The 144179-nt window shown below is 36.9% G+C and overlaps 7 protein-coding genes and 2 non-coding genes across 12 annotated transcripts; 3 read left to right on the forward strand and 6 right to left on the reverse strand.

The window, feature by feature from the left end:
* Window positions 1–9105: 9105 nt before the first annotated feature.
* On the reverse strand, window positions 9106–11266 carry LOC104094787 (exocyst complex component EXO70H1-like). The gene has a single exon (XM_009600784.4). The coding sequence runs from the start codon at window positions 11203–11205 to the stop codon at window positions 9277–9279; it is 1929 nt and encodes a 642-aa protein (XP_009599079.1). The 5' UTR covers window positions 11206–11266; the 3' UTR covers window positions 9106–9276.
* A 4940-nt stretch (window positions 11267–16206) lies between these two features.
* On the reverse strand, window positions 16207–21656 carry LOC104094786 (probable pectate lyase 4). Its single transcript, XM_009600783.4, has 5 exons — window positions 21263–21656; window positions 18734–19085; window positions 18445–18655; window positions 18239–18307; window positions 16207–16615 (listed from the first exon to the last, which is right to left on the reverse strand). Exons 1-5 carry the CDS (start codon window positions 21501–21503, stop codon window positions 16397–16399), a joined length of 1092 nt encoding a protein of 363 aa, XP_009599078.1. The 5' UTR covers window positions 21504–21656; the 3' UTR covers window positions 16207–16396.
* Window positions 21657–45092: 23436 nt separating this feature from the next.
* Window positions 45093–48685, forward strand: LOC104094785 (ankyrin repeat-containing protein At5g02620-like). Its single transcript, XM_009600782.4, has 3 exons — window positions 45093–45540; window positions 46199–46608; window positions 47732–48685. The coding sequence occupies exons 1-3, from the start codon at window positions 45207–45209 to the stop codon at window positions 48611–48613; spliced, it is 1626 nt and encodes a 541-aa protein (XP_009599077.1). The 5' UTR covers window positions 45093–45206; the 3' UTR covers window positions 48614–48685.
* A 5866-nt stretch (window positions 48686–54551) lies between these two features.
* Window positions 54552–56061, reverse strand: LOC104094784 (probable membrane-associated kinase regulator 4). The gene has a single exon (XM_009600781.4). The coding sequence runs from the start codon at window positions 55959–55961 to the stop codon at window positions 54801–54803; it is 1161 nt and encodes a 386-aa protein (XP_009599076.1). The 5' UTR covers window positions 55962–56061; the 3' UTR covers window positions 54552–54800.
* Window positions 56062–57634: 1573 nt separating this feature from the next.
* TRNAK-UUU (transfer RNA lysine (anticodon UUU)) lies at window positions 57635–57707 on the forward strand. Its single transcript has one exon. It is a non-coding gene; the product is annotated as a tRNA-Lys (tRNA).
* A 16255-nt stretch (window positions 57708–73962) lies between these two features.
* LOC104094783 (uncharacterized) lies at window positions 73963–90011 on the reverse strand. Of its 3 annotated transcripts, none has more exons than XM_009600778.4 (18): window positions 89687–89995; window positions 88149–88376; window positions 87461–87556; window positions 86064–86116; window positions 85784–85880; window positions 85584–85657; window positions 84067–84181; window positions 81162–81272; window positions 79774–79850; window positions 78996–79062; window positions 78247–78312; window positions 75975–76082; window positions 75721–75851; window positions 75431–75497; window positions 75273–75328; window positions 75121–75205; window positions 74790–74860; window positions 73963–74694 (listed from the first exon to the last, which is right to left on the reverse strand). In XM_009600778.4, the coding sequence occupies exons 1-18, from the start codon at window positions 89840–89842 to the stop codon at window positions 74187–74189; spliced, it is 2166 nt and encodes a 721-aa protein (XP_009599073.1). In that variant the 5' UTR covers window positions 89843–89995; the 3' UTR covers window positions 73963–74186. The 3 variants fall into 3 exon arrangements, 2 of the variants coding, with proteins under 2 accessions (XP_009599073.1, XP_009599074.1); XM_009600779.4 differs by having other exon boundaries at window positions 74568–74689; window positions 89687–90007; XR_685988.4 differs by lacking the exon at window positions 73963–74694 and having other exon boundaries at window positions 74784–74860; window positions 75121–75200; window positions 89687–90011.
* Window positions 90012–99127: 9116 nt separating this feature from the next.
* On the reverse strand, window positions 99128–109268 carry LOC104094781 (phosphatidate phosphatase PAH1-like). 2 transcript variants are annotated; one of them, XM_009600777.4, is made up of 12 exons: window positions 109031–109268; window positions 108850–108927; window positions 107011–108574; window positions 106281–106879; window positions 105097–105170; window positions 104651–104735; window positions 103730–103816; window positions 101957–102029; window positions 101485–101528; window positions 99850–99978; window positions 99657–99755; window positions 99128–99396 (listed from the first exon to the last, which is right to left on the reverse strand). In XM_009600777.4, the coding sequence occupies exons 3-12, from the start codon at window positions 108410–108412 to the stop codon at window positions 99337–99339; spliced, it is 2652 nt and encodes an 883-aa protein (XP_009599072.1). In that variant the 5' UTR covers window positions 108413–108574; window positions 108850–108927; window positions 109031–109268; the 3' UTR covers window positions 99128–99336. The 2 variants fall into 2 exon arrangements, with proteins under 2 accessions (XP_009599072.1, XP_009599071.1); XM_009600776.4 differs by having other exon boundaries at window positions 106281–106891.
* LOC117276417 (U6 spliceosomal RNA) lies at window positions 103514–103617 on the forward strand. The gene has a single exon (XR_004506676.1). It is a non-coding gene; the product is annotated as a U6 spliceosomal RNA (small nuclear RNA).
* A 25625-nt stretch (window positions 109269–134893) lies between the features above and the next one.
* Window positions 134894–136249, reverse strand: LOC138896232 (uncharacterized). Its single transcript, XM_070181021.1, has 2 exons — window positions 135812–136249; window positions 134894–135427 (listed from the first exon to the last, which is right to left on the reverse strand). Exons 1-2 carry the CDS (start codon window positions 136247–136249, stop codon window positions 134894–134896), a joined length of 972 nt encoding a protein of 323 aa, XP_070037122.1.
* Between the last annotated feature and the right edge of the window lie 7930 nt (window positions 136250–144179).

Below are 144179 nucleotides of genomic sequence, written 5' to 3' on the forward strand. Positions count from 1 at the left end.
TCCGATACATGAAATAAGTTAAACGAAAGTCTAAAGGAAGTAATCAATAAATTAAATTGTCAGTAATTTAATTTGATTGATTAGTATCTGAATCTTAACATGGGAGTTAAGTAAGGTTTTATGGAACAATTTTGAAATTAAACTAAGGAGTGCAATTACGAATTTTTAGTGGAATAATTCATAATTTATTATGGTAGAAATTAATTTCGAACTTCGAAATCAATTCCATAATAGGGAACCTTGTTAATTAAATTCTGTGGTCCCTATTGTGTCTAAATAATATGAAATAAAGAAAATCTTTCCTTAGTGGAAGAAGAAAACCTAACAGGTTTTGGAAAAGGGTTTTAACCTAAAAAACGTGGCTATATATACTCCATACAGGGCTGGCCGTTTTGGCACTGGTTTTTACATGTTTTTCCTTGAAATTTCGCCCACCCGAAATTCTCTCTTTCCGAATATTATTTGGGTAACACAGTAGAAGTCTGTGAAATATTTTTGCTGAGGTCGCGATCTTGGTACTCTGGAACTGGAGATCGAGATTAATCTGCTTTGTTCACGCTTCAAGAGGTAACTCGAATAATCTCTATATGTGCTAATTGTTTAATTTATACTTGAATATGATACTGAATTACTTCCGCTGCGATATATAATCCAATAATTGGTATCAGATCATACTCACGTCTAATTAAATAATTAGGATAAGCATAAAAAGAAGCATCTTGTTAATATGCAAATTTTTGAATTACATGCAAAGATTATTTTTCTGTAAAACTGCACTGTTATGAGCATGAATATTTATTCCGAGAATTTTGATTATTCTAAAATTTAGGTAATATCTGTTTATTGTTGATGATATTTGATTAGAATAATCTGAAAATTTCGTTAATCCAGAGAAAACCCAAAAGCTACTATTTGGCCAAATTGGCCAGACAATCGGAGGTCAATATGTTGACGGACTCCGTTTTTCGGGGTTTTGAGGTTGTTTAGATGGTGTTTTGGGCGTTTTTCTAATTTTTTGGAATTTATTTTAAATTTCTTTTTTGTTGTATTAATCCAGTGGTGATAGGGATCATTTCCTATGGACTCTAGGGTTAAATTCTGGTGATATAATGATTTTACACGTTGACATAGGTCTTCTTCCATATCGGATAAACTCATTATAGATAATCACTAGGTTATACTAGTTGTTGATTACTTGTATTTACTCTCCATCTGAATATGCATGTTGGTTCAATGGGACTAGTCTATTGAATGTTGACATTCACTTGACTTAAATTAACAGTTTACTCTCCATCTGAGTATGGCCTGTTTAAATTCATGGAGTGAATAATCTGTCATTACATATGTATATTGCAAGAATAACTCTTTTTCCATCGAAACTTGTTGTTCAAGGTGCATGGATTATACGTGTGTAGTGTGTTTTGAATTTTAATATTCAATAATACATGACTGATTTTGATCTATTTATTTAATTGTCTCTTAGATTAACTATGACTGCTTTCAATCCCCTTACTGCTATTCTTACTCAAAACAAACTTGAGGGTCCGAATTATGTTGATTGGAAACGAAACTTAGTTATTGTCCAAATTGCTGAAGAGTACAAATTTGTGCTCGATGAGGTGTGTCCAGAAAAAACTGGAGATGATGCTATGGATGATGAACAGAAAGCTTACCAAAAATGGGTTAAGGCTGATGAGATGGCGCGGTGTTACATTCTAGCATGTATGTCGAATGTTCTGCGACATCAGCATCAGTCTATGGAGTATACTTATGACATTCTGGAAAATCTCAAAGAGATGTTTGGAGATCACAATCGTGCGGCTAAGCAGACTGCCATGAAATCTCTTCTGAATACCAAAATGGTTGAAGGTTCATGTAATGACCTGAACGGTCGTTTTGAGCATTTACGCTCCTTTCAATTATTTGAAGTCTTGAATAACTTCCTACGACGTATTATGACATGTGTGAATTGTCGGTTTTGATTTTAAGGTATTTCAGAGTTAGTTTGGAAGAATAAATTTCATATTGGAAGCTTAAGTTAAAATACTTGACCGGATGGTGACTTATGTGTAAACGACCCCGGAATATAGTTTTGATGATTCCAATAGCTCCGTATGGTGATTTTGGACTTAGGAGCGTGTCCGGAAAATTATTTGGAGGTCCGTAGTGGAATTAGGCTTGAAATACCGAAAGTTGAATTTTTGGGACCGGGGGGTTGACTTTTTGATATCGAGGTCAGAATCCAATTATGGAAATTGGAATAGTTTCGTTATGTCATTTATGACTTGTGTGCAAAATTTGAAGTCATTCCGGATTGATTTGATGTATTTCGGCACAATATATAGAATTTGAAAGTTCAAAGTTCATTAGGCTTGAATTGAGGTGCGATTCCTCATTTTAGCGTTGTTTGATGTGATTCAAGGCTTCGACTAAGTTCGTATGATATTTTAGAACTTGTTGGTACATTTGATTGAGGTCCCGAGGAGCTCGGGTGAGTTTCGGGGTGGTTTCGGACCATTTCTAGGCCATTCTTAGTTGCTGGTTTTTGGCCACAGAGGTATGCATCGCGATCGCGAACAATTGGTCGCGATTACGAAGAGCAATTTTGCTGTTTGGGCAGTGTGAATCGCCATCGCGGAAGCCTTTTCGCGATCGCGTAGAACAAACTTCTGTTGCACTGACCCGACTTTGGAAGCTTATATCTCGCAATCTATAAGGAATTTGGAGATGATCCAAAAATGAAAGTTGTAGATCTTTGTGTTTAGTTTATATAAAGATAAACCATTTGTCATTTGGAGTTGTGTACAAAAAGTTATGATGAACAAACTATAGGCTGTCTGGAAAGAGTTTGAAAATTTTCTGTTGCACAGGGCTGACTTTAAAAGCTTATATCTCGGAATATCTAAGGAATTGGGAGATGGCCAACAAATAAAAGTTATAGCCCTTGGTGTCTAGTTTTCAGAAAGCTAAACCAATTACAATTTAGAGTTTTGTACAAATAGTTATGACCATTATATTAGAGGCTGTCTGGAAGAGATGGGCATTTGTGCTTCGCGATCGCGAAGCATTTTCCGCGATGGCGAAGAGTAAATGACTGGGCAGAAGATAAAATCGTGTGTTTTTAGTTTCTTTCTTCATTTTCGGATTTTAGAGCTCGGATTGGGCGACTTTGAAGAGGAAATTTTTCACAAAACTTGGGGTAAGTGTTCTTGACTCCCTTGTGATTATATTCCATGAATTAATCTTCGTTTTCGGCGTTAGATTGTTGATATTTCAAGAGAAATCAGAGAAATTTCTACAATTTCATAAAAATAAATTTTCGAGATTTGAATACCGATTCGGAGTCGGATTTGAGTGAAATTAGTATGGTTGGACTTGTAATTGGATGGGTTATCGGATTTTGTGAGTTTCGTCGGATTCCGAGACGTGGGCCTCACGGGTGATTTTTGAGCTAAATTTTGGATTTTTGTGGAAAATTAGCATTTTCTTATGAAATTAATTTCAATAAATTTTATTGACTGAATCGAATTAATTGTGGCTAGATTTGAGGTATTTTGAGGCAAATTCATGAGGCAAAGGCATACCGGATTAAAGAATTACACGGTTTGAAGTAAGTAACACTTCTAAACTTGGTTCTGAGGGTATGAATTCCCGAATTTGATATGATATGAATTGTTTGGAGGTGACGCACACGATAGGTGACGAATATGTAGACGTGCACCACCGAAAGTGTGTCTTGAATAAATCCTGTGAAGTAGTAAAACTAAAGAATCATGTTATTATCTGAACATGTGACACTTGATAGAGGAATTAAGCTGAGGCTAGTAATAAAGATCATGTTTAGGCTATGTGCCAATATTTTTGGACCCATGGAGTTGTGATGATGTTGAATTAATTATTCTAAAATATACATTTCATACTCAGTAATAATTATCCATTGTGAGGATATTTATGGGATTGAGCTGCGCAACGCAGCAGGCCATTTGGCTTTATATATGTTATTATTAAATGGATCGGGGTTGCCCGCCTGCAGCAGGCCAGAATGAATTTATACATTATTATTGTTCTGGATCGGGGCTGCCCGCCTGCAGCAGGCCTTATAGGCTTTACTATTTTATGGATCGGGGATGCCCGCCTACAGCAGGCCTTATAGGCTTCGTTATTATACGGATCGGGACTGCCCGCCTGCAGTAGGCCATATTGACTTTGTATTACGCTTGGGCTGAAGGAGCCCCTCCGAAGTCTATACACACCCCCAGTGAGCGTAGATGATCATTGATATTTGGGATGGACTTCCCAGGGCATGGACTTGCCTTACTTATTTGTATTGTAATGAGTTATGTGGACATGGATCTTGTCAGTATCATTTATATTTAGGGATAAATTATCCCAGGGCTAGATTGGCCTTATACGGTACTGGGTGACTGATTATCAGTCGATGTGCATATATATACGGGTTGGAACACCCCTGGGCTGGATTGTCCATAAACAGTACTAAGTGACCGGATAATTTGTGACTAGTATGTACTTGAGGTCTTTCTACTGAGATGTCATATGACTCATATCATGCAGTATCAATCTATTTCACTTGTACTGAGTTTACTGTTGAACTTGAAAGCATACCTATATTTATGTACCATTATTTTTACTGGACTGTACTTGCGGAGCTCATCATTTCTTTCAGCCCAGAGGTTAGACTTGTTACTTATTGAGTTAGTTGTACTTATACTACACTCTGTACCTCATGTGCAGATCCACGTGCTTTCGGACACGGAGATTGTTAGATTTCAGAGTACTATTAGTTGGAGACTATCAAGGTAGTTGTTTGGCGTCCGCTGACCTTGTCTCTCTTTCCTTCAGTTATGTACTGTTCTATACTTTCAGACAGAGGCTTTTTATCAGTCAGATATTGTATTCATATTAGATGCTCATGTACTCAGTGACACCGGGTTTTGGGAGTGTTATATTTAAAATTTGAGATTTCTTCCGCTGAATTTAACTATTTTGTTCTCAAATTTAAAAGAAATGGTGGTTTATTGGGATTTTTCTTTTGGCTTGCCTAGTATTGAGATAGGCGCCATCACGACAGGTGAGATTTTGAGTCGTGACAGTTCACCTGTTAGGGACTATGTTCTGAAGATGATGAGTCTTCTGAATGAACTGGAGGTCCTTGGAGCAAACATTGATAAGGATACGCAGGTTGAAATGATCCTGCAAACTCTGCCTGTCAGTTTTCAGCAGTTTTGCATGAATTATAATATGAACAAAATGGATTTGTCACTTGCAAAATTGCTGAATGAGCTGTAGTCGGCAGAGACTATTATCAAGCAACAAGCTCCAACTGTGGTATTGAATTTTAAGGTAGGTTCTTCTTCTAAGCTGAGAGGCGACAGAAGAAGAAAAAGGCTCAAAAACCCTCAGTTGGTGGCGCAACTGCTGGTGTGAAAAAGGCTAAAGGCAAGTGCTATCACTGCAAGAAGCCTGGGCATCATAAGAAGCAATGTCCGGCTTATCTGGCTAAGCTGAATAATAAACCAGGTGATTTACATCTGCTTGTCGTTGAAACTCTTTTAGCGGTTGTTTCTACCAATTCGGGAGCCACTAATCATGTCTGCACTTATTTGCAGGGGTTTCAGGTAATGCGGCAGCTAAGTAGAGGAGAAATCAATGTTTATCAAGCATATGGTTCGGCAGCCGCATCTTTAGCATTAGGAAATATTAGTATTTTGTTTGGTAGTGATAGAATATTAGCTTTAAAGGACACATTATATGTACCTTCCATTAGAAGGACTTTAATTTCGGTTTCTAGTGCTATGAGAGATGGTTATGACATTAATTTTCATGATATAGATAAATGTGTTATTAGTCATAATAAATGTTATCTCTCTTCGGCTACATTGATTAATGATCTTTTTATTGTTTATTATATTCCTAAACCATTGCAACATAAAGAACTGAATTATATTGATTTACCAAATAAGAGAAAACATTCTTCTGAATTGAGTGAAACATATTCATGGCACTTGCGTTTGGGTCATATAAATCTAAACAGAATTTTAAGGGTGGTTAAGGATGGACCTTTGAGTTCATTAATAGTGGAGGCACTATCAACTTATGAATCTTGTTTAGAAGGAAAAATGATAAAACGAAATTTCTCCTCAAAAGGAAATCGAGCAAGTGATAAATTAGAGTTAATTTATCCTGATTTGTGTGGTCCAATGAATATCCAAGCAAGAGGTGATTTTGAGTATTTTGTGACTTTCACAGGTGATTACTCAAAGTATGGATATATTTATTTGTTGCGTCGAAAGTCTGAATGTTTTGAAAAGTTCAAAGAATTTAAGACAGACTGAAAAGCGACATAATAAATATATCAAGACACTACAATCTGATCGTGGTGGGGAGTACCTCTCTGCAGAATTTATTAGTTACTTATCAGAATGTGGAATTACCTCTCAATTATCTGCATCTGGAACACCACAACAAAATGGTGTAGCTGAAAGAAGAAATAGGACTATTATGCAAATGGTTAGATCAATGATGATTTATTCTAGTTTGCCTTCGTCCTTTTGGGGACATGCCTTAGAAACAGCAAATTACGTTATGAATTTAGTTCCTTCAAAGTCAGTACCTTTGACCCCTACAGAATTGTGGACTGGGCGCAAGCCTAGTCTGCAGCATATTCAAGTTTGGGGTTGTCCAGCACATGTGCTAAAAGGGAAAACAGATAAATTAGAGGCGAGAACGGATGTATGTGTGTTTGCGGGTTATCCAAAAGGGACGAAAGGTGGTTTATTCTATTATCCTAAAGAAAAGAAGGTAATTGTTAGCACAAATGCCAAGTTTCTTGAAGATGACTATTTGATGAACCATGTTCTTAGAAGTAAACTTGTTTTACACGAACTTAGAAAAGGAATGAAAACTCGGTCATCTGAAAAATAAAACGACCATATGCAAACCCCGGAAGTCGATTTTGACATACTATTGCATTTTAGTAGTGGCAGAAATGGCAATAGATTTGATGTCCCGCAAGAACAAGTACCCGAAATCATACTACAACAAAGTAGTGGGAGTTATGTTGAGCAAACTGCACAACAGGATGAAGTTGTTGATATCCATGTGGATAGCATGGAGACTCAGGTTCCTGATAATGATGTGGTTCAACCACAAGATCATAATAGTGTAGTTGTAACTGATGTAGTGTGTAGTCGTAGTGGGAGAGAAATAAGATAGTCGCTTCGTTATACGCTCTTGGGAGAATCATATAATAGGATCCATGAGGAGCCAACTTCCGAACTTGTCAATTACGACCAAGCACTACATGATAAAGATGTTGATAAGTGGGTTGCTACTATGAAATCATAGATAGGGTCTATGTACTCTAATCAAGTCTGGGATCTTATAGAATCACCTGATGGGGTTAAACCCATTAGATGTAAGTGGATCTATAAGAAAAAAAAGAGGTGTAGATGGAATAGTGCAAACTTTTAAAGTAAGGCTTGTAGCGAAAGGGTTTACTCAGAAAGAAGGGATCGATTATGAGTAAACTTACTCGCCGGTAACCATGCTTAAGTCTATTAGGATTCTCTTATCCATTGATGCTCATTATGATTATGAGATTTGGCACATGGATATCAAGACAACTTTCTTTAATGGAAGTCTTGATGAGTGCATCTATATGATGCAACCAGACGGTTTCATAGAAAGTGGCAAGGAACATATGTTGTGTAAGCTTAAAAGGTCCATTTATGGACTGAAACAGGCATCTAGGGCATGGAACACTTGTTTTGACAAAGCGATTAAAACTTTTAATTTTGATCAATGTCTTAAAGCGAGATTCTTTCGTGGGTCAATAAGCCTGGTAAATTGGACAATAATGATATACATTGGCGAAGTAATAATTAGTTGATAGAATCCATATCTCGGCTTTTGAGATTGATGATACTCCTTTATGAAAGCTTATAAGTTTTCATGTGTAAACCCGGCCGCTGGATTTGTATCCGACACATGAAATAAGTTATGCGAAAGTCTAAAGAAAGCAATCAATAAATTAAATTGTCAGTAATTTAATTTGATTGATTATAAGTATCTGAATCTTAACATGGGGAGTTAAATAAGGTTTTATGGAAGAATTTCGAAATTGAACTAAGGAGTGCAATTACGAAATTTTAGTGGAATAATTCGTAATTTATTATGGTAGGAATTAATTTTGAATTTCAAAATTAATTTCTATAATAGGGAGCCTTGTTAATTAAATTATGTGGTCCCTACTGTGCCTAAATAATAGGAAATAAAGGAAATATTTCCTTAGTGGAAAAAGAAAACCTAACAGGTTTTGGAAAAAGGATTTAACCTAAAAAACGTAGCTATATATACTCCATATAGGGCTGGCAATTTTTTTATTGGTTTTTGCACGTTTTTCCTTGGAATTTTGCTCACCCGAAATTCTCTCTTTCCGGATATTATTTGGGTAACACAGTAGAAGACTGTGGAATATTTTTGTTGAGGTTGCGGTTTTGCTACTCTGGAACTGGAGACCGAGATTAATATATTTTGTTCACGCTTCAAGAGGTAACTCGAATAATCTTCGCATGTGCTAATTGTTTAATTTACACGTGAATATGATACTAAATTACATCCGCTACTATATATAATCCAACACTCCCTCTATCAGATTTTCCCTTTCTGATATTAATGATAGAGAAATATTCTTATCCATATTATCACACTCCTTGATGATCAGACATGCTTTTTTATGTTGTTGGAGAGTCAAAACTTACTAAAATGATCGCTTAATATCTCTACACATCTATGTAATAACGAGCGAGCATGTTACTCGTTGCGAAAAGTATAACGTCCCAACTTATTCTACAAGATAATCTGCAAGCTGTAGTACAGTTGCATCATAACAGAAAACGACTGTGTTTCTAATTATATCGTCTGCTATTCTTTTTACAGGTAGAGATGAAAAGTTTGGGAGGATAACAATCAACAAACTTAAAGCCTATGTTACCCCGACTCAATAAAATGTTATCGCACTCATGTCGGGTCCTTTAAAAATATACTATTTTTGAGGATCCGACACATACCCACTGATATTTTCGGAAAGCAACATTTTCGGAAAGTTCGAGTAATATAGCTTAAAGCATACATGTCTAAGATAACATCATGATATAACTTTTCATGATCAAAATAATTAAATTTTGAATTCTAAAATCTTGCTTATTTCTTCAGTACAACATATTTACATTACCAAATTAAAGCTAAACAAATACTCTAAAAATCTTCTTCTTCGCAACCGTGATGTGTATGTGAGGGGGAGAACTCAAATGATGAAGAACTTTCTGATTCAATAATCAGTTCAAAAAATAAATCGGACAAGCGATGAGCTACATCCTCTGGAGCAAATCTAATAACATGAGCAGAATGTCTCTCTTTTACTAGTGCATCTCTATATTTATTGTAAAATTCTCTATACACTGGGAGTATTTTTCTCCCGATTGATATTTTTAAATCATCGCGGAGTTTACTATCAGGTACGACGCAGATTGAATGCTTCCGGTGCGCCTCCGCAAATGACGAATTAAATCTCTTGAAAATCCCCTTCACTTGATGGGGAGCCATTGCTGTGCTCGGCTCTTGCGGAAGGGATTCAATGACGTGGCTCCATCCTAGCCGCTCATAGTTTGACGCAAATTGTTTGACCTTTTCCTCGAGTTTTGCTATCCAATTTTCGCCTAGCAAGTACTTGAGATTTGATGTACGGACTTTTACGACGATGTATTGGAGATTGTTGGCTAAGAAGAGATACGCTAGGAATACGTCCTTGTAGTGCTTCGCTTTGCTATCGAGTTTGCAGAGAAGAATTAGAATCAGCCAAGCGAATCGGAGTGAGATCGCCGGTGCCGGAGATTCGTTTGAATCGGAGATACCGAAGTATGATTCTGGCAACGAAACTTTCGCCGGCGGAGGAGCCTCGGCGAGGATATCAGAGAGTACATTGCTGAAATCAGCGAGTAAAATGATGTAATTCATTACATCAATTGTGAGATGGTGGACTCCACCACCGGCTACCGGCGTTTTTGAGGATTCCTTCTGTAGAGCAGTTTCAAATTCAACTAACGCCGTCCTTATAGATTCGCCGAGCTTGACGAGTGACGTCAATGCTTGAGATCGGATAACGTATTCTGAATCGGAAGAAAAAATAGCTTCAATCTCCGGCCAATGTTCGACGATGGTGGTGTACATGTCAAGTAGTCGGAATACTTTTTCCGGCGATTTAATATTCTTACTGTTTTTAGACAAATTTTCTGGAAAACTAAACAGAATCATGGCTCCGTCTTTTGAAATTTCAGTAAAACACGACTCTCTTATTGCATCGTTAGATGCAAAGACGTGATCGCATAGAATTCTCTCTCCGTTGAACAATGTTTTCATAGCTATATTCACTGCGTTAAGCCAATCCTTGATCTTCAGATCTAAAACTTCCCAATCCATTTTATGAACCTGCGTAGAACTCAATTTCTCAACTCCGAGTCTGTAAATGGCTTCATCAATAATCGATTTACGTATCACTTTGTAAATCTTCACACATTCTTTTCCATAGCCAGAAGAGATCATGCACTCTGCTATCAATCTCAAATCCGCCATTACAACACTAGAAAAATCCTCAACTTCAGAAATAGACTCACCCCCAATTACACGATCATCATCCTCCGCAACGTTAAAATCGGATGTACTCGAAACAGTCGAAGTACGGGAAGAGACGGTAGATATGGATTCAGGATCCAAATGAGCTTTGTTCATTGAGAGAATCTGGTAAAATTCCTTCTGGAGTCGTTTCACTGCAATTTGCATTAGAGATTGAGCGCGAACAAGCTTATCGGATTTCGAATTCTCAGTTGAATGAAAGTGCATGGCCTTTTGAAGATTATACACGCACTTGATAAAATCCTTGGCTTCTCTTCTATTCTCATAGAAAAGAGAAGTCACTTTGGCGAAGGTAGTGGTGTTAGGGTCCCATTTCATAATCATCGGCTCCGCCATCTCCAGGGTCCGATCCATAACCGAATCGGAAAAACTCGGCCGCGAAGGCGAAAACGAGAAACGCGAAGGGGAAGAGAATTGAGAAGTAGATGGAGAAGTACTATCAGTTGTTGAACGCTTTGGAGAGCAACAAAGATTTCTCATGTTTTTTCTCCGCATATTGTCTTTAATTCACAGGTATTATCGAATTGTTTATGATTAGTGTGTGAAAGAATGAAGAGTTCAGCTCTAGGTTTGAAGATTTATGATCGGTTTTAATGGAGACTGAGAGGGTGTATATATAGAGGAATATTACAAAACGAGTTACTCCTTAACTAAATTTTACAATATTATGTCATTTACTTTTCCAATACATATAAAGTTAAACTCATACAAAAATAGTCATTGTGCTACGACTTTGGAATTGAAAAACTCTTTTTAGTGACTCTTCCCTTTTTTTGGTTTTGCCAGGTGAATTCAAATTAGTCAGATTGTTAAAAGAAATACCCCCTCTCAAATAATTTGTCATCATTTTTAAAAATAGATATCTAAATTATTTTTTATTTTAGAAATCAAAACAAAATTAATTTTTTTTTCCATTTTACTCTTGGTAGTAATTGTTCTTGAAGATGAAAACAACATAATTCAATGAAAATAAATTACTTATATCTTAAGGCTAAAATAGTTTTAAAAAAATCTTTCTAATTAATATTTTTTTAAATGCGTATAAAAATGATTTAAGACCATAGTCTTGGACTTTGGAAGTCAGGCATGGCTGACACGTGGCAGACATGTAGGATTACTGCGAAATGACGCCTCTTAAAGGTCAACCTAATTAAAATATTTAATTCTAATGAGGAAATTTAACATAATTGTGAGCTAATTCAAACATTTTTGGCGTTTACTATATATAGTTTTGATTATGCTACTGCTGCTAGTTGGACGTGCTGCTTTTTCTTGGAAACTGATAGAAGGATCCTATTCCCACGTGCCTTGTTTAACAAGAATTTGAAATATTCGTATACATATTTTTATGTATTCTAATGTTGCATATGTATGTCTCACTCCATATTAGAAATGGAAACATACTTATGCAAGTAATTTTTCATTATAAAGAGTACGACCCCCTACTCGGCTTGACTTTTTGCACATATATTGATTAATGGATATACGTGGTGAGTTTTGAAATATTTTATTTTGTTCTTGTAATCTTTGTGAGAGAAAAACATGTCATTACCTAGAATATTGATTTTGTCACATGGTCATAATGTTGATTCGATCAATATATAATTTCTAATGACATATGTCTCTGTGAGAATAATTCGACTTAGCCTAGCTTATTGGGGAGCTCATGTTGAAGAAGGTCGGAGATCGAGCACAACACAGTGCCAAAGTCAGAAAATTAAATAAGGGTGTTCAAATTTTGAATACACTTTGTCAGTGGGTTATGCAAGGGTGTTCAAAGTCTATTTTTAATCAATAACAAGTAATAGTTTACTTTATACATAGTATAATTTTTTGGCAAAGTGTGGTAAGTTAACTACCCTTGGGCCAACATAGCTTCGCCCCTGACATATATAGCATGCTTTTGATATTTCAATTAAAGCACATATGCGGAGTCATAATTTAAATTTTATGGATTGTGAAATTTAGGATTGTGACCTCGAGTAATAATAATGGAATTCTGAATTTAATATTTATACGTTTTTAGTTAATTTCTTAACGCATATTCAGGATTTAGACCAAAACTTTTGAGTTCTGCTGAACTCACACGTTAAGGCTATCTCTGCCCCTGTAAAGGCATATTCCATTAAACCGAGATAAAGTTAATCGTGGATCACATCCGATATTTATAACAAATCAATATATGCAAGACACATCATTTATTTATCACTTAATCATCTATTTAATATGGAATAACGTCTCTCTAAATAATGGTCTTTATATCAACCCTTTGAATACATGGCTCATGCCTCATATACACTTTCATCATTAAATCAGAGTAATTAATTGAAATTTAATTGAGATTTTTTTACCCTTCGTGAGCTATAATAATTAAGATGATCTCTATACACACGCACAAAATCACGTGTATGCGTATTTGTCAAATTATGTGCTATTTTCTATGGACTAAGTTATTTTGTGTATATAAATAAGCCTGATTAAGTGAAAATGTGAATATATGAACTTGGGGCATTGAACTTAGATAAATTGGAAATATTTCTTAGTCTTGTAATTGCCTTAAATGTCAATATAGCATATCGTTCGCGACGACGTAAGCCGATATCTAAGGAATACAAAACTAATTTTCTTTTCATTTCAACTTACAAATAAGACATGAACCATATTGCAAATATACAAAATCATCTGTCCAAGAAAATCGCTATACCAGACTTTTAGAAGATCTTTGTTTGACTTCAACTAATTGTTTATTACGAGTAAAATCCAATTTCTATATGATTTCGTTTTCTTATCCTTATACTTTTCAGTACAAGAAATGCCAATGGAGTAAGTAAGTTCACACGTGTACGTCCAAGTATTGCATTACGTACACACCTTTAATTTACAAGAGTTTTTTGCCGCATGCCTATAATTGTCTAAGTAAGTTATTGAGAAAATGATTAGTTTACTTTACTAAAATGAGAAAGAGCTAGTTCCTCATATTTCCTTTTAATTTTCCTCCCAATATTTTTAACAAGGTTATTTTTCCAAATTTGGGTTGTTGACTCAGACCCTAATATCATATATTAATTCATAGATAGTGTAAGCACTTGAATTTATTACATGCAATCGCTCAGCTCTACTATTTTATCTAGCTTATCAGCTAGCCACCATAACTAGTTATTTTCTAAAGTTTCTGTGTGCTTTCCTTTTGCTATTTAGGGTGTACTTGGTATGAAGTAAAATAGCTTTTGAAAAATGTTTTTCAATTTTTTCATGTTTGGGTGGAGAGAAAAATAACTTTCAGTTGTATGATTATTACTATATCTTGCTCAACAACATACGAGTGAACTTGATAAATGACGAATTATCAAGGCGCACTATATATATATATATATATATATATATATATATATATATATATATATATATATAAATTCACATTTATCTTATTGAATTATAACTTGTGTAATAATATTTTCTAGTTAAGTACAAGCTCTTACATCGAAAGATGCCATGCGACTTATAAATAGTTACTCCGAAAATCTTATAAATGAAGGAAAAAAGTACAGTGTAATTTATGTGTAAGTTGGGCGTGATCTTAAAATACTTATCTCGTTTTAGCTCTAAGTACTCTTCAATTTACCCTTTAACTGTTGTAGCCAGTATAGAACAGACTAAATCAATTTTAGATGGCAGATATGAGGCCATAATTGATAATTTACCCATGTGCCATTTTAATTTTTATTTTGTAATTATAGTGTCTGGGTTATCTTGTTCGCACCTCGACTAATCTTATAGGACCCCACCATCATAAGTACGGGTAACTCTATCTACTAAGGCTTGGACATATGTAGTTTGAAAGAAATTAAATGTAATCTGACTCAGCTTGGAATTCAAGAAAAAAAAACTTTTAAAACTTATGATCTTAAAAGTTTAAGTGGTAAAAACTTTTGTACGGTTCCAATAGAAAGTGTAAAGTTAAATCACTTTCAAATACATAAATATATTATTCTTGTTTGATAAACTAATAATGAAATGTGTCACATATATTCATATATACTACTGTTGCTTGTGCGGGGATTTAAACCTCCTGTACTTTTTTACATTATCGAATAAGTAATATTTATGTCTCGAATAAAAATGAATTAGAAAAGAGGGTCATTTTCAGCGCATTTAATATTTCATTGATTTGGTCATTAAAATTAGTGAATTAAAAACATGTAAGCCCACATATCAATTATGAGCAGTGTCCTGAGAATTGGCATATGCCATAAACTGGAAAAGACTTCTTCCTGTAAAGAAGAGAGTAGCAGTGCCGGAGTCAATCAAATAGTGAAAATGTCAATCATATATATTGGCACTTCACCAACCTCGAGAGTTAATTTAAAACCCTAACTAACTTTAAGCAGCTGGGTCCAATTCAAAATTTATATATTTCAATTTATGTGACGTAGTTTGACTCGAAATAAAAGTTAAGAAGAAAAAACTTTTTAAACTAGTGATATCCCATAATGTTTGTTTCACTATAAAAGTTTTTTATTAGGACTAAAACGAATAAAATAAAAAATATATAACTAATTTATAAAAATGTATCATTCTTTTTAAAACGGATTAATACGAAAAATGGGGTGATACGCCTCCACTACGTGCAAATCGCCTAGATCCACCCCATGTTATTAGGTAGAATACCTCAAAGTTTTCCCAACAGAGTAAACTTGTGTAATTAATTGCAAAATGGGCTAAAATAGCCAAAAGCAACAGCCTCTAACATTTTATTAGGATAATTTAAGCCAGCTCTACTTAGTTAATTCGTCAATTAAACGTTAGAAGAAAGTGTCACAGCCCAATTAAAGAGTACCCCCACCAACTAAGAATTCAAGGGCAAGTCAGTCAACCATTTAATTTACTTCTCCAATTCAATAAACTCCTACACAACTTGAAGATTGTATTGAAAACTTCAGTGTTAAAGTCTCTGCTTCATGTTTTGGCAAAGGCATCTGTTAAGATTTGTTCAATTATTTGGTTAAATTTTGAAATTTTCTGTAGACAACCCTACCAGCTAAACTATTTATCACATCCCTGAATGCACATGCAATATGAAATCGTCAGCTATTTAATGCACTACTTGATCATGACAATGGACAATGTAACGTGCAAGCATTGCAACGCATGGTGCAACCAGTGGCAAATGTAGCTCGTCGACGTTGAGTTAATCCAAATCTATATGTAAAAATCCACTAAAATTTTAACAGTGAATTCGGTTCAAAAAATTTTATAGGTCTGAACCTATCAAGTTTAAATCCTGAATTCGCCTCCGAGACGTAGACTGCCAATGTAGCAAAACTTCCTTTCAGCTCCAAGGTAATCAAATCGGTTTATATGCAGTATTTCCGAACAAAAGAGACTGCAGCATGAGAAATTTTAGGAATACCTAAGCCCTGTTTATTTCACTGAATTGCAGTTTCTGTTGCATAGATATAATGGCAACAATAATAGATTAAAGCGCGAGACAGGAGATAGCAACAATAAACAAGAATAAATGACCTTGAAGCAATATATGCACACACATTATGACCTTTATGTAATATATGCACACAAAAAAAGGGCAGCTCGGTGCACAAAGCGTCTCGCATTCACGCATATAATGCACACACATTTAAGTAAATGTCTCGGTTCATTTACGTCATTCTAACAGGAGATAGGCTAATCAATTTGGCCGCGGGATACTCTGCCATCCTGTACAGTGTTGAAGGTAGTGTTTGAGAGCATCACTCGGATGTTCTACAGTCCAGTGTCGGTAGAAGTCGGATGGATTGAAGATGTTACTTTTGCTGCAAGTAGACAACAAACCAGCCTGAGTTCCAGAGACAAACAAGTCATCTTCAGATTTAATGCTACCAGTGCATCCTTCCTCTTTGTCAGCTGCCTGTAGGATGAAATAAAAAGCCAATTAGGCAGTGGAAGAGACTAGTTCAACTCCATAGATCATTGTGGTAGCGATAGAAAAACTGATGGTACACAAGCAAAAGGAAATGTCAAACTTTGGTCTAACTATCATAAGTTGTCATGCGACAAAAAGCGCCTTCGACAAAGTTCTTAAAAAGGATGTGAGCTTTTTCACTTTTGTCTTCTACATGACTTTCGTTTTCATTAATAATTCTGAGAAGAGAATTCCTACTTTAGACAGAGTCCTTAAAAATGCCGTGAACTTTTTCACTTTGTTCTCCTACATGACTTTCATTTTCATTAATAATTCTGAGAAGAGTATACGCACTAGGCACCTATTCAAGGACCTAAATGGCGGCGCTCTATACATCTGGCTGATAGAGACTGGATAACCACCAAAAGCCGTGGGCCATATCTTGAGGTTTGGAGCCTCTCTCTTTTCCATTTTTCTTTTGTTTTTTGTGTGTGTGTGTGTGGAGGTTTTTTTTTTTTTTTTTTTTGGGGGGGGGGGGGGGGGATGGTTGGGCTCCACCAGTTATTTTTGATTTTGAATGTCTGATTCTGGATTTTGAAGTTAGGATGCATTTATCAGCAAATGCAAGGAGGGGTGTTCAATCAATCGAAACTTGCTAGTAAAACTGCAGAATTACGGAAAACACAACTAAAGGGAGATTGATAGGGAATTGGAAGCTTTCAGCTCCACAAAATAACTTCATCCAGCTTGATCACTAATTTTCTTAAATGGAAAGGCCAGCAGAAAATGTGTTTGACAAGGACATGCAATTGATTCGAACTATGTTATGTTACATAGATCCCTCAATTACACCGGTTCACTTGTTAAGTCTGACAAGAAAAGGGTATAAAATGAGCTCAATGTTTGGATTTGCTCAACTTACAACAATTTCTTTGACTTTTTCAAATTTGACGAGCAACCATAAGCATGGAACTCCACTGCAGAAGAAGCAGGGATGAAGGAGAAAAGTGGGGGAGAAATTTATTTTGAGCTCTCCCAAAAAAATAATATAAGAAATTAAGTAAAAGAATAAAGAGATATAAGAAGCACGACCAAATCTGATGATTTAACAAATTTTTTTCTGATATATAACATTGTAAGCGTCCCTTCTCCCCTGATAAGGTAATCCATTTTATTCATTTAGTATCCCCTTGATGAAAATGAGAGGCTGTTACCAATAAAAGCACAGGCAAGAGAGGATATCTTTACCAATGCCGCATCCTGGAATTTCCTCATGACAGTAAAGAACGACATTTTTCCCCTTCTGATTTTCACCCTCATTTCCCTTTTTTAGGCCCTAAGATCTAGTACTAAGGCGGAAAAAGTACCAAGGCAAAAAGCTGCTTACACATAAGATTGTACTACTGCAGTACAACGGTTAGGACTTCAGGAAGAAGGATCATCATAAAATTTTCTGCTAACTTTTGGACCCGTCAAGTTTAAAGGTTAAGGCTGCTCAAGTCTACTGTGCAATCCAAGTTGCTTTCTAAGAGAAGGAATTGGAAAACTTTTGCATAAAAGAAAACAGTAGATGATTTATCACATGGTTTTTGGTTGCAAAATAAAATAAGTATTACGTAGTAGATTTACCTTCTCTGTGAGATATTTAAATGCCACCTTTTTTTGTCCAGCTTCATATATGTTGCATTGGGAATATATCTGACATGAGAGATATTTAAGTTATCAACAACAATAGCAAGGACAGATATTACTGAATTTACATAACCCTACTTTCCCAACCTTCAATAAGAGGAGAGATAGAAAAGAGAGGAAAAAGCTGCTAAAAGCGGTACTACCTGTGATTCTACACTTGCGCAAACAGCATAAATTCCCCAGTTCCTGGTGTAGTTGTTGTACAAATGTACTTTGCCAAATCTAACACGAGGATGCCGCTGTCTAGTTCCATCAAAAAAGCAGTGGTGAATGGTGACCCGCATACATCTGTCGGTACAATTAGAAGGATCTGCTCCAATAAGCATGGTCTTATCATGCTTTGAAAAGTGACACCTGGTCGCAACAACAAAGTTCAAGATCCAAAAATAGATGTCATAACAAGATATATATGATAAAGCACGTTCAGCTGACCTAGAAACAGTAATATCTGTGCTCTCCCTTGTGATGTCAATTAAACCATCGTCATAGTCGCTAAGGCTACAACGGTCTATCCAAATATGCCTTGACTTTGGTTTAATCTGAATGGCGTCAACATCGGGTCCTCTGCCTCCCTCAAACTCTATATTGCAGATGATCACATGTTCACACTCTTTCAACCTCAAACCTTTCCCTGTGATTTTGATTCTTTGGCCTCGCCCATCAATAGTTTTGTAAGACGACACACTCAAATAAGATCGGAGCTCAATGGTCCCTGAAACTTCAAAGACGATCCATAGAGGTTCTTTTTTACGACATCCATCACGAAGTGATCCTGGCCCGTCATCTACAATAATATTCAAAATATAAATCTCATAGAATTATCAACGAAAACGAACAACAAAGATAGTCACACTATGTTGAATCTACACCAAGAATGCTCCAACCCTGTTATCTTATTCTGTCTGGACTTATTATATTCCATCCCATTCCCTTAATAAACCTTAAATGGAATCCTAGCTCGCACCTTATGTAAGTTAAAATAATAAAATAAGGGTAACAAATAATAAACAACTGAAACATCAATGCTTCCTCTGATCGTACTCGCCCCCTGTACCACCTCCCCTTCCCGGGGAAAGAGGAACTCCATTCCCCCCTCACCACCCCGGCCATGGTATTAAATCATCTTACACCATTGCCTCCCCCCTCTATGCTCAAGAAACTTGTCAATTTTTCGTTCTCTGAGCAACTTCAGAGCATTCTTGAGAGATCCTCTACCTAAACTAATTTCATTGAAATTTGACTTAAATGTAACACATTTTTTGTGACTAGTGGCACAATGGTAGTAGCAGGAGGTTGTAGAAGAGCAGGATGTGGGACGGAAAACATGAAAGATAAAAAAGTCAAGAGCATAATCAGGGAGGAGCTGTCTCATGTTCAGAACCAGGCGATAATGCTGGTAGCTGATTTTATTTTTTATTTTTTAAAAAAGGCTACGAGCAGGTCTCAAGTAATCGGGCCACAAGTCTAAAAACATGATATGAACCTACAGGAAGTTTCTGATCATGAACGGCACACCATCCTGATACACACCATACTAAACAAAGGGAAAGCCAAAAGCTTTCGCCATATCCATTATCTATTTTTTGTAGAACTGGTATAAGAATGAGAAATTCAATTGACCACGTGCAAGGATAGTGATATTAGTTAACCATAACAGGGTATCAAGTAGAATGGTAATACTGCTAACTTGCCAATGGAGTGCTCTCCAACTTGCAATAATCCTCTTATTAGTTTTTCACCAATGCTTAATGATGACAGTGAGCTCAGCAAACATTCAACATATAGTACAACCTAAAATTCAGACAGTACCACAGATGGGAAAACTAATGGATCAAAAGAAAAGGAAGGACCTTGTATGAATTCTGTCCAGTAATAAGGCATAAACAACTATTCAGGAGAAGTGTGAAATATATAGTAACCTGATTTTCCTTAAAGTAGTCTTAAACGTAAAATTATTCAGCATTAGGTTGAAGCCGACATGAATAGAGCAGAATGGTTAATGAGCATTCGAATAGCCAATCACAACTAATTAATAACCGTGGTGTCGACGCCAGCCAAACTAGCCTTTTTTAATAACCGTGGTGTCGACGCCAGCTTGCGCGCACCTCGACTACACCATAACATAGTAATATTTTGCAGGGGGTGAAAAAGGGGTGCGATTAAAGTGACAACTACTTTTACGGGGTACCTGCTACCTCCCACCAGCATAGGTAAGGGATAACACTATCCACCAATTCTTGGATAGATAGGAATAAATCATCTACTCCCTCCGTTCCAATTTATGTGAACCTGTTTGACTGAGCACAGAGTTTAAGAAAAAATGAAGACTTCTGGAATTTGTGATTCTAAACAAGTCAAAAAGGGGCCCAGAGTATTTGTGTGATTATAAAAGCTTCTCATTAAGGGTAGAATTATAAGTTTAATCAAAATTATTTCCAAATTTAAAAAGGGGTCATTCTTTTTGGAACGAACCAAAAAGTAAATAGGTTCACATAAACTGGAACGGAGGAAGTAGTATTTTTATCTCTGCCGGTATTTCTACCCGCAAAACTACTTAAAGAACAACATCAATTCCAAAATCAAACACATTTCCCTATATTCTCCAATAAGAAAGAAAAACTATGTCCTCCCCAACAAAAAAAAAAAGTTCAAAATTTTCAAGATACTATAGTAGTATAACTTGAAGGGCAGCCTTGGAGGGTCTCCGTGTGACCTATCGGTCACGGTTCAAGCCGTTTAAACAGCCACTAATGCTTGCATTAGAGGCTGTCTACGTCACAACTCTTGGGGTGCGGCCATTCCTGGGATCTTGCGTGAACGCGCGATGCTTTGTGCATCAGGATGACGTTTTACCATAAGTAGTATAACTTATCACAACAAACAATTTTAACCCGTAAATTATTGAAGACACAAAAAATTAACTTCATCAACTAGAAAGAAAGATAAGAAAAGCCAGCTAACCATTGAGATTCATAACTTGATAAATATGACCATCACGACCACCAATGGAAGAAGCACCAAAGCCTTCAGCTTGACCAGCTAGACCACACAAGCTAGAGTCAACTTGACCATAAGGCAAAACCAAACCCATTTGGGTACTCACTGTTTTCTGGGATTGAGCTGTGGGTATTGGAGGAACAGGAAATGAGGTTTCTTGTTGATGGTGATGGTGGTGTTTGTAACGGGTATGGTGGTTCCCCATTTAGTAACTCCAGTATTGATTTCTTTGAAGCTTAACGCCAAAAATTGAAACCTGGCATTAAATTGTATCACTTCTTTGTTGTCTCTATCTATGACTCTTGAAACTGAAACCTGCCGACACTTTTTTCTCTAATCAAAAATCTTAGATTAGAATGATTCTAAGCAAAAAAGTTGAACTGATATATAGTAGTACTTAAATATGAGGTAAATAAATAATTAATTAAATGGTGTATTCTATTTTAAAGAGATGAAGATTTTATTTTGAAAGATTTCTTATAAATTAAAATCAAAACCACAACTTATTCAGAATAAATGGAAGATTATGATTAAGAAATCATTAACTAAATAAGAATAATTTAAAGACAAAAATTAACATTCAAGAGGCGGACCTAGGATTGGCGATATCGGGAGCACTATCACATTCAATATAAAATATGGGGGCCTATACTGATATCTAACTATTTCTTGAAAACATGCGTAAGTATATATGGAATTTTTTGTCTAAATTTTCAGGTGCCGATGACCCCTCAAACTATAGTGTGCATCCGCCTCTAATACTACTACATATATTTCTAGCATGTGTGTTATTTTACCTTGTATTTGGTATTAAAACAATATGGGACTTGCCATATAAACTATGCGTATATTATTGATAAGAAAACAAAAATAATTATCAAAGATAATACAACAACAACAACAGCAACAACTAGTAAAATTCTACTAGTGGGGTCTGAGAAGGGTAGTGTGGGGTCCGGAACTTTACCCCTACCCTGAGGGATAGAGAGGTTGTTTCAGATAGACTCTCGACTTAAGAAGACGAAAAGACGACGAAAAGAGATAATAGATCAGTACCATCAATAAACCATAGAAAAAAATAATAGCATCACAAGAATCAGTAAATAGATGAAAAGCGAAACAATAACCATTAGATAAAGCCCGGCACTAAGAGAAACGAAAGAGTGGTGTGAACTCAATATTAACCACTAGTAGTCTAAGACTAAATCCTAACACACTAGCCTCACTTTGGAGCACCGTAGAAATATGCACAACTACCCCCTAATCTACAACCTTAATGCTCGACCTCCACAACTTCCTGTCTAGGGCCATGTCTTCTTTCCACACCATGTCTTGTCTGATCACCTCTCCCTAATACTTCTTAGGCCTCCCCCTACCTCTCCTCGTACCCGCCAAAGCCAGCACCTCACATCTCCTTACCGGGGCATTTGGGCTTCTCCTCTGAACGTGCCCGAACCATCTAAGCCTTGTTTCCCACAACTTGTCATCCATGGGGCCATATCCATCTTCTCCCGAATATCTTCATTCCTTATCTTATTCATCTTAGTGTGCCCGCACATCCACCTCAACATCCTCATTTCTGTTACTTTCATCTTCTGGATATGTGAGTTCATAACTGGCCAACACTCAACCCCATACAACATGGCCGGTCTAACCACCGCTCTATAGAACTTACCTTTGCGTATCAGTGACATTTTTTTGTCACACAGGACTCTAGACGCTAACCTCTACTTCATCCACCTCACCCTTATATGGTGTGTGACATCCTCGTTAATCTCACCATCCTCATGTATCACTGACCCAAGGTACTTGAAACTGCCCCTCTTGGGGATGACTTGTGATTCAAGCCTCATGTCCACTCCCTCTTCCGTCGGCTCGACGCTGAACTTGCACTCTAGGTATTCCGTCTTAGCCCTGCTCAACTTGAAACCCTTAGACTCGAGGGCCTGTCTCCAAACCTCCAGCCTCTCGTTGACGTCGCCTCGCGTCTCATCAATCAAAACTATGTCGTCAGCAAATAACATACATCATGGCACCTCCCCTTGGATATGGTATATCAATGCATCCATTACCAGGGCAAATAGGAATGGGCTTAGCGCCGACCCTTGGTGTAACCCCATAACAACCGAAAAATGCTCTGAATCGCCTCCCACTACCCTAACCCGAGTCTTAGCTCTATCATACATGTCCTTAATCACTCTAATGTAAGCAACCGGCACACCTTTTGCCTCCACGCATCTCCATATAACCTCTCTAGGAACCTTGCCATACACTTTCTCCAGATCAATAAACACCATGTGCAGGTCATTCTTCCTATCCCTGTACTGTTCTACCAACCTCCTAATAAGGTGGATAGCTTTCGTGGTAGAATGCCCCGGCATGAACCTGAACTGGTTATTTAAAATAGACATCGTCCTCCTCACCCTCACTTCTACCACCCTCTCCCAAACTTTTATGGTATGACTCAATAATTTGATACCCCTATAGTTTTTACAGTTCTGTATATCACCTTTGTTCTTGTACAACAGGACCACCGTGCTCCACCTCCACTCCTTCGGCATCCTTTTCATTCTGAAAATAACCTTAAATAGCCCAGTCAGTCACTCCAAGCCTGCTCTACCCACACACCTCCAAAATACTACCGAAATTTCTTCTAGCCCGGTAGCTCTGCCCCTCCTCATCTTACGCATAGCCTCCACGACCTCCTCAACCTTGATGCGCCTACAATACCTAAAGTCACGGTGACTCTCGGACTGCCCCAATTCACCTAGCACAATATCCCGACCCCCTTCTTCATTCAGAAGTTTATGAAACTAGATCTGCCATCTCCGCTTAATCTGGTACTTCCTCATCAAAACTCTACCGTCCTCGTCTTTGATGCACCTCACTTGGTTCAGATCCCGAACCTTCCTCTCTCTCGCATCGGCCAGCTGGAATAACTTCTTCTCCCCGCTTAATCATCGAAGACAATATGTTCTCAATTCAGGTATGAATAATTTTGAATCGCATAAGCAAAGAGTAGAGGTCATGTTCATGGGCCCTAATGTATTGGACTCGACCCAAAAGAAGTCCATTTATTGGAATTATTTGTGAAGTGCGGTGAAAAGAGTCCCGCACCGGAATTTAAGAAAACAAGCGAGCGGCTGAAGCACTATATAAAGAGCTCTTGCTTCCCCTTTCAACTGACGCAGCCACGGGTGAACACCAGGGATTCTGAACGATGAATACCGTGTGCTCGCCGCAATTAGTGGCATACGTCAATTTTTTAAAAGGGATTCTGAACGATGAATCCCACAATTCTAGTTTTTAAATTTTTATGGTCGTTTAGAAATAATATAGAACTTTTTTTATATTATTGAAAAAGTCTAACACTATAATTACGCCGGTGGTGATTATGGGAAAAATCATAGATTTTGGCTATTACGGAAATTAAATCTCACTAGTGGCTAAATTACTCTAATAATTTTAATGAATTCATGTTAAAACTAGAAGAGGGAATTTAATGTTGATCGCTTTGAAAATCAACTAAGCGTGGCACTTTTCCTCCTTATTTAGCTTTCAAGTGGGAGAGGACTTCCATAGAGTCATTTATGTTAACCCTTGCTTTGTGGTACTATGTCAGTCTAAGGATTTCATTTCTTTCGGAACAATCACAAAGACTTTTTTATTATGGATATTTAGGCAAAAATAATTTATTTTGCTCTTCATTATCATAAGTTGTGCTCAAATAAAAGAATAATTAAAAATACCCTTTTCTTAGGAAAAACTCATTTCGACTTTTTCTGCTTATTATTTGAAGATATTGTATTTTTTTTAAGTAACGAAAATCACTTGGTAAAAATTAGCAAATGGGATAACCTCTGTAATTATTATGAGAATGAAATGGAGAAGCTAACTTGTTTAATTTCTTATTTAAGAGCATAATAATAATTATACGTAACAATATCCACTATAATTCCCAATGAACGAGAGATAATTGAATGAAAGTTCCTAGTGAAAGCCTGCCTTTGTCGAATAAACACAGATACACGTGTAGGCAATAATACATATTTGTTATAAATATATTATATTATGGATGTTCATTTAGTACTCCGTTGTAAATAAATTTGTTGAAGAAGCTTATCTATATGAGACTCCGCCGTAAATATGTTTATCTATTTAGTACTCTATTGGAAATAAGCCTCCTGAAAAAACTTATCCTTTCGGTATCCCGTTATGGATAAATATCACCCCCGTTAGAAGATTATCTATTTCTCGTATAATGAGCTTATCCTTTTGGTACTCCGTTATGGATAAATATCACTCCGGTGGAAGATTATCTATATCTGGTACAGTAGCAACTTACACAGCAGCTTGCAGAAGCAGCTTACACAGCAGCTTCCTTTCTTCTATAAATAGAGGAGATTTCAGTTCATTATGTACATAAGTTTTGAAGTTTGAATAATATATCAGTTTCTCTCTATACTTGTCTTTACTTTACAGTCTTTATTTCATAATACGTTATCAGCACGAGACTCGGCCATCTCGAACAAATACTTTAAAAGTATCAGAGAATATGGATAATCCTCAAATTATGTTTGGATCAAAGACCAATCATGAAGATATTTGTGTAATTGATTGTGGAACAACTCATGCCATATTCAAAGATCATAAATAATTTTCTTATTTGCATAAGGAAAAAACAAATATTTCAACAATTTCTGGTAATATAAGTTTGATTGAAGGTTCCGGAAGAGCCACTATATTTCTGTCTAAGGGAACAAAACGTATTATAGACAATGTATTATTCTCCTCTAAGTCCCAAAGAAACTTGTTGAGTTTTATAGATATCCGCCGAAATGGGTATCATGTTGTGACGATAGATGAAATGAATATGGAATATCTTTGTATTACAAAAAGTGTCTCTGGCTAGAAATATATTGTAGAAAAGTTACCAACTTTAACTTCTGGCTTATACTATTCAAAGATTAGTATAGTTGAAGCACACTCTATCGTAAACCAGAAGTTTACTGATTCAAATATTTTTGTGCTTTGGCATGGCCGTTTGGGCCATCCTTGATCAATAATGATGAGATGAATTACTGAAAATTCGAGTGGGCATCTATTAACGAACCTGAAGATTCTTACAAATAATGAATTTTCTTGTGGTGCTTGTTATCAAGGCAAAATGATCACTAGACCATCACCAATGAAGGTTGGCATTGAATCCCCTGCCTTTTTAAAACGTATATATGGGGATATATGTGGACCTATTCACCTACCAAGTGGACTGTTTAGATATTTTATAATCCTAATAGATGCATCTTAAAGATGGTCTCATGTGTGCCTACTATCATCTCGCAACCTGTCGCTTGCAAAGCTATTAGCCCAAATAATTCGATTAAGGGCACAATTCCCAGATTAACCTATAAAGGCTATTCACTTTGATAATGCTGGAGAATTCCCATCTCAAGCTTTTGATGATTATTGTCTATCAGTTGGGATAAAAGTTGAACATCATGTAGCTTATGTTCATACTCAAAATGGCCTTGCTGGGTCATTTATTAAACACTTGCAATTGATAGCAAGACCACTACTTATGAAAATAAAATTGCCCACTACTGTTTGGGGCCATGCTATCTTGCATGCAACATCATTTATCAGTTTCAGACCGATACATTATAATAAATATTCTCCGTCACAATTAGTTTTTGCTCATGAACTAAATATTGCCTATCTATGAATTTTTGGATGTGTTGTATATGTGCCAGTAGCACCACCACAGTGCAGTAAGATGAGCCCACATAGAAGGTTAGGAATATATGTTGGATTTGAATCACCATCTATTATTCGCTATCTTGAACCATTGACAGGAGATTTATTTACTTCTCGATTTGCAGATTGTCGGTTTGATAAAATAAATTTCCCACAATTAGGGGGAGAGAAAAAGGAAATCAAAAGAGAAATTGTGTGAAAAGTTTCATCATTATCTCATTTTGATCCACGTACCCTTATATGTAATCAGGAGGTCCAGAAGATCATCCATTTATAAAAATATAGCAAATCAAATGCCAAACACATTTATTGATTTGAAAAGGATAACTAAGTCACATATCCCTAGAGAATGTGCCTATCCGAATTGATGTCCCAGAAGGACCATCTACTAGCATGAGAGCTAGTGAACCTAAAGCATGCCTGAAGCGTGGTAGGCCTTTGGGTTATAAGGATCGAAATCCTCGAAAAAGAAAATCGATAAATGATCAAAACGATACTATGAAGGGATCTCCTGAAGAGACCCAAGATCTGATTAGTTCTGAGATTCCTGAAGAAATCAATGAACCCGAGACTCAAGTGAGTGAGAAGATTTTAATAAGTTCTACTGGTGATGGGATTAATTTAAATCGATCTGAAATAGTGGTGGATAATATTTTTGCATATAATGTTGCACTTAACATTATGCAAGATAGTGAGGATCTTGAACCCCGATCTGTTGAAGAATGTCGATAAAGATCTGACTGGCCAAAATGGCAAGATGCAATTCAATCAGAATTGAACGCACTTGCTAAAAGAGAGGTCTTTGGATCAGTAGTCCAAACACCTATTGGTATAAAACCAGTTGGTCATAAATGTATTTTTGTGCAAAAAAGGAATGATAAAAATGAAATTGAAAGATACAAAGCTCGCATTGTCGCACAAGGATTCTCACAACGACCAAGAGTCGATTTTGATGAAACATATTCACTAGTTATGGATGCCATAACATTTCGATATTTCATCAGTTTAGCACTCTATGAAAAACTTGAAATACATCTAATGGATGTAGTTACAACTTATCTGTACGGTTCACTTGATAATAAAATTTATATGAGAATCCCTGAAGGATTTAAAATGCCTGAAGCAAATTTAAAAATCTCGGGAAATGTATTCAATCAGATTACAAAGATCTTTGTACGGTTTAAAGCAATCTGGGCGCATGTGGTATAATCGCCTTAGTGAATATTTTCTGACAGATGATGTTATTTGTAAATGTATTTTTATAAAGAAAATGGCATCGGAATTTGTTATACTTGCTGTCTATGATGATGACATAAATCTTGTTGAAACTCCAGAAGAGCTCCAAAAGGCAATTAAATATCTTAAGAAAGAATTTGAGATGAAAGATCTTGGAAAAACAAAACTTTGTCTTGGTCTGCAAATTGAACATTTAGCAGACGAGATCTTTATCCATCAATCTGCCTATACAGAAATGATCTTAAAACGCTTTTACATGGACAAAGCGCACCCATTGAGTACACAAATGGTTGTTCGATCACTTGAAGTGAATAAGGATCTGTTCCGACCTCCAGAAGAGGATGGGGAACTCCTTGGTCCCGAAATACCTTATCTTAGTGCGATTGGTGCACTTATGTATCTTGCTAATGCTACAAGGCCTGACATAGCATTTTCTGTTAATTTACTAGCAAGATATAGTTTTTCTCCTACATGGAGACATTAGAACAGGATTAAGCATATATTGCGATATTTAAAGGGAAGACTTGATATGGGTTTATTTTATTCTAACAAAGGTAGTGCAGATCTTGTTGGTTATGCAGATGCAAGTTATTTATCTGATCCACATAAAGCTCGATCTCAAACCGGGTATGTATTTACATGTGGAGGTATTGTCATATCATGGCGCTCCACAAAGCAATCTATTGTTGCTATTTCTTCAAATCGTGCTGAGATAATAGCTATTCATGAAGCAAGTAGGGAATGCGTATGGTTGAGATCAGTGATTCATTTTATTCAAGGAAAATATGGTTTGGAATGTGATAAAAGATCCACAATTTTATACGAAGACAATATTACATGCACAGCCCAATTAAAGAGAGAATTTATAAAAGAAGATAGAACAAAGTACATTTCACCAAAAGTATTCTACACACATGATCTTCAGAAAAATGGTGACATTGATGTGCAACAAATCCGTTCAAGTGATAATCCGGCAGATTTATTCATTAAATCTTTGCCAACTTCAACTTTTGAGAAGATGGTATACAAGATTGGAATGCGGAGACTCAAATATTTGAAATAAGGTTTTTATCAGGGGGAGTAAAATACGGGAGGGGGTAAAATATGTGCTATACTCTTTTTCCCTTACTAAGGTTTTTTCTCACAGGATTTTCCTTAAAAGGTTTTTAATGAGACAACTAATTATGCGTATTACTAAATATGTGTACCCTTTTTCCTTCACAAAAATATTTTCCCACGGAGTTTTTCCTAGTAAGATTTTAATGAGGTACATTATCTTTAATGAACATCCAAAGGGGAGTGTTATAAATAAATTATATTATGGATGTTCATTTAGTACTCTATTGTAAATAAGCTTCCTGAATAAGCTTATCTATATGAGATTCTGCCGTAAATATGTTTATCTATTTAGTGCTCTATTGGAAATAAGCCTCCTGAAAAAGTTTATCCTTTCGGTACCCCGTTATGGATAAACATCACCCCCGGTAGAAGATTATCTATATCTGGTACAATGAACTTATCCTTTCGGTACCCCGTTATAGATAAACTTCACCCCCGTTAGAAGATTATCTATATGTGGTACAATGAGATTATCCTATTGGTACTCCGTTATGGATAAATATTACCTATGGTAGAAGATTATATATATCTGGTACAGTAACAACTTACACAACAGCTTCCTTTCTTCTATAAATAGAGGAGATTTCAGTTCATTATGTACATAAATTTGAAGTTTGAATAATATATCAGTTTCTCTCTATATTTGTCTTTACTTTACAATATTTATTTTATAACAATATTATTGATTATTTAAAAACATTTAAGTGGCATTTGTTGAGCAAGTGCTTTTAGACCAGGGAATATCTTCAGCTTACCGCAACTATTTAAGTCCATTTAATTGTGCCAAATTAGCAAGTTAATGGAGTTTTAATTTGATAGATGCTGTCACGACCCAATTTCCCCTCTGTGTGACGTTGTGACGGCACCTAGTCTCTACAACTAGGTAAGTCTAATATTTTGCGGAATAATGAAATAAAAATATAAATTTAACCAACTATTCAAAAATACACAACAAATCCCAAAACCCAAAATATCGTGAATCACAAACTACAGAAGGAAAAATCTAGTGTCTATATACGTCAGAGTCTAACAAGGAAAAATACATAAGAGAATGGACATGAGAAAGAGTAGAAGGGGACTCCGAGATCTGCGGACGGGGCAGATATACCTTGAAGTCTCCAAAACTATCCCGGGTCACTGATAGTGCGGCTGATAAGGTGCACCTGGATCTGCACACACAAAAAAATATGTGTAGAGAGTAGCATGAGTACACCACAATCGGTACCCATTAAGTGCCAAGCCTAACCTCGCTCGAGTAGTGATGAGGACAGGTCAGGGCCCTACTAGTAAATATATAATAAAACAATATAGAGTGTAATACCGCAATAAAATAAAGGTTGAAATTTAAAAATAATACAATCATAGAAGGTAACAGCTCAGTACACAGAAATACAATAGGGGATCTCCCAAGATACCGTCTCGTAGTCCCAAACGTAAATGTGCAGGGGGGTCTCCCGGAATACCGTTCCGTAGTCCCAAAGTAAATGTGCAGGGGGGTCTCCCGGAATACCGTTCCGTAGTCCCAAGGTAAATATGCAAGACAGGGGATCTCCCGAAATACCGTTCTATAGTCCCAAAGTAAATATGCAGTACAGGGGGATCTCCCGAAATACCGTTCCGTAGTCCCAAAGTAAATATACAGTACAAGGGGATCTCCCGGAATACCGTTCCGTAGTGCCAAAGTAAATATGCAGTGCGAATGATAGAAATACAACTACATCACGAAATTCTTACAATTTAGACTAAGTACCAGTCAGGGAAGAAGCAGGAAATTCACTAAGCATGATGCACATAATTCACAAAAATAATTAAGACACGTAGACATGTTGTATTAGACTAAACATGATAGCTACACATATTGGAATAACTCAATTAAGAATGAAAATAGATTAGTACTCATTAAAATGGTATAACTCAAAATAACAGGAAAACATGTTGTTGCTCGGTAAGAAAAATCAGGTTTTACCACAACTAGCCCGTGTACGTACTCATTACCTCACGTACACGGCGCTCACATAGCACAATAGTTCCAAATCTTAAGGGGATTTCCCCCTACAAAGTTAGGCAAGCCGATTATCTTGAACCAAGCTCAATCAATCGGTCACAATGCCTTTCCCACGAATATCCGGCTCCGAATGGCCCAAATCTAGCCAAAAGCAATTACATATCATAAATACAACAATAATAGACTTATCTAATTAACGAAATCAATATTTTAACGAAAATTCTGAAATTAACTCAAAATCGCTCATGGGGCCCACGTCTCGGAACCCGACAAAAGTTACAGAATATGAACGCCCATCCAACCACGAGTCCAACCATACAAAGTTCACCAAAATCCGACATCAACTCGAACCTCAAATCTTCAATTAAAATCTATGAAGATTTCTACCATTTTCAACCCAATCTTTACCTATTTGAACTTAACAATCTTTCCACAACCTTATTGGTATGTATACATAATACTCTTACACCCAAGAATCATACTATTAATCACTCATCCTTACTCCAAACTTGAAATTGAAGAATTGAGGAAAGCAATTCTTACCTCTTTGAAGCCCTAACAAGATCCTTGTGAAATCTTCAAACCTTGAACAAGAAATTGATGGATAAATGACTAAGTTTTCACTTTCTCTGTCTAAAATGCTCTCACCTCTCTCTAAAATATCAGATGAAACCCTTCAAAATGACCCCCAATAGTGTTTTATAAGAATGGGGTCGGGTTTATATAACCAAAAAAATGAAGCTCCGGAACAGGTTCTGCGGTCGCATATGCGACCACATAATGGTTATGCGGACCGCATATTGGTCGCATAATCGGTGTCCAATACTGGCAAATATTTGTATGTGTATGCGGTCACTATGCGGCCCGCGTACCTGTTCTGCGGTCGCATAGTCGATCGTAGATTTCATCCAAACTGGCCCTCTTCTGCCTCACTTTTGCGGCCATTATGCGGCCCGCAGAGTGATTATGCGGTCGCATAATGGATCGCAGAAACACGTTTTTCCGCCAAAGAATTTTCTTTACTTCCCGGTGCATTGTTCAACCCAAAATGTCCGAGGTACTAATTGATCTACCTCGACACCACAAAACCTTAATTTTTCCTTAGCAAAAATTCTCCGAGTCACTACACATACGTCAACATCTGGTCAACATTTTCAACTAAATTTTGAAACCTTGGACTTAGGTGTTCCAAATCATTCAAAAGCCTTACCGGACCCGAACCTATTATCCCCGGCAAGTCACATAATAAATGTAAAGCATAAATTGAGCAGTAAATGGGAAAACGAGGTTATAATACTCAAAACGACCGGCTAGGTCGTTACATTCTCCCCCTCTTAAACAAACGTTCGTTCTCGAACGAGTTTAGAATAATACTTGGAGTCCCAAATAAGTGTGGGTATTTACTCCGCATCTCCTGCTCAATCTCCCAAGTAGCTTCTCCGACTGGCTGACCTCTCCACTGCACCTTCACTGATGCTATGTTTTTGGACCTAAGCTTTCGAACCTGTCGGTCTAAAATATCCACCGGCTCCACATCATAAGTCAAATTACCGTCCAACTGCACTGTACTGAAATCCAGAATATGAGACGGATCTCTGACATACTTTCAGAGCATGGATACATGGAACACTGGATGAACACCTGATATACTAGGTGGCAAAGCAAGTTCGTAAACCACCTCTTCAATTTTCTTAAGTATCTCAAAAGGCCCAATATACCAAGGGCTCAACTTGCCCTTCCTCCTGAACCTCATAACGCCCTTCATAGGCGAAAATCGGAGCAAGACTCGCTCTTCAATCATGAATGCCACATCGCGAATCTTCCGATCCGCATAACTCTTTTGTCTGGACTGAGCTGTGCGAAGTCTATCCTGAATCATTTTCACCCTTTCCAAGGCATTTTGAACCAAGTCTGTACCTAATAATCTGACCTCGTTGGGCTCGAACCAACCCACTGGGGACCGACACCGCCTACCGTACAGAGCCTCAGATGGTGCCATCCGAATACTGGACTGATAACTGTTGTTGTAAGCAAACTCTGCAAGTGGCAAGAACTGGTCCCAAGAACCCCCAAAATCTATCACACACACACGGAGCATATCCTCTAATATCTGAATAGTGCGCTCGGACTGTCCGTCCGTCCGAGGGTGAAATATTGTGCTCAACTCAACCCTAGTACCTAACTCATTATGTACAGCTCTCCAAAACCGTGATGTAAACTGCATACCCCGGTCAGTGATAATAGATACTGGTATGCCATGAAGCCTGACAATCTCACGGATGTAGATTCGAGCTAGCTGCTCGGAAAAATAGGTAGTCATCACAGGAATGAAATGAGCCGACTTGGTCAGCCTATCCACAATCACCCAAATTGCATCAAACCTCCGCTGAGTCCGTGGAAGCCCAACAACGAAATCCATAGTGATCCGCTCCCATTTCCACTCCGAAATCTCTAACTTCTGAAGCAATCCACCTGGTCACTCATGCTCATATTTTACCTGCTGACAATTTAGACATCGAGCCACATACTCTACTATGTTCTTCTTCATTATCCTCCACCAGTAATGTTGTTTCAAGTCCTGATACATCTTTGCGGCACCCGGATGAATAGAGTACCGTGAACTATGAGCCTCATGGAGAATCAACTCACGCAAACCATCTACATTGGACACACAGAGCCTGCCCTGCATCCTCAATGCACCATCATCTCTAATAGTAACCTCCTTAGCATTACCATGTTGGACCGTGTCCTTAAGGACAAGCAGATGGGGGTCATCATACTGACGCTCCCTGATACGATCATAAAGAGAAAACCGAGAGATCACACAAGCCAATACTCGACTCGGCTCAGAAATATCCAATCTCACAAACTGGCTGGTAAGGCCTGAACATCCAACGCCAATGGCCTCTCTGCTGCTGGTAGATATGCTAAACTCCCCAAACTCTCTGCCCGGCGACTCAAAGCATCGGCTACCACATTGGCCTTCCCAGGGTGGTATAAAATAGTGATATCATAATCCTTAAGTATCTCCAACCACCTCCGCTGACGTACGTTAAAATCTTTCTGCTTAAACAGATGCTGCAAACTCTGATGATCAATGTAAATCTCACAAGGAACACCATACAAATAATGTCACCATATCTTCAAGGCATGTATAATAGCTGCTAACTCAAGGTCGTGGACAAGATAGTTTTTTTCGTGCACCTTCAATCGTCTGGATGCATAGGCAATCACCCTACCATCCTGCACCAACACCGCGCCGAGACCAATCCGCGATGTATCATAATATACAGTATAAGACCCCGAACCTGCAAGTAATACCAATACTGGAGCTGTAGTCAAAGCTGTCTTGAGCTTCTGAAAGCTCTCCTCACATTCCTCTGTCCACCTGAACGGAGTACCCTTCTGGGTTAGCCTGGTCATAGGTGCTGCAATAGATGAGAATTCCTCTACAAAGCGACGATAATACCCTACCAAACCAAGAGAACTCTGGATCTCTGTAGCTGAGGACGGCCTGGGCCAACTTTGCACTACTTCAATCTTCTTCGGATCCACCTGGATCCCCTCACTCGATACTATATGACCCAAGAATGCCATTGAGTCTAGCCAAAACTCACACTTTGAAAATTTTGCATATAACTTCTTTTCTCTCAAGGTTTGAAGTGCAGTCCTCATGTACTGCTCATGATCCTCCCGACTCCGGGAGTATACCAGAATGTCGTCAATAAACACAATGACAAATCAGTCAAGATAAGGCTGGAACACACTATGCATCAAGTGCATAAAAGCTGCTAGGGCATTGGTTAACCCAAAAGACATAACAAGAAACTCATAGTGACCATATCTAGTCCTCAAAGCAGTCTTCGGGATATCCGGCTCCTGAATCTTCAACTGATGATAACCTGAACGTAAGTCAATCTTAGAAAATACTCTGGCACCCTGTAACTAATCAAATAAGTCATCAATACGAGGCAATGTATACTTGTTCTTCACTGTGACTTTGTTCAACTGGCGGTAATCAATACACATCCGCATAGAACCATCCTTCTTCTTCACAAATAAGACAGGAGCACCCCAAGGTGACACACTGGGCCGAATAAAACCCTTATCAAGCAACTCATGTAACTGCTCCTTCAACTCCTTTAATTCAGGATGAGCCATATGATATGGAGGAATAGAGATGGGTTGAGTGCCCGGTAACAAATCAATGCCAAAATTAATATATCTGTCGGGCGGCATGCCTAGAAGATCAGCTAGAAACACATCTGGAAAGTCCCTCATTACTGGAACTGAATCAACTGTAGGGGTATCAATATTGACATCTCTCACGTAAGCTAGATACGCGTCACAAACCTTCTCAACCATTTGTTGAGCTTTAAGAAAAGAAATAACTCTGCTGGGAGTATACTCTAAGGTACCTCTCAACTATAATCGCGGTAAACCTGGCATAGCCAGCGTCACAGTTTTTGCGTGACAATCAAGAATAGCATAATGGGGCGACAACCAGTCCATGCCCAAAATAATATCAAAGTCCACCATGCTGAGCAATAATAAATCGGCTCTGGTCTCAAAACCACTAAGAGTAATCAAACACGACTAATACACGCAGTCCACAACAAGAGAATCTCCTACATGAGTAGATACATAAATAGGGAAACTCAAAGAATCCCGAGATACGCCCAAATACGAGGAAAAATAAGAGGACACATAAGAATATGTAGAGCCTGGGTCAAATAATATCGACGCATCTCTATGACAAACCGAAACAATACCTGTAATGACAGAATTAGAAGCAAACTGCCTCTGTACGAGCAGAAAGTGCATAATATCTAGCTTGGCTTCCACCTCTAGGGCGACCTCTACCTCCCTGACCTCCACCTCGAGCTGGTTGAGCATGTAGGGTGGCAGCTGGTGATGTAATCATAGTCTGAGGACCCAGTGGAGCACGCTGTGGCTGAAAAGTCTGTGGAGGTGCACCCCTCCTAATCCTGGGGCAATCCGAGTATCGCCACACTCAAAACAAGCTCTGGGAGGGCGTGGCTGCTGTGACTGGCTCGGGCCAGGTCTGCTGGACTAGTCTCTAGGAATACCCCATGCAGGAGGCACACTAGATACAGGCGGTGCATAATAAGGCTCATGGGGTCTAGAAGGAGATGGAACACCGTTGGCGGCTGGAAGAGCTGAATGAACGGGGCGGCTCACATAACCCCTACCATGGCGAGCTGCTGGGGCACGAGCTCCCGAATAATAACCCGCCTCTCGAGACCTCTTTGCCTCCCTCTCTTCTCTATCCCGGGAAAACATGCCCTCGAATCTCCTGGCAATACCCACAACATGCTGATAAGAAATATCCATCTCCAATTCCCTGGCCATACTACTCTGGATGCTGGGATGGACACCCTCAATAAACCGTCGGACCCTCTCTCGAACTATGAAAACTAAGGCCGGTGCATGTCGGGCCAAATCACTGAAACGAACTGCATACTCTAACACAGTCATAGCACCCTGTCACAGCTGCTCAAACTCCACGCGCCATGAGTCCCTGAGGCTCTGAGGGACATATTCTCTCAAAAACATGTCCGAGAACTGAGTCCATATAAGTGAAGCTGCCTCAGGCGGACTACTCAACGCATAAGCACGTCACCACTGATAGGCTGCTCCTCTAAGCTGGAATGTGGTAAAAGAAACCCCGCTCGTCTCCGCTACACCCATAGTACAGAGAATACGATGACACTCCTCCAGAAAACCCTGAGCATCATCTGTAGCCAATCCGCTGAAAGTAGGTGGGTGGTACTTCTTGTACCTCTCAAGTCTAAGCTGCTCCGCCTCAGAAGCTGTTGCCCTAACCTCGGGCTGAGCTGGAGCTACCAGCTGCATTGGTACAATCTCTGGAACCTGGTCGACCTGAACCCCTACTCTGGAATACCGGCGACGGGAGTCTGTACTCCTCTCTCGGCCTAAGATGTGGCAGGAGCAAGTGGAATCAATCCAGCCTGAGCTAAAGTGCTGAACATGCTCAGAATCTGGGCTAGAGTCTCCTGGAGGGCTGGTGCAGGAACAAATATCTCAGGTGTCTGCCCTCCAGCTTGAACTATTGGGGGACTCCTTTGTAGCAACTCGTGCGGGTGCTCTGGCTGCACCACGTGGATGTCCTCGGCCTATACCCCGGCCTCGGCCTATACCCCGGCCCCGACCTCTCGCGGCTCTAGCAGGGGGCGCGAGTGCCTGGTCATCAGATCCGCTTGTACGTGTCCTCACTATCTGTGAGAGAATAGAATACAAAAGTTTATAATCTTTTAAGTCAACAAATTTTTCGTATGACAAGGAATCAAAGTAGTGAAATTTTCCTAACAGTTTCATAGCCTCCCGAAGATAAGTATAGACGTCTCCGTACCGATCTGCGAGACTCTACTAAACCGGTTTGTGACTCACGACATCTATGAACCTAGCGCTCTGATACCAACTTGTCACGAACCAATTTCCCCTCTATGTGACGTCGTGATGACACCTAGTCTCTACAACTAGGTAAGCCTAATATTTTGCAGAATAATGAAATAAAAATAAAAATTTAACCAACTATTCAAAAATACACAACAAATCCCAAAACCCAAAATATCGTGAATCACAAACTACAGAAGGAAAAATCTAGTGTCTATATACGTCAGAGTCTAACAAGGAAAAATACATAAGATAATGGACATGAGAAAGAGTAGAAGGGGACTCCGAGGTCTGCGGACGGGGCAGATATACCTTGAAGTCTCCAAAACTGTCCCGGGTCACTGATAGTGCGGCTGATAAGGTGCACCTGGATCTGCACACACAAAAAAACATGTGTAGAGAGTAGCATGAGTACACCACAATCGGTACCCAGTAAGTACCAAGCCTAACCTCGCTCGAGTAGTGACGAGGTCAGGTCAGGGCCCTACTGGTAAATATATAATAAAATAATATAGAGTGTAATACCACAATAAAATAAAGGTTGAAATTTAAAAATAATACAATCATAGAAGGTAACAGCTCAGTACACAGAAATACAACAGGGGATCTCCCGAGATACCATCTCGTAATCCCAAACGTAAATGTGCAAGGGGATCTCCTGGAATACCGTTCCGTAGTCCCAATGTAAATGTATAGGGGGATCTCCCGAAATACCGTTCCGTAGTCCCAAGGTAAATATGCAAGACAGGAGGATCTCCCGGAATACCGTTCCGTAGTCCCAAAGTAAATATGCAGTACAAGGGGATCTCCCGGAATACCATTCCATAGTCCCAAAGTAAATATGCAGCGCGGATGATAGAAATACAACTACATCACGAAATTCTTACAATTTAGACTAAGTACCAGTCAGGGAAGAAACAGAAAATTCACTAAGCATGATGCACATAATTCACATAAACAATTAAGACACGTAGACATATTGTATTAGACTAAACATGATAGCTACACATATTGGAATAACTCAATTAAGAATGAAAATAGATTAGTACTCATTAAAATGGTATAACTCAAAATAACAGGAAAAAATATTGCTGCTCGGTAAAAAAAATTAGGTTTTACCACAACTAGCCCGTGTACGTACTCATCACCTCACGTACTTGGCACTCACATAGCACAATAATTCCAAATCTTAAGGGGATTCCCCCCCTCCCCCCCCCCTCTTCCCCCCAAAGTTAGGCAAGCTACTTACCTCGAACCAAGCTCAATCAATCGGTCACAATGCCTTTCCCACGAATATCTAACTCTGAATGACCCAAATCTAGCCTAAAGCAATTACATATCACAAATACACAATAATAGACTCATCTAATTAACGAAATCAACATTTTAACAAAAATTCTAAAATTAACTCAAAATCGTCTGTAGGGCCCATGTCTCGGAACCCGACAAAAGTTACAGAATATGAACGCCCATCGAACCACGAGTCCAACCATATAAATTTTACCAAAATCCGACATCAACTCGAACCTCAAATCTTTAATTAAAATCTATGAAGATTTCTACCATTTTCAACCCAATCTTTACCCATTTGAACTTAACAATCTTTCCACAACCTTATTGGTATGTATACATAATACTCTTACACCCAGGAATCATACTATTAATCATCCATCCTTACTCCAAACCCGAAATTGAAGAATTGAGGAAAGAAATTCTTACCTCTTTGAAACCCTAGCAAGATCCTTGTGAAATCTTCCAACTTTGAACAAGACATTGATGGATAAATGACTAAGTTTTCACTTTCTCTCTCTAAAATGCTCTCACCTCTCTCTAAAATATCAGATGAAACCCTTCGAAATGACCCCCAATTGTGTTTTATAAAAATGGGGTCGGGTTTATAAAACCAGAAAAATGAAGCTCCGGAACAGGTTTTGCGGTCGCATATGCGACCGCATAATAGTTATGTGGACCGCATATCGGTCGCATAATCGGTGTCCAGTACTGACAAATATATGTCTGTGTATGCGGTCACTATGCGGCCCGCATACCTGTTCTGCGGTCGCATAGTGACCGCAAAACAGTTATGCGGTCGCATAGTCGACCGCATATTTCATCCAAACTGGCCCTCTTCTGCCTCACTTTTGCGGCCATTATGCGGCCCGCAGAGTGATTATGCGGTCGCATAATGGACCGCAGAAATACGTTTTTTCGCTAATTTTTTTTCTTACTTCCCGATGCATTGTTCAACCCAAAATGTCCGAGCCACGGCTCGCAAGCTCGCCGCGAGAAATTTCTACAACCTTTGTACTAATTGATCTACCTCGACACCACAAAACCTTAATTTTTCCTTAGCAAAAATTCTCCGGGTCACTACACATACGTCAACATCTGGTCAACATTTTCAATTAAATTTCGAAACTTTGGAACTAGGTGTTCCAAATCATTCAAAAATCTCACCGGACCCGAACCAATTACCCCCGGCAAGTCACATAATAAATGTAAAGCATAAATTGAGCAGTAAATGAGAAAATGGAGTTATAATACTCAAAACGACCAGCTGGATCGTTACAAATGCTTAACGGGTAAATTAGTCATAAAATATGAACCATATCTTATACGATCCCCATAAAATGAAGTTGACGAATAAAAAAGACAATCTTTCTTATTTAATGCTTTTGTATAACAAAATATTTAGACTAGAGAACGGAGATTATAATATATAGTAAATAAATATATTGTGAAATCCAATTCAATATTCGATACAACCCACTCAACATGTTTTGGATCAAAATATTTAACGGGAATCTTACCTAAATGTCCCAAATAAGTTTCAATTTACCAACCTCTAGTTATTAATCATAGATTTATTAAAATTAGTCAAACATATAAAAATTAAAAACCCAAATAAATAAGATTTTTTCTCTCCAAGAATCACAAGCAAAGATCTCCGTCCATATTTTTAAGCGTGATCATCAACATTAGATGCAAGACGGAAAGAAAATTTCATGAATGAGGTAGCAAACAAGGTGTGTGTGTCTATATATATATATATATATATATATATATATATATATATATATACACGTACAAGATTCCAAAAATCTAAGCAAAAATAACCTTTTTCAATAGGTATGGTTGAAAATTATTGAAAATATATAGATGAGTCAATATACATATTTTGAGAAAGATTGGAAGTGATTTGGACTAATTTGCTATCAAAATTTGTAGTTAAAATCGAGTTCAAAAAGTTCTTTTGCGACACATGTATCAAACATATATCACACACAACAACATGTGATACACATTTGATACATACGTGATACACAAATGATACACTTTGTTTTTTATGTTTAATCTTTTACTTCGAATTTTCAATTCAAACCATCTCAAAACTCCGCCAAATCATCCCAAAACTGAGATTCAAACTCTTTAAGATGTACCCAATTTATTCTAATAACGTCCACCAAAAAGAAAGCAAAAATTTGACATTTATGGCTACAAATAGCTAATTGACTAATATTGATAGCATTTGGTTAATATTAATATATTTAATTGATTGATCATTTTTTATAATAAACTACTTATAAATGGACCGGTAATTTCTATAATGATTTTATACGACGTGAATTTGGAATATGAAACCACTAAATTTGTCTACACGACGATTGAGGGGGTATAAGTTTCCAATAATCCTAATGTACCAATCTTAGTTCCTAGTCTTATCTAGTTATGAAAAGATATTTCCTTATACACCAATTCTAGTCCAATATAATGTTGTCCTACAAGAAAGAAAGAAAGAAAGAAAGCAAGAAAGAGAAGAAATTTGTTGGTTTTATATAGAAAGACAATTGTACACTAACTTAAAAAGTAAGGCAAGTCCTTGTGCCGTCAAAATTTCTTCAATATGGTCTTTGTGTGATTTATTCCAATATTGTCCCAAATTTAAGAAAATGAAATAAGTAACGTTCTGTTTATGCTCAGAATTAAGTAACGTTCTGTTTATGATGAATCAGTTATTTCATCTTAAGATGTCTTGTTTATGCCATCCACTCAATGCTTACTCCTATTTGTTTTTCTTCAAGGGGTATTCAACCCTTTCTTTAATCATTTTATTTATGTAATACAATCAAATCTCTCTATAACGATTTTATTGATTCTAATATTTTTTTGACTTTTATAATGAATAGTTGTTATACACTTAAAATAGCATTTGATGGTTATATATTATTCGGTTGTTATAGACAAAATTATCCAATAATCATTTTTTTTCCTTTTTTAATGTTACATATGAAAAATAAGAAAATTAATCAAATTTAAAATCTCAAAACATATGCATATTTTACTAATTAAAGATTTAAAAAAGCTAATACATTACTAATAAATCCATAACAAAGTGTACACAAGCCCAAAAATGCCCTTGTGGTATTCGAAATGGATCAATTATAACTTCCGTTTAAATTTGAATCCAAAAATGACCCTGCCATTATAAAATGGGTCTAATAATGCCCTTGTGTTATTCAAAATGGATCAATAATAACCCCCTTTCTTAAAAAAAAAAATTCAGTTTTTACAAAACAAATACTTTTAAAAAACTGAAAAGACTTAAAAATATATATTTTGCAAATTCCTTTCTTTTTCTATTTTTACAGAATATATATTTTTTGGTTTTTAAAAGTATTTTTTTATAAAAAATTCAGGGCATTATTGATCCATTTTGAATAATACAAGGGCATTATTAGACCCATTTTATAACGGCAGAGTCATTTTTGGATTCAAATTTAAACGGGGGGTTATAATTGATCCATTTCGAATACCACAAGGATATTTTTGGGCCTTTTTCCTTTAAACTTTAAGGCATACATTTTTTAAAGCAGCTTGAATATTAAATTCTTTAAAATTAATGAAATAATGTAATTGAAGCTTGTTTATAGCTTTCAGTCTCTTACTGGCGATGTAACACTTGAATTAGCGAAGATTTGTATCCATACTTTCAGCAAAAGGACATCCAAAAATATACAAGCATATTTTTTAATGGAACTGAATGAAATACTTATTATGGAAGTATGCACTAACATAATATTATTTATTATAAGTGGCGCATTAAATTTTCAAGATATTTGATCAAAATCTCTAGACTTATTATCGGTGATCTTAGAGATTTTACACGTGACTATTATACAGGATTAGTTTTACAAAGAGGGTATTGTTATAGGCAAAAAGCTATACTGAGCGCTTAGAATTAAAATGTTAGAGTTTATGCCATTTATTCAATGCTTACTCCTATTTGGTTTTCTTTAAGGTGTATTCATCCCTTCCTTTAATCACTTTATTTATTTATATAAATAATTGTAGTACGTGTGTTGATAATAATTGAAGTAAGATATAAAAGAACCCACGAGTGGCCCTTAAACAATGGCGGGCTTGACTCACTATTATATTTCTTACTCTGACCATAGATGTGTCCCTTTCTATAAACCAATCATACAAATTTTAAGTGTGTAATTAAATCACAATTTTTTAGATCCACAAAAGCTGAAACCTTTTCTATATTTGGAAGTCCCTTTCAAGTTTCAACACATATACTTAGTAAACATTTGTCAAAAACTTGTTCACACTTGTGAAAGTCTTTAAAGTAAAGTAGGCCCATGCTTCATAAAAATTGGTTAAATTCGGTTTACTTTGATACAGATTTACTCACTCGGTACTATCTTATGCGGTACACTTTTATAGATGAGTTATTCATATATTAAAATTAGGATAATTTTATACATCGTTTGGTTATAATAATAAAAGAAAAAATATTCTCCACATAGAATCTAATATAAGTTATATAATGTTTGATTGATTTTCTTCTTTTTTTTCACATAAAATATAGTATTGCTAATAAAATATTTGGTTTATATTTTTTTTTTCCGCGTAACTAATATATGTATAGTTATAAGGGAATCTATGTATTATTTTATACAGAGTAGAAGATGAAATAACTTATACATGTATTAAAATAAAAAATAATAAAAATTTCTATTCAAACTTGTATATTTTTTGTTTAAAAATATATATTTACTATATACTAACAATTTTAATAGGATAAACTAGACGAAAGATAAATAATACTCACATTACATTTTGTTAATCGTTGCATAACTAATTCTCGCATAACTCAATCTCGCATAATTAATCACGCATAACCAATTTCAACATAACTAAACTCTGCATAACTAATTCCTACATTACTAATGTTTGCGTAACTCTAATCAACAACCAAATGACCCCTAAGTTTTTGGTCCGTTCAAGAAAGATTGTGGTATTTCTATATTTATAAACTATTTAATTTCTTATTTACTCTTATGACACGACTTGTTAGAACCCTGAGTTCCCCTTCTCACAAAGAGATAATATGGAAGGACATGTGGAACTCTCCACACATTTCATTTATTTGTTGATAGTAAGATAATTTTGTACTTTATATATATATATCTTAAGTGTCAATCAAAGTCTTTTTTTATTTCTTAAATTTTACGCCCTATTAATTGCCACATAAAATGAGATAGAAGTAGTAATGTAGTACTAGTACAAATAAGCAATTAATGATAAGTACATAACCATCTTTCTTGGAACCTTGAAATGATCCCACCATTAATCATCTCATGTATTATCTTTCTAGCCACTTCTTCAGTGATCCTGTCCTTTCAGTTGTATTCATTTTTTTCAGCTACCCATTTTCACTTCTTGATTTTGCTTTTGTATAGTGCTCAATTGTGCTTTACCACTTCTTAAGTAGTTGGATTATCAAATTCTGAATCTTGAAAGCTCTGAGAAGGAGATCCTGTGCACAATTTTTCAATATTATATGAAAAGGAAACACATCTGAATTTTTTTATTTTCAATATTTGACTCACCATTGTGTTTTTATTTATATAAAGTCAAATCACTGATTGCTTTCTAGAAATTAGTTGACTTTCTTTGTCTTACCTAGTTGAAAGTCCTTGTAGTGTTTTTATTTATGTCTCATAGTGAAAATGACTAGACCAAACGTGTGGACCAACTTAGCCTAATAATTACTAATGTAATTATCTAAAATACATTTTGTTTGAAAGAACTTTTGACTAACGGGTAAAGATGTTGATATGGTAATAGTATGTCAGCCGAGAAAATAGGCTCTTGCATAAATGTAGTGTAAGATAACTTATACCTTTTTATCGTGTTAGCCTGAAAAAGATGTAGTTTGTCCATGTCATATAGATTAGTTAAAAATTAGAGCACCCCATGTTACATTTTGACTTAAAAGACTTTGATACCATAAAGGGGAAAACTTTTAAGAAACTGTTGAAATTTTCAGCTTAGAGCCTGAGAAAAATGGCATCTTCTGTTGGGCAGCAAAAACTTTCTGGAAAAAAGATGACAAAACAGTTAACAGGGAAAAGAGGAGACACTGAATTTCATTCAGTGGTAAGAGGTGGGAATCTTGAATTGGCTTTGGAGATAATCAATGGCTGTGTAGAAGGAGAATTGGTAGAATTAATGTCTAAGCAGAATCAGTCTGCTGAAACTGCTCTTTATGTTGCTGCTGAATATGGTCATGTGGAGTTAGTGAAGGAGATGAGTAAGTATTATGATATTGGATCAGCTAGTATCAAGGCAAGAAATGGTTATGATGCATTTCATGTTGCTGCTAAACAGGGTGATTTTGGTAAGTACTAAGTATTTATTTAACTGGTTTTTCATTATCCTGTCTATCTATGAAGTTATAGAATTTCACATAATAAGCGCCAATGGTGTGGCCTAACGGTGAATTAAGTAGGTGAAAACTGTGAGAAATTAGGTTCAAATCTAATAGAAATAAAAACTAAACCGGGTATTTTCCTTCCATTTGCCTAAACTTTGGTGGTCAAAGTTAACCGATACCCAGGGATGAAGCTACACTTTGGGGAGGGTGGTCAATTGACCACCATTTTGTTGTCGAAAAATTACGCTGCATATATATGGAAAATATCAGGTTTTAGAAGTACATAACATATATTGAACACCTTTTATCGGGATTTTTTTTTATTTTTTTCAAGTTTGAACATCCTTCAGGAAATTTCTGGCTTCACCACTGCCGATACCTATATTGGTGGAGCTAGCAGGTAGCAGTAGAATAATAGAGGTGCGTGCAAGTTGGTCGACACCATCGTTAATTTAAAAAAAAAAAAAAAACCTCTTAATGAATGAAAAAACAAATGATGGAAGTTCCCTTGATGTTAAGTTTTATAAATTTGATTTTCCTTTTATCCTTTGTAGTAATTATAAATTAACAACTAGTAATGAAGCTTTGATCAAGATACTAAAAGATTGAATTTTTGTTGCAGAAATGGTGAAGGTAATATTGGAAGTTTTTCCTCAGCTTTCAGTTACATTTGATCAGTCAAATTCCACAGCACTTCACACTGCAGCTGCACAAGGCCATATTAATGTGGTCAATTTCCTTTTGGAGACTAATAGCAGTTTAGCCACAATACCAAAGAACAATGGGAAAACAGCACTTCATTCTTCAGCAAGAAATGGTCATGTTGCAGTTGTAAAGGCACTTTTAAGCAAAGAAGAAGGGATCTTAAATTGGAGAGATAAAAAGGGCCAAACTGCTTTTCATATGGCAGTTAAAGGCCAAAGTGTTGATGTTGTTAATGAGCTTATTCAATCAGATCCTTCTTTGGCTACAATTATTGATGGAAAGGGTAATACTGCTCTGCATATTGCAACACGAAAAGGCCGCGTAGAGGTAATTTTTCATATGTATGTTATACTTGCGTTTCATTTTATTTGGCGGTGTTGGACAGAACACGGATTTTAAAAAAAAGGCAGCTCGGTGCACTAAGCTCCCACTACGCGCGGGGTCCGGGGAAGGGCCGGACCACAAGGGTCTATTGTACTCAGCCTTAGCCTTCATTTCTGCAAGAGGCTATTTTTACGGCTCGAACTTGTGACCTCCTGGTCACATGACAACAACTTTACCAGTTACGCCAAGGCTCCGTTCAGACTGAACACGGATTTAAGAAAGAAAAAGACTTCTGACACATAAGCTAAACACTTTGTTCTGATACTCAAACTGTGGTAATTCCATCTGAATACAGATTATACTTGAAAGCTTATTTGCCACATGTATGTTATGTAGTTCCATATGTTATATAATTGCCACAGAGTCAAATATTTTACATGTTTTTTTTATGTTCATATGAACACACAGAACAATCTTCTTTTCAAAAGCTCAACATAGATGTTGTAAGCTGGACCAGTGGCGAAGTCAGGAATTTCCCCAAGGGTGTTCAAACTTCAAGGAAGTAAAAAAATCTCTGACAAAGAGTGTTCAATATATGTTATATACCTCTAAAACTTAATATTTTACCTATATATACAGTATAATTTTCCGACGAAGGGTGGTCAATTACTAGAGTGTAGCTTCTCCCCTGAGTTGCACGCCCTTCTTAGTCTCTCTTATAATGTTATCTTCTTTTTCTCATGCCAATAAATATACTTTAGAACTCTCGGAAAGAGACGTAAATGAATGCTGCAAACATCTCTTATCAGTATCACCAGAAGCAAACATAAGTAGTATTTCTAGTAATTAGAAGTTGATAATAATATCCATCAATATGCAACATGTAAGTTTTGTATTGTTTTACCCCCTACCATTATCAATAGGCAGAGTTTATGACTCCAAAGAGTGTCCCGGTTTAGCATCTGGTTTGCGATTAGCACCCCAGAATTCTAATGAATTAAAGGGAAATACATTGGTCATGCAAATACTTGGTTGTGTGGGACATTTGGTTGAGCATGTACTTTTACCATGTATTGGTTAGGGAAAGTGTTTCAAATCGTCGACTAACTATCATAATCTCATGCAGATTGTTCAAGCATTGGTAAAGGACAAGCGGATGAAGTGGGACGTCATCAATAAATCTGGTGAGACTGCTCTTGACATTGCTGAGAAAGGAAGGCAATCAGAGATAGCAACAATTCTAAAGGAACATGGTATTCTAAGTGCAAAGAACATGAAGCTAGTATTACCAACGCGTTCAGCCAAAGAACTGAAACAAACCGTTAGTGACATAAAACATGATGTTCACAATCAGCTTGAGCACACTTTTCAAACACAAAAGAGAGTGAAAAACATAGCGAAACGTCTGAACAAAATGCACTTGGAAGGGCTCAATAATGCAATAAATTCCACCACAGTCGTCGCAGTTCTTATTGCCACTGTTGCTTTTGCTGCCATATTTAATCTACCAGGCCAATATGTTGATAACCGTGAGCATATTCCTCCTGGATACTTATTAGGAGAAGGAAATATTGCTCCTCAACTCCCTTTTGCAATTTTCTTCATATTCGACTCTCTTGCACTCTTCATATCATTAGCTGTTGTGGTGGTTCAAACATCAATCGTAGTCGTTGAAAGAAGAGCCAAGAAGCAAATGATGTCGATTATCAACAAGCTAATGTGGTTGGCTTGTGCATTTGTGTCTGTAGCCTTTCTTGCACTGTCTTATATTGTTGTAGGTAAAGAAGAGAGATGGATGGCAACTGCAGTAACTTTTATGGGAACTTTTATCATGGTTACAACACTAGGGACACTGTGTTATTGGGTAGTTATGCACCGGATTGAGTCTTCAAATTTGAGAAGTTTGCGCAAGTCAGCTCGGAGTAGCAAGTCCTTGTCACGGTCCATATCGATTATGTCAGAATCTGAGATCGCGGATGATGAGTATAAGAAACTCTATGCTATTTAGTTCTTCCACGCCTTGTATTTTGCGATTAGCCTGTATATTCTTGTGTAATAATAAATGATCCTTACACTTCAAGCTTCAATATAGTAAAAAAAGGCAGCCCGGTAAGGCCGCATCCCAAAAAGGGGTGATTTAGGCAGACTACCCTAACGCAAGCATCAGAGGATTCCAGGACTCGAACCCGTGACATATAGGTCATATGAAGACAACTTTATCGTTGTTCTAAGGCTCCCTTTCAAGCTTCAATGTAGTAGCTGCTAGTTTTGTGTAGTATATGAGCAACATAATTGAAAGTGCAGGATCTTATGCCATTCTTAGAATTATGAGCACTTTACTACTGGTAGCTGCTAGCTTTGTCCAAGTGAAAAACAATGTAGTATATGAGCAAGATAAGTGAAGTATAGAATTTTATGCCCTCCTAGAATTTTGAGCATTTTACTACTGTGATCAAATCATAGTACTCCTTAAATGAAGAAGAGCATGACCTAGAGATAGATAGGAACCGAACTGTTCTAAATCCAACTCATATACCACTTGAATTGTTGAACAACCGAACCCTTGGGAGCTACATGTCTTGTGACATGCTTCGCGTGGCATTTATTTTATAAAATCTGTATAACTTCAAAAGAATCATAATATATATGGTACATTCGCGGATCACCTATTAATGACATACTAAAACTGTTATAGCTTCATAGTATTGCTACTATTTGTTTGAAAAAAGGAAAACAAATGTTCTGTACTCCTACTATATTCTAATTCGATTCGAGTTGTCTAGGGAACATGAATTTTTTGACGTTAAGATTCAGACCTTCCTCAAATGCATTCAGCCATATTTTCTTACCTTTATTTAGTGAAAATTTGATTTTTAGTGGGTAGAGGAAATTGAAATGAGACTGAACTGAAAGAGCCAAAAGCTCCCAAACAAATTCCAAAAGCTATTGCCACATGGTAATCACAACCAATCTCTATATGTTGTCTCATATACTAACTTCTTTTCAGTTGTCTCCAGTTTTGGTTTCCATTGCTTGGGCTATAGAATATTGACATGACATAAAATTTGTGATTGGCATTTTTCCACATCAAACTTCTTCTAGTTTCCAAGATTAGTAACTTTTGGACTTGAGTACATATCTAATTATATCATCCTTGTGTTGTAGTATACTGAGGGTCGTTTGATTTAACGATAAGTTATGCTGCGATTAGTTATGCTAAGATTAGTTATACTGAGATTAATTTTGTTGGGATTAATTATCCTGGTATTATTTTGTATTGACTCTGGTATTTTGTTTTTAATCTTGGGATTAATTTTGCTGTTTTATCATGGGATAACTTATTTTGGGATTACTATTCCACCATATGGCATAAGTTATCCCGTTACTATTTTTAATCCTCGGATAACTTATCCCAGGATTAGTAACCAAACAAAAAATAAGACGGTACTGAAATTTTTATCTCATAATTATTTTTGCTTATTCATCCTAACAAACGACCCTAATAGATTAAATTACATTACTCAATATATGGCTTTTAGATAATGTTAGTGCAGATATATTATCCTCAAAAAAACAATTCTTGCTTTTTTATCTCCCAAAATCTAGACATTACACCACATACTACACTATTGAACTGGTCCTATTGAAGCTGCTGATATCCCTTTTTAGTTTAGATACATGCACATATATTTTTCTTTTTTTTTTCTGCAAGAAATGTCACTGTCCAGGATCATAATTCAACTGTTCTTCCAGCACTAAAAGGAGTTCAAAACTTTTGAAAGAGAATGAACATTAACAATAAAACACAGAACAAAGGGTCCAACTGATTCTCAATTAATGTTCACTATTTCTTCTTTGAGAATTAATGACCAACAAAATATGATTGTACATAGACATTGTTGTTGGGCTAAATCTGTCTAAAAATACTCTTAGTATGGTGTGGTATTGTCTGTTTTGGGTCAAGCCTGCACGGTTTTACCCAAAAAGCCTCACACCATTAAAAGTATTCAACTACTTATAAGTAGATCATTTTTTTTTCTATTTTCTATGTGGGACTTTGTTCACACACCCAATAATTGTTTTATACTTTACAGTATAAGATTTTAAGAATAATAGCCATGAGTTAATGCGATGATGCTGTTTTCAAATCTACTAAAACTCCGAGAATGCATAAAAAATTGAAATGACTATTAGAAGGAAGTTGTCCAAAAAACCTACAATCTCTTAAAATTTATGCAGATTTCGTTAAAAATAAGACACGACGGAAGAAAAAGATATATACGGGTGATACCAACGAATTGAGATTAATGTTTAGGTCATACTCACTCCGGTCTATAATAAGTGATTGTTTTACCTATGACATACCCATTAAAGAAATACGAACTCCTAGAGAGAAAAAAGATGTATTCACTAAATTAACCTTAATTAATTGTTACTTTGATACATTGAAATATGTAAATAAGGGTAAATTTTAAAAAAATAAAATTAATTCCTTCTTGATTACGTAAATGGACACTTATTTTGGATCAAAATAAAAAAATAAAATAATCATTTATTGTGAACCGAAGAGAGTATTTCGCTAAGAGTCCTTTAGTCTATCTTAGACTTAATTATATGCCACTAGAAAACATAAATTAAAGAACTTTTAGTACTATTAGAAAAAACAAAACTTTACAATATTAGACTGATTCAAATAAATCTAATTTGTTTGGAATTAGGACCCGGTTATTGTTGACGTTGATGACTATTATTCCCGGAAGTATTTATTGACATTTTGTTTGCTTCTCTATGATACTTGTTATTTCTAGACTTAGTGGACGTTTGGACATAAGAATTGTAAAGTTCCGAAAAAAGTGAAATTTTTTTTTCAAGTAAAAATAGTATTTGAAAAATAGAGTTGTGTTTGGACATATATAATTTTGGATTGTTTTTTAAATTTTGCGAGTGATCTGAAGTCAAAAATTTTAAAAAAGAGGTTTTTGGAGTTTTTTAAATTTTCGAAAAATTTCGAAATTCATCTTCAAGTGAAAATTAAAAATTTATGGCCAACCATTGATTTCGAAAAAAAATAAAAACTTTTTCAAAAAAAAAGTGAATTTTTTTAATTTCCAAACGGGCCCTTACTAAAACACCAGGAATCCAAGATTTCCTAAAGTATTGATTTGTCAATATCAAAGGTTAGAAGGGTGTCTTCGCGCAATGTTAAGAGTTATCGTCATTTGATTAGGAGGTCACGAGCAGAGCCGAATTTAGGATTTTTATAACATGGATGCACTACTAAAAAAGAATAACTTAGCGGGAATTGATCCCTCTTCCTTTGGATAAATAACTCAATATTTAACCAAGTGTACCATCAAACCTTCTTAGCTCATAGGGGTCAACGGATAATATTAGATCAATTCTCATAAATATGTATATAAAATATGTAGTTTGAAGGAAAGACCATGGGTTCATATATCCCATAATTTGAGCCTAAATCCGCCACTGATCATGAGTTCAAACCATAAAAATAACTTCTTGCAAAAACATAAGATAAGAATGCGATTAATAGACACAATATGATCGCTTTTCTTCGAACCCGTGCATAATAAGAACTTAATGCATCGAACTGCCTTTTTCTCTAATAATTCTAATTTGAATTGAACTTGCTTAAGCTAGTGTTTGTTGGGGATGCTCACATAGGAAATGATGATGCCCAAAGGTAATTGTCTATGGCATATACTCACTCCTGTCCACAATAAGTAATTTTTTAGATATTTTCATATAGATTAAAAAATTCACCTTTTAACATTAATTAGCAATAAAATTGACCATATTAATCTTTACTATCTCTTTACATAAATACCCCTAACACGTACTCCAACATTATTTACACCAAGGGTAATGTAGGAAAAAAATAATTAATTTATTTTTAAAATCTAAAAAAATCACTTATTTTGGACCACAAAAAAGGGTCAAAAAAATTACTTATTGTATACCGAGGGAGTATATATAATAATAGAGAGTAAGTGAAAAAGGTTTTGCAATGATGGTCATCTTAAAATGTGCATATTTCAAGGATATTTTGTGCCTATCAAATAGCCTTGCTAGACAATAAACCTTAATTTTAAGTGGCACAGATAGTCAAGTCAGTGGAGACTTAAGCATGAAATAATGAAGATCTTTAGGATTATCTTTGTCATTATCAAGTGGTCCCTGCATGCTTGTTAACGCACTACATTGTTTTATTTTTTACTGACGGTATTTAATTAAAAAGGAAAAAAAGGACTCCTGATACATAACAAAAGTATTTTTAGAATTTATAATTTTAAATATGTTATAATATTATTATTTTTAAAATATAAAAATATGTTATTTTTCTTAGAATAAACTAAAAGGTAAAGAGTGATATAAAATGAAAAATAAGGAGTATGTTGTATTCAATATATCGTAGCATCATCTCGATAAACACTTCCTCCACAAAACATTATTTACAGTAAATCATATTAATTTATTATTGTTAAGTGATAATTATAGTAATTATGACAAGTGATAACACCGATCTATGTAAAGACGTACGTAATACATTCATTTGTTTAGTGTAAACTTTAGATGTGAGTGAAGTATTTTAAGGAAATACAGTGCTTATAAATTTCTAGCTGATCTAAAATTAACTCTAAATAATGAAAAAGAATCAATGTACATCATGTTGCCAATTTCCTCAGCGTAACCAAAAAGATAAATTTTACATTAGCCCATGAAAATGAACATAATACACTATTTGAAGTAAAGTTGGAAAATTATTTTCATAACCCTTTTATTGTTTTTTCGAGACCTATTTTGATATATATATATAGAGAGAGAGACCGAAAGAGGAAATGGAAGAGAGAATTATAAGTGTTAATGCTTGCATCAAAATTAGGTTGTCTACATCACAGCTCGAGATGCCGTCCTTCCACAAATTCTGTACGAATGCAAAATGTCTTACGTGTGGAGCTCCTTTTTTTTTAAGTTGAAGACCACTCTCTTAACTTTTTTCCTTTGCACGTTGGGGTGGGGGTCATAATTCTTTAAATTACTTTTATCACTCAGTCTTTTACAAATTTTTATGTAAAGGACTTGAATACTTTTTGCTAATACTCTGAAGTCTGAACCAAACTTTTATATTGTAAAAAGGAAAAATAACAGCTTTCACTTTACCTTTAGTAAAAGTTGAGAGATTCCTCACTTCTATACTTAAATTGTACAATAGTACAATATAAATTGGCAGAGTCCATAGCATTTGAATGATTAATAAACCGTGAGAAAAAGTGGAGCAGAATCTAGTTGTGGAAAAAGATGTTTGTAAAAAGCCCACTGTCTACTAAAAAGAGTAGTTTCTATAGTACCCTTTTCTACTAGAAAGTTTATCACTACTTGTAAAAAGGTTTTCTTTTGGTTTCTCGCCACGCATCTTGGGCTTGATTAAATCGTGATGTCTCGTAAATAAAGATAAAAAATTACTTTAACACTCCGCCACAATCTTTGTTAGTATGAACAAAGCATGAATGTATATGAACAACTAACAACAAAATTGAATTAAACCATCTAAACTTTGTTGAAGACATAATTGAAAAGGGCAATTCAGTACATAAAGTATCTCGCGTTCAAGTAGGGTCTGAAGAAAGTTCACACTCCAAGGGAGTATGATGTAGGCAACCTACCTGACGTAAGCATTAGTTGTTGATTCCACGTCGAACATGTAACCTATAGATCACACAGAGATAACTTGACCTTGCTCCAAGGTTCTCCTCCGTTGAACCTCCGTTGAAAACATAATTAAGTAAAGAAAAGTGTGTTTTCTCTAACAGCTTTAAGTCCTTAACTAAGACGATTATACAAATCAATTATTAGCGAGGGGCATATTAAAGATATAATTAATAAAATAAATAAAAATATTTATTTAAACCGTTTAAACTTTTAAATGATGCAGTCAACACAATTCAATATAATTTAGGAAGACCAAAATAAGAAAAAATTACATTGGCTCAATGAATTATACACACTAAAAACAATGAATTAATTACATATAATCTGCAAACTCAAGCAAGAAACCAGTTTTACAAATTCATTCCTCTCCAAAACTTTCTTTTTTCTATTTGAGGAATTTTATAGTGTCCTTTAAAAGTAACAAAAAAAAAGAAAAAGAAGAAAAGCAAAAGAAAAAGGAAACTTATTCAAAATCTGCAAAGATCTGGTCTTTCTTGAATCTCAGTAGCTGCAATCTTTGAAATTGACATTGAATTAATCCCTGCTTCAATCAATCTCCTCTTTGGATTACAAAGCTCTTGAGACTTCTTACAATGAGCAATAGCAGCTTCAATTGAACCCTCAATCTCAGTATTTGCACTACTACTTCTCTTAAGCAAATTCAACTCATAAAAACCATTAGAATTCAATGAAAAAGATGATAAAGATGATGAAGAAGAAGAAGAACCATTAGATGAAGAGGAAGACAAACATTTAGTCGGAGAATGTCTTTTAATTACTGCTGAAAATGACTTCCTATGACTATTCACATTATCTTCAACCCCTTCTTTCTCAATATTTCTTATCACACTAGCTAATGTTGGTTGTGTACATTTTCCAATATGGCCAAATGGGGTTTTCTTAGATACTTTAATATACTTATTTTCACAATCTTTAGTACTAAAAACTTGTTGATCAGTCTCATCTGAACAAGCAGACTTGTTAAACAAAGACTTAAGATTAAGATATGCTTTTGAAGCCTTAATCTTTTGACTAATTAATGATTGTTTAACTAACTTAAGTTTCTTGGACCAAGTTTTCTTTGGATGGTCATTCATAAAATTACTGAATTCAGTTGACCATTGAAAAAAATACTCATCTGGATTAAGTTCACAACTCACTCTACAAGATTCTGAGGGGGAAATATTGCACGACTCAAATGGGGTACTAGTATTAGTACAAGGTGCAGTAGAACTAGTAATCCGGTGCGTTAAGCTCCCGTTATTCTTGGGGTCCGGGGAAGAGTAGGACCAGAAGGGTTTATTGTACGCATTAATTAAATTCTTGGAATTAATGCTAAATCTTTCTTCTTCTTGAAAAGTTTCTAACTTTGAGGTGTGAAGAAGTTTTTGGACCATTTCTAACCTTGGAGGGAGATGAAGAGGGAGGAGTTTGCCTCTATAGAAAAGTTCATCAGCCGGTGAAGTTGTGGTAATTTCTTTGTCAATGGAAATAGAAGACATTTGAAACTCAAATTCTCTACTTTGTGGAGAAGAACTTGTACAAGAACTTACTTCTATATCTATGTAGTCTTCTTCATCTGCATTCTTGATTTTAGATGATGAAGATGAAGGAGGATTTGTGGCCATTTAATGTGAGCAAAAGACAGGAGTCTTAAGTCTACTTTTATTTTTCCTTTCTCTCTCACTGTTTTCTCTGTGTGTGTGTGAAGATGCTTATGGGGAGCTGAGCAAAATGTTAGAGGGAAAAGCAGAGGTTCTTTAAAGTGGAGATGATGCCAAGACATAAAAGCTTATAAAAAATGTAGAAAATGTCAGAAACTTTTCTATCTTTTTTTTTTCTAGTATCAGCAATGTTTGGATCGAGCTATGGAACAAGACTTATGTTAATTTGTCTCCGCGTGACCTATAGGTCACGAGTTCGAGTCTTGAAATTAGCAATTTATACTTGCATTAGTGTCGGCTGCCTACGTCACACTCCCTTGGGGTGCAGTTCTTCCCGAGACCTGCGTGAACACAGAATATTTTGTGTAACGGACTGTTTTTTTTTTTTCTAACAATGTTCAGATCAACTTTTGTGTAGCTCGACTATTTTATGGAATATTTGTTATAATTTAGGTATGGAATAATTCTGCTCACCAAAACTTAAGCAAAAATATCTGAATTGTTATTTTCATTGAAATTAGAGGGGAAAAAAATATTTTGAATGCCTCTTAATCTGATAATAAATCCAAGTTAAACAATGCCCCACTCCCTTTCCCAAAGAAAAAGGGAAAAAAGTTTATTTGACTTCTTTTATTTATTTGGTTATTTTTCTATCTATGTTCCATACTATGACTGTTGGTTCACTGGATCTACTCTATGGTCAAATTGCTACTTATTCACAAGTGACAAATACTACTTGATTTTTTTTATTTTTTATTTTGCTTTTCACTATCAGTGACCAAAGGTTTAAAAAAAATACACTACTACTTAAGTTCCTGTTCAGCCATAAAATTTGAGAGTTTTTTTCAAATTTATTTTCAAATATCTGTTTTTTTTAATAGAATTTAACTCATTTTTGGCAGATTTTGAAAACAAAATTTTCAAATCCCAAAAATAGCTCCAAAGTAGTTTTTGAAGTTTTCTACTCATAAAACTTTAAATTCTTTTCAAGTAATATGCATGTTAAACACAATTTTAACTTTCAAAAATTATTTTTTATTTCATCTAGAAAAACTCATTCTTTTCAAGTTTCAACCAATTTTATGTTCAAACGCTAGCTAAATTTGATGCATAAAATCTGAAATGTATGTTAAAGAGGCTTTAAAGGGATAAAAAATAGACTAATTAAAAATGCTAGACATGCAGAGGCGGATCCAAGATTTAAATTATATGGGTTTAATTTTAAAATTTTTAGCATTGAACTCATTATATTTTAAAAGTTATGGGTTCAAATCTATTATTTTTACAATTTTAATGAATTTTTACTTACAAATTTTTACTCTGCGTCGAGAGTTATGGATTCAGTTGAACCCGTAGGTAATACACTACATCCGCCTCTGTAGACAGGAATATATAGATGGAAAATACTTACACCAAAAAGCAAAAATAAAATATAAGTCAAATAAAAAGCAAAAAATATGCACAATGCATGAAATTGGTGAACCTTTAAATCGTTTTAATATTTGCAAACACTAGTCTAATTGTGAGTATTTTGCAAATACTGAACTTCAGTAACTGACACTTGTCTAACTCAAATGATCCACGTGGTTAGTAATACATTAGTATATTAGTTAAATGAATAACTAAACTGACAACAAGCCGTCTTAGCTCAGCTGGTAGAGCGCATGGCTTTTAACCATGTGGTCGTGGGTTCGATTCCCACAGACGGCGTTCACCTACTTTTTTTCATTTTCAGCCAAATTTGCTCTACAATTTCGCCTTTATTTATGAATGAGGAGAAAAATATGTATTAGGAAAATGAAAAGGTAATGCAACGGAAAACAGAAAAAAGAGATGATATTATCATATGTTTTATTGTTATTTAGCACAATGTAAATTGTAATTCCACAAGCTAGAATTTTAGCTAAATCAAACTAGAACATTTACTTTAGGTCAAATATATCCAAGGAGTTCTTTAATCTTGTTGGAACTTTATTGCTAATAGAAAATATGGCAAATTTTAGTGGTAGAAAAACTATTTTTTATAAATTAGATAAATAGCATATTTGGTCAAACTTCTAAAATAAGCTTATTTGAAAAGTATTAATTCTCAAAAGTGCTTGGTGAGAAGCAATTTATGTTTGACTAAATAATTTAAAAAATACTTTTGAGTAGCAATTAATGTTTGGTCAAACTTTTAAAAAGTATTTTTAAGTGTATTTTTTTCTCAAAATGCTTTTGAAAAAACTGTTTTTGCTTCTCAAAAGTTTGGCCAAACACTGACTTTGGGAAAAAATTACTTTTGGTAAAAAAAAATAAATACTTTTGGCCAAATAAACTATAAGATAAACTTAAATTGAGTGATTCAGACAGTGAGAATTCATATAACTAACTCAACTTGCTTAGAATTGAGGTAGTAATAGTTATTATTCTCTTCTCAATTTCAAAGTGAGACAATTTATCCAAAAGTTATAGACTGAGCTGCATGCACAAAGGGTCTTATATTGGATTTGTGGTTTGCACTTGTGTCCAAAAAAAAAACATAGCTTTAATAATCAGAGAGCAAACAATTGAATAATAATGGCCAGTGTCTGCAAAACCCACAACCCCAATGCAGCAAACTTTGATTAAAGAAACAATTATATTGCAGTGGATATAAAAGAAACAGCCCATTCCTCAACACTTGGTTTCTAGCACCTTCAAAAAAAAATTAACAAATTCTGTTATGGATCTCTTCTTTTCTTCTGCTCCTATTTTTCATTGTCTCATTGACTAGGTCAAAGCAGTGATGGGGGAATCTTTTTAATACCTTTTTTTTTTTTTTAACTGTTTTTGAGATGTCAACTTTTGACACTACTAACCCTACTCATAACTACCGTAGCTTATAGGGTACAATGTCTTGCCTTTCCAATTTTTGGAAATGTTGAATTCAAACATATAAAAATGGTATAGCTTCCAATGCTCGAGGTCTTTGTTTTTATTCCCTTTTAGCTCCTCTCTCTTATCAGTTTGGAGAGCCCGGAACCAAAATGTAGTATTCTTTGACTCAAACGATCAAAATGCATGAAAAAAATAAAATAATGACCAAAATATGTATAACGTCATTTTAAAGGGCGCTATACTTTAACAGACGTTTGCCCGTTAAGATACAGCGCTATTTAAAATGACGTTATACGTGAACTTGAAAAGAGCGAAAAGGTATAGCGTCGTTTATTAAGGCGTTATAGTATAGCGTCGTTTATTAAGGCGTTATAGTATAGCGCCTTAATAAACGGCGCTATACCTACATAAAAAATCGACCCCTTCCCTTCTCCACCAAATCAGAATTCCCCCCCAAAAAATTAGTAAAATAGAGAGAAATTATTAGTTGTTAAAAAAAATATTAATTAGTTACTTTTTACTGTGGTATATGTATTTTCGTGAATATTTTGTGATTAAATTTATTTATTATTTTTATCCGATTTAGATTATTTATTTACTTAAAGACTAGTAAAATAGATAAATTATTACTTTAGTTTCCTCTAGTGGTATCTTGTGGCCTAATGTAGTGCCCTTTAGCGTAGTATCCTTGTAGTTATTGAAATTAATCATTTAAGTATCTATTATACCCAAAAATACGTCAAAAAAGCTGATAATTCAAACACAAACTCTGTCCAATTTTAGTCAACAATCGTAAGAAAATAACATGAGAAAACAAAAATATTTTCTGGACTAAGTATGAGAAAACAATAATATTTTCAGGATACCTTGGTGCTACTGGGCCTCAAATATCGAGCCCGGAACCCATATGTGAATATTTAATAATTAAATCTTGTATAATTATGAAAATTAATTATTTAATTTTATTATAGTCAAAAATAAGTGAGTCATAAATAAAAATATATAATAATAAAACTAACATATAAAATAATAAAACTAACATATAAATTAATAAAACTAACATATACAATATTAAACTAATATATAAATAATAAACTAACATTTAAAATAACAGAGATGTTGAGTGATAAATCGAGATAATTTTCTCATCATGAACACAAGAATTCAGGATATCTTGGTGCAACTGGGCCTCAAATATCGAGCCCGGAACCCATATGTGAATATTTAATAATTAAATCTTGTATAATTATGAAAAATAATTATTTAATTTTATTATAGTAAAAATAAGTGAGTCATAAACAAAAATATATAATAATAAAACTAACATATAAAATAATAAAACTAACATATAAATTAATAAAACTAACATATATAATATTAAACTAACATATAAATAATAAACTAACATTTAAAATAACAGACATGTTGAGTGATAAATCGAGATAATTTTTTCATCATGAACACAAGAATTCAGGATATCTTGGTGTTACTAGGTCTCAAATATCGAGCCTGGAACTCATATGTGAATATTTAATAATTAAATCTTGTTTAATTATGAAAATTAATTATTTAATTTACAAACAAACATATAAAATAATAATGAGTTACTCAAGTTGTTTGGGCAATTGAGTCAGGACAAGACGTTCAAGTTGCTCGTTTTCACTGCACAATCAACAAAATAATGAGTTACTCAAATTGACAAATACTTTACATATAGCTATATCACTTCACTTACAAATCGTAATGTGTTGACATCTCATGATGGACATTAACCTATTGGTGATGACTCCCAGATGGACCACCATGATCCAACACACCAGAACTACGCATATTCCAACTGGATGTTGGTTCATAACTTGTAAAATTCATATTTGGCCGGTACCCCCTGTGGAATATATGAGTGTTAATACAAATTCAATACAGCAAAAATAAACACCGTAACATAAAGAAAAATTGAAGTTTACCACTTGTCTTGTGGATCATGTAAAGTAGGAGAGAAATTATTTCCTCGCTCCTCATTCGCCCGTGGAGATAAGTTTAGATCAGACCAAACTCTTTCAGCCGAAACCTGTTCGGCTAAAACTGCTCCAAAATAACCACCCGATGATTGAAGGATATCCCTGCTTTGCGCAATCTCATTATTGCGAACGTCTTCAACCTTGACGTACATTTCTAATATTTTTATCACAAGAAATTCCTGGTATTCATCCGGAGTCCTCAAAAAATCTCTTAGAGTTTCATCGTCCTGGATGTTAAACTCAGCATAACAAGCAACCCCTTACGGAGTGACAGAATACGGATATCTTCCGGTTACTTTAAGGTTCATCGAACGTTTGCTCACACTCATTGTTTTTACATAAAAATGATACCAATGTATCGTACTCCATTGTAAATGACAACTTAACATGATACTATGGAGATAAACTATAAGTTACTGAGTTATTCGCCACACTACCTCAACCCTCCCCTCCCCCAATATAATAAAACCCTTACTTTTCGCTCTTCAGACATTATGACAAAATGCAAAATAATTTAACGAAGAAGTATTTCAGAAGACTTGAGAATATTTATGAATGAATTTTTAGAAAATACTTAACCTCCTTAAATAGGGCAAAAACCAGTCCCGGGGTACAATACTTTTTACGTATAGCGCCTTAAATAAGGGCGTTATACCAATTTGAATTATTGTTGTGTCAGTTAAGCCCTGAAGAATTATTGACGGGCCTACAAAATATGTATAGCGCCTTAATAAACGGCGCTATACCTTCCCGCTCTTTTCAAGTTCACGTATAACGCCCTTTTAAAGGGCGCTATACCTTTACGGGCAAACGGTCGTTAAGGTATAGCGCCCTTTAAAAGGACGTTATACATATTTTGGTCACCATCTTTTATTTTTCATGCATTTTGGTCATTTGAGTCAAAAAATATCACATTTTGGTTCCGAGCTCTCACTTTGTGTGTGTGGTAGGTTGATATGTGAGACTAAAATAATTGTAGGTAATACTGTTTGACAAGACAATAGCCAAGAGGTCATGAATTTTGAACGAGCACAAGTTTAACCGTTAGGTTTCTTTATTGACAACAACAACAAAAATCGAGAGGTTATTTTCGATAGACTGAGTTACTTTATTGACAGTAGTATAATATAGTTGAAACATTTAGGACCTGGTTTGTTTGGAGAGATAGAAAGAAAAAATAGATAAGAGAAGGGAATCACATATTTTTTATTAAGTAGAGATGATTCTAGCCCACGAATTTTAGTTGAATAGTAAGAGTATGACAAATGAGGCCGATGTGCACAGATAGCCAGTAATAACACATGTATTTACTTTTAAGCCATAGTTTTAAATGTCTTTAGTCTTTAGCCACTGCTTTAATAAACTTTTACCCGCCTGGACGAAAATACCCTTCTGCTATAAGGATTTCGCTGATACCTACGCTCCTTATTTACGATCAGCAGTAGCTCAAACTTACGTGCAGGGAATTGCTGTGATCGTCCCAAATTGAAGAAGCTTCTCTTCCGATTTCAAACTAAAGAATTCAACTTTCTCGTCCAAAATTCTCAATAAAATTGCAGTTAGTTCTAAAGTTTCAGATATCTCTATATGCTTTTGTGTGTTTGTGTGAATTTTTATTTCGTTACTGAAGAATAAGATGCTAGGAATTTGATTTTTTTTTCTTTTCTGCATTGATAACGTTAAGGACATCGCGTCCTTAACTCTGTGATTGTTCTGTAAATATTGAGGACATAATGTTAAGGATTTGGTGTCCTTAACATGACTGTTGTTCTAAAAAATATTAAGGACAAAGTGTCCTGTGTTTTGCAACTTATATTAATAAAGTTAAGGACACGTTGTCCTTAACTTCAAGACTGTTGTTCTAAATATTAAGGACATAGTGTCTTGTATTTGCAAATTGTATTGATAAAGTTAAGGACACGATGTCCTTAACTTCATGACTGTTGTTCTAAATATTAACGACATAGTGTCCTGTATTTGCAAATTGTATTGATAAAGTTTAGGACATGATGCCCTTAACTTCATAACTACTGTGTAAATATTAAGGACATAGTATCCTGTATTTGCAACTTGTATTGATAAAATTTAGGACATGATGTTCTTAACTTCATGATTAATGTGTAAAAATTAAGGACATAGTATCCTGTATTTGTAACTTGTACTGATAAAGTTTAGGACATGATGTCCTTAACTTCATGACTACTGTGTAAAAATTAAGGACATAGTGTCCTGTATTTGCAACTTATATTGATAAAGTTTAGGAAATGATATCCTTCACTTCATGACTGTTATTCTAAATATGAAGGACATAGTGTCATGTGTTTTGCAACTTGTATTGATAAAGTTTAGGACATCGTGTCCTTAATTTCACGATTGTTGTATAAATATGTCATGAATTTCCCATTTTCTTGACTTGCATGATGGATATAATATGTATTATAGTTGCTTTTAATGGTAGATGGACTACAGACTATAAGTATCTTGATCATCAAACAAAGCTTGTTCTAGTATCTGAGGCAATTCGATTTGAAGATTTCATTAACCAGGTGTAACAACCCGGCCGGTCTTTTTGACTATTGTAATTTCGTTCCCCCATTTACTGCTCAAATTATGAATTACAGTTGTTATTTAGCTTGCTGGGGTAATTGGTTTGGGTCCGGTGAGGTTTTAAAATGATTTGGAGCACTTAGTGCCAAGGTTTAGAATTTAAGTTAAAAAGGTTAACCGGATGTTGACTTATGTGTAACGACCCCGGAGAAATTTTGCTAAGGAAATTAAGGTTTGGTGGTGCCGAGGTAGATCAATTAGTACAAAGATTATAGAAATTTCTCGCGGGGAGCTTGCTCGCCGCGGCTCGGACTTTTTGGGTTGAACAATGCACCGATGTGTAAAGAAAAATTTTGTCCGAAAAAGGGTCATTTCTGCGATCACTATGCAGTCGCAGAATCACTCTGCGGACCGCATAATAGTCGCAAAATGGATCAGGAGAGGGGCAAGATTTGAGGAAAATCTGCGGTGCACTATGCGACCGCAGACCTATTTTGCGGTGCATTATGCGACCGCAGAACAAGTATACGGGCCGCATAATGACCGCAGACTGGGTCAGTAATGCCCAGCTTTGGAGGCCAAGTTATGCGGCCGGTATGGGGACCGCATACCTATTATGCGATCGCATAACTGCGTCGGAGCTTCCATTCTTTCTAATTTTTGACCCGACACAACTTCAATATATAGCCCTTGAAGCTCATTTTGAGCCAAAATCTGACATTTTAGAGAGAGGTGAGAGCATTTTAGAGAGAGAAAGCGAAGACTTAGTCATTTATCCATCAATTTTTGTTCAAGGTTTGAACATTTCACAAGGATCTTGCTAGGGCTTCAAAGAGGTAAGAATTTCTTTCCCTAATTCTTCAATTTCGGGTTTGGAGTAAAGATGACTGAATAATAGTATGATTCTTGGATATAAGAGTATTATGTATACATACCAATAAGGTTGTGGAAAGATTATTAAATTCAAATGGGTAAAGATTGGGTTGAAAATGGTAGAAATCTTCATAGACTTTAATTAAAGATTGAGGGTCGAGTTGATATCGGAATTTGGTAAAATTTGTACGGTTGGACTCATGGTTGGATGAACGTTCATACTTTATAACTTTTGTTGGGTTCCGAGGCTTGGGCCCCACGGAAAATTTTTGAGTTAATTTCGGATTTTATTGGAAAATTAGTATTTCCTTATGAAATTAATTACAATAATTGGTATTGACTGAATCGAATTAATTGTGGCTAGATACGAGGCTTTCAGAGATAAATTCTCGTGGCAAGGGCATAGAGGAATAAAGAATTACACTGTTTGAGATAAGTAACGATTGTAAATCTTGTTCTGAGGGTATGAAACCCCGGATTTCGTATCGTTTTTACTATTTTGAGGTGACACACATGCTAGGTGACGGACTTGTGGGCGTGCACCGTTGGGGATTGTGACTTGGTCCGTCCCGTAGCAACTGTAGAGTTGCATACTTTGTTGAAACTGTATAATACTTATGTGTTTTAGAAATAATTTCTGTAAATTAGGTTGAATGTCATGTTTGGGCCTTGTGCCAGTACTACTTGGACCCTCAGGGGCCTTTTCTTACTATCCTCTCACTGTTTTCGATTGAAAATCTATACTCAGTCATGGTCATACCTGTTTACTGCATAACTCAGTTTTATTACTCTGTTTGATGCATATAAATGTTGTTTTGGGCTGAGTTCCCTGTTTTTACTGAAATTCCCGAGTGGCTTGAGAGGTTTATGACTGAGTGAGGCCAAGGGCCTGATTTGTGAGGATATTTATGGGATCGGTCTGCACGCCGCAACATGTTTGATATAGGCCGAGGGCCTGAGTGATTTATGTCATGATTTGGCTTGATATAGCGCTTGGGCTGAAGGAGCCCCTCCGGAGTCTGTACACCTCCCCCCCCCAATGAGCACAGGTACCTACTGAGTGCGAGTGCTGAGTGACTGTGAGGCATGAGTGATTGTGAGGTATGCCCGAGTGGCAAGAGTGATGGTGAGGTATGCCCGAGTGGCAAGAGTGATTGTGAGGTATGCCCGAGTGGCACGAGTGACTGTGAGGTTTGCCCGAGGGGCTCTATATGAGTGATACTTTGCCCGAGAGGCTGTTTAAGATTTCATCATTTTTGCTCATCTTTGCATTGAGCCTTTGTTGAAAAACTGTTGAAAAATATATAGTCCTTAACTTCTGGAAATCTCAGTTTATTGTCTATATTTTCAGAAGTTTAGGACATTTAAAAAAATATGTCCTGAATATTATTTTCATCCTTCAACAAATCAGGATATAGTTAACAGATCCTGAAGTTCTACAACAATCAATGTGTGTTGCTTTAATTTTCTAAAAACTTCAAGACAATTTAATCAAAGATTGGCCCTTTAAAACTGTGAAAAAATGGACAAATCAATAGTTAACAGAAAGAAAGAAATTAATAACACGATGTCTTCATATTACTATTGAAACTGTAATTTGGCATAGCTGTGACCAAAATATTATGCTATACAAATAAAGTGCCTTGTGAACAATTTATAGGATATTTCAGAATTCATATGGATTCTTTACAGCAATTTTATTCCAATTCTACTACAACTGCTTTCTTTACAACTACACTACAGTTCCTTTGGGCAAGAAGTTTCATTTTCACTATCATAGTCGTCGCCGACATTTTCTGGTGGTGTATCATAACCAAAATTTCTTTTCCACTCTCCATGTGCCCAAAGATTTGCTGCAAGTTCTTTTCTGAAGTTTGATATGTCCTCAGTAGGAATTTCTCCACATCCTTTCCCATCATCAACAACTCCACATACTTGATTAGGAATGCACCACAATCAGTCCTAAGAAAATATAAGATATGGAGTCAATTAAACAATATCTTTAATAAAATAAATCTAAAGTACATATAGATTATATAGCAAATGACAACACGTACGATCCAGTTTGGTGTGATGATCTTTGCCACTGAATATCAAATTTGTTGAATGCATTTCCAAAAGACTTGTGATTTTTCTCAAACTGTGAGAACTTTAGCAAGTGGGGGATCATGCGTGCATACATTTCAATGTGTTTTATTCCTTGCTCATAAGGCTCACTATATATGGAATCGTACACATCAATCTTTCTCTCATTCGAGTCCAATACCCCCAAAAGAAAATATGTCACATCATTACTATCTTCTGAAGGAAGCCGACATGGAAAAAAGATTTTGTCAACCTCTGTCCAAGCAATTCCACATCTACGATTGTCACCCCACACATATGGTGTGAGAACCAATTGATTATCACCACACCAAAACTCATCAGAAGCATCTTTATTAAAATTCTTATACATAAGTAGCATATAGTTATCAAAAAGTATATATGTAGTTGTGCAATGAAACAGATAGGTGCAAAGGTGGTAGCATTCCTTCTTTCTCAAATAATACAGGGCAATGTCAATATGCTTCATAAAAAGGCAAAAAAAGAAAAAAAAAATCCATCAGTCATAAATAATTAAAAAACAATACATTAAGAAGAAAGAAAACAAATGCCTTGTGAATTATCAAACCTTATCATCAAGTACAAAGCTATTATCTGAAAGCTCAAGGAAGAACATTTTGCTACTGATATTTTGATAGTACAATTTATATGGATTCTTTCTCACACCATTATCCTCAGCATATATATCAGTTTGTCCCCTGAAAATTTTAAAAATATCAAAGTTAGAAATTTTATAAGTTAGTCCTCAATTACTAATTAAGGACACTTGGTCCTGAACTTACAGTAAGAAGGTCATAAGTTTAGAATACTTGGTCCTGAAGTTAGAGTTGCAAATTCAAAAATTAAGGACAGGTAGTCCTTAACTTACAGTTACAAGTTCAAAAGTTAAGGGCACTTGGTCCTGAACTTAGACTTATAAGCTCATAAATTAAAGGATAATGAGTCTTGAACTTAGAGTAATAAGCTCATAAGTTAAGGACAATCGGTCCTAAACTTAGAGTGAAAGTTCAAAAATTAAGGACACTTGGTCCTGAAGTTAGAGTTGCAAATTCAAAAATTAAGGACAAGTAGTCCTTAACTTACAGTTACAAGTTTAAAAGTTAAGGACACTTAGTCCTGAACTTAGACTTACAATATCAAAAGTTAAGGACACTTAATCCTTAACTTAGAGTTACAAGCTCAAAAATTTAGGACATTTAGTCATGAAGTTAGAGTTGGAAGCTCAATACACTTAGTACTGAATTTAAAATTACAAGTTCAAGACACAAATGTAAGCAATTAAGAAATAATGAATACATTTAGGGACTTACACTTTTTTGCGACCTTTCTTTTTCTCCTTGCCCAACCACCCAATGAATTTCTTCAATAAGTTTTCATCATCTTTGGCATAATAAAAAATATATGTACGAGTATATTTTAATTTTATCTAGCCCGTATACTCGGGAGTATTTTCATTGTGCACCATCGATGTTCCTCTTTTTCTTTTCTGTTCAAAAGGAGATTTCAATTACCAACTAAGCTTTTTATTCCTTTTCCCTCGACCAAGCTCTTCTTCAACATTTCCTTCAACCTCCATAGACAAACCCTCATCAATGCTCATTTGTGTAGTCGGAGGAGTAAGAGTAAGACTAGCAAATGATGGATCATCAAAATCAATACTATATCTCTTCCTTTTTCTAGTATATTGGTTAACGACTTCATCTTTGTTTTGCTCTGCAAGCAACACTACATATACATTAGTTTGCTGCAAGTCTTCAATTCTAGGACAAATTGTCAAATGAAGAGACAAAAACTAAGGACATAATTTTTGAAATGTCCTGACAATTTGAATTATGAATACAATATTAAGGACACAATCAATACCTATGTTGGCCACGCTGCCTTCTTGTATTTGTTTAACAAACAATGGAGCTGACATATTGATTGCATTTTCTTTATCTTGCAATTGTTCTCCATGTTCTTCGATTGCAACTTCACAAGATTCTGCAAAATATTTACAAGAGCTAACACAATTAGTACTTGTTACTAATCTTTGATTAAAACAAATATATATAAGATGAAAAAACTCTGTCTAACCTTTTGCAACTGTCAAGATCATGCCAGTTAAATCATTATCTTGACTAGCATTTTTTTGGCTTCTAATATTGTCTGTAAGAGATAGAGGTGTAGAGATATCATATGTTCCTTCTATACATCTGCAAACAATCTCACTTATGCTTGTTCCTTGGGTATTTTCTATGTCTTGAGATTGTCTTCCACTTCTCTCTTTTGAAATTTCATCATCTTGATAGTCCACTCCATCTTCTTTCCTTGTAGCTTCAAAAGATTCTGTAACCTTTACAATTAATACTTGTTACTAATAGTTTACTAAAACTAACATTCAACATATCATGAAAATTCCACCTAACCTTGATTGGCATCATTTTGATTTCCAAATTTCTCTTTAAGTGAGAGAGGTGTAGATAGATCATATATTCCTTCAACACATTTGCATACAATCTCACTTATACTTGTTCCCAATGGATTTTTTAAATCCTGAGATTGCACTCCAGATTTATAAATTATTTCTGTTACACTTGTCTCTTTTGAATTTTCTTGGTCTTGACATTCCACTCCATCGAAAGATTCTACACACATTTGTAATCACAAAAATGTTTATATGTATTATGCTATTGAATATAAATTTCAATGACAACAAATTCAAAAATTGTATCTAACATTTCCCAATTTCGATGCCAATATTAGTTTCATCTTCTAGATGCGCATCTCTATAATCGCTTTCATAATGATCTTCTACATGCACATCTATATCATCACATTGATTATCAACTGCATCTTTGCTAATTGGAACACTAGGTTCTCTCTCTATGGTCCTTTCATGAGGTTTGTCAAGAAGCTTAAATAAAATATCAATCTTTGATCCTAGGTTTTTCTTTAAAGCCTGTGAGATAGTATTTAAAATAAGAATCAGAATGTTAGCTGCTTATAAGTTACGGACACTTGGTCCTTAACTTAGAGTTACAAGCACAGAAATTAAGGACAGATAGTCCTGAACTTAGAGTTCCAAGTTCAAAAAATAAGGACATATAGTCCTGAACTTAGAGTTACAAGTTAAAAAGTTAAGGACATGTAGTCCTGAACTTAGAGTTATAAGTTAAAAAGTTAAGGACTTGTAATTCTAAACTTCAAGTTACAAGCTCACAAATTAAGGACATTTGGCCCTTAACTTAGAGTTACAAACACAAAAATTAAGGACAAGTAGTCGTTAACTTAGAGTTACAAGAACAGAAATTAAGGACAGGTAGTCCTGAACTTCGAGTTCCAAGTTCAAAAGTTAAGGCCATGTAATCCTGAACTTAGAGTTACAAGTTCAAAAGTTAAGGATAGGAAGTCCTAAACTTAGAGTTACAAGCTCAAAAATTAAGGGCATAGTGTCTTTAACTTAGAGTTACAAGCACAGAAATTAAGGATATTACCTTGATGTCATTTTGAATCTTTTTTCTGATAAAGCTATTTTTTTTATGTATTCTAGTACTTTCTGCCTGCATATCCTTTTTGAACTTCTCCGATAATCTCTGAATCAAAAACCATAAAAATAAAAAAGTCTCTTAAGCAAAAATAAGCAAATAAAAAACTAATGGTATTCAAAGATAGAAAACCTACGTTAACAATTTTCTTAAGCAAGATTTCATCAAATTGTGTTGAAGGCATTGAACTTTGATCTTGAGACAATGGCACATGTACACTAGCGGACTCCGCATCTTCTTCAGAAGAAAGAAATGGTACCATCTCGAGCAACAGATACAACTATTATATAAGGGAAAAAAAATGTAAGTATTCAGAACTAAAACACATAAACAAAAAAAATAGCTAGTAATCCTATTAACTTACTTTTTCATTATGGAAGTACTTTTTACATAAGGTGTCATAATGTGAAGATTTCATATCTGAATAACATAGCATCCGAGGGAACCCACATTCTCTGAAGTTCACAAATTATTTTTTTTGAAAAATTGAGAATACTTCCATAATCCAAACACAGAAGGCGAAAGGGAAGCCAAGTATAGTATAACTGTCCTTCTCTTTATCTTTCTCTTTCTCTTTCTCTTATTCATTCTCATTCTCATTGTCTGAAGTATTTTGTTTGGGCTTCAAGCAACTCTTCAATGATTTTAGTAACTTTTCATAACAAAGAGAGCCCCAATTGAAAGAAGAGCAGAGTTCATCGTCATCTATGATTTTCATTACCCGCTCAGACACATTCTGATTCGTGCGCTTCCCCATCAACACAGATTCAATAAAATAAATTATTGCCAACTTCACCGCATCGTCATGGCTACCTACAAATAATGCAGTTGTACCATATGGGTGACTAGTAATAAAATGCCACAAATCGCCTAACTCAATTCTATCCTTTCCAGGGAAGTAGACTTTCGAAAGCGTATTCTCTCTTTCACTCAAAACTTTGAAGTCCACTGAAGAAAAATATTTTAACCCAATAATTATCTGGAACGCTTCACGTGTAAACTTCACTTCATGATAAAAAAACCTTGAATGTCATTGAATTCGAGTCATTGCTTACAATTTCTGAAAGCAACACATAATGAATAAGTTTATCACAAAACTTCACACCTTGTAATCGAAAAAAGTTTTCGAAAACACCATCCCTCAACTTCTTCCATTGCGTGTTCGACAAGAAACTTTTTATTGTTTCCTTATACTGAAAATCTCCTTTCCAATAGCTCATCGAATTACGCAAATCATCAAACACGAAAACACGATCTCCTTCCATTAGCACACTATAAAGAAGAAAATAGAACGTAAACATTAGGACTATTTTTCTGAAATATCCTTAATATTTAAACTAAAAAACTAAAATCCAGGACCTAAGTAGATGCATCTTTAATAGAAGAACAGTAAACTAAAATTAGCTTACAAATTCTTAGGACTATTTTTCTGAAATGTTCTTAATATTTAAACTAAAAAAATTAAAATCCAGAACCTAATTAGATACATTTTTAATAGAAGCACAATTAACTAAAATTAGCTTATAAATTCTTAGGACTATTTTTCTGAAATGTCCTTAATATTTAAACTAAAAAACTAAAATCCAGCGCCTAATTAGATGCATCTTTAATAGAAGCACAGTTAACTAAAATTCCTAAACACACTTAGCTTACAAATTCTTAGGATTATTTTTTTAAAATATCCTTACATAATCAATATATTGATTGAACCACAAACACATTTCAATACCAAAAGGTTTTCAATAACTTTCTCACAAAAATCCGCTCCTTATTCCTCAGCGAATCAAGTTATAATCATTATTTTGGACATTTCACACATACTTGATGACAAACACAACATTGATCATGATTAGAGATATACAAAAAGAAAAATGCATAAAAGCAAAATCGAAAACATACAGTTCGCTGGTTCGCTGCAGAGAAGATGACAAAGGAGAAGAGATTAAGTTGGACAAAGTATACGCAGAGAATTGTTGTGGGCTGGGCAGGAACAAAATCTCACAAAGAGTTGCATGCGGGAACGATATTGAGGGAGCAAAATTTTGCCTCTGAAATTTTGGCTCTGAACTTAAATCGAGAGAAGCGTATAAAGGAAGGGTTTGGGAATAAAAGAAATAGAAGAAAGGGTAAAAATATCTTGTCATATTAGTTTTAATAGAGTAGTGGCTATTTTTGCTCAACATAAGAATTGGTGGATAAAAAATAAACACCACCTTATTTAGTGGCTACCACACGCTATTTTTACGACAAATGATGTGTACATTAGGCGCATGCCACGAGTTTGAACTGTGATATAAATAAAAATCTGGTATTTAAATGGAGATGAGTAGAGGGATTAACCCATTATCCATAAAGTTTTGAAACGTATCCTACTAACCTTTTGAAATTTCTCAGTTATCAAAAAGAAAATAGAGTTATACTCATTATTTATATCTTATTCATTTCCTTTCATTCTAACAATCCAACCCTAAAATTACTACTTCTTTCAATGGTTAATATCTTGGCTATTATATTCGAAAGTCCAAAAGTTGTGCCATTTCAAGCGTTTAAACCACTGCCTTAAAAAGATTAGCCCATTATACAAAACATCACGCATTCACGTACGGTCCGAAGAAGGGCCGCACCTATCAAACAACACCAAAACTACACTTCGAAGCGCCCTATTGGTATGACTGAAAATGAAATGAAATAAATATGAAACTGCCCATATAGAGAGGATAATAGGAAGAACAAAACATGGAGTGAGCATAAATTTAGTTTGTTGATTGATACAGACCGAACAAAATACTTGAGAGAACCAAGAGATTTGCAAATAATTTGGATTGATTTCATCATAGACTTGTTGTTCACAGGTAGAAACCACCCATGCCCCTGCTTCTCTGCTCTGGACTGTCTGTGACTGGTGCTACCAGAGACGGAGTCAGAATTTGAAGTTTATAAATTTTGAATTTGTCGTCAAATTCATAGTTCGTTTTAATTACTTGTTCGAAATAAATATTTATACATATTTTTTGAATTTTCTTATAAAATACAAAATCTAAGCAAAATTTATTGGGTTTATCCGAACCTGTAGCTAATATTGTAGCTGCTACTACTCCACATCAGATTCCTCACATGACTTTATCTGACAAAGTTCAAAAGTAGACACGCTCCCAACTGACAACCTTTCCTCAACTGGCCCAACTCCCAGTCTCCATTTCCCTCTTCCTATTAACGCTACTTCAGCTTTTGCATTCCAAAAGAATCTGTATAGCTTCTTATTAGCAGACACCAAAACTGAAATTTCTTTCACTTGAAGAATATTTTTCATTTTTTTTTCCTTTTTTTGCTTAATGCATCCAGTATCCAAAACTCAAATAATCTGGATTCACACCGAGTAGACCTACTAAGAAAGTAAAGTTTTCCCTACCAGGAATTTCTCTCATCTTCAAAGCCCAAATATGCTTCTTCTGGTTAAGGTGGAGGGATCCCAATTATTTCACCACATGCCTTGGTGGTTTTCACATGAAGAACTACTCCTTCCAAATCCACAGCTTCAACATTTTAATTTAACAATAACAACAACCCAGTATAATTTCACATGTGGGTTCTGGGGAGTGTAGTGTGTACGCAGACCTTACCTCTACCCTGGGGTAGAGAGGCTACTTCCTAAAGAACCTCGGCATAATGAGATAAAAAAGAGACAATGGAACAGTAACAAAAACATACGTCAGGAAGACTGTACCACGACCTAAGAATCAGAAAAATAAATGGGAAAAGTAGTTGCAATAATCAGTACAATGGAAAGGTGCTAGGAAACTGGAGCAGAAAAATAGTACGAACACAATAAGTACCACTATCAAACTAAAGCAAGACACTAACAAACTAGCCTAACACCCACAACAGAGATGAAAAACGCGCAACTGCCTACGGCCCTAATGCTCGCCCTCCAAACCTTCATATCTAAGGTCAGCTTCAACTTTTTATGTCCAGTCTAATAATTTATAGAAAGGACAGTATATGGAAAGAATCCATGTTAAACTAAATTCAGGTTGGACATCTCAAAATCAACTCATTTTATGTACAAAAGATTCATCTAACACCATAAAAACTAAGTGCAACAATTTAAAGTGAATCAGAATTATCCCCAAGGTCCAGTGTCAAAAGAAAAAGGAGCTATAACAATACAATTCTGTATGAAATTGCCACAATTTTGGCCACTGTTTGCTCAAGAAAGTAGCCAAAGAGTACATATTTAAAGCCGTGGACAGTTGTTGGAAAGTTCATTTAAAATGTTGTCGTTCTTTATCAATCACATCGGATTCCCAGTCATCAATCTCCTCAGCAGGGTGTATTCTACTATCATTCTCAAGTTCCAACTCGAGCTTCAACTTAGACAGTTCAGCAGCTGGATCCAAGGACTTCCCTTTCCGAAGTTTTGGTGACTTGAAACTGGACTCCAACGTCCCTGTTGTCTGATTGATAGCTAATGAAAGACTTCTTCGGACGTTCTCTCGCATCCATCGCCTTGGTGTTAGTACCACAGTTTCTGGAGTGGACATAGAGTCAGCCCTTGGCGTCTGGATCCGTGGGAGAGCATCCAAAAAGCACGCAGAGTCATCGCTTATTGGCAGCTTAGGAGATGGAGTACTTTCAAGTATCCCTTTTGATTTTTCCTCAGTCTTCCTTGCTAGGGTCTCAAGTTCCAGCTTTGGTCTATTAATGGATTCAAATTCTTCTTCGAGCTTTTGAAGAGTATCAAATAACTCTTTCAGTTTCTGATCACCTTTCCTGGTTAAAAGCCGTGTTATTAATCTTGGGGTCATTATAGAATGCAACCAACATTAGTTCATACATAAAACAAGTAAATAATAACACTTCATCACCTAGATATCACGCCATCTTGCCCATGAAATTGTCTTTTTATGCCGTCCACTACACTGAACACCGTAACTAACTGCAAATTAATTTTAGGAAAAAGATAAAACAGAACATAAACTGACAATAAATAGAGAGGGAGAAAGAGAGAACGAGAATGAATAGGACAGAAAAAATACATAACAAGTTAGAGATAATGCTACATGTAGAAACAAACGAATGCAGATGGAGCAAGAATGTCAGGCTAGGCAAAATAAATACTCTTCTGGTGGAGAATGATCATGCTCTTGAGACTAGTGAACAGATCAGAATATATCAGAGAAATAAATATCCATGTACCTTAGCCTCTGCATTCAGGTATTCTTCTTCTAGCCTTCTCTTCACTTCGATTGTTTCCATCTTCTCATTGCTCGTATTCTCTGACCTGGCAATCCGAATTTAGAAACACGATTCCCCTTTAAAAGGATACTTTAAAATGTGAATTATGATACCGTTTCAACTTTTCTGCAAGTTCCCTAATGTTTGAAATAGAAGGGCCCAGCTCATCCTGTTAAATGCAAAGGAAAAAGGTGCTCATAACACTCAGTTTCACTATTATATCACAATCCAAAGCATTAATCTTAGACGCCCCACATGTAAACAGCCATACCTTGTACATGGATAAGACAGAGATTGCCAAGTTCACCAAATAATCTTCACATTTGTCCAACTCATCACTTGACATTTGAAAAGCACATCGTTAAGTTAACATTCTCCAGAAATCCTACTATTCAGGGATACATTAAATGCATGTCGAAATAATAGTACAGCTATTTTACTTTCACTCTTATTGCTACTAAGAAATTTAGCAAGCCAGAACAGACAAACTAACGCGGTAACACCTTTTTTCCAGATAAAAAGAAAAAAGAACCCAAAGACACATTCAGAAAAGCTCCATACTTGACCTGCTTCTGCTTTTGTTGGATATGAGAGGACTCAAAAGTCCAGGAGTCTTCTAAAAAACTAATAAATGCATCACAAACATCTGCTTCTGCCCGATATAAAGTCATTGATCTAGATAGCTCATCTTCCTGAATTTAGGATTGAAGATATTAGATCTTATAATAAGATGGTCATCCTGCAGACTACAAAATTATGCATTAACTTCATAATAAGATAAATTCCTTGACCATAATGCTTCATCGTCGACCTACCTTCACCTTGAAGTGTTGAAGAATTTGATTATTAGCTTCATCAAACTGCTCTCTTTCTTCCCTAGCATTGTGAAGACGGGCATTTGCAGAAACCAATGCAACTTTGACCTACACAAGTACTCATGACACAACATGATCAGTGATAAGAGTGATGATTAGATGATAACAGTATAGCATTGTGTAGTTCATAGTCAACCTTCCATAAATTCAGATTCTCAATGACCTAGGTCAAGGGAGTAATTTCTGGAACACTCGTGCTTGAATGTTGAATATCATAGACTATTTTCTTCCTGCTCCTCAATTCAGGTGACCATTTTTCAGGAATACTTTCCATAAACTATTTGCAGCTCAGGCAACTCGAACTTCATTAAAGCTGACTCATTTTACTCGAACTTCATTGAAGCTGAGTCATTTTATTTCCTTTTCATTTTTTATTTCAGATGTCCCTTTGCTTGGAGTGAAAAGACTTGTTTCCATAATAAAATCTGATCATCCAATTTAAAACCTTAGGGCAATGGATTGAGTGATCCAGGATATTACAAACCCTTTTTGGGAACTCTTACATAACCGATGAGGGGCAAGTGTAGCATTTTCTAACACCCTCTCACATGTGTAACCTGGTTCTAGGGTTTACACATGGATTTGATTTTTTTTCTTTTTTCCTTCTTTTTTATTCATTTTCCCTGGAGTAAAGAAAGAAGGCTCAACAGGAGCGGGCCTAGAGTTGAGAAATAGAGATTAGGTTCAACAGGCTATAAGTAGACTTGGAGGAATGCTAGTTAATCGATGGGCTGAATTTTGAGAAAGAGAAGCCAAGAGCAGCTCCATAGGCGCAGTTGAGTGAGTGAGAGAGAGAGAGAGAGAGAAGCCCAGAACGATAGAACATTAGGAGGGAAAGCGACTGTGAAAACGAGCTCACCTAAGTTAGACTATGATACCATGTGAAAGAAAATGAACCTCCGGCACAAGTCAATCTCAAAATCTAGCTTATGAGATGTGGATTGTCCAAACCATACAATGAGACAAAAACTCATTCTTTCAACCAATGCATGACACTTAACCCCTCCCCTCCATCCCCCACATGTCCATAACTGGACATCTAGTGCATCGACAATATAACATGGGGCCCAACATTGGTAAACAAAGAATAAGGATGTGCCTGGCTCTTATATCATGTGAAAGAATCTGAGCATCCCACAAACCCTAAGGCAATGAGTGGAGTAGCCTAGGATATTATAACCCTTTTGAAAACCCTTACATAACCAATGAAGGGTAAGGCCCATTTTCTTTCATAGTTTCAAAGAAGTATCTCCAATAAGGACACACAAGTCCTGATGGTTTGGCTAGTGAAGTTCAAGAGAAAGCTTATAGAATACTAGTAGGGGTCTCGCAAGTGTCCATCTAGAGAAGTCTCTCACAGGTACTTGGCTACCTTTAGCAGGCAATTGCTTGCTCCTGCTAAAGAAGTGTATACAAGTGATGCCATTCAGAAAATCTATAAGTAGGAAGGACTTCATTTAAGAAAAACTGAGCATAGTTATTACACACTGCACAATTTTACAAATATTAAGGATTAGTAGGCGAGGATCCTTCCACTATGAATGTCATTGCTGAATCTGAGGTATACAAGACACTAAGGAGGCTCTGCTCCCCATTTTCAAGCGACTAGTAGCTCTGGATCTTTCAATGAGAAGGTCGGGCCACACTCCTCAGGAGATTACTGTGCCTATTACAGTAAGCCCAAATTCCCACAGTTTCTCTGTAGTAAGTGAAGGGCGTCTAGATTTTCTAACTTTTAAACGGCTCTTTATCATTCTAGAAACAAAAATACAATTCAATGATGGTGTCTCCTTGCAGAGGAAAAATATATCTCAAGTCAGCAACATAATGCAGTATACTTCTCCATCTACTCGATTTAGACTCAAGAGTACTCCACTATCCCGTCGCTATGTATATGAAGTGAGACCCAAACTTTTCTTTTATAAGCGTGGTGTCCGGGCTAGCTTGCACACGCCTAGACTAATTCTACGGGGTACCTTCTACCTCCCATCAGCACATGTAGGTAACTATGTCCACCGAGGCTTGGAATGAGAAGAAATCACCTACAACTGGGGACTAAACTTGCATAATTGACGTGCTACAATCAAGTGGTAAATGCAGATGAAGTGGCTCAACAGCCCAAGTAATGCAACAAAATCAAAATAGAAGATTGATAAAACGTATTTCACTACGACATACACACTTTTGGTAAATAAAAGAAAGCATTAGCTACCTTTTTGAGCTCTGCTTCAAATTCATCTCTCTGACTCTCAAGTGCCTTAATTTCATCCTCAAGGTCCTAGAAAAGAAAATCAACTTCAACAGGTGAGTACAATCTCATCATCAAGAAAATTAACAACAAAGTGAGAATTTTTTTATCCCATCCCAAGAATTAGAGGACACTGAGACACGAAAACATGTGGGAAATAGTTAGCATCAGTTGGCTCTTTCAAGTAATTGTGAGTTTAACTCAAAAGGAAATAAAAAATGAAAGAACAGATCTGAGCACCCATTCTTTTTGTTACATGAAGATTCAGAAACAGTAAGAAGCAAAGAAATAAATGTTAGCGTGCCAGAAAATTAAGATTAAGAGAAGGAGATGTGCTATGTTATGGAGCTTATAGTTAATCCATGCATCTGTATAAATTAACTCTGTTTTGCCTCATTTAAATGTATAAAATAATCATGTTAACAACTTCTCTGACATATTAAAGATCTTAAATCTTTTCTCTAACAAACTTGCAATTTGACCCAGTAGTAGGAAAGATCAACCTGTGATGATAGTAGAAAGAAACAAGGAGAACACCTGTCGAAGCAGAGAATTTGAAATACATGAAAGGTGGACAATTACTAGCGTAGGAAAAGAGACTTTGCAAGAATCTGTATCTAGCTATGCCATCAAACCATTTCCCAGATACGAACATTAATTGGCTACAAGCAGTTAATACAATGTCCAATAGGAGCACGTCCAGGAAACCTTACCTTTTCAAGCTGGGAGATCTCGCCAGTTTTTACTATACGGAACTTAAGAGCTCCTTCCTTTTGGATTCTGCAGGGAAGAAATGGATGAAATCTGAGAATGTTTTGAAACAAGAACTGGATAATCCCACTAAAAGAAAAAAAGATGGCTCCTTCCATAGGAAATCCAATATTTTCCATTAGGAATAACTTGTCTTTAATAAAAAGGTATGACCATATTTCTATCAAATTCTAGTAAGTTTACAGTGTTAGAAGTATCAGATCCCTTACAGGAAAACTTAAATATATGGCTACCCTTGGACTAGAAACTTCAGTAAACAGTAAGTTCCTTTTTGAGAAACATAAGTATGATTAAACAAAATTTGCACTGGTCTTGCCCATGATGTTTGCAATCACTCTAACGTACTAGTTAGCCTTTGCAAGATTGCTCTGAAATAGAGATCTGATTTGAATTACCAGGTATATGACATTTGACACCTAAGGATCATATGTTAAGTTTTCCTTCCACTTTCGCTTTTCAGTAAACTTCCACCTAAGATGGCTTAGTTAATAGTTATAGATCAGAACTGAAGCATTTGCCAAAAAAAAAAAATTCAGTAAATTTCTTTCCATTGAGAGAGAGAGAGAGAGAGAGAGAAAGAGAGAGAGAGAGAGAGAAGGTAAAGACCACAGTGATTGCAAGTAAATATCATTTAGAAGTTCATTTTCAAAGAGAGGGAGAGACAGAGAGAGAGAGAGAGAGAGAGAGAGAGGAGAAATGACAAAAGAGAGAAGCTCGAACCTGTTCTCTGAAATGCGCTCTTCAGTTTTTGAAGCAGAGCTTGAAAGAGACTCCGATAAAACCTTCAGCTTAAACACCTATTTATATAGCAAAGAGAAGACAGTTCAAACACGCAAAACAGATCCAAATATACCTTATGTAGAGGAGAACCTCCATAGGATTAATTGCCTTTTCCGGACCTCTTGTTTTTTATTAGGAGAAGTCAACAATCATCATCCTCATTTTCTTCTACCCCTAGGATCGCTCCACATTCACTCCTCTGTCTTAAGTACTCTAGCACGTGCATAATTGGTTTTAATGTTTAGCTGAGGATTATTTGTAATAGATTTTCTACTATAACAGGAAATGAGTTTTGGATGTATAAACGTTATGTTTTTTTCAAATTTACTTCTTTGATCACTATGAATAGTGGTTGTGATACAGAAGGAGATAAGAAACTTGTCAAATGGATACAGATTTCTGTTTTTTGTTTCTGATAAATTTTATATATATATATATATATATTAAAACAAGGGGATAAGACCAAATATGGTGAAAGTAATAATGCTTGACACTTCAGCAGATCAGCTATAATTACCCCCTCTATATCAAATATTATTGTTCTTGCGGAGATTGCACCAGGTCAATCTTTGTGGTGCAAAGGTAGTAATTCATAGAATACTACTAGTGAGGGATCCCCCATTGAAAGCTAAGCTAAGTGGATGTGATGCGGTTGTCAAGACGCCTCAATAAAAGCAAATGGCTCTTACAAGCAAGCAAGCTCCATAAGAAGCATCATCTCCAGTAAAAGATGATTTGTTGGCTCTTACAAGCAAGCAAGCTCCATAAGAAGTATCATCTCTAGTAAAAAATGATTTGTGTGAATTTTTTAGGCAGGTCTCATATGCCCAGGGTATAGGGCTGTGACCAACACCTCACCCGATCCAGTGTTATCAAAGGCGAAAAGCGCAAAAAAACTCCAAGATCCGTTGGGGCTTCAAGCGCAAAGCACAAATAAAGCATGGGCTTTAATGAAAAAAGGCGCAACTAGAGAAAGAGTAAAAATATGTATATGTAGTCTAAGACGTAAAAATATGTATATGTAGTCTAAGACCAATAATTATAAGCATGAATAACAAATATATGGACAAAGAAATTGAAATATCAATTATTTAGTGTCGCCTTTTCAGGATTACACTCGTTGGCAAGTAAAAGTATGCCTTAGAGCCTTGATGCAACACTGAAGCGCCCACAAAGCGAGGCGAAGCGCTCAACATGTTTTGAGCCACGCTTCATGGCTTAAGCACGCTTCAAGCGCGCCTTTAACAACACTGGTCCCGATCTTATTTTTATGTATATATGGCACTTAAGATCCAGGAAAATTCAACATCATCATTTAGAAAGCATACCCTTTTGGACTGACTTTCAGGAATATCCCTGTTGAGCAAAGCCTTCTTCTGTAATAAAAGTGCTTCCAACTTGGACAAGAATTGTAGCTGAGAGAGTGCTTCTTTCAATGCCTGCCATAGAAAACGCATCCAGTTTCAACAAAATTTGAAAAAGTTCCATCAATTAAAACGAATCTAAGCTTATCCTGGAGACATTATGTTTCACAGTTACTTTGAAGAGTTAACTTTTGTTTTCTTTTATATGCCTAATGGATATGCCACAGTGGAAAACTGTAGATCCACATATGCTGCCAGGACTATTATAACTAATCCATCCAGCGGCTGACTATTTTGTTTTGGAAAAACAATAGCATAGATTTATTTCGGTGCACAGAGTGTTTAGAAAATTTTGACAATAAGAACAACTACATACAAAGATGCAGCGTCTCTAATTAGCAACTACTTAAGGACTTTAAATTGAAGTGTCTTACAAGTGTTTAGCTACATACTATGTACTGATATGGAATGACTTCCAACCATCTGGAAAACCCTCCAGTTGTATAATTTTATCTCAATGATTGCCTGTTTTTTATAGCGAGAAGAGTACGTACAGTTTAAAACTACGATTATTTACAGCTACCCAAAGTCAACACTAAAGTTAGTTATGTATTACATCTAGGAAATGGAATTGTTACACTATTTAACATTCTTCTTGAATAAGTTTTCTGGGTTTTCCGCCTCTCACATAGAAGTGATGATAGGCTAAAATCAGAAAATTATTGGAACAGATAGATGACTGTTAGCAAAGGAAGTAAAACCAGATTCTGGACTGAAGTATGGGTGGGGGTTGGGAGCTTAAGTAACAGATTTCCAAATCTATATAATTGCTCTCCTAGCAAAGATGGACATCTTGCTGAGTTCTACTCTGCAAATGGCTGGCAATTAAACTCCAGAAGAGGTTTTAATGACTGGGAGACGGAAGAAGTGGAACAAATACTCCAATTGTTGAGCACAACAGTGATAGAGGAACACAAGGAGGATCGTTTGGTTTGGACAGCAAGTAATGATACGCAATACTCTGTCAAAAGCTGTTATAACCTTCTACAGAAACGATCTGATTATTCTGATTTTAATTGGCATTGGAAAATGTTATGGAGAATCCGAGCACCTACCTAAGTGGTTTGTTTTGGGTGGGTAGCCAACTTGCCATCAGAGATGTTTGCCTAATGCAAGACAATCTACGGAAAAGAGAATTCAGTCTAAGTAACAGGTGCTATTTATGTGAAGATGGGTTGGACACTGTTAGCCACCTGTTTATCCATTGTAAAATTGCTAAACAGTGCTGGGAGCTTTCCCTGAATCTGCATTGTGTTTCTCGGACTATGCCTTCAGATAAAAGATCCTTACTGGTTAGCTGGCAAGGGCAGAAGGCAATAAGAAGTAAGAAGCAGCTATGGAGGACCATCCCTTTATGCATCTTCTGGACCATTTGGGAAGAAAGATACAATGTTTGCTTTGAGAATAGGAGGATTCACATCTCTAGAATTAAAAACATTAGTATGCAAAACTTATTTTTTTGGTGTAAAAGATGTTTAGTTGAGAGTGTGGATCAGTATTTGGAGTTTTTGGATTCGATAGGGAACTTGTAACTGGAGTTCTGCTGCTGTAGGCGCTTGGCTGCTTTTGATGCAGCCTTTTGCACCATCTTGGTACCTTTATTAATAAAATCTTTACCTTGTCAAAAAACAAATTATAGCTTCTAATGAATGATTTAACTGTACACCCAGTTTGGGTCTCATAAGATAAATACAAAACAAGCACAGAATCACCCTCTGTTCAAGAGACAACAACAACTACTACGTCTCAGTCTCAAACAAGTTGGGGTCGGCTACATGAATCCCGCTTCTTTCTTTAAGCTCAACTCATATTCAAGAGACCATTAAATAAAAAAAAAGAAAAATATTAAATCATTTGACTCGAACTTATCACCCCCAAGTAATTCCTCTACCTCCCAAGCAAATACCAAGAACTGAGAAGAGGATCACGCCTGCTATTTTATCATTGAATTATGTCGATAGAAAATTGTCTGTAACTGCTAGGCAGGAACTTTTTCATTTATTTAATGATGTCCTTCCCATAAATACGGCAGTTGCACCATATAAATTATAAGTGCCTTATAAGACTACTCTAATGCAGTCATAGCAATATATTTGTAAGACAGTTTCATCATTTAGTGACCTCTTTTTGCTCAACCCTTTAGTACTACTACCACCGATCAATTTATCTGCAAATCCTGCATATATATGGAAAGGAATCATGTAGTCAAGTTTCAGATACCTGATCTTTTATTTGATGCATCAAAGATACAGCTCTATGTTTTTTAAATATTATTCAGCTAACCCTCACTCCATTTATAATTGCTTTTCCTGACCTCGGCCCATTTAATGGCACCATATCACTGGCAAGTTAAACAACATTTTCTTCATAAACAACATTTTGCCCTCTCGCTCATCCCTCTTTATATCACAAGTAGTTATGGGAAGTTGAGAATCTTCTTCTGCCATGATGTGTTAATATTTTCTTAGTAATTTAATTTCTAAAATGCGTGATACATTACTTCCCATAAGATCTCTTGAACATACAGATTTTACGATGAAAAATCAAATGAACCAATTCTAAGTCAACAAAGATCTTAAACTCATAAAGTATAATAATTAGAAAAGAGATAGCTATTTATTAGACAAGAGGAGACAAGTCAAAGTTCGGAAAGAATGCTCATGTTTTATGGCTAAGATAATAAATCTCGAGATTTCTGTTCCTCCACCAAGAAAATTTTCTGGTTTCTCAACTATGTTCTCTTGAAAATATATTATCAGATAGAATAATTTGGTAAAGAACAAAAAGTGGGAAACGGGACCCAACTTGCCTCTGATGTTGCATTAGTTGCAACACTAGACGAGTCCTTATCATCTTTGCTTGAAGGCAGTTGTAATATCATCTTGTCTAGTGTTTGATGTATGTTTGAGACTTCAGAATCTATTCTGATCGCAGATCACATTAAAAGAGAAATTATATATTGCAATTTATGCAGGAAAATAGCAAAAGAAATGCATGACTATCAACAATTAAAAACACTATGCTACAGAATAGCTTAACTATTTAGCTGTGAGTCATAAGAGAATAATGTAAATGTTACTACTATTGCTGAAGTACTAAATATTATGGAAGCATGACTTATTGCAGAAGGTCTCGTTACTGTAAGAAGCTTCTTTTCTTAACTTAGACACTAGATCCTCTGGTCTCTCTGTTGAGAGCAGATAGCTTATGTTTTAAAGATGATAAAGTAATCTTCTTCACTACTCTCTAGGGAAAGCATGCTCTTGTTATAGCTAGCTATTCATGGGTCAAGCGCCTAACAAGATCAGAATTTAGGTCTTTGAGATCAGTCTTTTTATAATGCAATCAGGAAATACTGCAAAATCTGGGTTTACTTCCAACATTCCAAAAATAGATTGACTTTACACCATCATTAAGAGATGGGTTGGAAAAACGAACTGCTTAGTATTTGTTGGGGGAACATGTGGGACCTTAGACTTACCTTGTCAATTTTTGGAGAATATCCTTTTAAAAAAAATTGGAGAATAGAAAAAAGAATTATAAGAATTTTACTGAGATTGGTAAAACTGGATCCGGTGTCACTTTTGGACTTTGGTTCAGTATAACATGTTTGGGAGAAAAAACCTCTTTCCTGGATTGTGGACAATCTGCATCTGACTGACAAGAAAAGTGGACTTCTATTGGGATGCAGGGAGTAATATCTAAACACTCTGACAGGTTGTGGAGCTCGTAACACTTAAGGTTTCCAGTCCAAGTTCGGGAAAGGCTTCTCTGGTACAGCAACTCTCCTACACAATGGCAGAAAAGTCCTTCACCAGTAACGACGTGCACCCAGCAAATTTTCATACGAAGCTTTAACTAAGATATCTAAAATTATTGAAAGCGAAATTCCTAAATTTACCAGGAGTCAGAAAATTAGCAAAAATTCTTGCCTCATAAAGCTGGTCTTAATACTAAAAAAGATTTCTATGAAATTTTAAGTTTATTGTTCACATCAATATAAATATTTATAGGAAGTGTAGATTTTTTTTTATCAGGAAACATCTACTGGTATAGATTAAAAGAAGCAACCAAAAAAAAGAGACAATAAGCTACGGCAGTAATCCCAATAGCTTACAAGAATTAGCCTATGGTGATAACACTTGAGGTGGAAGGTTCAGACTGACATAGATATACAACAGAAGTGGTGTGTATACACAAGTATCACTGAACCAAAAACTGGTATTGGACATGTGAAAAGAAATGGAGTATAAACTTTTCGCATCAAAGAATGAACTTGCATATAAAACATGGAGAAAAAATTCTAAGGATAAAAAATCTTCACACCTCACTATATCTGCATTTATTTTAAGTCCAGCAATTGCACCTTGTGCATGGACAAGCAGCTCTTCCTTCTTTGCCTGGGATGAAACATGTGAAGATGGATGGAGTTACACTTCTGTTTAGTTGATAACATACCAACCGTAACTTTTAGATCCTAAGAGCAACATCACTACCGGACATGCATAAGGAGTTTGTTCGCTTACCAGCACTTCTTCTTTATAGCTTGAGAAAGCTTTTGCCAAAACTTTTATGTTGCTCATGGTTGCCTCCCGGACTTCTTTCCCACCCATAAGACAGAGCCTAAAGAGAATATAAAATAGATCAGAAACCAAAAAAAAATGGTAATACTTATGTTTATCATTTTCCCTCGAGTTCAGCACACATTTCTGAAGTGACTCAACCATTCAGATAACTGATTGGTCCGAGTCCATCCAAGGGTAGGAGCCCAATAGAAACTTGAAGGATCAATATTGGAAAAATCACCCGAATATCTCCATAAGTAAAGATATTTCTTCTGTGTCAGGTGCTTCAAGAATCTGTGTAAAACAGAAAAGTTAAGACCAGTTTATCCCCATCAACAGAAAGCATTGATACTGAAAGATGAAGCAAAACAGTCAAGATGATAGAGCAATCTCTATAGTTGACATTATGCTTCTATCACGAAAGTGGAACTACACATGCAAGAGTGAAAATGCCATAAGCTCCCCAGTGAGGGCCACCTTCTGCATTTCTTCTTCGATGAAAAGCCATAGTCAAAAAAAGGAAACAGTAAACACTCAACAGCGGACAGCAGTAACATTTTACTAACTTCCCATTTCCAATCACGTTAACAAGATTTGTGTTAAAAATCAAATAAAGTGATATATATATATATATCATCTACATTACAACAATTTACAAGTGCAAGAGTTTCTCTAAAATAGATATCTATTGATCAGTGCACTTCTATTGAGTCTAATTTTAGGTGATAAAGAAGTGTAAGGATATGATTAATAGCATGAAAACTAGTTATTTGAGATGTAATGCTTATGGTGAGTTTAGTACTTTATTCTGTCAGTCTGATATAAGTTAAAAGGAAAAAAATGAGAAAGACTTGATTAAAATGATAGCAAAGATGCAACTCCTCCCTCCAATAGAGCATTTCACAGTTAAGATTGGAACAAAGAACCTACAGTTGCAGAATTGACATAGATCAATAACTCAGAGGATCCATACAAACAGTAAATGCTCAAGAAAGAACAACAGGAACATATTTTACTAACTTCCCAATATCCAATCAAGTTAACAAGACCCCTTGATAAAAAATTAAATATGACGTGAAATTACCTACTTCACAGTAATCCACAAGTGCAAGATCAGGTTTCTTTAAGATAGACATATAGTGATGAGAGCATCTGTGTCGAGTCTAATTTAGGAGATGAAAGACTAAATAATTGGGAGGAACCACGCAAGAAACTCATGAAGGGTTGCTTCAGGTTCAGGGGCGGATTTAGGGGGGCGGAAGGGTGTTCACCCGAACCCACTTCGCCGAAAAATTACACCGTATATGTAAGGCAAAATTTGTTTTTTACCTCTATATATTATGTTTTGAATCCCCTTGTCACAACCCAAAAACATAGCTTAGTGGTCAAGGGAGTTCAAAACTTTTGTAAGGTCGTTGGTTCTATTCCCACTAGCTACAACCATTTTAACTTTTTCCTTTTTTTGAACCCCCTTGGCGGTAATCCTACCTCCGCCACTGTTCAGGTTAATCAAAACCCTAGCTCAAAAGAAGGAACAGCGAGGTCAGCATTGGGGTTAAACTATACCATGTAGAGGAGCAATTTCAAGTCATCAAAAAGGTATGCAATACCAGCTAGCTGAGCTGTTTTTTATCTTACCATTGAAAGTATCATGCCTTCAAGAGCTTGACTGCTAAGAAACACATCTCTAAAATTCAATGGTTCTCCACCAAGATCAGGATCATAATATAAAACCTGTCCATGGTAATTTAAGCAAATAAATGAGCAAACTAAACAACATGATGCAAGAATGCTAAACTCAAGTACAAATCAAAATCGTCAAGAAGTTGATATATGAGCACAAATATAGTTTATAAGAAGAATCCATTTGGAATTGGAAAATAGAAAATATATATCTTGCCGTTGAGGATACTCAAAGGCCCAACTACTACACTTCTATGTCTAAGAAATGAGGTGCGAGAGAGAATTACAATGCTCTCATGATACAATAAGGTACGGAGAGATAGTAACAACTAACAAGTATATAGCTAGGTGGCTTGCCATATCCAGGGTTGAAGAGAATCAGATAACGAAGAGCTAAATTTTGGAATTGTTACTATGTGTTTTACATGAATTCAACCTAATTTTCCAAGCTTTTCACTATAAAAGATAAAGTACGAATTCCCAAAGCTAATACAATGGAGGCATCTGAAGTAAAGCTGAAATCAGGTAAATATTGGCCTCATTATGTTGTAGGTTTCCTGAAGATGAGTCATAAATGGAATATTAATATCCCCATAAAGGTGGACAAGACCATACAAAATGGACAACTTTATGACTTACTCACCAAAGTCGGCTCACGAGGAGAATTCTTGCTATCGTCGGTGGTATAAATAGAATCAATGCTCGTTGGGGAAGAAACAGGTTCACTAACAGGCAGTGATAGTCTCTCGATCTCTTTCAGAGCAACTAACCATCTTCGTAGTAGCTGAACTCTCTCCACACCTCTACATGAAACAGAAAGTTCTTCTAATCTTTTCACTGCTTGCTTAAAATTCTGAAAACTCCGAGACCCCTAAACCACAAAGAAAGTATCAAGCACTTAGTTAAAGAATATAGTAGGAAATCCTTGCTAATTCAATCAATCAACTATGAGTCAATCCCGATTCACTTTTTATATGAATCATCTGCATCCATTCCGCTTTCAGTCAGGAAATTCGTAATAATTAGTTGGGAAATTTTAATATTTTCTGAAGAAAAGCTATTAGAACAGAGAAGTGAACGTGAAGAACATAACTGTGGCACTTGAAAGTTGACCAAATCAGACATATCGTGCGGCAAGAGTTGCAGACAGTATCTCCTCTCTTAGGGATTTCCAACAATTTCAAAATCTTCATATGCACTCGTATGTAATTGTGTATACTTAAATTAACCAGAATCCAACAGCTTCCATAAATTGGTGTCAATATTCAATAAGAATTGTTGAAGATAGACACTATATGCCGCTTTCCACATCAATTTTAAAATAAAAGGTGGTAATTTCTAGCATTAGTGAAATCCAACAATAAACAAACTTTTACTAGAAGCTGATCAGGTGCAAATATAGTTATTGTTATCCAAAGTGTTATGCTGCATATTAAGATAACAAAGAAATGTGATAGCTACAACGATATCAGGTTTCATCCAAAAAGACGAATACTACTCAAAAGCAAATCCAGAATCTAAAGTCCTAATGCACCAATTAATACAGTATACATATATTAAATTTTGGAATTTTTCATATACAAATATACAGTCCAAAGTCCAAGACTCATATGTTGGATCATACACACATTTTCCCCAAAAATTCTTTAATTTTTTCAATGTACACATATACATAATAGACACACACATACCTTATGTGTAATATATACATATATATGTCTGTGTTTGTTGAAATAGTCTCTTATGAAATTTCTTAAAATTTTCATAATACATACATTCAGGGGGATTGTACAATTTTCTTAAATTTTCAATATACACAGACATACATGATTCGTACATGCATGCATGCATACACACAACACATACATACATACATACATACATACATACATACATACATACATACATACATACATGCATACATACATACATACATGCATGCATGCATGCATGCATGCGCACGCGCCTCTATAGTCCGATTCTGAGGATTATATGTTGAATTAGCCTCTGCTCAGAATTTCTTAATATACGTATATTCAGTCTGAGTACATATATGCTGGATCACATATGCATATTTTAAAAAAATTTCAAATGTGTAAAAACACATAGTATTAGTTTGAGAGTTATATGCTAAATTCTCGTATATGAATGTGTATGTATGGAGAGAAGAATGGGGCATACAGAGCGATCGAGGAATAACTTGGCGCCGCCGGAAACGGCATTAGAGGCTTGTTGGACAACGGAATCGGCGTAGTAACGAAAGTTGCGAGAGAGGTTTCTGTTGCCGGCGCCGCCAACTTCTACTGCTTTGTTCACCGCCGATCTCAGCCATGACATTGCCGATCAATTTGCGTCTCTGGTTCGAATTCGTCGAAGAAGAAGAAGAAGCGGAGGAATGAGACATTGGGGATTTTGGAATTAGTTTTGTGTATCGAAAATGCGGGAGATGTACAGATTGTTCGGTAGTTCGGGTCTCTTGCCTCTCCTTTCGCGCTTTCTCTTTCCTCCCTTTTTGTATATGTGCGTGTGTGATATTGCTAAATGAGAGTTAATCTTTTAATACTTGTTTTTTTTTTCTGGGTTTAACCTTTTTTCTTTTTCTAGTGGCAGCCTGCTACAACTTTATCAGGTGTCGATAATTTTGTTTACCAAAGTAAATGCATTAGTCTCACACTTACGGGTAGTTTGCCGGGAGGTATACAAATAGTGTTGAATATGATATATTAGCAATATATTGATATTAGTGATGTCGACATTAGTTATGATTTATTTTTTTATTTATTATTTAATTTTGGTGTATTAAAACATTGCATAATTTCTAAAAAATTGGTTGTTTATAAAAAAATACCTTCCACGTTCTTTAATTTTATATACTTTGAGGAATTTGAGGGTCAATTATGTCTTTAACCATATTTATATAAATATTAAAAACTCTTGCATTGCTAATATCATGATTTGCTATGTATTAGTTATACATAAGATAATACCAAATAGGATATATAACTAATACATATGTCGAAAAAATGTATCAAACAAAGGATTAGTAATGCACAAAGCTAATGCTTGCATTTTTTCTTCTAATGCCTCCTATCAAATGACTCCTTAGGGTGTGTTTGGTATGAATTTTTGAATTTTCCAACTTTCCCTTGGTTGGCTCAAATTGTATTTGAAATAACATTGGCATTAGCATTTACATTTGTAAAACGGCGCGAAATCACCCATTACTAACACTAGCATTTACATTTGTATATGTATACAGTCGAAATAGATTTCAGCCTTGACATGTCCGGTATAGTTCGAAGGGTGATGTATCGAAGTAAGATCCCGAATGGGGGACGAACTAACCTCGAACCCGGGAAGGCCGGTCTGTGTCGAGATCGATATCATAATCAAACTCGAACAAGAATCGAACCATGACGCAGGGTAGACCTATCGTGCTGATAATCCAAAGACCAACCAACATTGACCTGGAATCAATTCGAGGGCTCGAACCAAGATCACAAGTTCGAGCCGAAATCAAGCTCGAACCAAAATCGAGGATTCTAAGCGAGGTCGAGCTCGCAGACAAAAGCCGTTGCAATCACACTAGAGGGAATCTTGGCAGAAATTATGGAAAAGCTTACTTATCATGGGTCTCCCACTGAATGTTTATTTTATTATGCTTGGAGCCGAATCCCTTCACTATAAAAGGGCTTGGTTATCATTTCTATAAGACAAGTTTTTCTAAGACTTACATTGTAATAAAAGTATTATATTCTTCTACAGTAAAGAATCGCTCTTCCAGTTTCTTAGATTGATTCTATTTGTCGAATCCTAAGGTTCACTATTCTTGATAACCTTATCTAGATTGCATTCTCTCCAATCTTCATTTACATTTTATTTATTCTTGCATTTTATATCAAGTTACGCCACATATCCTCGGAACTGCGTATAAATTTAACTCCATCCATTTTTCGGGTAAACAGTTTGGCGCCCACCGTGGGGCCGAGGATAACAGTGGTCATTTGATACAAATCTGAAAAAATACGCCATTGTGCTTTGCACTTATTTCCGAAAACATCTTGAATTTAGGATCAGCTATGAATAACCACCGATTGAATGGCTTCACCGATCGATCACGAAGCCGGCCTTCAAGATGAAACCAACAACTTGGCACCCGAGGCTCGAATCGAAGTACCCGAAATTCGAGCCGAAATACCACTGGATGTCAATTCACAAATAGCTTTGGAGGCGAACCAGCGTTCCGAACCGGAAAGAAGCATTCAGGGCGGTACTCGATCCGTAGCCCGAGACACCCAAAACCCAGGGAAAATCGGGGCCAGCTTACGAATGATCTTCGAGATGCTGCAAGCCCAACAAGTAGCGATAGCTCAGCTACAGAGCCAAACTCGTGCACAAAGCAGGTCGGTTTCCAATCCACTTCGAGAAGTCACCCCCAGAACAGAGCCTGCCATAGTGAAATCTAACGAGCAAGAATCGGGGACTACTCCCGAAATTACTAGATTACTCGAGGAACTCACAAAACGAGTGGAAGCCAACGACAAGAGGGTGGAAACGTACAATGCCAGGGTCGACCAAATCCCGGGGGCTCCACCAATGATAAAAGGGCTTGATTCGAAAAAATTCATACAAAAGCCTTTTCCGTCGAGTGTGGCACCGAAGCCAATCCCCAAAAAAATCCATATGCCCGAAATTTCCAAATATAACGGTACGACCGATCCTAACGAACATGTCACCTCTTACACATGTACCATAAAAGGCAACGATTTGGAAGACGATGAGATCGAATCTGTGCTGTTGAAAAAGTTCGGGGAGACCCTCTCGAAAGGAGTTATGATCCGGTACCACAATTTACCGCTGAATTCCATCGATTCTTTTGCCATGTTAGCAGATTCATTCGTAAAGGCACATGCTGGTGTCATAAAGGTTGCAACGAGGAAATCAGACCTCTTCAAACTAAAGCAAAGGCACGGTGAAATGCTGAGGGAATTCGTATTCCAATTTCAAATGGAACGCATGGAGTTACCCCCGGTCACAGACGACTGGGCCGTACAAGCCTTCACCCAAGGGTTGAACGAGCTAAGTTCGACAGCATCACATCGGTTGAAACAAAATTTGATCGAGTATCCATCGGTAACTTGGGCAGATGTGCACAACTGATATCAATCAAAAATTAGGGTCGAGGATGATCAGTCGGGAGCCCTGTACGGACCTGTTCATCAGAACAGGACAGTTATTAATCAAAAGTAGATCGACAGAGAACAAAGGTCGAACAAAGACCGATATCGACCATACGTCGCAGATCGGGTGAACAACAATTCAGCACGCAACGCAGTTCGGAACAATCAAAGGATTGATCGAGGACATAATTCTCAGGGGCTTATGAATAAGAGCGGCTTCGATAAATATGCCGATCCTATAGAAGCACCTCGATTATCAGAATATAACTTCAGCGTTGGTGCATCCGCTCTCGTGTCGGCCATCGGACGCATCAAAGACACTAAATGGCCTCGATCAATGCAGACCGATCGTGCCCGAAGAAATCCCAATCAAACGTGCGAATATCATGGTACCCATGGCCACAGAACGGAAGATTGCAAGCAACTAAGAGAGGAAATAGCTCGCTTATTTAACAAAGGGCACCTTCGGGAGTTTCTGAGTGATAGGGCAAAGAGCCATTTTAGAAGTAAGGATTTCAGCAAGCAAAACGAGCAAGAAGAACCGCAGCACGTCATCCACATGATCATCGGTGGCATCGATACCCCTCAGGGACCAATGCTTAAACGCACTAAAACATCGATGGTGAGGGAAAAGCGATCTCAGACTTAAGATTACGCATCCATGGGGACTCTGTCCTTTGATGATGAAGATGCAGAGGGGGTCATCCAACCTCACAACGATGCACTGGTAATATCCGTACTCATGAATAAAACTAAAATTAAGCGTGTGTTAATCGATCCAGGTAGCTCGGCCAATATCATTCGATTTAAGGTAGTGGAGCAGCTCGGCCTACAGGATCAGATCGTACCCGCAACTCTGTCCTAAACGGGTTCAATATGGCATGCGAAACCAGCAAAGGTGAGATAGTCCTACCAATAAACGTGGCCGGAACCATCCAGGAAATAAATTTTCACGTGATCGAAGGCGATATGAGATATAACGCCCTTTTCGGAAGGCCATGGATCCACAACATGAAAGCTGTGCCTTCGACCCTACACCAGGCCCTCAAATTCCCGACGTCGGGAGGTGTCAAAATGGTGTACGGAGAACAACTAGCCACGAAAGAAATGTTCGACGTTGACGAAGCTAAACCAGTGTCCTCACTTTCGCCGATAAAAGGATCAGTCCCGGAAGGAGAACGGGACACCAAATAGCAATCACAGACATCGGCTTCAACCCAGCCAGACAACCAGAAAATCGAAGAGGATGGTGATCAAAGGGTCCCTCGATCTTTCATGATTCCAGATGACTCCGACGCCACAAAATCGACGATCGAGGAGCTAGAGCAAGTCATATTAATCGAGCACCGGCCCGAGCGAAAGGTATACTTGGGAACAGGGTTGAGCCCTGAACCCAGGAAGAAACTTGTTCAATTTCTTATCGATAACATCGATTGTTTTGCCTGGTCCCATTTAGATATAACAGGAATCCCGCCGGACATAACGACGCATCAGCTAAGTTTGGACCCCAGGTTCAGACCGGTGAAGCAAAAGAGAAGACCACAGTCCGATAGAAAGCACGCATTCATAAAGGACGAGGTAACCAAGCTTCTCAAAGTAGAGTCGATTCGGGAGGTGAAATATCCCGAATGGTTAGCCAACGTAGTTGTAGTCCCTAAAAAAGGGGACAAACTTAGAATGTGTGTGGACTATAAGGATTTGAACAAAGCATGCCCCAAAGATTCCTTTCAATGAAAATTCCTCTATTTTGAGATTTATTGTGCAATCAGAATTAAGATACAATTCGACCATTAAGCCTACGGGCTACATTACTTCGAGTTCGAATCATTCACTCAACCAAGTCTACGGGCAATTTTTATTTCGAGTTCGAGCAAACACTCGCTCGACCATTAAGCCTACGGGCTACATTACTTCGAGTTCGAATCATTCACTCGACCAAGCCTACGAGCAATTTTTATTTCGAGTTAGAGCAAATACTCGCTCGACCATTACGCCCACGGGCTACATTACTTCGAGTTCGAATCATTCACTCGACCAAGCCTACGGGCTATTTTTATTTCGAGTTCGAGCAAACACTCACTCGACCATTAAGCCTACGAGCTACATTAATTCGAGTTCGAATCATTCAATTGACCAAGACTACATGCTATTTTTATTTCGAGCAAACACTCACTCGACCACTAAGCCTACGGGCTACATTACTTCGAGTTCGAATCATTCACTCGACCAAGCCTACGGGCTATTTTTATTTCGAGTTCGAGCAAACGCTCACTCGACCATTAAGCCTACGGGCTACATTAATTCGAGTTCGAATCATTCACTCGACTAAGCCTACGGGCTACAATAATTCGATTTCGAATCATTCACTCAACTAAGCCTACGGGCTACATTTTTGAGTCCGAGCAAACACTCGCTCGACCATTACGCACACTGGCTATATTTCTTCAAGATCGAATCATTGACAACTAATAAGCCTAAAGGGCTACATTGTCCCAAATTTGAGTAAACGCTCACTCGGTTACAGAGGCCACGAGGTCCAAATTTGATTAAGTTGTTTAAAATATTGTGAAAACATTCATAAGGCGAATAAAGTCCTCGCAAGACGGGAAACAAAAACAGAAGCAAGTCGGCGAAAGGGGAGATATGTCTATACACAATTTTATCTGCATGGGTGATTACAACGTAAAAACTAAGAACTAAATTTCTCGACCGGGAGTGGTCTCTTCTTTATCAGGTTCCCCCCCATTTTCGGATCAGCTCTTGCTCTCATCGTCGTCGTCATCACCATCAGAAACCAGAGCTTCAGCATCAACGTCGAGTTCTTTTGCCCTTTTTATCTCTTCCGCGAGATCGAAACCGCGAGCATGAATCTCCTCGAGAGTTTTCCTTCTGGATCGGCACTTAGCAAGTTCGGCGACCCAATACGCTCGACTATCGGCGGATTCGGCTGCCTCTCTTGCCTGGACTCGGGCAGCTTCAGCATTGGCCCGATAGACGGCCACGAGCGCATCCGCATCGGCCTTTGCCTTTTCAGCATCGGATTCGGCCTTGGCGAGTACAGAGGCCAACCGAGCCTCAAGCTCCTCAATTCTTCTTGCTTGAACCATGCCTTTTTCCTTCATTTTCTGAAGTTGGGTTTCGGACGACGATAACTGGGCTCGAGCAGTCTCTTTTTCTGCAGCAAAGCGGTCCATACCTTCTTTCCACCGCAGGGACTCCATCCTTATCACGTCGACCTCCTCACGAAGCTTCCCGATCATCTCTATTTTTTGCTGCAGCTGTGAGACCGAAATGTTAGCTATCGTTACGGTATCAAGCCCATAGGCTTTCAAAAGCATCATTACCTGCTCAGACAAATCATTCTGATCTCGATAAGCCTTGGCCAGCTCAGCTCGGAGGTCTTTTATTTCCTCCTCTCTCTGCCCTAAGGAAAGTCTAAGGGAGTTACTCTCGTCAGTAGCGTGGTGTTGGTTGGCCGCGTATCGATGCAGCTCATTCTGGGAACGAGAACATTGTTCTCGATGGACTGCCGCTGCCTACAAAGAAACAAGAAGCAAAGTTAACGAAAAATGAACATAAAGACAGTACCGACAAAATAATTTTAAAGGCTCACCTGATTCAAATCCTGCCGCAATCCGTGAAAAAGATCTGATTCATCACCGGCACCGGCAACGTCCTCGATACCGGTAAACAGGTCACGAAACGGATCTTCTTCATCATGAGGCCTGTCTAGATCGAGGGCTCCCAGAGCTTGAGCTTCCCGAATTACCCCTGCGGAAAAAGCAGGAAAGGTAGGCGAATCCTCGATCGCTGCTGCCCCAAATGACTCGCTTGGAGAGTTCCCCTCGGCTCGGAGGGGTTCGAGGGGCTCTTGGATTATAACCCCTGCCGGTTGACTCCGATGATAGGCGTCTTCGACATCCGATAGTTCGGGGACTCTACCTGAATCTTTCTCCGGTATATCTTCAGTTCGAGGCGGAGCCTCATAGAGCATCATCGATCCAGCCGGCGATGAGGCATCAGTGGCTCTCTTCGTTCGGACCGCCAGTGCGGACTCATTGTCCTCTTCTTCTTCTTCTTCATCTTCATCCCTTAGACGCAAAACGGATTCCACGGTCAAAGGAATGACATTCTTATTCGGCTTACGAGCCGTCCTCTTCTTCGGTTTTGGATATTCGGGAACCGAGGCTCTTTTCCTTTTATTTTCCTTCACCGGCTTTGGGACAGAGGTCGAAACATCCTCCTCATTGGACAGAGGCCTCAAGACCGCGTCTTTACCCAAACCTGAAATATGGGAAACCTTATAAAAAATATTTTGAGAAATGCCTCGTTCGGATCATCAGAGTCCGAGAAATGAGCTTACTGTGATTTTTTGCCTCCCACCGACCCTTTGACAAATCACGCCATGAGCGCTCGGCTTATGTGGAGGTCGAAACAAGAGCCCGTACCCAGTTCTTGAGATCGGGAACCGCTCTGGGCATCTAGGGAACCGCTACATCACAAAAGGAGGAGTGTCGATAAGAGAATAAATGGAAGAACAAAATAGAAGCAACAACAAGATCACACTTACGTTTCATATTCCACTCCTTGGGAAAGGGCATCTTTTCAGTCGGGATCAGGTCCGAAGTCCTTACTCGAACGAACCTGCCCATCCAACCCCGGTCCTTGTCCTCGTCAATACTCGAGAACAGAGCCTTGGTAGCCCGACGCTGGAGTTTTATTAACCCTCCTCGAAAAAGTCAGGGACGGTATAGCCGGATAAGATGATCGAGGGTGAACGACATCCCCTCGATTTTGCTCATAAAATATCAGATCAGGATAACGATCCGCCACAAAGAAGGATGGACCTGGCCTAGGGTTACCTGATATTGTCGACAAAAGTCAATAATGACGGAATCGAGGGGACCCAAAGTGAAAGGGTAAGTATGTACGTTCAAAAACCCTTTCACGTAAGAAGTGATATCTTTGTCAGGGGTAGGTATTATTACTTCTTTTTCACCCCAATTGCTATCCTTCTTTAACAGATCAAGGTATTTCTTGGTTATCGAACACATGTACCTCGATACCAGCTCACACCGGCCAGGGACCGATGAACCTTTATCAACCTTAAAATCTGAAGGAAGGACGCACGCCCTGGGAACACACTCCTCAGACCGTGGTTCTGCTGGTGCCTCATCGGTGACACACTGTAAAGATGAAGCCTTCTCTTTCTGAGGAATGGTTTGTGATGTTTTCGCCATTTTTGAATTCAAAAGTAAGGAATAGAAGAAAGTGACAGAGATTTGGTAGAACTGAAGAGGGGGTTTTTAGGAAAGAAATCACAGCTTTACTGGTAAGTTGGAGAGTACGAAGAAGAACTTGGGAAATTTTGGAAGATAGAAGATGTAAAAATGGTAAAAGATAAAAGTAAGGGTTATTTATAGGTTCAAACGATGGCGGTTCAGTATCAGCAGTGGCCGACCACCGCCTGACATGCATTAAATGCCTTGAAAGACTAAACCGACGGGACAACTACCAGATGTGTCATGGTCGAACCCGATGGAAACGACAAGATATAATCCGATCGAGCTGTTGAAAATCATATCGTTTCTCGCCATATTCTTTCTGAGAAACGAGGGGACTATCTGTATACGGTCGAAATAGATTTCAGCCTTGGCATGTCCGGTATGGTTCGAAGGGTGATGTATCGAAGTAAGATCCCGAAGGAGGGACGAACTAACCTCGAATCCGGGGAGGCCGGTCCGTGTCGAGATCGATATCATAATCAAACTCGAACAAGAATCGAACCATGACGCAGGGTAGACCTATCGTGCTGATAATCCAAAGACCAACCAACATTGACCTGGAATCAATTCGCGGGCTCGAACCAAGATCACAAGTTCGAACCGAAATCATGCTCGAACCAAAATCGAGGATTCTAAGCGAGGTCGAGCTCGCAGACAAAAGCCGTTGCAATCCCACTAGAGGGAATCTTGGCAGAAATTATGGAAAAGCTGATTTATCATGGGTCTCCCACTGAATATTTATTTTATTATGCTTGGAGCCGAATCCCTCCACTATAAAAGGGCTTGGTTATCATTTTTGTAGGACAAGTTTTTTCTGAGACTTACATTGTAATAAAAGTATTATATTCTTCTACAGTAAAGAATCGCTCTTCCAGTTTCTTAGATTGATTCTATTTGTCGTATCCTGTTCACTGTTCTTGATATCCTTATCTAGATTGCATTCTCTCCAATCTACATTTACATTTTATTTATCCTTGCATTTTGTATCCATTTTTCAGGTAAACAGTATTGCATACATATACACATACCCGTGTGTAAACTCGCTCACATTGCTGGTCTCAAGCTCGTATAAAGGAGGATTGCGATAAGTTAATAACTAATGCACCTTTTGACTTTGAGGAAGTTTCAAAATAGCCAGTGAAGACTAGCAAATGATCTTAGAGAAATAGAAACAAAATTTTTATTCAGTAACAACTTTATGCTTTGAGTACAATATGAATTAATTATGACTACAGAACTGAATTTTACACTTAAAAGAAACAATGGCAGATCTCCTTCAAAGGAAACTGCAGGTAGTTATACATATACTGACTAAACATGTCATCGGCCTCCCAAATCGACAAAGAAGAGCAATGGGAAGAAATCCCTACAAGTTATCGACGTCTGCCAAGGGCATTTTCCAATAGTTCCACAAGTTGAAATCTTCCTGCAACAATGAAAATACAATATAATTGAGTCAAAGCTCCAAGTAAACCAGCAAATGAACCCCCTTTGTAGAATTGAGAACGTCCACCCCCCGGGGAAGAAAAATAGTAAAGGAAAGAAAAAGACTATGCTTTAGTTCTAGAAATTCTTGAATAAGAAAGAAAATGTATATCTAAAGATAGGAAAACATGATAATATGAAAGTGCCGATGATGTTAGAATTACTACAAACGAACGAAAAAGATATTAGAGTCTTGCTTACCTGCTCAACCATGGATGTAGGAGGGAACATGTCATTAACTAGAGTGTGTAATGAAGTATAGGACTTCACGTCAATTTGGTGATTAATCGCTACCTCCCCCTGTAAGTCCAATTCAGTATGTTAAGCAAGAGTGTAACTTGGCAAATTGTACATTTCGTTTTTACAATAAAGCAAAGGGACGAAGATTGCGAACCTTCGGGTTTATTATAAAGATTTTGCCTTTTGGAATTCCAATTTTTCTGTAACTGAGCTCATCGGTGTCCCTATTACCAAAACCTGCGTAAAAAGGGTTGTAATCTGCTGGGAAAAGTGCTTTGATGTCCTGAAATGTAGAAGAATATATTAGAAGGTGGCAAACCATTAGAGAGATACAAAAGGATTGAGTCCACTGTAGTTTGGTTTGTGGGATGAGGAATAACAATCCCTGGATAGACTACAGGATTATTTTATTCCTCGTTTGGTTGAACTTTTGATTCTAGGATTAACAATCCCGAGATTATTAATACCACAAATATGGTATTATTTTTATCCCACTCAATGTGGGATAACAAAATAACAAAAATGCACTTCTCCAGAGCTCTTTGCGCAAAGTCCTTTAAAAAAGTCAAGGTTAAAATTGAAAAAATGTTCATCCCAGTTTAACTAGTGTAAAACCAAACACATATTTTATATTATACCCCATATATCCTATTTTTCTAGTCCAATATACCAAACATCTACCAATAAAAGTATACCCACTAAATAATCCCATCATTATTTAATCCACATATTATAATCCCGACATTACAATCCACTTATAACTTGTTCGCCAACGAAATGACCCCTTCCACATTAGGCAAAAATAAGACTTTAAGGTCCTTTTGGTACAATAGTTGACTCTCTGGATTAGACAAGATTAAATCACAATAAAGCAATGGGACATAACTTATAAGTAGTTTCAACATGAGGAATGAGACTGTAAAGTTGTCATTACCCTCCGACTACGTTAGAAAGCAAAATGTCGTTTTACGGTTTCAACCTGCTATCTATAAAAGGTTAGGAGAAGGTTGGATCCGTTCCATCTTTTTTTCTTGTTCTTCTTCTATCTTTTTCACTTTGTGGAGTATTTTCCCCTTGAATATTCTGCTACAAATTTGTTAATTGCCGTTACAGGTCGGATGTGTATTTTCTGTTTTTTCCTTTTTAAAAGGAGTATCAGTTCATGATAACCTGCGCACACCTTGATTGATCCACTACAAACATGCTACCTCCCACCAGCACCAAACAACTCTGTCGATCAAAGCTTAGCCAGATGGGAAGAATTACCTAATGTTGCTTATGCTGGAGTTCGAACCTTGATTTTCAAGATTGCCACTCCAACTCTTAGACCATCTGGTGACACCTTAGGGGCTTACTTGCGGTATCTCTTGGATTTTTCTTCTATTTGTCCCATATTTCTCCATTTTCTTTTTGTTTAAATTTTTAGCTTAAAAAGGTTAAACTTTTGAAGAAACTTGTTAAAGTAGTGGACGTTTGTTGTAGCTTACCAGACAAAAAAACTGGATGATAAAATATTATTATGGATTTTTGCGCTTTAAAGAAATAAAGTTTGTGTAAATGTATTTGGTGTTAATTATAATCAATGTTGTACCAAATATAGAATTAGATTAGATTAAATGCTGATCAGTTATCAGATATTTGATCTCCAAACCAAACATAGGCCAAGGATTTTAAGTCAGCCCTAAATCCCCTAATTAAAATCCAATCTAAAAAAAATAATATCCACTTTATCCATTCGTTCGCACCAAAAAGGCACCGGAAAGAACTGCCAGTTTTGGAGTATACTTACCTCTAAGCAGGCAATCTTGAATTCATGAGGAGCTCTTCTTATTACTGCCGTGACATAGAAGAGAAAAGGTAAATTTTGTCAGAGATCAAATTTATGCCAATTCCTTCTTAAAGGAAACAAATTGCACAATATCATACATGCAAAGTGCGACACAAAATCTAAAGATGATGGCATGGCACCAAAAACAGATAAATGGTCTTAATATGGAACTAAAAACCAGAGCTCAATGGGAAATTGAGAAAGGAGGCATATAGAATTGACAGAAAACCCTAGTACTGAGACAACACTGTTTCAAAAACTCTTTTTATCATATCAGTAGATAAAGTCAGTAGACTTACTACGGGCAAAGAGCTAAAGAATTCTCATTGAAACCAAACATCAAGAAACATGTGTAATTTGCATGCACAGAGTATGCACTTTGACGCAGACTAAAGGCAAAAGATGGACTTATGCAAAATTTGTACTTACTTACCTTCTCTGTACAATGAGGGAAATAAACCATCAGGTGAAATAACAACAGGTCCAGGTGGTAAGGATTTCCCATCCTGCAGATTGTTTACATGTTTCTGGTCAGAAAATCTGTTGCACAATCAGAATTTTACAAGGACAAGCAAACAGAGGCCAGAAATTCTTAAGCAGAGGAGGAGAACATGGAGAATAAGAAATGAAAAGAAAGGTTAGTAAAAGCAAAATCATAACGAGTGCCCAAAACATGCAAATGTGGCAGTACTCTATCAGTTGGTCGGCTTTGAGCTAATTCTTTTCAGATTATTTGATTTTCTGTTTGTAGATTGGCAAACTAATCAACAGATCTCTGCTAATTCAATTGCAGCGACATCTTTTACACCCAATAACAACAACAACAACAACAACAACAACAAAAAACCCAGTGGGGTATGGGGAGGGTAGTGTGTACGCAGACCTTACCCCTAGGAGGGCAGAGAGGTGGTTTCCGACAGACCCTCGGCGAAAGACAAGATGAAAAGAAGCAGCGGCAACAAGTGATAACAACAATAAGATATTAAGAAAATCGAAGTGAAAGAAAGCAATCAAACAGCAGGTAGTACCAGCAATCCAAGAATAAAGAGATACCATGCTAACACTAATGCTACTGGTCTGGGAAAGAAAAAGGGAAACGCTCGACTACCGACTAACCTTCCACCCTAATTCTCGAGCTCCACACCCTCCTATCATGTCTTACACCCAAGAAGGAAATACATCCAGAACTTTAAATCTCAGAACAACTTGCATAAGAAAAAGCTAGATTTAAAAAGTAAGAAAGGCAAGTTGAGAACAAGGCTGCCTTCTCTTGATAGTTTCCTGGATTTTTAGTTTCACCCCCAAGTTGAGAACAGATCTCTTCTTCTTTTTTTCCAATAAATATAGCAACCTCAAAATCAAGCTACGCATAGTAGGTCCCAAACCTGATAAGGAGGATTTGGGGAGTTGACGGTCAAGAAAAAAATAGTTTGGAATTGATGAGTAGTTGATTGGAGTTTGATTGATAAAGCTTCTGGCATAGCCATGGATATAAGCTGATGGCGTGTACCCCCTAATTAAATTTGGAAACAGCTTCTTGAAGTCCTTCTGAGGTAGTAATATGTTTGCTAAGACCGGAAACAAAAAAAAGTTTATATACAAGGCCAGTGGTGTTTAGATCTCAAATTACCAAGGTCTACACACATTTTTAGAGATGTTCATTTGATCCCATTCTATTCTCGCCTTGAAGTGTGGAGAAGAGGCGAGAGAGCCAGGTGGAGTAAGGAAAATGGAGACAACAACTGAAATCCTAATAAACTATGTATACCCCTAATTTCAGTTTTCAATTTTCTCATTTTCTTGAAAAGGGAAAAAATGAAAGAAAAAGGAGACCGCATTGGAAAAGAACGTTTCCCTGTACAGAGAATCGAAACAAGCCGAAACCGAAACCAAGCCAAACCGAAAAAACAAAAAAACGTAGCCAAAAAAAAAAAAGGTTCGGCGAATTTTCTTAGTTTAAAACAAATAATGCAGAGCCCTATATGTAACAGTCCCTTCGGGAACATCTTATAAAATTGTAACGATATAGAGAAAATCAGCATGGCCCTTGCACAAGGATGACAAGCAGAAAATCAAGAAATGGTCCGACATGTAACAGAAAATCCAACCAACATGCTCCCTTGGGATTTTGACATAATCTTCTGTATGTTTTAGAAAATTAAAAATTAGCGACCTCGGTATTTCATGTATACGGGACTATGATTACCTGTTTGAGATTGAACAGAAAACTTTTGGTCAGATAAGCTTGAACGATTGCCCGTGCACTGAGAAAGAGTAGCTGATACCCATTTTCCTGCAATTACGAGAAAGCACATCCATAATAAAATATTGAAGAAATGTAGTTCAAACATCAACGAAATGGAAGTGAGAGGTCATAAACATTAAGCCAGCTTCGTGTTAGCATGATACTTCATATTTACAAAATAACAAACGAAGAACAAGGAACATGCAGGGAACAGAGATATAAGAAGTCATACTGTATACATATTAGTCTTTGACCAAACTTTTGTACATTGTATAATGTCCAGCATGTTGAATCAAATACTCTGCCGTGAGGTATGTAACTTTGCCAGGTCTCACCTAAGCAAATATCTTATATAGGAGTCTTGTCATCCTGTACGAGTGGGCCTGCGGATTAGCCCGCCGCACTTTGTCTAAAGTTATGGTAACTAGAATACAGAGCTCTTCAATATAAATTTTAAAATTCTTCCATGCTCATTTATGAACAACTTATTTTTTTCCCAATTTTTATAAGGATAAACCCTACATGATACCATCAAAGTTTTACTTTCCTCTCTTTTGATAATATATACATTAAATAAATTTCCTGCTCATCTCTGGCAGATATGTTTATCAAATCACATTAAATGTCATAGGCATAGCTCCCCCGCAAACATCGTTTCTCGTGCTGAAGCATCAAATCCTGAATTGCCACATTATTTGAATTGGAGGAAAGTATTGGTTGTACTTTGTCTTACAGAATTTTATCAAATTACAAAAGAACGATATATATATATATATATATATATATATATATATATATATATATATATATGTTTAAAGCTTAATTGATGCGATGACTTGAAGACGAAGAAACATTCAAATATAGGACAGAGAAAAGGAATACCTTGATTGCAGAGAAAAGTCTAGCGATTCCGGAGTGGGTCCAGTCCTTTCCAACCAAAGGCATGAACTGACCAAGAACGTCAGACCTAGACATAAAATATGCACTTATTAAGTACGTTATAAAACATGCCCTCAACCAGTCTACTACGATAGTTAGATAGTACGTCGCCAGAATGAGATAATGTTCCAACAAACAGTTCTATTCTCACAATTACAACTTATAATATTCTTTTATGCTCTCAAATCTGTTTTCTTTATAATGCTTTAAAATTTATTAAACGAAGGGAAAAACACGCCCGCATACAAGAAGTACACCAAAAAGCAGAAAACCTTACAAAAAGATATTGTTTTCTCACATCAGCTTAAAGGTCAGAAATTTGGACATGTGATCCTATAGAAGGCTAACAAAATTTTGCAGCTTGAGGTATAGTGATCAAAATAGCTTACTTGGTAATAGTCCCATCAACATCAGAAATTACAATCCGAGTATTCCACTTCCACAAATATATATGGGCTTCAACCTGTTTTAAACAGTTCGTTTAGCATTGCGATACGAACCAAAACAATAAAAAAAATTACTATTTTTTTTTAGGGAAAAGGGCCAAATATACCCTTCTACTTTCATATATTGTCTATATTTAACCTCTGTTATACTATCGGGCCAAATTTACCCCTATCGTTATACTATCGGGCCAAATTTACCCCTACAATCAGCAAACTTTTAAAAATACCCCTTGATCTGTTAAGTAATCTAAAATCTCCCAAATTCTTTTTATTTGAATCACTTGTTGTTCTTCTTGGTCCACTATTTTTGAAATAATTGGCATTTACCTGCTTTCTGAATTAGAGAAAAAAAAATAAGAGAAAAAAATATTAAATTATACAACCGAATAAACAAAGTATAGTAAATTGAAAAATCTAAATTAGATAGCTTTTCTAAATTCTAAAAGTATTTACAACATCCCAATTTTAATGAATTCGTTGCACCAAATGTATGGAGACTTTGCAAGTATTAGTGATTGAAGTTGAAGTTACTCGGAGACTTTACATTGTCTAATTCAACTTTGCTTTAATTAAATGCCTACACATCGTGCACTCTTAAGTTAGTCGATCGAACTCTATACTAACCAGGCAATGACAAAATATATTTGAATATACATGTACATACATGATGATCAGCTGCATATAATACACAATAAATAGACCCACTAAATTCTACAATGTGTATATGATTGAAAAATAAATAAAATTCTAAACCAATTTTATTTATTACAAGAAGAGAAATGGGTGCATTGGTAATTAAAAAAGAATTATGAATAATTTGTATAGTCTAGTAACTTTAGCATTCACATCAATAGTAATTTTTGAAAATAATGAAGCAAGAAGAACAACAAGTGATTTAAATAAAAAGAATTTGTGAGATTTTGAGTTACTTAACAGATCAAGGGGTATTTTTAAAAGTTTGCTAATTGTAGGGGTAAATTTGGCTCGATAGTATAACGGTAAGGGTAAATTTGGCCCGATAGTATAACGGACGTTAAATGTAGACAATATATGAAAGTGGAGGGGTATATTTGGCCCTTTTCCCTTTTTTTTAAGTAAACATATTAGGCACAAGTAACACAACAAACCTTTTGCTCCCCTAGGACTCGAGTGGAAAAAATGAAAGTCACCAAATTCTGCCCCTCCTTCAGTTTCAAAGATTCGATTTGATCAGAAGAAGGGACATTTGTTCTCACAAGTTGCTTGCGAGGAGATTCCTTAGCTCCTCGTGGTGTTGTTGTTTGTTCTGTAGGCTGGTTCAGTGAGCTTGATTCAGAATCAACAAACACCTCTTCATTTGATGCATTACTACTAGTGTGCTCAATTGTCTTAACTCTTCTAAATGGAATTGGCCAAAGCCTCCATCGTCGACCAGAAGGAGTTGAAGGCAACTCACTAACATCCTCTCCTGTTTTTAGGTTCTCGTCCTGCTCCACGGGTATGACATCAGTAGATTCAACTGGTAATTCCATATTATACACAGCCATCCCGAGAACAATTGGAGCAGCTTTGTCCCACTGTAAATAGTTTCCTTGAATTCGAACAACTAAATTTGGATTAGTAATTATTGAATTTGCAGAACTTCTGAATTCCTCCTCAGAAATGCGACTTGCGTCAAAGGCTTCTCTAGCAGCAATGGAACCCATTCCAGCATGAAGAAAATTCCTACAAATAGATATCTCTACTCCTGCAGATATCACTAACCAAAATGTGTGAACATAGTGAGAAGTAGAGTTAAATCGAACAACTAAATGATGCACTATAATTTTAATCAAAAACAAAAGGCAGGCCTGCTTGTGCTTGAATCAGTTTCTGTACCTTTAAGCAAAGCTGCAGTCTGATCCTCCAAATTGTCACATTCAGCGCATTCATCTGATCCTTGCTCGCCATTTTGTGTCTCCTCCACTGCTACAGTTACATCAGTCTGTTCCTTTGTGTCTGAAGCATTATGGTCCAAGTCACTTTTCTGAAGAGTTACAACTTCAGGCTGTAAATCTTGTGAGAGAGAACTGCAGGGAAGGTTGGAATCAGGAGTTAACCCATTTTCAGCTTCACTAATTGCAGGAGGGCTCGTATGAGACTTCACTTCTACATCTTCAATGACTCCCTGAATCTCCGACTGAGAAACCGTATCTGACCGATTAACCTCATCCTCGGCTTGCATGGCTAATGCTGATAGCTCTAAACAGCTCTTGAATACGTCGTCCTTCTTAATGCTGCATGATGTGCTCTCCACAGTGCTATTCACGCAAAGATCTGATTCCCGGTTCTTCAGGTCATTTTCTGGAGTTTGATCAAGGTGCTTCCCATCAACTTCAGAAACTTCTACCTTGTGCTCGACTGTCGTGCTCTCATTTTTCATGTCGCAAGTATCTGCCGAGGCAACTTTGGATGTGTTCAGATCGCTGAAATAATCATCAGCCCATGTGCCATCACCTGAATTGAACTCTGAGCTATCATCACAAAATTCAGTCCCCTGACCGGGACCCAGATGGAACTGGGGTGTATCTAATTCGACATCTTCCGTATTCCTTTCAGACGATGAGATGGGTGCTGTCAGTATATGACCATCAACGCTTACTAGAACAACTTCAGAGCCCGAATCCTGTGATTCTAAAACATGCTCCATATTTTCCAAATTATCATATCTACTGGAACCGTATTCTGATAAATCATCAAGAGACGACTGCTCATCTGGAAACTCATAATATCTTCGGTCAGCATCCGAATCTGTCCTATTTAATCGATCCATACCTAAAGTAACACGTTCGTCTCGCAATGGCAAATCAGCTGCCGCATTATACTCATCCTCCTCATTTTTAGACAGCATATCGTCTTTTCTACTTTCTTTATCATCAACATTACCAAGATTACTACCATCCCCTTCGCCTTTCAGACTATCGGATTCCTTGAAGCCACCAATTTCCTCATTCTCATTGTCTCCAGTAACCTCTTTGATAAAATACGCTTCACCGGAGTTATCAAGATACATGTGAAAATCGGCTTCTTTGCCATTAACTTCTATTCTAACTACCTTTTCTGCTCCCTTAAGAACACCCTGAAACTTACCAAATCGAACGTACCAAGGCGTGCTCCTAAAAGTCCCATCATGCTGTTTCACAACAATTATATCAACTGCTCCACCGAAAGGGTGAAATGGGGTGGCAACTGAGTATACACCCTGTGTTATAAAGCTACTAACTTTACCTACAACATTCATCTGTTCAACTAACAAAAGAATTATATTCCCCCAAAAATACAGAATAATCAACAGTTTAACCAAAACCTAAATGCTATATTACAATCTAAGACACTGTAAAAACCAAACAGCTTCAGAATGATCCAATTGAAATAGATCCCACAGAATACCAATCAAGAATACCTGCATGCAACAGATAAAAAGGGGGAGAAAAAAAACAAAATGTGAACATGCATAGTATTGCAAATGACAAATTCAAGATCATATAAGAAGAATTTTAAAACCCATAAAGAACAAAACTTTACATCAAGAATCTTGAAATTACAAAAACCCAAATGAGAATTCAATTCATAAAATGCATGAGAACCAAAGAAATCTTAAGAACCACCCCTTCCCCTCCCCCCTCCCCCCTCCTCCCCCCCCCCCCCCCAAATTAGCAGAATAAATCATATACTTACAGATTGAAAAAAGGTGTATTCTTGAAAATCTTGGAAGCTCCAACGATCGATGGATCAAAATGGAAGTTAATCTCAGAGCTGAGGAGGGTTGACAACAAAAAAAAATTAGAAAATAATATTAAGAATTTCTCCATTCAATTTATATGTCTATATTATGTTATATATATACAAAAGAGTATACCAGGAATATTATGAGGGTATCTTTTTTTTTCCTTTGATTTCTCCCTCTCTAGAAAGTAGGTGACTTCTGTTGATTTTTCTAATATAAAAAATTGTTAAATACAGCAAAAATAAATTCTGGAACAAAAGGGGAGCTTTGAAATTTGGACTGATAATGAAGAATTTAATGAATTTTGGATAACAGACACAACCAGAGTCAATAAATTCCTTCCAACTTGCCCAAAATATTATCACCTCTCAAATTTTTCCTAAATGCACAATGTGAATAAATAGGTATTGTCCTTTCAACTGAAGACTACTGTAATTCCATAAATACCCTTGGAATTTATTGTAAGATGGGTTGTTGAGGAGGGTATTCTTGGAAATTCAGTAACTATGGTGAAACGAGGTAAAGACAATTATTGCACTCTGTTGCAGTTCGAATGTAAGTTGGGGCGTTTGGCCTTCATATTTTATTTTATTTTGTATTAATAAATATATTTTAAAATTATTTATTTTTTATTAAGTTAATAGTACTACTTATGCTTTCTAGTTCTCAAGAAAAGGTTCCTAGGTTGAACAGGGAAAAGAAAAGAAAAAAAAGGAAGGACTTCTAGAACTAGATCCTAACTTTCTAAGAAGTATCGCCTTCTCATTTTTTTAATATATCTTATGAGAAGCCATCTCTTGGCCAATGCAAATTGGTTTTACAATTTATTTAAATTAATTACTCTTATTTTATGAGTGAGAGTGTCATCAAAAATATTCTTTTTACCTTCAAAAGGTATTATTAAGGATGCATACACACTACTCTTTTAAACCCCACTTATAATATTACATTAAAAAAAAAAATTGTTGTAATTACTTGTTTTATGTGATATATTTTTTATAGTATATGTTAAAAATTATTTATTTCATTATTTGAAAATTATTTATTATTATTATTATTCCAGTTTAACCTGTAATTGTTAAAAAATCACATTTTCATCTGAACATAGTGTATGAAAATACATGTATGAAATTGTCACCACCTCTTAATGTAATAAAAAATAAAATTTTGATACTTTACATATATTTAGTTCATGTGTCAAAAGTCTTTTTTTTAAATATCATATCCAGTCAAACATCATCACATAAATGATAAAAAATATAACTCTATCAAAGTAATATGAGATTATAAATTCATAAAAAGCAATTTTCATGCTAACTTACTGAAAAGATGTGGGAGGCGAGAAAAAAAGGACATATCGAAAGTGTTATAAGAAGGCAAAGAAAGAGACAAAGTTAGTGATACGGCGACTAAGACTGCGTTATTTGGATGTTTGTATGAGGAACACGGGGGCAAAGGCGGGAACAAAAAGTTATACCGGCTGGCCAAGGTGAGGGAGATGAAGACCTGTAACTTAGATCAAGTCAAGTGAATCAAAGACGAAGATGGCAAAGTATTGATGGACGAGGCACATAGTAGACGAAGATGGTAGACATACTTTCATAAACTGTTGAACGAGGAGGGGACCCAAGCATTGTGCTGGGTGAGTTGGAGTGCTCCGAGAGTCAGCAGGATTTTGGATATTGTAGGCATATTAAGGTAGAGGAGGTGGAAGGGGCGATGCATAAGATGAGCAAGGGCAGAGTGACGAGGCCCAACGAAGTCCCGGTGAAATTTTGGAAGAACACGAGCCGATCAGGCTTGGAGTGGCTCACTGGGTTGTTTAATATTATTTTTAGGACGGAGAAGATGCCCGATGTAGGTGGAGTACGATGGTTCCATTGTATATGAACAAGGGTGATATCCAAAATTGTAACAACTATAGGGGATAAAGTTGTTGAGTCACACTATGAAGGTTTAGGAGAAGGTGGTGAAAGTCAAGGTGAGGAGGAATATGTTTATTTTCGAGAACCGGTTCGAATTCATGCCGGGGTGTTCGACTACGGAAGCGATTCATCTGGTGAGAAGACTAATGGAGCAGTATAGGGAAAGGAAGAAGGACTTGTATATGGTGTTCATTGACCTTGAAAAGGCATACAATTGAGTTTTGAGGTAGGTTCTATAAGGTGTTTGGAGGTTAGCGGTGTTTCGGTGGCATACACTAGGGTGATTAAGGATATGTATGATGGTGCTAATACTTTGATGAGGATTGTGGGAGGTGACTCGGAGCAATTCCCTGTTATGATGGGGATGCACCAGGGATCGATTCTTAGCCTGTTTTTATTTGCCTTGGCAATGGATGTGCTGACGTGACACATCCAATGGCGGTGCCTTGGTGCATTCTATTTGCCGATGATATAGTGTTGATCGACGAAACGCGAAGCGGGATTAACGCAAGGTTAGAGGTTTGGAGGCAGACCTTACAATCTAAAGGTTTCAAGTTGAGCAGAACCAAAATAGAATACTTGGAGTGCAAATTCAGTGACGGGACTCATGAAACACACGTTGGATGTGAAACTTGATACTCAAGTTATCCTCAAGAGAGATCCAAGGTAACTGGGAGATTGACGAGGATGTCGCACATCATATTGGAGCGGGATAGATCATATAGAGACTCATATTCGGTATTTATGTGATAAAATGTGCCGTCAAGACTCATGGGTAAATTTTACAGAGTGGTTATTCAACTAACTATGTTGTATGAGTCTGGGTGTTGGTCAGTCAAGAACTCATATGTGTAAAAGATGAAAGTAGCAGAAATAAAGATATTGAGATGGATGTGCAGATGTACCGGGAGAGATAAGATTAGGAATGAAGTTATCCACGACAAAGTAAGAGTGGCCTCCGTGGAGGACAAGATGCGGGAGGCGAGACTGAGATGGCTCATGCACGTTAAGAGGAGAAGCATTGATGCTCCCGTTAGGAGGTGTGAGAGGTTAGCCATGGCGGGTTTGAAAAGAGGTCGAGGAAGGCCAAAGAAGTGCTGAGGAGAGGTGATTAGGCAGGACATGACGCTACTTCAGCTTACTGAGGACATGACCCTTGATAGGAGGGTGTGGAGATCGAGGATTAGGGTAGAAGGTTAGTATATAGTTGAAAGTTCTCATTTTCTTACCAGTAGTTTTAGCATTCATTTCCTTCATATTCTTAGATCTTTATTACGTCATATGATGTAGTTCGCCTATGATACTGTATTCCATGTTGTTACTAATTGGTGAGTATTACTTATTCTTTTTCTTCTCTCCTCTTCCTCCTCATCCCCCTTCTCACCCTTTCTTAAACATGGGCCTATTGTAAACAACCTCTATATCTTCACTAGGTAAGGGTAATTAAGGTTTGTGTATATACTACCCCCTAGATCCCATAGGTCTTTTAAGTCGTTGTCCTTTTATGTGTTTAATTTAGAACACATACTCTTACATGTGTGCAAATACATTCTCTCTCTCTCTCTCTCTCTCTCTCTATATATATATATATATATATATATATATATATATATATATATATATATATATCAAAGATGTTTGGCTTGGGCGCGGGCCGGGTCGGACCTAAAATAAATAATTTATATTTTTATTTATTTCTATAATTAAAATCTGTTTTATTTAAATTTTAAATATATTTGAATAAACAGATGCGCCTGTTTGTGAAAGAACATATCTTTTCTGAAAAGGTCTGATGGTTGCTCTATAAATAGAAGTACTTCCAACAAAATGGATAGAGAAAAATCTGCAAGTATATTCTTGGCTTGTTGTATTCTGAAGAAAATTATTTGTATTTCCCCAATTAGTATACGGGCAAAATCTTCTTTAAGAAAGTCGTTGCATCAAGTCTTCTTCAATTTTATTTTTCTAACAGTTACTTAACCTTAATCAAAGTTAATAGAGTTAAGTAACATGATAATCTTCGAAATACAAATTATTCAAACCAATGTTCTGCTACTAAGCAGCACATTCACGCACTGATTAAAATAACAAATAGTCTTAAAATATTACTACTTGCTTTTTACAAAAGAGACTTTCTCTTTCACCATAAGCAAGCAAGTTTGTATGTGTTTGTTTTCACGCAAAGCTCATGGAGTTAGCTATAGAAAGTTCACTTTGTTAACTTATTACTTTAAAGTTACCCCACGCTTCTAATCACAGTGTGCTTAGAAATGACAATTTTATAAAATTAAATATGGTTTTAGAATTTTGCATTAAAATAATTTTGATAGGGGTTCAAATTCGTAACTATTTTCTTCCTTAATTTCTTAAATGTTATATCATCAATTTTCGTTCTCTGGACAAGATGTGGAGATAAGTTGAATTGAATTATTTTAGTGTTGCTCTATGTTCTATTCGAGGCAACATATATTCATCAGGGATTTCACTTTATCTTAATCCATTAATTCTCAATAACTTTTTACTATTTTTCTTTCGCACTTTATTCGTTACATGGAGTGGGGTTAGAAAAATATTAGCAAAAATGATACTCAATATATATAATATTCTTTTATATAACGGTGATATTCGAGTCAGCTTACACGTAACACATATATCTTGACTATTTTTCTACCTTTTTTGTACCACAGTTCGATAGAGGAACTTTAAGAGTTTGTTTGGATGGTTGTTATGTATCATTTCATAATGTATCGTATAATATTGTATTGTATTGTATTGTATCGTTTTGATATATATAATGCTTGGATAGATTGTATTATTTGCCGTCGTTTCATGATTTCATGCACCAACAATATAAAGAATAAACTTGCAATATTATTATTTTTTAAAAGTAAGGTACGAGGTAGAATTTTTATATAAAAATAGTAGAGTAAATGATAAAATAAGATTATTTAATAATAAGAAAGGGCAAGATAAGAGGGAAAAAAAAATAAGGCAACGACGTGACCACGCCAAATCAGTTGTTCCATAAAGTGGGACTTTTCGTCGTTATATAACCACGTATTAAACGATACGATACAATTAAATTTAGATAAACAATCAAAACAAACATTATATTTAAAATAACAATACGATACAATACAACATGTAAAAACCATCCAAACAAGTTGTAAGACATCCTTAGGGTAATGCACGAAGTGCCATAGTTAATCGAGTAGCTCTAGATCTAGAAGCATGTATACAAGCTCGTGATGAAGAACATGATCTTGTTCAGGTGATAATGAAATTATTCGTGAGACTTGCAAATGAAGCCCGGAGATCTTTTTCGGGGTACTTATAAGGCATGTAAAGAGATGATTTTATCCCATCTTCAACCACCACAAGTATCTAATACGGTGTTTTCTTCATAAAAAGTCAAAATAGTATTTTTGGATTAGATCTCGTACACAATAAAGTTAGAAAATGTTTCAAAATGTGCAATGATAAGAAAGATTTATGGGATGTCTTTGAAAATTAAGACAACTTGATTTTTGGGAGGTGATGTGTTTCAAGAAAATAACTATCCAGCTCATGTATAGTTAGGCGCACAAGTTCAACGTTATTTATTAGTCACCGTCTGTGTAATGTTTTAAGCATGTATAAAAATAGTATTTTTGATGTGGAGTATCAAATGTTTCTCGCGCTTAGAAGCGGATGTAGTTGTCGTATTGGATTTATTTAAATTGGTATTCTTAATGCAATAACTAGTAGATATAAAATTATAATTTTAAAATACAATAAATTCAATATTAAAATAAATTCAATATTAAAAACCCTATATGTTAAACTCATAAGATTCATACTGATATTTTTCTAAAAACTTATTCATGCCAACATATGATTAGGATGTCTAGTCTGGTAGTTGTCAAAGTAGTTGTTAAAGGAGTCAATAAATACTCATTCTTCCAATATCATTAGCTTGTCATTCTTTAACTGTTTTAGTTGTAAAAATAGAAGGCAGTGGGTAGTGTGATTAGAGGCGGAGCCACAGTTTTATTTTACGGGTTTTAAAGTTTAGAGCGATGACTTCAAATTTAATAATTGGGTTCTAAATTTAATAAATTATTGAATTCAATCGAACCCGTAGCCGAACTTTTAGCTCCACCTCTGAATGTGATCCCACTAACTTCTCCCTTAAGTTTGTGATAGATCTATATTCCCTTCTAGAAAAAGAATCCCTCAATCTTTAGAATGAGAAAATCTTTAGATTGAGAGGCAATATACCGTTTGACTTAAGATGAAAACAATAACCTCGAATTTACCATCTTCTCTATCGTTGAAAAAAAGATATTTATGCTAGAATTAAGTTGGGCAAAATGGACGAAAATTCTTAATTAACAAAAAAAAAAGGAATAAAAGCTCTAAATCTCGCACTAGAAGTTAGAATGAAACTTAATATTACAGAAAATACTTTCAGAGACATCGACGTTATTTAAAATCCACCTTTTTATCTTGTATACGGTCAAAACCGAGTTTGCCCTTCGTATGATTAGTCAAGATTGGAGCATAATGGACCGATGATCGTCATTATAATATCGAGTTGTGATGTGAAGTTGGGTTATCGAGCTCAAGATTCAGGGACCGATCAATATCGAGCTCGAGTCAATATCGAGATCGAGACTCAGAGACCAATTAATATCGAGCTCGAATCAATATCGAGCTCGAGAGCTTGAGTCAATATCGAGATCGAACCTCAGAGACCGACCAATACCGAGACCGATCAAGATCGAGATCGAGCCAAAAGACAAAGAGCCGTTATAGCCGCACTAGGGAAGAGAATCTCGGCGAAAATCAAGGAAAAACTGATTAATTAATCTATCATGGGATCTCCACTATGTATTTTTAATTATATCAAAAGTAGGATTCCTCCACTATATCAAGAGTGGCTATCATTTGTAAAGCGAGATACATTTCTTACATCCTCACATTCAGAGATTATTGAGATTTACATAACATATAGCAAATATTGTTCTTTTTGGGATTTTGATATTGATTCATCTTGTTCATTTATCAATCATTCTTTACTCAATTTGGGTTTGTATTCACTCCTTTTTACAGTCAATATTCGATATATTTCTACTTATCTTTTCAATTTGTACCAAGTTATACCACGTATGTATAAATTCAACTCTATCCGTTTTCGGATAAACAGTTTGGCGCCCACCGTGGGGCTAAGGATAACAGTAGTTATTTGGTACGAATCTCTGCAAAACACACCATTTTACACTTGCTCTTGGAAGTGTCTTTGATTTCAGGTTAAAAACGACAAACTCTCAATTAATGACCCTACCTATCGACAACAAAGCTGGCCTTCAAGATGAGAACAACAACCTGATGACCGGGATGAAAGGCCACTCGTCGATCCCGTTGGAGCTCGGGCCGTAGATCCAATTGACGTTAATTCACATGTGGCCATCGAGGCGAACCAATGTTCCGACCCCGAAAACATCATTCATGGTGGAACTCGATCTGTAGTTCGAAATACCCAAAATGTTGGAGAAGACGGGATCAACCTGCGTATGATTTTCGAAATGTTGCAAGCTCAACAGGTAGCAATAGCTAAGTTGCAGAGCCAAACCCAGGCACCGAGCAAGGCCGAGCCTGGTCCACCCCGAGAAGTCACCCACAAAGCGGGGTCAGCTGTAGTAAGATCAAATGAACAAGAATCGGGGACTAATCTTGAAATTATTAGGATGCTCGAGGAACTGACAAAATGAATTGAGTCAGGAGAAAAGAGGATTGAAGCAAACGACAAAAAAGTAAAAACTTATAACTCCAGGGTTGATCAGATCCCGGGGGCGCCACCGGTATTGAAGGGCTTGGATTCCAAAAAATTCGTATAAAAGCCTTTCCCCCTGAGCGCGGCTCCCAAACCGATCCCCAAGAAGTTCCGCATGCCCAAAATTCCTAAATATAATGGGACGACCGACCCCAACGAATATGTCACCATTTACACATATGACATTAAAGGGAACGATCCAGAAGATGACGAGATCGAATCCGTACTATTGAATAAGTTCGGGGAAACCCTGTCAAAAGGGGCAATGATATGGTATCATAATTTACCGCCTAACTCTATCGATTCTTTTGCTATGCTTGCTGATTCTTTCGTAAAAGCACATGCCGGAGCCATAAAGGTCGAGACTAGGAAGTCAGACCTTTTCAAAGTAAGGAAAAAAAGATAACGAGATGCTAAGAGAGTTCGTATCTCGTTTCCAAACGGAATGAATGGATCTACCACCGGTCACAGACGATTGGACTATTCAAGCTTTCACTCAAGGACTGAGCAAACGAAGCTCGATGGCTTCACTACAGTTGAAGCAGAATTTGATCGAGTACCCGACTGTTACCTGGGCCGACATACACAATCGATATCAATCGAAGATTAGAGTCGAAGACGACCAGTTGGGTTTTGGGTCCGTTATTAAAAGGGACATCGACCGAGAATCAAGGTCGAACAAGGACCGATATCAGCCGTATAACGAAGATCGTAGGGATAGCGAACCTGCATGCAACTCCGTACGAGGCAAAAGGAGAAGTGATCGAGGCCAAGGGTCTCGGGGGTTGATGAACTAGAATGGGTTCGACAAGCATACCGGACCTAAGGAAGCACTACGGTTATCATAATATAACTTCAACATCGATGCGTCTGCCATCGTGTCGGCTATTAGACGCATCAAAGATACTAAGTGGCCTCGACATCTGCAGTCCGATCCAGCCCAGAGAAATCCCAATAAAATGTACAATTATCATGGCACACATGGCCACAGAACTGAAGACTGTAGGTAGTTGAGAGAGGAAGTAGCCCGGTTATCAATGAAGGGCACCTTCGAGAATTTTTAAGTGACCGGGCGAAAAGACATTTCAAAAACAGAGATTTCAATAGACAAAATGAACAAGAAGAGCCACAACATATTATCCACATGATCATCAGAGGGATCGATGTCCCCCAGGGGTCGGTGCTTAAACACACTAAGATGTCGATTGTAAGAGAGAAGCGATCTCGGACTCAGGATTGCACACCTAAAGGAACCTTGTCCTTTAGTGAGGAAAATGTGGAAGGAATCATGCAATCCCATAACGATGCACTGGTAATATCTGTATTTATGAATAAAACTCAAGTTAAGCATGTGTTAATTGATCCAGGTAGTTCGGCCAACATCATTCAATCAAGGGTCGTAGAGCAACTTAGTCTACAGGACTAAGTCATGCCCGCAACCCTAGTACTAAACGGGTTCAATATGGCGTGTGAAACTACTAAGGGAGAGATAATTTTTCCAGTAAACGTGGCTGGGACCATCCAATAAATGAAGTTCCACGTTATCGAGGGCGATATGAGATATAATGCCCTGTTCGGGAGGCCATGGATCCACAACATGAGAGTAGTGCCCTCGACCCTTCACCAGGTTTTGAAATTGCCAACATCGGAGGGAACCAAAACGGTCTATGGGGAGCAACCGGCTGCAAAGAAAATGTTTGCCGTCGATGAAGTGATTTCGATATCTTCACTATCATCGACAAAAAGGATCAAATTCGAAGGAGAAACGGGATACCAAATAGCAATCACAAACGTCAGCCTCGACCCAACTAGAGAATCAGAAGACTGATGAAGATAATGACTATGGGGTCCCTCGATCCTTCGTGTTCCCCGATAATTCCGACGCTACCAAATCAACAGTCGAAGAACTAGAGCAAATCACGCTAATCGAACATCTGCCTGAGCGAAAGGTATACCTGGGCACGGGGTTAGATCCCAAGCTCAGGAAAAAGCTTATTCAAATTCTTATAGCTAACATGAACAGTTTCGCTTGGTCCCATCTTGACATGACAGGGATCCTACCGGAAATAACCACTCATAGACTAAGCTTGGATCATAAATTCCATCCGGTAAAGAAAAAAAGAAGGCCCCAGTCCGAGGTCAAACATGCCTTCATTAAGGATGAGGTAACCAAACTTCTTAAAATAGGATCCATTCGAGAAGTAAAATACCCCGAATGGCTAGCAAATGTGGTGGTAGTCCATAAGAAGGAAAACAAACTTAGAATGTGTATAGATTATAAAGACGTGAACAAAGCATGCCCTAAGGATTCTTTTCCTTTGCCTAATATCGATCGTATGATCGATCCATGGTCGACCACAAGTACGGTACCTACTGTTATAACGTAATGCCATTCGGTCTAAAAATGTTGGTGCAACTTATCAGCGCCTAGTAAACCGAATGTTCGAAAAACAAATAGGAAAATCAATGGAAGTTTATATTGATGACATGTTAGTTAAGTCCCTACGAGCAGAGGACCATTTAAAACATTTGCAGGAAACTTTCGATATACTGAGGGAGTACAATATGAAGCTCAACCCCGAAAAATGTGCATTCGGGGTTGGCCCGAGAAAGTTTCTTGGTTTTATGATATCCAATCAAGGAATCGAGATCAACCCCGATAAAATCAAAGCTATCGAGGACATCACAATAGTAGATAATGTAAAAGTCGTGCAGAGGCTAACGGGACGGATAGCCGCCCTAGGACGATTCATTTCGAGATCCTCATATAGGAGCCACCGATTTTTCTCACATATTAAGAAGAAAAGCAACTTTGCATGGACTCCGGAATGCCAGCAGGCTTTGGAGGAACTAAAACAGTATTTATCGAGCCCACCGCTACTTCATACCCCGAAAGTAGACGAACATCTTTACATGTACTTAGCTGTCTCGTAGATAGCGGTAAGTGGAATTCTTGTTCGAGAAGAACGAGGTACGCAATTCCCTATTTATTATGTCATGCGGACCTTAGACGAGGCCGAAACTAGATATCCACAGTTTGAAAAATTAGCGCTTGCTTTAATAATCGCCTCTAGGAAACTGAAACCATATTACAAGTGTCATCTGATACATATTGTAACAACTTATCCTCTTCGAAATATTTTGCATAAACCCGAGCTTTCTGGTCGATTGGCCAAATGGTCCATAGAAATCGGTGGGTACGATATTGAGTATCGACCCCTAACCGCTATCAAATCTTAAATCTTGGCATACTTCATGGCTGACTTTACACCGGCCTTCATACCCGAGATTGAAAAAGAGTTACTGATAAAATCGGGTACCTCTTCGGGAGTCTGGACCCTCTTTACTGACGGTGCCTCGAACGCGAAGGGGTCCAGACTAGGCATTGTACTAAAATCACCCACAGATAATGTAGTTAGACAGTCTATCAGAACTACAAAATTGACTAACAATGAGGCCGAGTATGAGTCCATGATTGCAGGTTTCGAACTAGCTAGGAGCTTTGGGAGTAGAAGTCGTAGAAGCTAAGCGTGATTCCCTCCTCGTGGTAAACCAAGTTAACGGGACTTTCAAAGTCCAAGAAGATCAAATGCAGAGGTACTTGGATAAACTACATGTGGCTCTACATCGATTTAAGGAATGGACTTTGCAACATCTACCCCGAGAACAGAACAGTGAGGCCGACGCTCTTGCAAACTTAGATTCATCGATCGAAGATGACGAACTCAACTCGGGGACTGTCGTACAACTCATGAGATCGGTAATCGAAGAAGGTCACACCGAGATAAACTCCACAAGTTTAACCTGGGATTGGAGAAACAAATATATAGAGTACTTTAAGAACAAGAAGCTTCCATCAGATCCAAAAGAATCGAGAGCTCTGCGCATAAAGGCAACACATTTCACCTTGTCCAAATACGGAATGCTGTTTAGAAGGACGTTTGGTGGACCATTGGCAATATATTTAGGACCAGGAGATACCGATTACATCCTTCGGAAAATTCATGAGGGCACTTGTGGAAATAATTCCGGTACCGATTCGTTGGTCCACAAAGTAATCAGAGCAGGGTATTATTGGATCGATATGGGCAAGGATGCAAGGGAGTTCATTCGAAAATGCGACAAATGCCAAAGACATGCGCCCATGATTCGTCAACCCGGGGAGAATATATCACCCCAGAAAATTTCGAAGTACTTAAGTATAAAGCCCGGTAAAGTTTGCAAAGAAAATAATGTTTCATGGTGCCGGACTAGTCTCGGACTTTTTGGGTTGAACAATGCACCAGAAAGTAAAGGAAAATTTTTGGCGGAAAAGTGTATTTCTGCGGTCCATTATGCGACCGCAGAACCACTCTGCGGACCGCATAATGGCAACAGAGTGAGGCAGTTAATTTGGTCACTTGGAAGCAACTATGCGGTCGACTATGTGACCGCATAACTGTTATGCGATGCACTATGCGACCGCATAGTGACCGCATACACAGACAGTTCTTTTGGCTATTTTGTAATCAATTATGCGACCGATATGCGGTCCGCATATCGGTTATGCGATCGCTTACCTTGTTCAGGAGCTCCATTTTTGGATTTTTAAAACCCAACCCTATTTCGTTAAATACACTCTTTGGGCCATTTTTGAGACATAATCTGATATTTTAGAGTGAGAGAGAGTGCCCTAGAGTGAGAAGGTGTTCTTCAATTCTTGCTCAAGTTTTGGAAGATTAAGAAGGGAAGCTCACTAGGTCTTCATTATAAAGGTAAGATTCTATACCCTAAACCCTAATTTCGAAATTTTCTGAAAATGGGTAACTAGCAAGATAATTTTTGGGCATGGGAGTTGTTTATTTTACATACATGTGTTATCAAAGGGCGTAGGAAGATTGTTGAGTTAAAAATGGTAAAGATTGGGTTGTGGGATGATGGAATTCTCCATAAAAGGGACCTTGGAACCTTAATGCACACTTAGTGTTTGATAAAATGCTCAAATGAGCTCGAACCATGATCACCTTCCTAGTTTTGATTCAATTTGTTATATTTCTACAATAGATTGAAGTTGCTAAGAATTCTGGAATATTTAGAGTGTAAGGAAGCTCTAGTGAGGTATGTTGGCTATACTCTTTCTTAGAATTGAATCCCACGATATTCATGTAAATTATGTAAGTCCCGAGTGATTCATTATGAAATTGGCTATTCCGAGTAAGATTGGGTTGAAAGATATATGTTCAACAAGCATCCCAAATGCTCTATTCATGTTATGTTACCAATTGAGGATGTGTTAAAATATGGGATGTGCATTAATAATATTTCGACTTTAAGTCAAGTTCAAATGAAGGCTATTATGCTAAATTTTGTGAAATATCTCTATGTGCATTAGACTCTAAATTGCTCATATGTGTACTACACACTTTGATTTGAATTGTGTTTTTTGTTAATGATGAGGATGATATTTGAAATTGATAATGTGAGCATGAAATACTGAATATGGCCAATGTGCTAAGAATGATCTTATAATTATAGCAACTAGTGCCAATGAAATGAAAAGATGTGAAAGTATTATGAAATGCAATGATTGATATAAAAAGGTTGATGTCTCAAATAAGACAGCCTAGCCGGTCGGGTCGTGATCGGACACCATACCGCACACATGGTGGTGATTGTGCTGAAAATTATAATTGAAATTGTGATTGTGGTCGATGTCCCTAATGGATAGCCTAGCCGATCGGGTCGTGATCGGACTCCGTGTTAAAGACGGTGGTATTGATATTGAGAGAAATTGTAGTTGATGTCTCCACTGAGATAGCCTAGCCGATCGGGTCGTGATCGGACCCGTGCTAAGAGTGTGGTGGTACTGGTTTTGTGAATAATGGTACTAGTATTGTGGACAATGGTATATCGATACTAAAAATCTCCCAATGTGATATGGAAATTAATTTGAACACTGTCTTGATCCTAAATTGAGGTATGATGTTAATTAAGGCTTTCATTGATATTATGATAATCTTATTTGTATTATTTGTCATTCTATTGAGAGGATGTTTAGTTATACATACTAGTGCTATTCGACAGTACTAACGTCCCTTTTGCCGGGGGCGCTGCATCTTTCAATGGATGCAGGTGGTTCCACAGCAGGAGATATTGGTCAGTGATAGTAGTGAACCTTCTTCCCAACTGACTTGGTGAGCCCCACTTCATTCCGGGGTCATGAATCTTTTGTACTTTGTGTATTCTGTTTAAGATATAGCTGAAGCCTTGTTACCGGCATTATCATTGTACTCTTCTTTATCTATAGAGGCTCTGTAGACATAGTGTGGGTTGTGTATTGGTGCTGGGAAAGACAAATTATGCTATGCTGTGCTTGTATTACTTGTCCATTTGAGACTTTAAAAATGGTGAAACTTATGGTAAGAAATTGGTAATTGCAGACATGACCACATTATTGTTTAATTAAGGAAAACATATATTCTCTTTATTTATGAGTGAGTTTGGGTAGAAGGAATCTAACAGGCTTGCTCGGTCGGGTTCACTCGATTGAGCATCGGTCGCGCTCCTCGGTTTTAGGGCGTGACAGAACTAATCCACTCGGTCCTATCTCCATGGCCTTTCATAAAATGGGGAATGGACATCGTTGGCCCCTTCCCATCGGCCCCGGGTAAGGCTCAGCTTATTTTGTTTATGACTAATTATTTCTCTAAATGGGTTGAAGCAGAGGCTTTCGAGAAAGTCAGAGAAAAAGAAGTGATAGACTTCATTTGGGACCACATCATATGTCGATTCGGGATGCCATTCGAGATTGTATGTGATAATGGAAAATAATTCATCGGCAACAAAGTAACTAAATTTTTCGAGGATCATAAGATCAAAAGGATCCTATCAATACCGTATTATCCCAACGGGAACGAACAAGCCGAATCGACCAACAAAACCATCATCCAAAACCTTAAGAAGAAATTGACCGATGCCAAAGGAAAATGGAGAGAAATACTTCCCGAGGTCCTATGGGCATACCGCACAACATCGAAATCCAATTCTGGAGCAACACCATTCTCGTTGGTTTATGGCGTCGAAGCCATGATCTCGGCTGAGGTCGGAGAACCTAGCATCAGATTTCGATATGAAACAGAGGAGTCGAATAACGAGACCATGAATACGAGCCTAGAATTGTTGGATGAAAGACGAGAAGCCACTCTCGTCCGATTGGCCGCCCAAAAATAGCGAATCGAGAGGTACTACAATCGAAGGACCAATCTTCGACATTTTAAAATCGGGGACTTGGTGCTAAGAAAAGTCACCCTCAACCCCCAAAATCTGAATGAAGGGAAACTGGGTCCGAACTGGGATGGGCCGTATAAGGTTCTTAGAATCGTCGGAAAAGGATCCTACAAGCTCGGTATGATAAACGGCAAATGACTACTGAGCAATTGGAATGTATCGCACCTAAAGCGATACTACTACTAAGGTAGGACCCTCCCATGTTCATTTGTATTTCGAAACTAACACTTGCAAGTGTTCAACCAGAAACAAGAATGGATTCTTCAACTCGAAGCCTTTAGATCTGAATGCTCACGTTGCACTCTTTTTCCCTTAGACCGGTTTTTTCCAAATGGGTTTTTTGGCGAGGTTTTTAATGAGGCAACCATTGATCGTGCTAACTTAGAGCAGTTCAACAGTATTCGAGGCCTCTTTACAATCAACCTCGAATACTGGGGGTCACTTCCCTCGAATATATCAAGTTCGATGCAAAGAAATTACTTCATGGCAACAAGGTCTCGACAGGAAAAAATTGTAAGGGCCAAATGGTCAAACGAACCATGCCCGCATAATTTGCTCGAGACCTGGCACAAAACATGTACACATGTATGATGACATATAAAGAGAAATTTCTTCTTTACCGATATCTCATACCTTAGAAAGGTTCTTCTACTTCATATTCTTGATCTATTATGTAAATAAGCTTAAGGCCGACCATGACCGGAGTTCGAATGATTACCCCATAAATCAGGGACTGCCATCCGAAAAATCAATGAGATCGAATTATACAAAGCCTAAGGGCTACCTTAATTCGAGTTCGAGAAATCATTCTCACTCGACTGCAAAGCCTAATGGCTACCTTAATTCGAGTTCAAAAAATCATTCTCACTCAACTGCAAAGCCTAAGGGCTACCTTAATTCGAGTTCGAGAAATCATTCTTACTCGACTGCAAAGCCTAAGGGCTACCTTCATTCGAGTTCAAGAAATCATTCTCACTCGACTGCAAAGCTTAAGGGCTACCTTAATTCGAGTTCAAGAAATCATTCTCACTCGACTACAAAGCCTAAGGACTACCTTAATTCGAGTTCGAGAAATCATTCTTACTCGACTATAAAGCCTAAGGGCTACCTTAATTCGGGTTCGAGAAATCATTCTCACTTGATTGCCTAGGGTTTACCTTAATTCGAGTTCGAGAAACCATCCTTACTCGACCATAAAGCCTAAGTGCTACTTTGCTTCGAGTTCGAGCAAACACTCACTCGACCATAAAGCCTAAAGGCTATTTTTTACTTTGAGTTCGAGCAAACACTCACTCGACCATAAAGCCTAAGGGCTATTTTTTACTTCGATTTCGAGCAAACACTCACTCAACCATAAAACCTAAGGGATATTTTTTACTTAGAGTTCGAGCAAACACTCACTTGACCATAAAACCTAAGGGATGTTTTCTGCTTTGAGTTCGAGAGACCGACCTCGCTCAACTAAAATACTAAGGGTTACTTTACTTCGAGTTTGAGCAAGCACTCACTCGATCAAAAGGCTTAAGGGCTACACTAGTTCGGTTTTGATCAAATTATCTGAACCCCAACCTTAGAATGCAACTTCACAATTCTATAAGGCATAAAGGAAGAAAGTTTTTTATACACGTCAAAAATCATTTACAAGGGCAACATGGCCCGATTAAATTTATCTACAAAAGACCAAAACGGTCTTATAAGAAACACAAAAAATACTAAAGGATTAGTCCTCTCTGGGAGCAGCATCTTCGCCCTCGAGGCCCCCTTCACATTCAGACCCTCCCGTACTCCCAGTATCATCATCATCGGGAAAAGCCAACTCTCTGGTTTCGGCTTCAAGCTCCTTAGCTTTCTCGATCTCGGTTGTAAGATCGAAGCCACGAGCATGGATCTCTTCGAGAGTCTCCATTCGAGACTGGCATTTAGCATGCTCGTCAACCCAGTTTGCTTGAGCCTAAGCAGCCTCAGCAAGCTCCCTTTCTCTAACCTGAGCAACTTCGGCATCAGATCGATAAACGGCTACCATTGCATCAGCATTGGCCATGGTTTTCTCTCCTTCCAATTTGGCCGCTACAAGTTCTGTGGCCAGTCTCTCTCGATCAGAATTTGCTGAGCTCAACCGAGACTGGAACTCCTTGATTTTCTTGGCTTGCACCGAGGCTTTCTCTTTCAAGCTTCAGAGTTGAACGTCAGTCGAAGCTAGTTGAGTTCAGGCATTCTCCTTTTCTGAGGCGAGGCAGTCCATGTTCTTCTTCCATTCCTCGGCCTCCGCTTTCACTATGTCCACTTCAACACGAAGCGCCTGATCACATCGAACTTTTGCTCGACCTGCGAGACCGAATTGTTAGCCATCACTCCCGAGTCAATATCAATAAATTCAAAGATTCTTTTAAAATGCTCGGCCATCTCGGCTTGTTCTTTCTAGCTCAGCCCGAAGTCCTTTTACTTCTGCTTTTCTCTGTTCACTGAGAAGCTTGAAGGCATCTCTCTCCTCAGTAAGCCTTCGAACTTCGGCTTCGTACCGGCTCAGCTCCCCTTGGGATTGGAAAAACACCTCGTGATGAAGCACATAAGCCTACAAAAATAAAAAGAATGAATTATACAAGGAAATAAAAACACAAGTATGAAAATTGGCAAAGAAAGTATGGATTTACCTGATTCAGGGCCTGTTGGGTTGCATTGAAAAGGCAAGGCACTCCCACCTCGCTCGAGCTCTTCTTCGGAGCCTCCAAGTCACTCGGACCGGTGACATTTTCTACCCCAATAAAATAACTACAGAAAGGATCCTTTCTCCATGGGCTCCCTCCCCGTGACAAGTCTCCACAGCTTGAGCGTCACGTATCATCGACCGGGAAAATGAAGGGAAAGAGGGGGAATCCCCGATCTCTATTGCCCTGAGTAGGTCATTTTGGGCGTCGTTTTCGTCTTGGGGAGCCTCAAGCTCGGTTCGCACACCAGCATCCACAACTTCTTTGACAGTCTCTTTGCCCCGAGGTAAAACATCCTCAGTCCCCCCCAGCTCGGGAACTTGGGTCAAAGTCTCCTCCTCGACCTTGATCTTATTAAGACTGGACGAAGCAGTATCAACTCCCACCGATACCGAAGTATTTTGAGTATCGGTGCTAGCCCGTGCACAGGCCACCAACCCGTAATCACTTTCTTCTTCTTCTTCTTCTTCTTCTTCATCCCTTAGACTCAGGACCGACTCCATAGTCAAAGGGATTATGTTCACCTTGGGTTTACTAGCCGCTCTCTTCTTGGGGTTTTGACCCTCGGAGTCCAAGGCCCCTTTTCTCTTAATCACCTTCTCTGGTTTTGAGATAGCCGGTAAATCTTCTTCATCATCTGATGGGTGTCTCATAACCGTATCTTTTCCGAGACCTACAAAGAAAGAAAAGTAAGGAAAACTTATGCCTGAAAAAATGCTTGAACGGTAAGTAAATCGGTGAGCCAAGAGGAAGGTTTACCATGAGTACGAGCCTCCCACCGGCCCTTTGACAAATCGCGCCATGCGCGCTCGGCGTATGTTGACATCGAAACTAGGTTCCTGACCCAGTTCTCAATATGGGAAACTGCACCCAGCATCCAAGCAACGGTTACGTCAAGAAAAATACTGATAAGAAAAGATGAAGAAGTAAAAACAACAAAAACTAAAAACAGAATCACACTTACGGTTCATATTCTATTTCTCGGGAAATGGCATACTCTCAGCCGGGATTAGGTCCGAGGTCTTCACTCGAACGAACCGGCTCATCCAACCCCAATCTTTATCTTCATCTATGCTCGAGGTGAACGCCTTGGTGGTCCGGCATTGAAGCTTTATCAGCCCACCTCGGTAAATATGAGGGCTATATAATCTTACGAGGTGGTAGAGGGTGAAGGGAAGCCCGTCGATTTTGCTCGCAAATAAACGGAGCAGTATCACAATCCTCGAGAAATAAGGGTGAATTTGATCGAGGGTCACCTGATACTTCTTGCAAAAATCGACGATGACTGAATCAAGAGGACCCAGCATGAAAGGATAAGTATAAACAGTCAGGTACCCTTCCACGTGGGTAGTGATCGCCTCCTCCGGTGCCGGTATCACAACCTTTTTATTTTTCCAATTGCAGTCTTTTTTCACTAGGTCAAGAAGACTTTTTGGTATCGAGCATATATATCTCGATGCTGACTCGCATCGACCAGCAACCGATAAGGGTTTCTCGACCTTAAAATCGGAATCAATAACACACCCCTCGGGAACAAGTTCTTCAAGGCGTGGCTCCACCACTGTTTGCCATCTAAATTTTTATGAACAAATAAGAAGGGATTGTGAAGTATTTGGTGTTTTGAGAAGAACAAGTAAAGAAATTCCAAAACCTGGAAATAGAGAGCTTTGGGGAAGATGAAGAACTATGAAGATTGGAATGAAAAGAGATTTGAAGATAAAAGTTTGAAATGATGAAGAAGGAGGCTATTTATAGATTTCACAGTGACGGTTCAAAATTGGCAGTGGCCGACCATCGAGTGACGCACATTTAATACCTTGGTAACCGGACCGACTGGACATGTGTCACATACGTCACAATCGGGCTCAACGTAGACATCAGTATGTATCTAGTCAGAAGTTGAAAAATCATATCATTTCTCGCCACCTTCTTTCCGAGAAACGAGAGGACTATTTGTATACGGTCAAAACCGAGTTTGCCCTTCGTATGATTAGTCAAGATTGGAGCATGATGGACCGAGAGTCGTCATTATAATATCGAGTCATGATGTGAAGTTGGGTTATCGAGCTCAAGATCCAGGGACCGATCAATACCGAGCTCGAGTCAATATCGAGATCGAGACCCAGAGACCAATTAATATCGAGCTCGAATTAATATCGAGCTCGAGTCAATATCGAGCTCGAGTCCCAAAGACCGATCGAGCTCGAATCAATATCGAGCTCGAGACCCAGAGACCGACCAATACCGAGACCGATCAAGATCGAGCCAAAAGACAAAGAGCCGTTATAGCCGCATTGGGGAAGAGAATCTCGGCGAAAATAAAGGAAAAACTAATTAATTAATCTATCATGAGATCTCCACTATGTATTTTTAATTATATCCAAAATATGATTCATCCACTATATCAAGAGTGATTATCATTTGTAAATCGAGATACATTTCTTACATCCTCACATTCAAAATAATTAAGATTTACATAACATATAGCAAATATTGTCCTTTTTGGGCTTTTGATATTGATTCATCTTGTTCATTTATCAATCATTCTTTACTCAATTTGAGTTTGTATTCACTATTTTTTACGGTCAATATTCGATATATTTCTACTTATCTTTCCAATTTGTACCAAGTTATACCATGTATCCTTAGAATTATGTATAAATTCAACTCTATCCGTTTTTCGGGTAAACATCTATGTATGTTATCAATATATGTAAAGGGGGAGATAGAATAGCTAGCTATTATTTTTAATTCTTTTTCTACTTTTCTTTTTATATTGTATACAAAAAACACTTGGTAGAAATTGCTTGATTCCCTCCCCTGGTTTGATAAAAACTTAAAAGCTTTTACTCTCTCTTCCTATAAACTTTTTGAAGTTTGGTTCTGTTTAATCACCATCTTATATTCTCTTATGAGTTAGAACGCACATCACAAGTTATTTATTCAAGAATTATAGGACTCACGTACTACGTACAAGTCAAATGATCAGTGGTGCATGAACTATGGTGATCTAAACTATGAGCTTTTAAGAAAATTGAAAATCGATCCAAAATGAAAAATAAATAAATTGGGCCAAAGCAGAATCAATTAGGTGAAAATAGCACGGGCTAGCCAGTTTTCAGGCCGGTAATTAAAAAATAGTCAGTAATTGCAAAGTCATTGAAAAATAGCCACTATTTTGCTACATAAATTTTCAGCATAATATGCTGGATTATAGAGCTCCTGCATATAAACTTCCAGCATATTATGTTGGAACTCCAACATACGAAAAGTTCCAACATAATATGTTGGATTATGGAGCTCTTGCGTATAAACTTTGAACATATTATGTTGGAACTCCAGCATATTATGTTGCAATCTCATATGTAAAAAATTCGAATTCCAACATATTATGCTGGAATGTTTCCCGATTTTTAAGGATAATTTTGTTTAGATTTTATCTATGAAAAAGTGGCTAAATTTCGATTACTTTTGAAACTATGGCTATTTTTCAATTAATTTCGATTACTTTTGAAACTATGGCTATTTTTCAATTAATTTCGATTACTTTTGAAACTATGGCTATTTTTCAATAACTAGTTTTAAATCTGGTTATTTATGCTTTTTTGCCATCAATTAGACATACAATTTTATAAAATGACACACGCAAGTATATTTGTTTTTATATACTTTTAAAATATTTTATTTTAACCTTTTCATCCTCCTTTTGGGCTTTGACACTTCCATTGGGCTATCTTATATTCACTTAGGAAATTTGGGTTATGCCAATTGTAATGATCACTCTGGAATAGTTTTAGTGTTAGGCATGTGTGTAAGATGTGTTAGTCATTCCCTTTATTTAGTAATAGGCTGATTAATTATTGAAGCAGCCAAACATGAATTGACATTTGAGCTTATTTGCTTTTCTAGTTCAATCTCATAAAATATTTAAGATACAAATGTAGCTTGTTGTAGCGATCTGGCCGGTCATTTCGAGTATTGTAGCTCGTTCCCTTATTTATTGCTTATTTTATGTTCGTTTCTTGTTATGTGACTTGTCGGGTGGTTCGTTTGGTTCCGAGGATGTTTCGGAATGAATTGGGTCACTTAATCACAAAGTTGGAAGCCTAAGTTGAAAGAGTTGATCGGATGTTAATTTATGTGTAAATGACTCTGGAATAGAGTTTTGATGGTTCTGATAGCTCTGTATGGTGATTTTGGACTTAGGAGTGTGTTCGGATATTGATTTGGGGATCCGTAGGTCAATTTGGCTTGAATTAGCGAAAGTTAAAAAGTTATTTTTTGGTAATAAGATGTGAATATATTACCAGACAACCAAACCATCAGTTTACACATAAAGAGCACTCAATACTGTTATAGAACCAGTAATTGAGCCTCGACCACTCTCTCAAAACAGAACATGACTACTAGTTACATAACCTCTCAATTAGAAATCCAGTTTTCCTTGCTTCCTTAGTTTCCCTCAACATATCAATTCTTTCCCTTATTACATTTTGTATTTGTTGCAAAACAAAACTATTATTTACACTATGTCCTCTAAAATATCTCTAGTTCCGTGCTTGCCATATTTGATAAATTCCCGCTCCATATATCACTACCATGATCTTCTTCTTAAATATTCTCCAATGTTTCCTATTGATGTTATGCATGGTATCTGCCACCTCTGGAAGTTATATGCTGAGACCAATCCATTACTTTACCATTGTCCATAGCTGCACAAATCAGGTACATTCATGAAATAAGTGCACTGCATTCCCTATACTGCCATCATCACATATCCCACATGTTGTGTTGTCGCAGTGTATTCCCATATCTCGTAGTCTATCTTTTGTCATAAGTCTCCCCTGCATAAAAAGCTATACTATGAACCTGTGTTTTTGGAGCATTACTTTGCTCCATACTAGACCAGCTGCTTGTAACTTAGGAGCATCTCCTATTAGTTTCAAATACCTTTTTGTTATAAAATAGTGCCTATTAACAGTTAGGCAATACCTTCCATTGTGGTACCAACTTGTCATCCTCAGTTTTAGCTTGTTGAGCCTTCTCTAGTACCAGCTACTGTCCACTGTTGCTTGATGCTCCTAAAATATTATACCATTGTTCATATATATACCATGCACCCACTTCACCCATAGGTTATATGCTTTCTCCATTATCATCCACACCAATTTCCATGTGGCTGCTATATTCCAGTTCCTACATCCTTTAACATTCAAACCTCCTTGTGTTTTTGGTTTACAAATTTTCTCCCAGGCAACTAGAAAAACCTTTTTCTGCTCTGCAATACTTCCTCATAGTAACTCTCTGCACTTCCAATCGACCTCTTTTAACACACTCTGTGGGAGGATTAATACCCCTCCCCCCCCCCCCTCCAATCAGAAATTATGTAGTGAAAATAATAGAGTTTATGACTTGTAATTTACCTGCATAAGATAGATTCTTAGCAGAATAGGCTCAAATTTTCTCAGTAATCTTCATAGTTAATTGATGACATTCCATCTTATTTCACTTCTTAGGTGAAAGTGGTAATTCCAAGTACCTTATTGAGAATGTTCCTACTGCAAATTCAGTCATCTCTACTAGGTTCTCCTTAATTTCTGCATCCACTCCAGCCACAAACAGATTAGATTTATCCACATTTGCTATTAAGTCAGTCACCTCTGAAAAATATTTTAATGCTTCCGTAACTTTGTTAACAAAGCTAATATTCCCCTTGCAAACAATCATGAGGTCATCAGCAAATATCAAATGAGTAAGCTTTTGTCTCTTACATATAGGATGAAATCTAAAATCTGGTAATTGACTCATTCTTCCCATAATTCTGGACAAGTATAACCATTACAAACAGGAGGGGTGATATCGGATCACCTTGCCTCAATCCCCTTCTCCTAGCAAAGTAACCATATCCCTCCCCATTCACTTTGATAGAAAATGATGTAGAAGAGACACATGCCATTACCAATTGAATAAAACTTTATGGAAATCCATAGTCTTTTAGCATATCCTCTATAAACTCCCAGCGCACCATATCATAAGCCTTATTCAAGTCAATCTTCATTAAGCATCTTGGAGTAGTTTTCCTGCTGTAGTATCGCATGAGATCATGACAAATCAATACATTGTGCACCAATGATCTTCCTTGGACAAAAGCTTCTTGTGATTCACTGACCAGTGATGGTAACACTCTCTTTAGTCTCTTACATAGAATCTTAGAGATGCATTTGTATATAGTGTTACAACAAGATATAGGCCTAAACTACCCAGCATTCAATGGATTAGACACCTTAGGAATCAAACTAATCAGTGTAGCATTCAGTTGTTTTAACATCTTCCCATTTTTTAGGAAGTCTAGCACAGTTTCACTCACTTCATCACCAACAATGTTCCATTCACTTTTGAAAAAACCACTCCCAAACTCATCAGCCCCTGGGCTTTTGTTCACATTGATACTCATCATTTCATCTTCAACATCTTTCCTTGTGTCTAGGTCAAGTAGAACTTAGGGGTGGGTATAATACCGGCCGAATCATAAATTTTGGTTTTTCAGTTTCGCTTTAATCGGTTATTAGGTCAGTGCACGGTTTTTAAATTATTAAATTTCGGTTTTTCGGTACATTTTACGGTTTTGGTATTTTGATTTTCGGTTAAACCGAAAAATCAAAATTTTGGATATTAGTTGAGAAAAATAGGTTTGAACATATGGGTTCTTTTGAGAGTCTAAAACTTATTACCCATCTGAAGGCTGAAGCCCAATAGTCCAATACCCATTTAAAGCCTTACCCAAACCTAATTACCTAAGACTTAGTCTTACTAATACGTTCCTATTTCCCAAACCTAAATCAAAAATTAGATTTAGGGTTCCTTTGTGCGACTGCTGCCTTCTTCCTCAGCTCAACTGTGACGCCTTCTTCCTCAGCTCGTCGCTCATCCTTCTTCCTCAGATTAGTGCGACTTCTTCTGAGTTCTGAGTTCCTTTTCTCTGTTCCTCAGCTCATTCGATTTTGGTGAAAATTTTTTGTGTTGATTATTCCGCTAAGTTAAAGTCAGCATGTAACTTTCTTCTATTGATCCCTTTCTATGCTACGTTATTTTGTTAAATAGGAACATGGACTTGACTTTCTGTAATTTTTCGCTAAGTTATTTTGATGTTTCATTAATCTCTGAGTAATTTTCTGTTTCTTTTCTCCAACAATTTTATTTTGGAAGTTCTCGACAATTTCTGATCAATTGGAAACCATTTCAACTTCCACAGCTTCAATTTTTAGCCTTTTCTTTAATTTTATTTTATGTTCTCTTCTTCTTGGTTTTCCCTTCTTGTTTCAATGTTGCATCATTACATTTGTCTCTATATCATTTTCTGAGTTAGCCCAATTTAGTGGCTTTTGTGAATTAGAGATTATTAGTCAGGCATGAATAGTATAATGGTCCTTGCTATCCTCTGTGTATATTGTACCTCTGTTTTGTATGGACTAATATTCAAAGTATGAATAGAAAAACAGAGAGAAGAAACAAAGGTCTTATTTGGGATCAGACTTGATTTAGAATAAAGTTTCTCGCATTTTATGACCACGGAAAGTTTATGACCACTATAAGTAAATTCAAGATATAAAAATCTTGAACCGTTAATAACCGAAAAAATAAACCGGAAATAACCGAACCAAATTTTGAAAAAACCGCACTGAACCGTAAATACTTTGGTTTGATTTGGTTATTAATATTACAAAATCGAAAACCGATAAATCGAACTTTATTTTCATAATTACCGACTGAATCGACCGACACCACCCCTAGTAGAACTAGTTGTTGTGTAGTTAGTATATGACCATTGTGTAGAAACTATGGTGACTTCGCCACCCTCCTTGTTCACCCAATAGTTATTTATAAAACTGTACAAACACTTCAGCTATAGCTTCTGGATCATCCTATATGTTCCCATTACTATCCTGCAACTGTGTGACTGCTTGTACTAACTTATCACAGAGTAAAAGTACCTAGTGTTATCATCCCCCAATCGTATCCAGGTTGCTTTACTCCTTTGTTGAAGGAATATTTCTGCCAGATAGTTAGACCTCTTAAACTTTGTCCCAAATCTCCTATCCTCTTGTTGTAAATGTACATCCAAAGGATTAAGCTGAAGTAGTTCTTGGCTCTTCAACGGATTCTCTCTATCCATTGTTGCTTCCTTCACTATGTTATTGAAATTGCTTTTATGCAAATTCTGCGGTCTAGGTTTGAGACCTTTAAGTTTCTTCACCACTTGAAACATCTTCCATCCTTCTATTTCCTACTTCCACCCCTCCTCTACTATTTCAATAAATTGGGGATGAGTACTCCATACAATACAATATTTAAATGCTTTCTTTCTCCTGCAAGTATGCTGCATGGTTGTGACCTGTACAGGGTTGTGATCACTCACCCCTCCAGGTAAGAACCTTGCTCTACAATCTACCATATTTGTCCATCCAATCCCCATTAACAAATACCCAATCAATCCCAGAGAACACCCTACCATTCTCTTATTTATCATTCCATGTATAAGAGCACCCCCATTAGGAAGCTCCACCAGTCCATTCATATCTAAACATGCTTGAAAATCCAGAACTTCAACTATAGTAACATGCTTTCCTCCTTGTCTTTCCCCTACATGCAAGACAGAGTTGAAGTCTCCTAATACTATCCATGGTTGATTCATACCCATTGAAACTTGATTCAAATATTCCCATAGTGCCTTTCTCTCTTCCTTCTGATTGTAAGCATACACAAATGAAGCCACAAATTCCAGTTTTAACAGTATATGTTTAACCTTGCAGGTTATAGCCTGAGCATTCTCACTTATTATAGTAATATTGTATATTTCCTCCTTCCACACCAACTAGATTCTCCCATTGTAATGCGATAAATGGTTAGTGTAGTATTTCCAATCTTCAAACATTCTAGCTGCTATTATATCAATCTTGTTATTCTTAATTTTAGTCTCCAAAAGACCAATTAATCCAACATCAAGCTCATTGCAGAGGAGTTTAACTTCCTTCTGCTTAGTGAGGCTATTCAGGCCTCTCACATTCCAGCTAAGTATATTAACCATCCCCCACTTGGAGAGATGATGGTCCATCCTTATTCCCTGCACTTCCCACATTCTTTTTACCTTCCTCCTTCCCAAGTGGCAAGAAAGAATTCTTAGTTGTTATTACATTTTTATTACATCCTGAGCTCCATTTTCATTCCCTGTCTTCAATGGTTGAGCTAATCCACTACCTTGATACCTTCTATTCCTTGCCATCTCCTGTACATGTTTAGCAGGATTTGGTCTTTGATCAGGCTCATTGACACCCCTAGATGTACCCTCCAGCTGAATGGTATTGCCCACTGGAACAATCATAAGTTTTTCATCTCCCTTAGTAGCTTCCCCCACCTCATTCTTTCTTTCCTTATTCCTCCTACATCTATCTCCTGGATGCACATATTTTTGACACAACTCACACATAGTTGGCTTCCAGTCATAGGTCACCATTTGCTCAATGATCTCCCCATTTTCGTTCATGAAGTAGATTTCCTCAGGAAGTTGATCACCTACCTTCACTTCAACAATCATTCTAGCAAATTGCAATCCTACTTTCTTTTCTGTATTCTTGTCTACCATTAATTGCTTTCCTATTAAACTTCTTATCTTATTCAATCCATTTGCACTTCAATACTTAAATTCCAGCCCTGAAAGTTTGATCTATAGTGGAATAGTGGACAATTCTGTTTTTGAGAACTCCATATCTGGAGTCCAAGCTTTCACAATAAGCGGTTTGTTATCAAAATGAAAGATACCCTCCTGAATGACTTCATTCTTCCCCACCTCAGTGTCAAACCTCACCATCACAATGCCATTTTTAAGCATTGCTATTTTGTCAATCCCATGTTTTCCCCATATCCTCTACAAATAACCATTAAGCACATTAAACGGAGGATAATCTCCCAACACATAGCAATCACTGCATTCCTCTATTACGTGATTTCAGACTCTATATCTTCCAATTATATCTCCCATATCATACGATCCCCATTATTTTCAGGACTCACAAATTCAAGTTTAAACCTTGCATTTGATGTTTTAGAAATGTCAATTTTATCCCAGATTGACTTTGCATGTGCCTGCTTACTAGTTTCTTTCTCCTATGCTTCAACTTCATCCACCCAGGATAGTCTGCTTCCACTTCCCTGGCTTTTAACATCGCTATTCCATTCACTAACTCTCTCCTTCAATGGCGTATTTACCTTCTCCCTTACCATGTTAGCGTTGACCTTTGATGGCTCTGCGATTTGCTGAACCTTAACCTCCTCACTGTTTTATCAATTTCTACAAGATTTCCCTTTTTTGTTGGATTCCTATTTGTGCATCTTGAATGACATTCTTACCCGTTGCTTTATGGATCGAAATTTGTATAGGGATGACGGTCTTCTCTCTCCTCTCCATGGATGGCGCATGTTAAGACTAACGTGCGCTGAGAGAGTTTTCAGTCCTCATGCCCTCTTGATTGAAAATTGAAAAGTTGAGAAGTTTGACCGAGAGTTGACTTTGTTGTTACCAGGCTAGAATTTTAGTTTCGGAAGTTTGAATAGGTCTGTTATGTCATTTATCACTTATGTGCAAAAATTGAGGTCAATCGGAGTTGATCGGGTATGTTTCGACATTGGTTTTAGAAGTTGGAAGTTCAATAGCTCCTTAGGCTTGAATTGGGGTGTGGTTTGTGTTTGCAATGTTGTTTTATGTGATTTGAGGGTTCGACTAAGTTAGTATGATATTTTAGGAAGTGTTGGTATGTGTGGATAGGTTCTCGGGGGGGGGGAGGGGGCTCGGGTGAGATTCAAATTGATTGCGAATTGAGTTTAGCCTTGTAGAGTTACTGAATTACTCGTGTCTGGTTTCGTTATACGCATTCGCAAGAGAGATCTCGCATTTGCGATGTGTATCTGGGTGACTGGTGAAGTCTGTTCTTCGCATTCGCAATAAGAATTACGCGTTCACGATGGTCTTGAGGGTCTGTGCTTCGCGATCTCGAGATGGGACTCGTGTTCTTGAGGCCCATGCATGTAAGCTTTCTCATTCGCAGGAGATGGGTCGCGTTCGATAGGGATTGGTTTAGTGGTCATCGCATTTGCGAGGGAGGTCTCGCGTTCGCATAAGAGGAATTTGGCAGTTGAGGATTTTGTGCTTCTCGAACGCGAGGCACTTTCCGCATTCGCGAAGAAGGGCAACTAGGCAACAATATATTATTTCCAAATGGAGCGTTTTTCCATTTTTCATCTTTTAAGATAGAGACCTCGATTTTGGGCGAATCTTGAATATATTTTCAAGGAGTTGATTGGGGTAAGTGATATAACTCGAATTTGATTAAAATACATGAATCCATTATTGTTTTTACCATTTAATTAGTGTTTTGGGTTGAAACAATTGGGGAAATTTATGGAAAACATCATAAGCTATATTTGAGGATTTGAAAGGCGATTTGAGGTCGGGATTGGATGATTTTAGTATGGTTGGATTCGTTATTGAATGGATATTTGAATTTTATCGGGCTCCGAGACTTGGGCCTGGGGTTGACTTTTTGACTTTGGTTAAAGAACTTAGCTTTATCGTATGGAATCGATTCCTATAGCTTGTATTGATTGTATTAAGTTGTTTATGGCTAGATTCGAGCCGTTCAGAGGCTGATTCGCGAGGCAAGCATTTGTTGGAGTTGTGAATTGCGCAAATTGAGGTAAGTAACACTTCTGAACTTGGTGCTGAGGATATGAATTCCTAAATTTTGTATTATATGGTTGGTGTTGAAGTGACGCACATGCTAGGTGACGGACGTGTGGGAGTGCGCCGTGGTAATTGTGACTCGATTGATTCCGTGGTACTGTATAGTTATCAAATCTTGTTGCTATTCATGTAATCCCTACGTGTTAGAGTAATTGAGCTGTGATCCATATTAGAAATCATGTTTAGGCTATATGTTTATTCTGTAAGGACCCATTGAGGTCATTTCTAATGTTAGGTTATTTGCTTAAATTGTAATTATGTACTCAGTTACATTCATCATTTATATATCATATCTCAGTTCATGTTATCCTTGTTTGGGCTGATTGGCCAATTTATGAGCCCGAGAGACTGGAGAGATCGATGACTGAGTTGGGGGATGAGGGACGGCTTGTGAGTGATATTTATGGGATCGGGTTACACGCCGCATCATACTTTATTGATATATTTATGGGATCGGGTTGCACGCCGCAACATGCCATGTTGGCTTATATTAGTACTTGGGTAGTATCCTCCCCTCCGGAGTCTGACATACCAGCAGTGACCGCAGGTACCGTTGAGTATTGAATGCGAGTGTTGAGTGATTGACAGTGTTGAGCGATTGAGAGTACTAAGCGATTGAGTGTGCTGAGTGATTGAGTGTGCTGAGTGAGATTGAGTACTCTAAGAGTGTGAGCACATAAGTTTATTACTGTATTGCATTACATGTAACATGCATATTTGACATGTAGACATAAAGACGTAACATTGCTCATGCTGGCTATACTTGGCATATTTTATCAATATTGAGCTTAAATTGTTAAACTTGAGAGCATGTCTAAACTTTTGTACTGTGTACGAATTGATTATGGGATTTCTCTGAGTTACTGTTATTTCCATATTATATATGTAATGTTACTATGTGGATTTGGATTGTGCCTATTTGAGCTTGTCACTACTTTCAGCCCAAGGTTAGTCATGTTACTTATTGGGTATATTGGGTCGGTTGTACTCATACTACACTCTGCACTTTGCGTGCAAATCTTGGTACATCTGGACCCGGTGGTTGCTAGACTCGGAGCAGTATCTGCTAGGAGACTATTGAGGTAGCTGTTTTGACGCCCCCAGACCTCGACTCTCCTTCTTTGGATACAATTATATATTTTAGAGCATTGCTTACCTTACATTTTGGTGATTTAGTGCTAAATTATACTATATTTGTGCTTAATTGAGTTTATTTTATGTATAGCTACTTTGGAGATGAAATTGGGAGCAAAATAAATATTTTGAAGTGTATTTTCTACACTACAATAATTAGCTCATGAGTATCTAATGATTGGAAAATTTTGGCATAATGATGAGATAAAACAAAACACAAATAAGGAAAGAAAGGTTAAGACAAAATAAATAAAGTGTGGATTGATTACCTGGACGAGCAAAACGTGAAGCAACACATTGAATCAAATGTTGGAAAGCAAAGGTTAGGCGGCAGACTTACTGGTTTCTGCAGGCGGGACTTGTCCTGTTTCGTCCGGGACTTGGTTATTTTGGCCCTACACACCCCTAATTTGTATAAAAGGAGTCCTAAACCTATTTTGAGAGGTTTTTGAGAGGAACTTTTGACCAAGGGAGAGCACAAAGCTGTCGTGGAGGCCATGTTTCATATTTTCTTCCACCAAACTTAATAATTTTTATGTTTCTTTGTTTGATTTGTTGTTTGGATACCATATTTATGTGGAGCTAAACTTCACGTTCTAGGGTTGTGGTTCTTTCATGACTATTATTATTCAGATATTGATTTTGATTTCTTGATTTATCATATTGGTTTGTTTATTCAATCTTGCGCTTATTTATTTAATTGATTGATCACCAATTGAATACTATCTACGAATCTAGAATTGGACTCAAAAGTAGAATTCTAGATTGCACATACGATTGAGTAGAGCAAGTTCTTAAACCTGGGCATCGGGGAACGGATTCGCGGTTAGGATAGACATATACCTAATTGCCTTGCTTGGTTGATGTATAGGATTTATAATTGAGTTCTTGTTAGTTCTAATTCCATAGATATATAGGCGTTAGGTTAGATTGAATAGGCGAGTAAGAACTCGACAGATTCTTATGAGCGATATTAACCATGTCAATCAATAAGCTAGATAAATTAGTTAGTCAATTTAATTGAAGAATACAATAGGAATATTGTTAGATAGCCTATGACCCTAGATCGTTTTCATAACATTGATAACATAAAAATCTGCTCTTCCTCCGTTCAATGTTCATTATGTGTTTTTCTTTATTTTAATTAGTTTAGAATCAAATACCTATAGTTTTCATTCTTGTTTAGATAGTTAGGATAGTCTAATTTTCCTCGTGGGTTTGACATCCAACTTTTAGTCACTTTATTACTTGACGACCGCATATATTTACATGTGCGTTTGGCCGCAACAAGTTTTTGGTGTCATTGCCGGGGGACTTAGAATTAGCTATTTTTCTAGTTTAGACATTCATTTTTTATCTATTCAAGTTTTTTTTAGTTTAGTTAGTATTTTTTATTTATTTTAACATGGCATCTTGGAATGAAACTTGTTCGAATGATGGTTATTCTTATTTAGATGATCCTTGTCCATATTGTGGAGGACCCCACTGCTGGAAATATTATCAGAATATTCTCGGGACTGAGTTGTGCGCACAATCTCAATCCTTTAAGTGGATATTTATAATATATGTGGTGGTCAAGGTGGTCATTGGGATGGTTGTCCTAATTATTTCAATGTTCATTATATGTTTTTCTTTATTTTAATTAGTTTAGAATCAAATACCTCTAGTTTTCATTCTTGTTTAGATAGTTAGGATAGTCTAATTTTCCTCGTGGGTTTGACATCCGACTTTTTTAGTCACTTTATTACTTGACAACCGCGTATACTTGTATGTGCGTTTGGCCGCAACAAGTTTTTGGCGTCATTGCCGGGGACTTAGAATTAGCTATTTTTCTAGTTTAGACATTCATTTTTTATCTATTCAAGTTTTTTTAAGTTTAGTTAGTATTTTTTATTTATTTTAACATGGCATCTTGGAATGAAACTTGTTCGAATGATGGTTATTCTTATTTTGATGATCCTTGTCCATATTATGGAGGACCCCACTGGTGGAAAAATTATCAAAATATTCCCGGGACTGAGTTGTGCGCACAATCTCAATCCTTTAAGTGGATATTTATAATATATGTGGTGGTCAAGGTGGTCATTGGAATGGTTGTCCTAATTCTTTTTATCCTTCTCTGAGCCCTTATTATGATCTTTCTAACAGTGTTTGTGAGCTTGATAGGAACAATGAAGTGCATGATATGGAACGTGATGCATATATTAGGGATATTTTGAGGCAAGTAGCAGAGCAACAGGATGAACTCAAAAAAGATATGAAAAGAATGAGGGCAGCAATCACATGAATGAAGGCCAATTTGGAATAATTGAATGAAGAGAGCGAGTACCAGCAAGAGAAAATTTTTGAAAAAGAAGAGATTTTGAGCCAAACTTGGCAAGTGGAACAAGCTGAAAATTTGAAAATATATGAGGCTCAACGTGAGAAAATTACAAATAAGATGAGATACTTTATAGAAGGAAGAGCTGAACTAGGACAAGAGATTGATAAATTTGGCATTGCTATTCACGACTTAGAGGCTCAATTGAATGCAAAGGTTGATGCGTCTAACGCCCAACAAAATAGTAATGAGTTATGTGAAGCTGAAAAGGAGCTTATATGCCAAATTAAGGAGTTAAAAGTGGAGAGCCAATCATTCGAGCATATTTTTCTTGATGATGTCCATGTTGAGAAAAGTACACTAAGGAAGCAGATAATATTATATTTGAAGACTTTAGTGCATGTAAATATAAGGATGTAAAGAGTAATACAATGCTAGAGTTAGGGCGTATCGGTCCCCATTCCATACATTTTTCAACATTGTATTTGGATGATGACATGGAAATCGAGTCATCTGAGCCTTTGGAGGAGCAAATGGATGAGGAATGGGGTACTTACATTCTTGAATTCGTCGTGCCAGAGAGAGAAAATTACATTCCTCATCTAAAGGCCAAGAAGTACAGAGTGAAAAATTTATTACTTGGCCTGGTTTTTTGTAGCCCCGCCACTGGAGCATAGCCGCAGACTGGATGCCATGTTAGGGATACAATTCATAAGTTCAAGGTGGAGGAAAAAGTGATTCACGCCGTGCCGCGACGTTAAATTAGGTGCTTGTTGGGAGGCAACCCAGCTTTACTGCTTTCTTTTATTTTTGTTGATTTTGTTTTTATTATATTATTTTTGTAGTATTTGTTTTTATTTTGTAGGATTATGAGGATAGGAATAAAAGCCACTAGAAGTGTGCAAAAGCGAGCCAGATGATTGGAACTAGTGTGAGGTACCCGCACAAAGGATCATGCTTGGGAGAAGTCTGAGTTTCTCGTGAGCCGCTATTGCTTCGGCCTTTGGCCTTTCAGGGAGTTTCTTGTCCACCCTCGTTATTTGTTTTTGCTTTGCTTGTACATTGGGGACACTGCACTCTTTTAAGTGTGGGGTGAAAAAATTTCTCTAGATAATTAGTAGTAGTATGTTAGTAGTAAAAAAAACGTCAACTTCTTGTTTTGAGTTTAATTTCTTATTTTTATTTTTGTAGTAGTGTAGTATTTTAGTTGTAGTTTTAGTAACTTAATATATTTTTTTAAAAGAAAATCAAAAAAAATATTTTAAAAAAATTAGACTTTTCCTGACGATGGATCTCTTCGACAATTTTCTTGAGGGATTAAAGTCTAACCAATAACACAAAAAATATGTCTTTTAGTTTTCCTTAGGTAGCAATAATCCCCCATGGTTTTTCTTTGTGTCTCGGTTCTTTTACATGGGATGCAGTTTGAACCAGGTAGTTTTTTCTTTTAGAGTAGATTAGGAATTTAGGGAATAAAATGGAGGAAGAAAGATGAGATGAACCTAGGCACCTTTGACTTGATTGATAGTAGCATATTTAGACTTTGTCATGTGTAGTATCTTCCATATGTCTTGAAATTGTCCATGATGCCTTGTTAAATTGGATAGCATGTCTTGTGATGCCTATGTCTCATTTACTTGACTTGTGTTCACTTTGTGCTTAATGCTTAATATCTCGTGGCTCCGTGAATACTTGCATTTGTTGAGAGTCGGAATTGGACCGTTAGTGAGTCATGTGCCATGTGTGGTAACGTTTTTGTATAGTCCATGTATTGTACTTGTGTCTAGAACTTGCCCGATATATAAGTCGAAGCGAAATTTGAGGTGATGCTCGGTTTGAAAAATAATTTTAGGCTTTCTTTGATCTTTTTGAGCTTTATTGCTTATCACAAATAAAATATATCCCAAATTAACCCTTTTGAGCCTATAGACTTTTATTTGGCACCCACATTACATGCTTATACCCTTTTGTTCTTAATTGACATTGTTTTGATCATTTTACCTCTTAAAGAACTTTAATTGTGAAATGAGCGCTAAAAGAAGTAAGAAGGGACTAAGTGTTGGGTGGCTTTTGAGTGGAACCAATGAAAGGAAAAAAGGTGCACTTATTTTATAAAATAATACACCACTAGCGAAAATAGAAAAAGAATAGTTGAAAAAAAAAGAGAAAAACAAATGTAGATGAATAAATATCTTGTTTTTGCTAGTTAAGTGCAAACTAAGATAGTGCTTAAATAAAGAGGGAATATTTTTGGGGGTGATATTATTTGTGAAGTTGAAGTTGGATTGAGGAAATATGCGTTTAAAGTTGATTATGTGATGT

The sequence above is a fragment of the Nicotiana tomentosiformis genome, chromosome 7 (assembly GCF_000390325.3).
Source record: "Nicotiana tomentosiformis chromosome 7, ASM39032v3, whole genome shotgun sequence".
NCBI lineage: Eukaryota > Viridiplantae > Streptophyta > Magnoliopsida > Solanales > Solanaceae > Nicotiana > Nicotiana tomentosiformis.

Bases quoted from the DNA above. Each gene is read 5' to 3' on its own strand.
- LOC104094786 (XM_009600783.4), bottom strand. From the start codon at position 21,503: ATGGGGAACCACCATACCCGTTACAAACACCACCATCACCATCAACAA. The intron at 18,656-18,733 runs GTCAGCTGAACG...TGTTGCGACCAG, and splicing joins ACAGATATTACTGTTTCTAG to GTGTCACTTTTCAAAGCATG. The intron at 16,616-18,238 runs GTAAATCTACTA...TTCATCCTACAG, and splicing joins TTAAATATCTCACAGAGAAG to GCAGCTGACAAAGAGGAAGG.
- LOC104094785 (XM_009600782.4), top strand. From the start codon at position 45,207: ATGGCATCTTCTGTTGGGCAGCAAAAACTTTCTGGAAAAAAGATGACA. The intron at 45,541-46,198 runs GTAAGTACTAAG...TTTTTGTTGCAG, and splicing joins TGCTAAACAGGGTGATTTTG to AAATGGTGAAGGTAATATTG. The intron at 46,609-47,731 runs GTAATTTTTCAT...AATCTCATGCAG, and splicing joins CACGAAAAGGCCGCGTAGAG to ATTGTTCAAGCATTGGTAAA.
- LOC104094781 (XM_009600776.4), bottom strand. From the start codon at position 108,412: ATGAATGTTGTAGGTAAAGTTAGTAGCTTTATAACACAGGGTGTATAC. The intron at 103,817-104,650 runs GTATTCCTTTTC...TCGTAATTGCAG, and splicing joins GACTTTTCTCTGCAATCAAG to GAAAATGGGTATCAGCTACT. The intron at 102,030-103,729 runs GTAATCATAGTC...AACAATCTGCAG, and splicing joins TTCTGTTCAATCTCAAACAG to GATGGGAAATCCTTACCACC.
- LOC104094787 (XM_009600784.4), bottom strand. From the start codon at position 11,205: ATGCGGAGAAAAAACATGAGAAATCTTTGTTGCTCTCCAAAGCGTTCA.
- LOC138896232 (XM_070181021.1), bottom strand. From the start codon at position 136,249: ATGGTAGACAAGAATACAGAAAAGAAAGTAGGATTGCAATTTGCTAGA. The intron at 135,428-135,811 runs GTAATAAAAATG...GAGAATGCTCAG, and splicing joins ATGAAAATGGAGCTCAGGAT to GCTATAACCTGCAAGGTTAA.
- LOC104094784 (XM_009600781.4), bottom strand. From the start codon at position 55,961: ATGGCCACAAATCCTCCTTCATCTTCATCATCTAAAATCAAGAATGCA.
- LOC104094783 (XM_009600778.4), bottom strand. From the start codon at position 89,842: ATGTCATGGCTGAGATCGGCGGTGAACAAAGCAGTAGAAGTTGGCGGC. The intron at 87,557-88,148 runs GTGAGTAAGTCA...TACCATGGACAG, and splicing joins CTCCTCGTGAGCCGACTTTG to GTTTTATATTATGATCCTGA. The intron at 84,182-85,583 runs GTGTGAAGATTT...ATCTGCGATCAG, and splicing joins ATAAATGCAGATATAGTGAG to AATAGATTCTGAAGTCTCAA.